Consider the following 125,623-nt stretch of genomic DNA (forward strand, 5'->3'; position numbering starts at 1 on the left):
CATGCTTGCTCTAGGTCAGTGTTTCCCATACGCGTACCCCCAGGGGTACGGGAAGAGTTTGGTGGGGGTACACGTTGCACCGGAGTTTGGTGGGGGTATGCACTGCACCGTACTTAGCTGCGCCTAATTCTACGTTCTCATAGTACGAGGGGTACTCAGCGTTACGGAAATTATAAAAGGGGTACACATGTCAAAAGTTTGGGAAACGCTGCTAGGTCATCCCTCTCCCACCCCACTCAGGGCATCACTCTCTGCCCTCACCCCTGCTTTCCTCACAGCTGGACCTGATCACACAGGGTTCACCTGGTGTTTCTCCCCCCCTGTCCCCTCTTCTCCCCCCGACGGGATCATCAGCTCACCAGCAGGCACCAGGTCTGTCTCCTTTGCTGTGCAGGAGGTGCTCAATCCATGGGATGGGAGGAAGGCAGCAGGAAAGGAAGGGACTAGACTTAAAAGGGAGATGACCTGCCTAATCAGGGCGAGGGGGTGTCTGATAAAGCCAATGAGTAGGTTTTCTGGATCTATATGTTAAAAAATTGACAGATTCGTTTACCTGGATTTATGTATGTGGACACGTTTGTGTAAGTAAAATTAGGCATGTATGAAAAGCTGAGTTTCACAGAAAAGGTTTCTCTATGTAGTACAGTGATTTTACGTTTATGCTGAACAGGTCTGGGAGGTGTGCCAGCCTACGGGCGTTAAAACAGCTGCAGGAAGCTCGCCGCATGTCACGTGCTGGTCATTAGCTGAACGTCCTTTACGAGCAGTAACCTTGGATGTAGATGTGGAGACTATAGTTATAATATGTAATATTGATTTGTGTCAGTGAAACTACTAGTTTTTTTGTTTTTGTTTTTCCCAACAGATGGCCCATTTGTTAAAAATAACAGTGAATTAGCCGAAACCGGTTTGGCTCAATGGATAGAGCGTCGGCTTGGGGACTGAAGGGTCCCGGGTTCGATTCCGATCAAGGGCACGTACCTTGGTTGCGGGCACATCCCCAGTAGGGGGTGTGCAAGAGGCGGCTGATCGATGACTCTCTCATCGATGTTTCTAACTCTCTATCTCTCCCTTCCTCTCTGTAAAAATAAATAAAATATATTTAAATAAATAAATAAAATATATATTTAAAAAAATAATAACAGTGAATTAATAACAAAAAAGCCCTGCTTATCTAATTATGAGTAAATCTTGTTTAAAAGCGCTTTAAAATTAACATTTATTTAAAACACTTTAAAGTTAACATTTTAAAGGTGACATACAGACCAGAAATTTTGTCCCATTAAATCCAAACTCCGTTAAATCGAGGTCAGCACAGTCAAGAGTTTACTACATTGTAAAGATGTCAGTTCTTCCCAAATTAATCTATAAATTCAATCAATTAATCTCTAAATCCAATAGGATTATTTATGAAACTACCGGTAGATGACAAAGTCCATCCAGAAGAGAAAACTGGAAAGAAGGGCCAAAACAAAGAAAAAGAAGGAGCAAAGGCGGGGAGCCTGCCCTCCAGGGTACGGAAGCAAATTGCAGTTCACAATAACTAACCGAGCCGCACCTGCCCTCCGCTGCCTCAGCCGTGCTCACAGCGCCCGCACTGTCAGGAGCAGCTCCTCCCGCCTGGACCATCTGATCCGCAGGCGAATCCCACTTCACAGCTCAGGAAACTGACGCTGAGTCAAGTCATGGCTCGAGGCTGGCCTGACCTGGCCCAGGCCCTGTTCTAAGCACTTGGCATCTGATCTCCTCACAGCAACCCTATGCAGAAGCTACTATTACTAATTCAGTCCAGCTGCAATGCATTAATATTGCCCAATATGCTATGACTCCACTGTAAACAGAAGGTGGACTGAGCTTATAAATGGGTCCAAAATTCATCAAGTGAAAACAAGTTATAGAATTATACCATACCACGTAAGAGAAAGAAACAAACACACATACACGTGTATCCGGTGTACATGTGTATACAGGGATGTAAGTGCAGAGAAGAGTGTCTGAAAGGAAACCACATGAGGCCCACGGTGCTGCCTCGGCAGAAAGGAAAGGAGGGGGGACTTGGCTCTTTACTTCAGATACTTCATGCACCTTTTTCTTCTATTTTTTAAATATATATATATTATTGATTTTTTAGAGCGAGAGGAAGGGAGAGGGATAGAGAGATGGGAGCACTGATGAAAGAGAAACATCGATTGGCTGCCCTCTGGGCACCCCCGCTGGACACTGCAAGCCAGGCGTGTGCCCCGATCCGGGAACTGAACCGAGGACCTCTTGGTTCATGGGTTGACGCTCAACCACTGAGCCACACTGACCAGGCACTTTTTCCTTCTTAAATAGTAAAATGGAACACACAGGAAAGTGCCCAAAACTTATGTGTTCACATTAAAACATCAAATGAACACTTTTGTGGCCCCACCCAGTCAAAAAGTAGGACACTGTCAGCCCTCAGAAGCCACCTGTCTGCCCTTCCCAAACCTAACCAGTTCCCCGTCCCCACCCAGACTGCCACATCCTGCCAACAATTTTGATGTTCACCTCTTTCACTTCTTGAACGTTTATCATAAACGTCAATCTAGTTTAATTTAACTTCTTTCTAAACTTTATATAAATGAACAGTCTGTATTCTGTTAGGCCTGGATTCTCTCACTCAACCCTATGATTTAAAGACTCACCACGTTGATGTACAAAGTTGTCATTCGTGCGTTTTCACTGCTCCACAGATTCTTACTAGGTGTACCTAGACATTTTTTATAACGAAACAAGAGCAGGATGATGTGAGAAAGGCAAGGTGCCCTAGCAAGTTTGGCTCAGTGGATAGAGCATCGGCCTGAGGACTGAAGGGTCCCGGGTTCAATTCTGGTCAAGAGCACATGCCCAGGTTGCAGGCTCGATTCCCAGTGGGGGGCGGGTGCAGGAGGCAGCCAATCAATGATTCTCTCTCAACATTGATGTTTCTATCTCTCTTCCCTCTCCCTTCCTCTCTGGAATCAATAAAAAATATATTTTTAAAAATTAAAAAACGTTTAGAAAGGTCCAGGTGCCAGCAGATTTGCTGTCTGCTGAGAGCCCATCTCTGGTTCATAGATGACCATCTGCTCCCTATGTCTTTCATGGTGAAAGGCTAAGAGCTTCCACAGCCTTAAAAAATTTTTTTTAAAAATAAAGGCACTAATTCCATTCTCAAGGGCTCCACCATCCTGACCAAATCACCCCCCAAAGGCCCACTTCCTAATGCCACCACCGTGAGGCTTTAGCTTCAACACAGGAATTTTATTTGGGGGCAGGGTACACGCCCCACACTGGAAACAACCCAAACAAATATCCATCATCGGGAGAATGAAAAAAGAAACCGTCTGTGCCCATACAATGGAGCACTACTCGGCCATGAGAATGACCAAGTACAGCTCCCTGCCACCAGCAGAGAGGAGCTACACAGACAATATGCTGAGCAGACGAAGCCGGCACAAAAGAGCAAGCAGTCCTGAGTGACTGCACTTAGGCAGCGTTGAGGAACAGGTGCAGCTGAGCCGAGATGGGGCAGTGAGGGCAGCGGAACGCGTTGCTGGAAGGGATACAAACAAGCCTCCTCGGTGAGGGCAGCTCTGCGTCTATGGGGGGGCGGCCATTTACACTGGGTGTTCACTTTGTTAATAACGTATCAAGCCGAATGCTCAAGAGTTGTGCATTTTAATGTATATTATATGTATAATTTATAATGTATAATTTAAATAAAAATTTAAATTATTTCTCAATTTTAAAAAACTATATATACATATATTACTTGAATTACAGAATTAACTGTAAATAACTAAAAGCCTCCCAATTTCATTCACTTGTAAGTAGGCATACGACTGTGTGTCTGTAAAGGTCTAGAAAGATGCACTATCCACGCCAACAGAGGCCCCTTGCAGAGTGGGGCAAGGTGGGTGCTCAGAGTGTGGATTTTCACTTTTATTTCTTTTTTTCTTTTTCTTTTTTAATATATTTTACTGATTTTACACAGAGAGGAATTGAGAGGGAGAGTTAGAAACATCGATGAGAGAGAATCATCGATCAGCTGCCTCCTGCACACCCCCCACTGGGGATGTGCCCGCAACCAAGGTACAAGCCCCTGACCGGAATCGAACCCGGGACCCTTCAGTCCGCAGGCCAATGCTCTATCCACTGAGCCAAACCAGTCCCGGCTCACTTTTATTTCTTAAACCCATGTATGGTCTAGGATTGGCACGGCACATATTAGTTACTATTTAAAATATATGTGCTTATAAATTTAATATATATATAGACATTCCCCCATCTTTCAGGTAATTTGTGAATACTGTTTCAATAGAACTTTTCTTGTTTTGAGGCAAACCATTCAGAGACCAAATTTTCCACTTCTTCGTATGTTTTGAAGTGCTGCTCAGAAAGTGCATGTGCCATGGATGGGAACAAGAGGTAATCTGAAGGAGTTAGGTCTGGTAAATACGGAGAGTGGGTTAATACTTCCCAGGCAAGATCTTTTAACGTGTCTTTAACTGGTTTTGAAGTGTGTGATGGTGAGTCATCATGAAGCAAAATTACTTTGTCGTGTCTTCTGGCCCATTCTGGTCATTTCAAGATCAAAGCGTGGTTCAAATTGATTGCTTGTTGTCGGTAGCGATCAGTATTAACGATTTCACCTGATTTTAGAAGCTCATAACATACCACACCTTCCTGATCCCACCAAACGCAGAGCATTGTCTTCTTTCCGAAGCGGTTTGGCCTTACAGCCATATCAAATCGCATATATATCAACACACGTGTAGCTCCATCTATTGAACAAAACCCGCATTAGTAATGGGCACACCTGGTAAGTGGGGGGTGGTCTCCAGTCAGGAGGGCTGGCGGTGAGCTGAGAGTGAGGCCTGGATTGCCAGATGGACCTTTTGGGCCTGGCCTTACAGAAGGTGGGGGCCCAGGAAGGCCTTGGGGCAGAGCAGATGAGGTGCGTCAGGAAGATGTGGCCTCTATTAGAGGGAAACCACTTGGGGTCAGAAAACAGAGGAGGAGGCAGCAGTGACCTAGGCTGGAGGTGCCCACTGGCTGGCCCAACCATGTGGACAGGAAGGAGCCTGGAATGGCGGATTTTTCTCCTCCACAGAGGCTGTGAGAAGGCCCTCTGAGCTCCCCTGGGCCACCTCCCCACATTCCCGGGGGGAACAGGCACAGAGGAGAAGGAAGGAGCTCCAGGCGAGGGGAGGAGCCCACAGCCCCTGTCAGTGAGCACTGTTCCTGCACGCTGTCCCCCAGGAGGAGGTGGAACGGGCGGGTCAGCAGGAGCGGGTCAGCAGCCAGGGCCGGCTCCCCCGGGGCTCAGGGCACCGTGCCAGGGCCCACACATTTCCAGGGGCCCACCAAAATGCCTTCCTTAAAAAACAGGTGAAAAAAATGATTAGGTCAAAAAGTGTTTTTACATATAATATTAATATATTTATAAAGTGTAATGTAATCATAAAATATAGCTCATATAGTCATAAAATTTGATTTTTTAGTATTTTGTTTTAGTGGAAAAAGGGGCCAGGGAAGCAAAAGTGTCTAAGGACCAGGAAAGTAAAAATGCAGCCCTGTGACAATGGGGCTTCAAAGGACAGGTTTACCCGAGTCCGGGAAAGGCTGAAGGGCGTGTGTGCATGTGTGTGTGAAGAGAGAGAGAGAGAGAGAGAGAGAGAGAGAGAGAGAGGGAGGGAGGGAGGGAGAGAGGGAGAGGAAGAAGGGGGAGTCTGGGGGGGGGGGGTCAGGTATGAAGGTTCAGTGCTGAGCTGTCACTGCGGGTCCTCAGCTCCCCTGGGACGCTGGCCCCACCAGGTCCTTTACCTGCTGAGAGGCGGCAGCCCGGAGACACTGCGGGTCTGAGACGCCAGCTGCAGGCACAGTTTCAGTCCAGGCACTGAACCCAAACCGAGCTCTGCTCATCCCGTGACACTGCCGCCCAGGGCCCGAACGCCTCCCAGAAAGCCGGGAGGTGGTCCTGTGTGAGCGGGGACCTGCGGAAAGGTAGTTGGGGAAGGGGGGCCTTCTGCCCTTCGCATGGGATACCGCCTCCTTCCCCACCGTCCCTAGGAAAGGCCGGGGCTGGGCTAAGCCAAGATGGAGGGACATGCTCCCTGCCCGTGGGAGCTCCTGGGGCAGATCTTCGTGGGCAAGAGACAAGGTTTCAGTCCTGCTGCCCCAGCCATGGAAGCAGTGGGCCTGGTGGGGGCGATGACTGAGGCAGAGAATTAAGCAGGGAGGGCACAGGCCTGGAGTCAGGAGGCCTGGGGTTCCGCTCTGTCCCTCAGCCTCAGCCTCATGTCAAACGGGGGCAATCGGAGTCCTGGGTGGGAAAGGGCCTCACAGACACACGAACCCCAGGACGGACGGACTGTAACCTGAAAGGGCTGATGGGAGAAGGGGAGGTGGTCTGTGCTGGGGAGAGCTGGGAGCCCCTCCCTGGTGTGGTGGGGCCTGGGGGCGATGTTCACACCATCTCCTGCCTCCCTGCTGGCCCTCTCCCGCTGGTGAGTGAGGAATCCTCTGGGGTGGCTGAAGGTCATGCCTCCTCCGATCTGACAGCTTTTTTGGGCTTTGGCCCTCACACCCTGAGAGGCCGGGGTGGCCGAGCTCAGGCTCCTGGCTTGGCTGCAGGGGTGGGCGGGCAGGGGTGGGCGGGCAGGAGAATGGCTCAGAACAAACACTCTAGGGCACATGTGTCAAACACAAGGCCCGCGGGCCAAATCCGTCCTGCCAGGCCTTGCAATGTGGCCCGCACCGCGCTGTCATCACTGCACTCCGCTGCGTTTCCATCACAATGACAGTTTATGACTGTTCAGTAAACCATTCGGCCCGCGATTTAGGCTGGATTTTAGATTTTGGCCCCTTCTCTGATTGAGTTTGACACCCCTACTCTAGGGACCATCCACCCGGAGCCTCCTCAGGTGTGTGTTGGGTGTGTGTTGGGTGGGGGGTGGGGGGGTGGGCGTGGGACAGGGGGAGGGCTTGGGGGGGTTGAGAACCAGCTTGCCTGGAAGGCAGGAGACGTGCCCTGAGAGAAGCCACAGAGGGGCCTCACGGAGAGCCAGCGGCGTCAGGGAGGTGGGCCCCAGGCCGGAGGGGAGGCAGCGCGCCGGCTGCCGCTCAGGGGGCAGCGTGAGGCCCTCTCCGCGCTGGGCCGGTGGTGCGAGGGCAGCGGGGCCCGCGCTGGGGCCTCTTTCCTCCTCGCTCGGCAGCTGAGGTTGTTTTTTCCCCTCGGCCACTGCCGAATTTCCCTTCGCGCTGGATCAATAAGCGGCAGGTCCAACGTCAACGAAACAGGAGCTGGAGCTGCCGCACAAAAGCGGCTTTCAGCGGGGCAGGCGCCTCTGGGCGTCCTGGCCACAGGGCGGCCGCAGCGGCCCTGGCGGGACGGGGCTGGACACAGACGGGGCTCTCTGGAGGTGGGGGACCCTCTGCCCCCACATAACGCAGTCACCACGTCCTTCCCAGCAGCCTCCCCTCACCCCCACCCCCAGCCCCACCCCCGCCAGCCAGCAGCTGCTCTGAAAGGGCCTGCTTCCTGCCGTTAGCTCTGCCCTCCTTCCCTCTCCGCTCTTAAAGCGCCTCCCTCTCCAGGACTCACAAACCTGTCACTTCTACTGGTCCCAGCCGACCCCCAAAAGAGACCACGTAAAACACTCCCTCTCTTAAACCTTCCCATGCTCCCCATTGGCCAAGGGTGAGTCCTGGCTCTCCAGCTGCACTAGGGCCCTGGCGGCTGCTTCCGTTTCCCCTCTAATGCTCCCTCTGCGAGAACACTTCCCTCTGTTATCTGGCTCCCCGTTGGGTTTAGGAATCTGCTTGTGCCCTGGCCAGTTTGGCTCAGTGGATAGAGCGTCGGCCTGAGGACTAAAGGGTCCCAGGTTCGAGTCCGGTCAAGGGCATGTACCTTGGTTGCTGGCACATCCCCAGTGGGAGGTGTGCAGGAGGCAGCTGATCAATATTTCTCTCTCATCGATATTTCTAACTATCCCTCTCCCTTTCTCTCTGTAAAAAATCAATAAAATATATTTTTTTTTAAAAATAATAATAGCCGGGACTGGTTTGGCTCAATGGATAGAGCGTCGGCTTGGGGACTGAAAGGTCCCGGGTTCGATTCCAGTCAAGGGCATGTACCTTGGTTGCGGGCATATCCCCAGTAGGGGGTGTGCAAGAGGCAGCTGATCGATGACTCTCTCTCATCGATGTTTCTAACTCTCTATCTCTCTCCCTTCCTCTCTGTACAAAATCAATAAAATATATTTAAAAAATAAAAATAAATAAAAAAATAAAAAATAAAAAATAAAAAATAATAATAGTCTGCTCGTGTGTCACCTTCTGTGAGCCCACCCCCAGGTTCCCTCTCTAAACGCCAATGTCAGCTGACACCAGAGTGGTCACTGTCTGTCTGTGACTCCAGCGGACCAGGAGCAGCCAGAGGATGGGTGCCTGTCTTGTTCATCTGTGTCCCCGGCACCCAGTCCAGTCTGGCCGTGTGATGTGTAGGGTGCAAGGTAGGTGCTCAATTAATGTGTGCTACCCACAATTCCCATAAAATCACACAGACGTCCCATTTATATAAACTAAATGCAAACTAATCTATAGTGTCAGCAGTTCAGTGGTCACCTGACAGGGGGAGGAAGAGCACAAGAAAACTTTTGGTGGGTAAAGAATATATTATTAGTATTTTTTTAATCCTCGTGCTATGGCTTGCCTTTAGGCAAGTTGTTTCAACTCTCTCTTTTTCATCTTTTTTGTTGAAAGTATTACAGATGTAATTGATCAACCTCATGTTTCAACTCTCTTTAAGCCTGTTCCCTCCTCTAAAAGTTAGAATAAATAATAATCACCTCATATGGTGTTTGAGGATTGAATGCGATTTAAATTAATACTTAATAAATGGTAGTTATTTTTAAGCTCATTTCACCTTATATTGACCAGTTATTATATATACCAGTTATTAACTTTTTAATGTACTACTTCCCAGTAAGATATTTGCATTTTAACTGGAAGATATTCTCAGGATCAATTGTGGTAAAATTTCACAGGTATATCCATATGTTAAATTGTATACTTTAGCCGAAACCGGTTTGGCTCAGTGGATAGAGCGTCTGCCTGCGGACTGAAAGGTCCCAGGTTCGATTCTGGTCAAAGGCATGTACCTTGGTTGCGGGCATATCCCCAATAGGGGGTGCAAGAGGCAGCTGATCAATGATTCTCTCTCATCAATGTTTCTAACTCTCTATCCTTCTCCCTTCCTCTCTGTAAAAAATCAATAAAATATGTTTTTTTTAATTATATACTTTAAATATGTGCACATTTATTTTACATCAATAATGTACCCCAATAATGCTATAAAAATTCACAAACTCATCGACACAGACTCTACACTATAGAAATAAAAGTACAAGCCCCTCAGGGTCGGCAAATGCTTTCTGTAAAGGACCAAATAGTAAATAGGTTCAGCTTTGGGGGCCATATTGTCTCTGTGAAAATTACTCAACTCTGTCATCGTAGCTCAAAAGAACTGTAGATTCTGAACCAGTGAGCGTGGCTGTGTTTCAATAAAACTTTATTTAATCCAGTGGGCTGGATTTGGCTTGTGGACCACAGTTTGCAGAACTCAGTTACACGTACTCCTATATCTGCTTGGCTGGTCTAGATCAGAACAAGCCACTTAGATGTCTATCCAAAGGGGATTAGCTAAATAATTCATAATAAATCCTCTCTGTGAAGATCAGAGAGACTATTTTTAAAAAATGGTTGGGCCCCGTGTGTGTGTGTTTGTGTTGATAAGGAAAGACATTTACGATAGTAATTAAAAATACTTTTATTATGAAAATTTTTAAATATACAGAAAAGTTTAACAAAATTTGTAGTGAGAACCTGAATGACCACTACCTAGATTTTACCATTAACATTTTACTTATCCTTTTTTCCATATATTTATTCATCCATTGATTCATGATAGATTATTAGGTGAAAAAATGAGGCATAAAATGTACTATATTAATTTCATTTTAGCACAAGAGTTTGTAAAGTCTAGAAAAAAGTATCTAGAGAGATTCCCGAACCTTTTTTTTTTTTTTTTTAATTCTCACCCAAAGATATATGATTATTGACTTCAGAGGAGGGACATGGATCGGTTGCCTCCCGGAGGCACCCTGGCCTGGGAAAACCCTGCAGCCTGTCGGTGTATAGGGCAGTGCTCCAACCAACTGAGCCACAGGCAGGATGAGACGTTTGAGCTCCATATTGATTAGCTGAGTGCTGGCACTGTATGTAAGAAGAGGAAGAAACGACTGTTATTTCTCTGCTCATTTCTAATGTTGAATTAGTTGTGAAAAGTGTAAAGCCCTAAGAAGAAAATTTTAAAGCACTTCTTTAGTAAAAATGAAAGTCTAGTCCAGCCCTTGACATCTCCTTAAAGGGAACTGACTGAGAACCAGGGCTAAGCTTCAGGGAGGTGGGCTCACCCCGCCCCGCCCACTGCACGGGGCATGCACACACAGGAATAACCGAGCCCCTGTATGTCCTTGAGTCTACACACACACTTAATTCACCCTTCACGTCCCACACACAGCACACACAGGTGCCAAAGTCCACCTCTGTCTCCCAGGCTGCAGTAACGCTCCACGCTCCGCCCCTGCCCAGGAGCAGGTGTGTCCATGTACCTGCCGGCTCCTCCATCACCAATCCTGCCCCCTGAGGGGCATTCCTGGCACCTGGAAGAGATACAGGACCCGCCCTCCTTCAAGTTCAGTTTATTCACAGACACCTCTGTCCCCAAGAGTCCAATCAACATCCCTTTCCTAATCTCAGGCCCCACTTGTAGTCGGCCTCTTCCAGAAGGATCTATGGCCTCCTCCTCATTTACATTCTTTTCATACAACCAACATTGATGAGAGCCTCTTCCAACCATGCGACAAGCTGCCAGGAGTTCCCAGGCTTGTGGGGAGGCAGCTCAGGCGGGTGGCTGCAGGCACAGAGGCGGGCACCAGGTGGGGTTGTGCTGTAAATGGCAATAGCAGAACTGAGTTTGGGGGGGAAGGACCAGCAGGTGTCCGGTGGAGGTGAGTGGTGGCTGCAATCACCGGAAGGGCCTATGAGTGGGGACCTCAGGGGGACTGGAGTGGTGGGAGGGGGACAGAGGTCAGGAAGGTATCCCTTCCCACGTATGCAGGGGGCCCCAGGAAGGGATGTGTCTCCCCCAGGAAAGGGATCCATTCCCACCTCGCCTGCCGCTCTGGCCCGCTCTGCCCAGTCGAGCAGAAATGGGGGTGGGCATTGATGGCAATCTCCCTCTTCCCAGTCCCCTCCGGTCCTCCTCATAGTCTCCCTTTCAGTGAGCGCCTGGGGCATTGTTCTGCCTTTGTAAAGACGGGGATCGAGTGACAAAGCCGGGTGGGTGGGCGGGCGGCCCAAGAGGCCTCTTCTCTCCCAGGCAGTATCTGCATGGGGGAGGGGCTGTTCCCTCACCCCTCCCCACCTCTGGCTTCCCAGAGCAGCTGTTACTATGGTGACAGGCCTGGCATCCCCTGGCTCCTGGGGCGCCCTTCCCATACGCTGCCAGAGGAAGGGCCCCTGATTCCTCTACACAAGGGGAGTGGGCGGTGGGGAGGAGGGGAGGGGGTTAGGAGGGTTGGGGCACAAAAAACCTGGTTCCCAAGCCAGTCCTAACAATGGGAAGCCTCCACCAGGCTGAGCGTCCCAGTCTGGCTGCCAGCAAAGGGGACAGACAGCTCTGGAGCCCCCTCCTCCCACCAACACCATAACGCAGGGGTCAGGAGGCAGGGTCATGCTCCATTGTCGTCCATGCAACTGTCCCTCCTCAGGGCAAGACACAGAGAAAAATAAAACAGCCCCTTGGTCCTAGAGCAGCTGCTGGTGTTGAAGCAGAGGGGGAATGGGAGGCGTGTGTGGGTGCACAGTAGGTGGACAGTGGGGGGCCAAGGATCCTGGGCCCACAGGGCAGAGCCTCCAGCTCCATCCGGAGAGGGGGCTGCCGGTGGGAGGCGATGCTGGAAGCCAGAGCAGCAGAGAAGGGCCTCTGAGCCGGGGAGACTGGATGCAAGACAGAGGTGGCACGTTGTTTTCGGAATGAGTTGGAATACGGGGAGGGCGTTGGCAGGAACTGAAGAGGCAAGTGGGGAAGTTATGCTTTGAAGCGTTCTGCTGCCATCTCCATGAGCAAGAGCTGTCACCCTGTGTAATGGGAAACTGCCCCTGGCATTTCGGCGATGAGCCTGTTACCCTTGACCAGGTGATCAAAGTCACACCCCTTTCCCAAAGGTGCCTCCCTCCTGCGCTGCCTCCGTGGGAAGGAAGTCCAGGATCTTGCAGCAGCACCTCTCTTGGCTCAGGGGAGCCAAGCACACCCTGCGCACTGGGCACAGTGCTGGCTGCATCTCCTGGGATGCCCAGTCTCTCATGTGCCCGCGAAGAACAAGAGGCTGGATGCACGCCTGCAACAGAGCGTCTTTCTTTCCTTCTCTCTTCCTCATTCTAGCTCAGCTCTTAGCCGGGGTGAGCACTAATTACAGCCACTGCCCTGGCTCCTTCTGGAGCCCCCACCACATGCCAAGCTCTACAGAAGGGTGAGCTGGGTCAGCTGGCCTGGGCAGGAGCCCTTCCTCTGCTGGCGACAGGCAGCCTGATGGAGTGGAAGAGCCTGAATGACAGGCTTTCTGAGTTCTATAATCTGGGGCCAAGAGCTCAAGTTTTCTGGGCCTTAATTTCTCATCTGTAAAATGGGCTCAGAGTTCCTTGCAGGACTATGAGAGTTTAAAATGTCCGGCGTGGGGCTGCTTGGCTTTCCGTAGGCCCTCAGCCAGTCTCCTAGCCCTCCTGCAGGCCGGTCCCTTCATCATTCATCCTCTAAGCACCCTGACCAGCTGCTAGGGTGACTGAACTGGTGCTGAGCACACATGTTGAGTCTGAGTCTTCCAGATACTCTTAGGGGGAGAGGGCAGATGGGAGGTGGGCAAAGGAGGGGGACAGCAGTCTCAGCGTGAGTCCCAAACCAGAGTAGGGCCCCTTGGGTGGTTGGCTGGATGCTCTTGGCTTTCACCTTCAGAGCTACCCAGGAGCAGTGGAGGGTGCCTGGCTGAGCAGTGGGAGGGCTGAGGTGCTCTGGGACCTTAGGGAGCCCCACCACCCGGCCCCTCAGAAACACCTTCCCAACCCGGGGGTGCACACGTGGGTGGGGTGGGCAGGAAGGGTCTCAGTCTCAGATCTCCTTCACTCATTGTCATCTGTCACCGACAGACTGAGCCGTACCCCTAGGGCTTCACCGTTCCTGCATTGGGTCCTGCCTTGGTGGTTCCCTCTGTGCCACAGGAAGGACAGTTCTCCCCTTCTCCACAGTGGAAGTGAGGCCCACAGAAGCAGGGGGAGTAATCACCCATAATATCACCCTGATAGTGTAGTGAAAGGAAATAACGGAGTGTGAGCCGTAACCGGTTTGGCTCAGTGGATAGAGTGTCAGCCTGCTGACTGAAAGGTCCCAGGTTTGATTCCGGTCAAGGGCATGTACCTTGGTTGCGGGCACATCCCCAGTAGGAGGCATGCAGGAGGCAGCTGATTGATGTTTCTAACTCTCTATCCCTCTCCCTTCCTCTCTGTAAAAAATCAATAACATATATTAAAACAAAACAAAAAAAAACAACGGAGTGTGAGCTGTGAGCGGGCAGACCATGTCCTACTTCAACCCGTCCCACAGGTCCGCACCCTCCACCCCCGGGGTGGCTGCGGGACAGGGCCTCGGCGCCTTTAAAGCCCGGGCGGGGCGGGCCCGGCCCGCGAAGGGCCCGCCTCTGGGCCTGTCCGCCCGGCGCCCCGCCCCAGGCTTGTAGCCGCGGCCGCGGGAGGCGGCGCCGGCTCAGGCTCCGCGGCCGCCGGGGTGGCAGCGGCGGTGGCTCCTCGGCGCCTCTCTCCCGCGGGCGGCTCTCCTGCGCGCTGCCCCGCGCGCCCCGCAGCCGCGCCGGGACACACGGGGGCGGCCCGGCGATGGCCCGCGCTCCGGGGCCGGGCGGGCGCGCACCGGGGCGCCGGACGGCGCGGCCCGAGTGAGCCGGGGCCGACCTCCCGCCTCCGGCCGGGGCAGCCCGGGATGGCCGTGCCGCCGATCCGCCGGGCGCTGCTGCTGTGGCAGCTGCTGGCGGCGGCGGGCGGCGCGGCGCTGGAGATCGGCCGCTTCGACCCGGAGCGCGGGCGCGGGCCGCCGCCGTGCCAGGCGGTGGAGATCCCCATGTGCCACGGCATCGGCTACAACCTCACCCGCATGCCCAACCTGCTGGGCCACACGTCGCAGGGCGAGGCGGCCGCCGAGCTCGCCGAGTTCGCGCCGCTCGTGCAGTACGGCTGCCACGGCCACCTGCGCTTCTTCCTGTGCTCGCTCTACGCGCCCATGTGCACCGACCAGGTCTCCACGCCCATCCCCGCCTGCCGGCCCATGTGCGAGCAGGCGCGGCTGCGCTGCGCGCCCATCATGGAGCAGTTCAACTTCGGCTGGCCGGACTCGCTCGACTGCGCCCGGCTGCCCACGCGCAACGACCCGCACGCGCTCTGCATGGAGGCGCCCGAGAACGCCACGGCCGGCCCCGCGGAGCCGCACAAGGGCCTGGGCATGCTGCCCGTGGCGCCGCGGCCCGCGCGGCCCCCCGGGGAGGAGGCGGCCCCGGGCCCGGGCCCCGGCGGCGGCGGCACCTGCGAGAACCCGGACAAGTTCCAGTACGTGGAGAAGAGCCGCTCCTGCGCGCCGCGCTGCGGCCCGGGGGTCGAGGTGTTCTGGTCGCGGCGGGACAAGGACTTCGCGCTCGTCTGGATGGCCGTGTGGTCCGCGCTGTGCTTCTTCTCCACCGCCTTCACCGTGCTCACCTTCCTGCTGGAGCCGCACCGCTTCCAGTACCCCGAGCGCCCCATCATCTTCCTCTCCATGTGCTACAACGTCTACTCGCTGGCCTTCCTCATCCGCGCCGTGGCCGGCGCCCAGAGCGTGGCCTGCGACCAGGAGGCGGGCGGCGCGCTCTACGTGATCCAGGAGGGCCTGGAGAACACGGGCTGCACGCTTGTCTTCTTGCTGCTCTACTACTTCGGCATGGCCAGCTCGCTGTGGTGGGTCGTGCTGACGCTCACCTGGTTCCTGGCGGCCGGCAAGAAGTGGGGCCACGAGGCCATCGAGGCCCACGGCAGCTACTTCCACCTGGCGGCGTGGGGGCTGCCGGCCCTGAAGACCATCGTCATCCTGACGCTGCGCAAGGTGGCCGGGGACGAGCTCACCGGGCTCTGCTACGTGGCCAGCATGGACGCGGCCGCGCTCACGGGCTTCGTGCTGGTGCCCCTGTCCTGCTACTTGGTGCTGGGCACCAGCTTCCTCCTGACGGGCTTCGTGGCCCTCTTCCACATCCGCAAGATCATGAAGACGGGCGGCACCAACACGGAGAAGCTGGAGAAGCTCATGGTCAAGATCGGGGTCTTCTCCATCCTGTACACGGTGCCTGCCACCTGCGTCATCGTGTGCTACGTCTACGAGCGCCTCAACATGGACTTCTGGCGCCTGCGGGCAACGGAGCAGCTGTGCTCCCCAGCCAGCGTGCCAGGCGGCCGGAGGGACTGCTCGCTGCAGGGGGGCTCGGTGCCCACCGTGGCCGTCTTCATGCTCAAAATCTTCATGTCGCTGGTGGTGGGCATAACCAGCGGCGTCTGGGTGTGGAGCTCCAAGACTTTCCAGACCTGGCAGAGCCTGTGTCACCGCAAGATGGCAGCTGGCCGGGCCCGGGCGAAGGCCTGCCGGGCCCCAGGAGGCTATGGCCGTGGCACCCATTGCCACTACAAAGCTCCCACCGTGGTCTTGCACATGACTAAGACGGACCCCTCTCTGGAGAACCCCACACACCTCTAGGTACACAGGCCTACTCAGGGCGGCTGTTGCCCCCTCCTCTACCCGCCCTCCCCTGTGGAGGAGACAGCTGACTAGCAGCTGCCCAGCTGTCAAGGTCAGACAAGTGAGTGCAAGGGGGCCGAGGACCAGGGCAGGGAGACTCTCCTTCGCCCTCACGTGTGAGGACCCAGTGAGGCTCACGCCCCTGTGGCCTAGAGCAGGGGGTGGGCCTGCCTAAGTCCCCACAGGGCCCCCAGGGAGTATGGGGAGAAGGGGCAGAAAGGGGCATGGTCCAGCAGGGAGTTTATTTAATGATGTAATTTATTGTTGAGTTTCTCTGGAAGCTGTGACTGGAATAAACCCCCATGTGGCACCCCTGAGTCCTCTCTGGGCCGGGAAGGTGGGGGGGGGGGGGGGCTCTGCAGGAATCTGTGAGCAGAGCCAGGGTGGGTCCCAGCCCCTGTTCTCTGGCTCCCCACCAATCAGGAGAATGTCCCCCACGGAACAGCTGTGTTTTGCAAGAGTCTCAGATTCTGTGTGTGTGTGTGTGTGTGTGTGTGTGTTTCCCTTCTGCCTGTCTTTGCTCCTTTTTGGCAACCCACTTGCCTATTTCTGAGGCCTGGGTTCCTGCTTCCCAAAGTGAGACTGGGATGCCTGCCTGCTGGGATACTCAGGGAACCCCCCAGGATTGCATCCTCACCTCTGGGCCTGGAGAATCTAGCCTATTTGGGGGTTGTGTTTAGTAAGTCTTCCTTTTTGCAGACTGCTTTCCTCATTTGTGTAGAAAATGAGGGCATCGGCTTATCTCAAAGGTTCTCAGAGCTCCAGGCCCTGCTCCTACCGCCTCCTGTAGGCCAGCCTGCCGTCTCTTCCCTGGGGCCTGAGGCTGGTGTATGTGGAGTATGGGAAGAAGGGGCAGAAAGGGGCATGGTCCAGCAGGGAGTTTATTTAATGATGTAATTTATTGTTGAGTTTCTGGCCACCCTTATTGCCTTTGAAGATTGCCAGTGCACCCACTTCACTGGTTGGGGCTCTGGGGCTCTTTCTGGGTGGAGCAGAGCTGGGACTAGATTGGTATATGGGCCTCTTGGTATCAGACATGGACATAGAGATGGGAGCCGGAGTATAGTGGGAACTGGGCCTTCAGCTCCTAAGAAGCTGTGGAAAGATTTGAGATATGGGAGCAGCAGTAAGAAATGGGGCAGGTACAAGGCGGTATGCATGGATGCCAGGGGCTAGGAAAAGGTCCATGTGTGTCTGTATGCCAGGTCCCAGGGACCCCCATCGGCTTAGGTGGTTAAATGGCCCCATCATGGCCACTGGGACCCTCACCTTGAACAATGTGATGGTCTTGGTTACTGTCCCTGGGAGCATGGCACAGTGGCATTCATTGTCGCTGCCGGGAGGCCCCACGGATCCAGTTCCGCTGCCGGCCTCCCTTTGGAGCCAAGGGGAGGCCCAAGGTCAACAGCTTCATTTCAGTGGTAGGGCTCAGCCCCCAAACCCAGGGCCTCTCAGGGCATAGTTCTTGCCCTGCACCAACCACCCATCTCCCAGGACAAGAGAGAAACCAGATGAAAACCAACGACAGCTCCATCAGGAGTTGAGATGGGTTTGGGCTGCCCCTCACCACAGAGCAGCACTGACCTCTGGGGGACTTTTCCAACCCTTCTGCCTTTTTGCTTCTGTGTTTCTTACATGTGGGAATGCCTTCCTCACCTTAATCCTTCCCTTCTCACAGAGCACACAGTAGGCCCCAGGGCCTTCTTTGATCAATGAAGCCAAATGACCATAACACTTTGTAACTCTCCCTGTGAGGGTCCTTGAGTGAGTGAGACGGGATGAGCTTATTGAAAGTGACAGGAGCCCAAGTTCAGAGGGGGAGGGGCAGTGGCTGCACCAAGCTGGGCTTATAGGCCAGGTCTGCAGGGAGTGGGTGGAGCTAAGGATGCTTAAAGGCCTGCACGGGGACAGGGGCAGCTGGAGAGGATTCCCGAGATGGGAAGAAAAAGGCTAGTATGAGGGGCGAAGGGAAGGATTAGCTTTAAAATGGCACCAGTTCACCCTATTCCTTGGACAAGGGAGAGGGGGTCTTTGGCTATGTTTCACTCAGCGGAAACCAGACTGGCTTCCAGAACTGGGAGGCGGATGGGGACTGAGGGGGAAGTGTAGTCAAGACCAGCCCCAAGGGGACTCTGGCTGCTTTGAGACTGAGATGTTCACATGGGCCAGTACTTGGGAGGGAGGGAGGGAGGATGGACATTGCCATCCAAGGCTTCTCGGCACTGGAAGACACTTTAGAAATGTCCCAGACCCTAGAGGAAAAGAAGGAAACATTTATTAAAGACCTTTTACAGAAGTCCTCATTTGGTCCTTCTCTCCCAAAGAGGGAAGGGGAAAGTGGAGGACTTGGCTGGTTCATCACACAGCCAGGTAGGTGGTCTGCAGCCTCCAGAACTTTTGTGACTTCCTCCACCACCACCACCACCACCACCACGCCCCAGGGGAACAGCAGATGTTGTAACCTGGGGTGGTTTTGTCCAGAGAAGCCCCTCCCAAAGCAGGGTCTTCCCATACCCCAACACAATTCCAGAGCCCCCCAAATGCCTCAGAAATCACCCCCTGCTCGCCCAGCAGGTGAGTCTTCAGAGCACCACAGCACGTCAGTGTGCGCACATCTATCCAGTCTGAACTTGTGGCTGGGAGAGCCCGAGTTAAGGGAATTTCTTAGGTCAGTTCTCAGGAGTCAACAAGGGTGATCTTGATGCAGGTCAGACAGACCTGCCTTGGGGGTCAGTAGCTGCTATCAGTTCCACTCTAAAAGGGAAAGTTCCAGCATGCCCGAGCAGTCCTGGGTGTAAAAAGGCCTGAAGGCCCTGGGCAAGAATGGAAGCTGCAATAGCAGAGCAAACCTCTTTCTGCCTCACCTGAGTTTTCTCACCCCTGCCAAGGAGACCCTGGCCAAGTGGTGGCTCTGGAATCCAGACCCCACCTCACTGCCACTCTTGACTGTACCTCCTCCCCCTGACACAGGGTTGGAGGAAAAAGAAGTCAGGATGAGGGGAGGCTTAGTTGGTTTTCAGAAGTAAAGATTCATGCCCATCTTCCAGAATGAAAGTTCTCGCCCTGGCTGGTGTGGCTCAGTGTTGGAGCTTTGGCTGGTGCACAGAAGGGCCCAGGATTCAATTCTGGGTCAAGAGCATGTACTTGGATTCCCGGTTCCCTCCCTGACCTGGGGCGGAGCACATGTAGGAGGCAACTAGTGATGAATAAAACTTTCTCCCTGCCTGTAGCCACCACTCACTTTCACATTGATGTTTCTCTCTTGACCCTCCCTCCCACTCCCTGAAAAGCAATGGGAAAAATAGGTGAGGATTAACAACAACGGATAAAAGTTTTTGTCCCTATTTATAGCACCCAAGCAAAATGGGTGACCTCCCCCGAGGTCACACCCCTGAAGCAGGGAGAAATGGTGCTTCTGGAGGTTGGGCAGGACCAGGTTACAGACCCTAGATGAAGTCATATGGTCGCAATAGCACCATCCTACTGTGGCCTAAGGAACCTACCTGAGGGACAGACCTGCACACACGGGGTGGGAGTCCAACTGTGTGTGAAAATGCTCATAGGTAACAGCTCCCTTCTCCAGAGCCTGAGGGCTGATCAATTTGACCTTGGGGCAAACTGCTTCCTCCCCTGCAGGACTGAAAATCCCCAAGTACGTACTCAGGGCAGGCCTGGCTCCAAGTCCACATATTCAACAAGGCCACACAAGTCAGCAGCAGAACCCACACAAAGGGTTTGGGTCCCTCCTCACACTTCCTGCTATTTTACCATATCCCACCCCTGGTTCAGTTGGTCAGGAATTGGTGGCTTCTTTTCTCAATAAATGGGAGCATGCAGTGGCTCTGCAAAATCTTTTGAGCCCATAGGTAAGCTGCCACCTAGCAGTGACTATTTGAATCAACCACTTGGACTTAATAAAACTTCCAGCATAAAGAAAAAAATACAAAAAACAAAAACAAAATCTCAAAATTGGCTACATGGTAGAATTGTTAAAGCTGAGTATATGCGAATCTATTACATAGTCACTCTTTTTGTTTGAATTTTTAATTTTTTTTTTAAACCCTCACCCGAGGATATTTTTTCCCAATGCTTTCCAGAGAATGGAGGGAAGGAGAGAAAGAAACATCAATGTGAAAGAGACACATGGACTGGTTGCCTCCTACATGCTTTGACTGAGGGTGGGGAGCGAGCCCACAACCCAGATACGTGCCCTTGACCGGGAATCGAACCCACATCCCTTCCATGAGCAGGCCGATGCTCTAACCACTTAGTAACATTGACCAGGACTCCCAGAAAGTTTTTAAAATGTCAGGAGTTTCCCCAAAATTAACTAAAGAACTACATAAATTTCTACAGTGAAGACTTAAAAAACTTTCCTCTAATTCTTAGAAATTTCAAATAAAATGTTGGGGGTTTCCCAACACAGACAAGGCCAGGGAAAACGAAGGTCTTACTTTGTACCTAGAGCACGAGAAATGTCTCCTGGAAGCAAGGAAACGAGAAGCTGGCTATAACCTGTGGTTAAAAAGGCTAACTCAGCCTGGCCAGTGTGGTTCAGTGGTTAAGGGTTGACCCATGAACCAGGAGTTGATTCCCAGTCAGGGCACATGCCCAGGGTGGTTGTAGGCTCGATCCCCAGTAGGGGGCATGCAGGAGGCAGCAGATCAATGATTCTTTCACCATTGATGTTTCCATCCCTCTCTCACTCTCCCAAATATTCAATAAATAAAAACATTAAAAAAAAAGAAAAAAAAAAAGACTAAGTCAGAGGTGCTCTCAATGCTGAGGAATAACTGGTTCCAAGACTCACTGGGAAAACAGAGGACTCAGGACTATACACTTTCCACTAGCACCCCCAAAGAGCACAAAGAAGTCACCAGCATTGTTTTTTCTTTATAAACACAAGTACATAATGTTTATTTGAAATTTCCAATTTATTACAAGTTTTCCCCTCAATGGGGCCCTTCCTCCTTAAAGACAATTAAAAAACAACAAATTCAGGTATCACTGAAGTGGGAACACAGGATTCTTACTGTTAACAAGAACAGACTGGCTCTAGGGTAAGAGGCAGGAGGTGTTGGTGTCGGGATTATGAAATCGTAATGTCAGTGCTAACTCCAAGCCTGTGGAAAGGGGACAGTAAACCTATCCACCAGCCACCGGAGCAAATCCCCGAAGTCCCCCGGGGAGAGGCAGGGACCACACTGAAGTTTAATACTAAGAGGCTTTATTCCCAAATTCTATAAATTGCAATCCCCTTGGTGGAATTCTTTTCACTTCATTTAAGTACAGAAGAACCTAGGTGATCCAAGTTTTCCAATTCAAAAGTGATAGGAAAAAAAAAAAAAAATTAAACCCTGTTTTGCATTTTTATCAAAATCTTCCATAAAAGGGAAAGAAGACTACAAACTTTTGCCTAAATATAACCACTAGTGCTAGTCATTGTGGGAAGGGGCTGCCTAGCTTCTCCTCCCATCTCTCCTCCCACTGAAAGATCCAGGTTCTCCGGGAGCAGAGAAAAGGCATGGGAGGAGGGGGTGAAATGGAGATGGAGAAGGGAGAAACAGCCACAGGGGTAGGCAGGGGATGCCCCCCCCCCCCAGGGCACACTGATTGCTGTGATAAGCCTCCAACCCACTTCTCTGAAGGAGAGAGGATGGGCTGAGGGGGGAGATGGGGCAAAGGAAAGCAAACACATTATCATATAAATTGTACTGTACATGTGCCAAAGCAAGATGACAGAAATATTTTACAAGATGTTTTTTATACAATATCACTGCTAAAACAAGCGATCTTCAATAACTAGAAAAGTCAATTTAAAAAAATTAAACATTTCAATCCTTCCTGCTTTTCTTCTGCTCCCCTAAGAGCTTATCTGGTATGTGGGTGGGCTGGGCTCCAACACCCCCCTGGCCAGATCCATCAAACTAAAGATTATATGCATGATTATAAGCAGGACTCGTCTCTATGTGAAGTGCCTTAGTTTGTTTTTGTTTGTTTGTTTTCCGAAGGGTGAGGTGAGGTGGAAGTGGGGAGAGAACTGTCACAAAGGGGAAGGGTACTGAGGAATGGCTCTAGGACATGTCCCTTTCCTCTGCCAAGATCAACTCAAAAAGAGCACAACTGTTTCATGATGCTGGTGAATACAGAATTCTGTATGGCACTCACTAATACCGTCACCTGAGAGGGAGAAGGGGGGAAGAGACATGGGCTTAAAGAAACAAGGCTGTATATAAATATAGATTTTTAAAAAGCCACACCACCACTCTAACTGGCCTGGTTATACTTGATCCTTCTGTATTAAACAGTAATCCCGCCCCTGGAGACCAGAAGGCTTGGCACTATTGTGGTGGCCAAAGTGGAGGGGACCTTGGGTAGGAAAGAAAAGGAATTGGGTTCATACCCTTGGGCTCTTCATGGAGATTCTCAGAAAGGTTAGGTTAAGGTCTACCACCATATTTCTGGGCAGAGACCAACCCAATATAACAGCTCTGCTTGATTAAGGTTCTATGGAGTTTTAGAAAAACAGCACAAGCTTGGGACAACAGGCATTTCAGGACTCCGTGTGGTGTCCTCCCTTCCATGTTCTCCATCCCACCCTTCCTTCCCTTGCTCTCACCTCCATTTCCCGAACCTCAGCTCCCTCTCCCTTACCAGGGCCCCACCTCTCTATTTCTTCTGTCTTCGTCCCCTAGACTGTCCAATGGTCTCTGGCTCACTGTCCCCTTCATCTTCAGTGAACTGGTCAGGAAACTTCTTGCGTTTCCTACGGACATATGGGTGGCCAGGAAGGTGTTTATGCAGCAAAGCCACCAGACACTGTTCTGTCTTCACCATGCAGTTCAGCACATGGCTGCCTCGGCAGTTGTAAAGCTCAGCGTTGGTAAACACCTGCTTCATGTCGGTAAGAAACTCTTGCACAGAGCGGTAGCTCCCACAGGAACATTTGTTCTGCATTGTCTGGAAATCCATGGGGTGGGTGATCACATCATAGTAGTCCTCAGCCTCATCTCTGGTCACAGGCTCCCTGTGGAGAAACACCAAATGGCGATATCAGCACAGCCTTGATACAACCGACAGAAACTTTGCTGTTAAACCATTAGCCTCAGAAGGCCCACCCCTGCTGAGATCAGCCAACTGGTAGGCACAGCGAAGGTGTGTTCACCTTGCACTAAGAAGTTTGGAGCACCAATCCCCTGCCACTGAGACATGTCTTGAAAGGAAGGGATCAGATTAGTTGCTAGGGGTTCAAATGGGCACTCCCTCAGCTGCCAGATTGGTCTACTCCTCTGTGCTTGAGAACAAAGCGTGTTACCTGAAGGGCCAGCTGGAGCGGTACTTCACAATCTTGTTGAGGATCTCTTCACACTTCTGCAACTCCAGGCTTTGCCTCCGGGAGCTCCGTTTGGTCTGAAGCACCTGGTGCCAATGGAAGAAGACACTATTATAGGTCCAAGAGAAGAAAAGTGGACAAAACAGAAAATGTATACATCTGCTTTAAAAAAGAGAAAAAGCTCAACCATTTTTTTAGAGCAGATGGACCTGGGATTATGGTAACAGTGTTGTATATAAGGCAAGCAATTGCAGAAAACCAGACCAGTTATGGGAGCCCCTGACAGACAATTCTGTGGGAGTAGGGAGTCTCGGTGAAGAAAGGGAAGAGGCACAGTTCCTTTCCCATGTTCTCACGCTGAAGTGACTAAGAAGAAAAAAAGTGGGGCCTTTTTTCCAGTAGCCATTAAAACGCTGTGACTCGGAGAAGGAGCACCACAGAGTTGAAGAGGTTAGGATTGGGCAAGTAGGAGGATCTCTCATTGCTCTTTGAGCTCCCTAATGGTTTGCTTTATGCCCTCAGTCCATCCCAACCCCAATTTGATCTGTCAAAACAATCAAGTTTTCAAGGGCCTCTTTTTGTTCTTTAAAGCTCTAGTGAAGTCTAAAGCAAAACCACTATATTCACAATGGAGGAGCAGAGGGGAGGGTAATGTCCCTCCCATAACAACTGTCAGTAAAAGACCAGAGAGTAAATGAAGCTCCAACATTGCTGACATTCCCACAATGGAGACCCAGCCCTGCTGAGCCACTGGAGACACATGGATACTATTTTAAAATCCTTAACAAGTTGCAGGCTGCCTGTTAACTAAAGGAGACAATGTTTGCAGGCTACAGCAGAATGCCGGACATAGCTGTTCCTGGAGGGCCTGCTGCCTTGTCTGTCTATAGGCCCTCCCATCAGCCTCCAAATTTAGGGAGGAGGGAGGGGAGAGGGAGGCTCCCACCTGTTGCTGATGAATTCCTAATGCTGGAGTGGGGGATAAGAAGCAGAAACATTAGAGGCAGGATGATAAATAATTCTTACCAGCTCATCAACCTCAGTATCATCTACAGGTGGTGCCTTGGGCTGAGACCTCCTGGTGATAGGATGTGGCTTCTTAGCTGGTCGTCGGCCTTGCCTTGCCACAGGGGGGATGACACCTGGCTTGCCCCGGACAGTCTTTCGAGGTCTCACTAAAATAAAAAATACAGACTGAGAGGAGAACAACTGAGGATAAAGGAAGCATGTTATGGAGCGAGGAGATAATTTGGACAAGCAAAGCAATGGCTTCCTTGGGTTACAGAGTGCTCTTTGCTATCTCCTGTGCTATCTAACATTATGAAGGTAGCAGTAGTAGATAAAGAATAGCTTTCATCAACTGCCAAAGACCTTTTTAAGAGCCTCCTCAGGTGAGTTCCTTCAGTGCTTCTATCTTCTGGCCCCATCCTGTTCATTTACTCCTGGGAATGAGGCTCTTGAAGGAGTGAATTCTAAGTGACTCACTCAGAAGGATAGGCCATTTGCTACAGGTCTGCCTGAAACTCCTACAGCCCACACTCAGCTGGAAAGAGTGTAATGCATTTACATGTGAGATGAAACTTGACTATAGGAGAGATCTTGTTTTATAATTCCCAGTTATCTTAAACTCACATCACAATGATCTTAGAGAAAAGCTGATACATATGTAAAGTATTTATGTAAAGTCTTCCTCACTGAATACAATTTGGGGGTAGCATCAGTCCTGCTCTCTTGCATTTCTGATAACCATAGACAGTCATCCAGGTCACTTCCATAAAAAGCTGCCCAGGATTCCCAAAGAGAGAGCAAAGAATACAAGGGCACCCAAGACCACTTGTGTCTCAGGTTTACAACATGTGCTTAATGTCACACAAACCAACATTTCTCAATATCTCATGCTCATGCTCCAGAAGGATTAGCTCAAGGTTTCTCTACTAAACAAAATTCCCCTGGAAAGTGGGAAGGTGACATTTGGGCAGAGATAGGGGCATCCAGAGGCAGCGATACAGGAATAAATAATGTTAACCCTCCATTGGTTCTTCCAGGGTCTCAAGCTCAAGACCTGGCTAGGAACAGAGAGTAAGCAGCCGATGCTACTTTGGGATGTTAGGAACAGTCCCCAAACACAGACTTGAGTTGAACTAGAGAACCACATCTTTGGTGGTCTAAAAGGCAGATAGACAAAATGTTCTATAATATATCCTACATCCTTTTGATAGAAATAGCCCTTGAAACCTGGAAAGGAAACAATTCCTTAGAAAGAGAGTAACAACTCAGAAGTAGAAAACAATCACTAGTTTGAAAATAATTAGTACACTGCTATATTCATAATCTGTTTCCAGATAAACATGCATCTGAATCACAACTCTCAGCAGTAGATGCTGGTCTCTGTGTGATGCAAGGTTAATGGACTGCTTGTTTCCTACCCTGGGTACCTGAAAAATCATGCCAGTAGAAATGAGTGAAACTGAGGTGTCCTGAATTAAAAGCCTGCTGAAACCGGTTTGGCTCAGCGATAGGGCATCGGTCTGCGGACTGAAAGGTCCCAGGTTCAATTCCGGTCAAGGGCATGTACGTTGGCTGCGGGCACATCCCCGGTAGGGGGTGTGCAAGAGGCAGCTGGTCGATGTTTCTCTCTCATCGACGTTTCTAGCTCTCTATCTCTCTCCCTTCTCTCTCCCTTCCTCTCTGTAAAAAATCAATAAAATATATTTAAAAAAATAAAAAATAATAAAAAAATAAAAGCCTGCAGGACTGGAGAGATGGGAGCAGGTGTAAGCACCAGCCATCAGGTTTGGCGGCACTACTAAAGAGACTGATCATGCCAAGCATCGTCTCTCTCCTTATACTAACGCTGATCATTCAGAGTACTATGATCTTGGGAATTATATCATCGTTTCAAGAGCTCATCAAAATCTTGATCTGTGTCTCTTTTCTACTAACCTACAAAGAAGGATATGTTTTGAAAAGAGGGAGTCTAAGGGTAAATTATAGAACTTCAGGCTTAACCATGAAAACAACATTCTTAAATAGTAACAAAAAATAGTCAGCAAGGTAAGGGTAAATGATGAGGCCTTTTTCTCTCCCTACTGGCATCTAGTGTGAAACATATATGAACCTTTATGCTTAAGCTATGAAAAAAAACGGTATTCTTTTTCAAACTAGCAAAACTATGCCCTGCACACTACAGGGAAGTACAAAACAAAGGGAAAATTACTTCTTTGAAAACAGAACTATAACAAAGGCAAAAGAACTGTTAGGAGAGGGCAATGGAACTGGACCTTCTTTATTCATTGTCCCCAGACATTGAGGGATTCAGAACCAGAAGGCTTGTCATAAACATACTTGGTACCTTGAACTCCACTAAATCGTGAATCAAGTGCATCTACCATAAATTAATGTTCTTGAGACCAAGCTACCCAACCTCCTAATATTATAGGAAGGTGGTTAAATGGCACCTTGAAAACCCATTTAAAACCATGGCAACGAAGTCACCCAACAGCCATAATATGTGAGAAAAGGAAGATGGCATGATTGCAAACTATCTTTTGCCTGCCAACCCAGTCTTTCCAAGTCAGCTTAAAAGACTATGAGATTAACTATGAGAGCAAACTGAATACTTACATCGCAAACCAGCCACCTCATAATCTTCCTCTTCCTCTTCCTCCTCCTCCTCCTCTTCCTCTTCACTGCTCTCATTATCTTGGCTGTCCTCAGAGGCAGACTCTTCAGTATAATTCCTGTGAAGTGAAAAAGCATATAGGGAACCTGGTTCTAAGCCAAAATGTTCCTAGGGGGATAAAGTCCCATACGGATCCCAGCAACTTCTCCCTCTTCACACACTAGACAGATTTGATGAGGGAAGGTAAACTGAATCCAGGCCAAGACACATGAAGCAGAATGAAAACCTAAGCTTCAACAGCATATCTCCCTGACCAGTCCCCAAATGCTTTGGATAGGATACCAATGGCAACAGAAATCAAGACCAAAATGTAACCCTTTCCCCCTCAAAACAATTCAAAATTTTATTCCTTTTATCTCACAAAACAACCAGATAATGTAACATTTAAGGTATTAAAATGTGTCCCCAACTCTGGGGTGGACTGAAAGAATAAAAGCTCAGACAGGTGTTACTCCACCTTGATGGCCCCTTTCCAGGAGCTGAAACAGCTTGCAGATGACCATAACATCAAAGCAATGGTAATCCCAGCTCAGAACAGCTGGTCCAAAGCCCCACCATTTCAGAACAGCATGCCTCATCTCTCTTAAGTGTAGCTGGAATGGAGTGAGAAATAACTGAGTGATACTGTTAGGTGAGGTCAGGATCAAACAGCTCTGCCCTTTCAAAGAGAGACCAAGCCAAAGTGCCTATAAGCTGTCCTTTTACAACCTCAAATTTCAATGTGGAAAACAATTGTATTAACTTGGCAAATATAAGGTGCCTCCTTTTTACAAAGCTCTATGTTTGGCCTTATTGAAATTAGGGTGAAGAACAAAGCACCACCTCTACTCTCAGGGCACTCACAATCTCATGGGAAGACAGTCAAATGCACCAAAATGCTGTTTTAGATATCGAACACGCAGTTGAAACACAAAGAGGAACAATTAATTCTAAGGATGTAAGGACACTTCAAGAGAAATTTTCGACAGTTTACACTCAGTAAAATGAGGGAGTTCTTGGAAGAGAAAACATTCCCAGTTGGGAGGAAAGCACAAGAGGCAAGAATGCACAATGAACAGTTTGTAACAAGCGTACAAATATGGGAAGGAGGGATCATAAAAACATATGCCAGTATTGTACAATAGGAGTCTCAAAAGTTAGGCTAGGGAGTTTGGACTTCATTAAAGAGGAAATGTAAAGATTGATGTTTTTGAACAGTAAAGTGACATAAGCAGGTCTTTGCCTTTTATAATCTATTTTGGTTCACCACTAAAGCTGGAAAGATAAGAGGGTGAAAGACATGAGGTAAGGAGTTGAGAAACCACTGAAAGAGCCCAGGCTAGAGATGTAGGAGGGCCAGTGGCAATAGGGACGTTGGAGAATGGACAGCAGCTTGATTCCTAAGACATCTGAACACTGACTTAATAACATCTAGCAAATGAATGACTGTGGAAGACGAAAGAGAGGAAGATGTCCAATTTGACACCCAAATTCTAATCAATGATGAAAAAGGTAGGGAAAGTAATGAGTTTCAGGATTTGGTGGTTACAGACATAATCACCAACTAAGAAATGGGCAAGGTGAAATCAAGGGGCAGAAGGAGATTTACTGTCACTTTAGCAGGCATGGTCAAGAAGATAGAGAACATAGCTAATAATGAAACTAGAAATGTCAACATTAAGCTAAAATTAAATCAGAGCCCTTTGAGTTCCTATTGTACCTTAAATGATCAGGCTCCATATCCAATAGATGAACTTAAATTAAAGGTCCTCAAAGTCATTCAGTTTGAATACCTGAAGCCTAATTATAACAGCTATTTATTCATTTGTTTTTAGAAGAAGAATTCTCACCTGCCACGGGAGTTGCGCCTGGCAGTAGCAGGCTGGCAAGCTGGGCATTGCCACTCACCATCTGGTACTTCATAGAGGGCCGGCCTCAGACAAAACAGGTGGAAGGCTTTATTACACTCATCACACAAGATCAGTTTGTCATCCTCACCTGCAAGAAGATAAACTTGTATGGCATTGTCGGGAACATGGCAACAGTCAAGGAGTTGGAAGAAAGAGCCATTCACCCTCAATTAACACTATAGAAGGAACAAAGATTCTAATACAATGCTACTATGTTGTTTTTTTTTAAATGCAGACATTTTCTGAAAAGAAATGTAGCACATATTAGTCTGTAAGTAATTTAGGGCTTAGGTCTCCTGATTTATATCCCAAAATCTACCCAGGGCTAGGACAGGACAGTTAACCTTTACTAAGAGGTAACAAAAAAAGTGATAGCAGGAAATTTTGCTGCTCCTTTCCCACTAAGAAATAAATCCCCTATTAAGTATTACATTTTCTGCCCTTCTTCCTTCTGGACCCCCTAAACACTTCCCAATTCATATCTGGCATGATTCTCTTAAAACACTTAAATTTCCCTACGTTTGAAAATGCACGGTACCAACTAACATGGTCATTTCCCCTTTCCAACCTTCATTCTAAATCAGTTCTTAGAGCAATTAAATTCTAGCCAAATTCACAAAAGAACTTTAGCCACTGAAAAGTGAATCACTGAGGGAGGCTTTTAGTCATGAAATTCCTTTTACACACATGGACTTTGAAAGCTTCAGCATTAAACGGTTCCCAAATGACTTGCTGTGTAGAATTCTTGCTGGAAAACCCAAAACTGAGTATTCTTCACAATGTACAAGTACTGCCCTCTGGTGGTAGCACCTGACCTACTTTACAGATGACTAAAATTCAGAGACAATGTTTAGGTTAACTAATTTTCTTCTCTGTATAAAATTTCTAGATTGGAGAGTAACTGCTCTTATTTTATACTCAATATTGGGGAACCAAGGGCCTACTCTGATTTGTGGACATGTGATTTCAGATTAGCATTTTATTATAGAACTTTATTATAGCGGGTAATATCTTACACACATTTAAAAGCCATGTATGCAAAACTCTTTAGGGGAGAAAAGATCTGGGTCAACAAGTCACAATTTCTGATATATTCAAATAAGCAGCACTGACCTAAATATATACCTACCTTTCTTTCGACAAACTTTGCACCTAGCATTTTCTGCTGACATATCCCACTTAATACAGGCATCAAGCATCCCAAGTAGAACATGCATTCTGGAAAAGGTCTGAGCTTCACGGATGGCTGTCTTCCATTTTTCCAGAGCAGATGCAACCTAAACAGAGACCAAATCAGGCCAGTATTACTACAGGGACCTCAAAGACATGGACTTTTCACATAATACTGACAGAGTATACAGTGGAAGAGGACTAGGAATAGATAGATACCAGAGAATTCTGAACACATTTACCTCCTACAACTCCTCCTGTCTAACTCATTTATAAATCTTATAGAAGAAATCAAGGCTCTAAAGATGGGGTGAAATACTTGCCAAAGTCACATAAAGAATTAAGGGAGGGAAAATGCCAAAACTGGTTTGGCTCAGTGGTAGAGCAGTCTGCGGACTGAAGGGTCCCGGGTTCGATTCCGGTCCAGGGCATGTACCTTGGTTGCGGGCACATCCCCAGTGGGGGGTGTGCAAGAGGCAGCTGGTCGATGTTACTCTCTCTCATCTACGTTTCTAGCTCTCTCTCCCTTCCTCTCTGTAAAAAAATCAATAAAATATATTAAAAAAAAAAAAAAGAAGAATTAAGTGAGGGAAATAAATGGAGACACATCTCTTCTAGTGAAAACCACTTAAAGATTCAGTGTCATTTAAAAGCAGAAACACTTGTACTGTATAAACACTAGTATGCAATAATGTCACATAGCTGATAAAACTTTGGCTAACAAGATGACAGTTTCTGCACTCATACGTGCCACAACCCTAAATAATATTTATGAAACATTCTACAACCCTTAAAAAGTATTAAAGTACCCAGTAAGTAGCTCAGTTGGTTAGGACCTCTGTCCCAATACACCAAGGTTGAAGGTTTGATCTTCGGTCAGGGCACATAAAAGAATCAATTAATGAATACTTAAATAAGTGGAACAACAAATTGATGTTTCTCTTTCTCTGTACCTTCCTCTCTCTCTAAAATTAATCAATAAAAAACAAAATATGAAGTGTTGATACAACATATTTCTTTCAACACTATCACCAACTTCTAAGTAAAGCGAAAATTTAAAAGTCCCAGAAGTTAGCCTGACTTCATTCTGGGCAGTTAATCTCTGAATATTGCCATCTCCATGATCATAAAATGCAAAGTAAATTAGAATCAGCCAAGCAAAACATAGGATGATGGGAAATATAATCAGCGATTTTGGTGATAAACACAACCGTCTTTGCTATGGTCGAGCACCTACCTAAACAAATGCTGAGGGGGGCTATCATTCTCAGATGGTCAGAAAATACAACAAAGATGGTCAAGGTAAAACCTAGGCGATCCAGCAGAAGCTGAGAGACTAGGTTATCTCAATATTCTCAACCTTGCGGAGGTCATATTGCTCAACTGTCATGACTGAACTAAGTGGATTAGCAATCTCTGCTACTTTTACAACTTGGGCTAGCTCTAGCTAACTGACAACACTATTGCTGGATTTCACTGCAAAAAGGTCTATTTTAAGGAATATAGTCTTCTTCCTATAGGAGAGCCCAGTTACCCTGGAAAGCCATAGGGGCTTTACAATAGCTGCCAAGGGACCAAGATAGTTGAGCCACTTCTAAAGCTGTGGTATGAGGGAGAAAAAATAACGTCCTTTCTCTTTCCTACAGAAATAAAGAACCAAAGAGCACTTCACAGGTATACATTTATGAATAGCAAGGATCATTTAAACACACACAAAAAAAATCTATTTAAGAGGCTGCTAATGTTCTAGGGGAAAGAGACTCATTCTTTATTCCAATCACCAACTGCAGATATTTCAACATCTGCCTTCGAAATACTGTACAGCACAATTTCCTTCCTTCCCTCGTTAGAGCTCCGCAGTAAAATGGGGTCCATTATGACAGCTGCTGGTTTTCTTCCCTGTTGTAATGGAGAGCTAACATATAGTACCACACACTTTTCTTTAAACGAGTGCTATTAAAAACAGAGAGAAAATGGCTAAAATGGGCTTTGCTGTCCTCTAGTGGATAGTCAGATGCACACTGCATTCAAGAAAATGTCTTAGCATATAGTTATGCTTTTTTACTTCCTTAAATTGTAGCTTATAGATTATAAATTTGAGTACTCAATAGCTCATTTGGCCTCTAAATTAAAAAACTCAGCCCTAGCCGGTTTGGCTCAGCGGATAGGAGTGTCAGCCTGCAAGCTGAAAGGTCACAGATTAGATTCTGGTCAAGGGCATTATAGCTTGGTTGCAGGCTGGTAAGTGTGTGTGTGTGGAAGACAACCAATAGATGTGTCTCTCACATTGATGTTTCTATCTCTCCCTTTCATTTCTACTCTCTAAAAATCGATAAAAATAAAAAAATAAAAATAAAAAAATCCCCCAGTGAGGATTAACAAAAACACTGCTAGGGATCTTGAAAATAATCTTAATTTTAAAACATTCATCATCCCCAAAAGAAACCTTGTACCCAATAGCATTTATTCCCTACGTTATCCCACCACATTTACCCAGCCAGAAAGTAACCATTAACCTACTTGTGGTCTATAGATTTATCTATTCTGGACATTTCATATAATATCTGGCCTTCTATGACTGGCTTCTTTACTGAGCATGCATATGATACATCATAGCATGTATCAGCAGCACTTCATTCCATTTAAACTGCCGAATAATATCCATTGTATGGATATATCACACTTTGTTTATCCAATAATCAATCGATAAACATTTGGATCATTTCAATTTTTTGGCTATTCTGAATAATGTTGCTATGAACTGTTTGTGCATATTTAGTTAATATTCATTTATTATTTTTTATGGAAAGAAATCTTACCCAAGGTCTCCTAACAACTTAGGGCCAATTTATCCAGATCCAATGTTCTTGGCATTATTATTATACATACTAATCGTAAGTGTCCTATTATATCCACCAAGTTATCCATCTAGACAGCCTAGACTCCAATCAGTCTCGATAATTTTGAGGGCAAAAACATTATGCACTCAAGATTTGAAAGAGCATCCTAGTCTTATCGCACTGCACAAAATTCTAAACAGTCCAGTACATTAAAAAACAAAACAAGCCCTGACTGGTTTGGCTCAGTGGATAGAGCGTCAGCCTGGGGATTGAAAGGTCCCAGGTTCGATTCCAGTCAAGGCATGTACCTTGGTTGCAGGCACATTCCCAATGGGGGTGTGCAGGAGGAAGCTAATCAATGCTTCTCTTTCATTGATGTTTCTAACACTTTATCCCTCTTCCTTCCTCTCTGTAAAAACAAAAAAAAAATCAATAAAATATATATTTAAAAATAAAAAACCCTATCATAGTGTGAGATTTTTTTGTTTTGTTTTAAAATGTTTTTACTGACCTCACAGAAAGTAAGTGATAGAAACCAATGAGAGAGAAACATTGACTGGCTGCCTCCTGCATACCCCTCCTATAGGGGATCAAGCATGAAACCTGGGCATGTGCCCTGACTGGGAATCAAACCTGTGACCTCCTGGTGCATGGGATGATGCTCAAATAACTGAACCACACTTGCCGGGCAAAAGTGTTTTTAAAAACAGATCAAGAACAGCAAAATATAAATTTTGACATTCAACGCATCCAGTAAATACTCTCTGATGAAAATTTCAAATTCTCTAGCATGTTTAAATAAAGTTGGTCCCTAGACAGAAGTGAGTATAATAGAACCAAGAAAAAGCCAATTTATATGCAAGTCCCTCCCCTAAAAGTAAAAAGGCAGTATATCTTGGCAAAAATATAATGAGGCTTCACACCATATTTTTCACAAAGAATGTATAAAGTGTAAAAACAGATAATCAGGTTGTCAGGACAAAAGGAGCCAAACTAAGCAGAGAGCCTAACAGAATCCAGGATTTTGCCAAATTATACCATGTCTTTCCCATTTAGTACAAGAAAATGAAATAAACATTAAATATTCAAAGTCAATAACTATTACAAAAAACATATTTGAGAGATAATATTTTATAATAAGGAAACTGAAGCCCAGATTAGAGACTGATATTAGCTCATGCAACAACCTAGTGCCAACTAAAAAAACCCTGACCCATGCTAAGTGGAAAACGTCAAAGCAAAGGACAATGGAAAATTTCGGAGCTGTGTCAAAGTCGACCTTTGGTGGGGAACTGAAGGACATAGTGCCATTTTAATGGAGAACATTGTTGAACTACTCAGTAGGCAACCTAATTGATTTTCCATCAAACTCTTCCATGATTTCCATTTGTGTAGTACACGTCTGGGCCCCAAGGTTAAAGTTGCAAAGTGCTCACATTTTCTTCCCCAGTCAAGCTAAGAATCAAGTCTCATATGACAAGCTAAGAAAAGGTTACTTCACCATAGGGATAAGCATTAAAAATAAAAATATAAGAAATCTACATCTAGTTCTCAATAAGAAAACATTACAGGTAAATAAATAGCAAAGAAAGATATCAAGAAAGAGACTCTTCTGTATAAAACTGAGTTAAAAACAAAATCCATGTAGTATTCAACAAAAGAGACTATTAACTATCTAATGTCTTAAACTTCATCTAGGTGACCTGGAGGCCATTTAATCATTAAAAAGAACACAGGAAGGCGAGAACTAATCATAGTACAATAATGACATTATGTGAAGTCTCTAAGCCTAAGTCACAAATAAATTGTTCAACCTTTATTTAACTGAGTCTTAGTTCTCTGTTCTGCTTACCCTCTTCCCCAAAATGATCACATACTGGTATCACCTATGGCCCCAGGAAGAAACTAAGGGGGTACATGACAACTATGTTCAAATATCTGAGGAGCTTTAGACAATAGACGTATTCTACGTAAACTGAGAGAACAGCTGTAAAAGGCCAAGTTCAGCCTATGCTTCTCAGCACATGACAGTTTGGCTCAAATGAACTCACAAAATTCTTTTAAAAGAAAAAGAAAATGGTGGTTGCCAGGGGTTGGGGTAGGGTGTGAAATGAGTAGTTTAGTGTTTGAAATGAATAGTTTCAGTTCAGGAAGATGAAAACTTCGGGAGGTAGATGATGATAACAGTTAAAGAACAATGTGAATATGCTTAATGACAGAACTGCACATGTAAAAAATAGTTAAATTGTAAATTGCCTGTAATATATATATTTTACCACAATTTTTTTCATTTTTATTTTTTTAACTGAATTTATTGGGGGTGACACTGGTTAACAAAACTATGTACCTAGGTTTCAAGTGCACAATTCTACAACACATCTTCTGTACACGGTATTGTCTATTTTACCACAATTCTTAAGAATTTAAAAACCTTTACTATCTTTTAAAAAATCAGTTCTGAGGAAGGGGAAGGGCATTCTGACCCATTACCCAGTCCTAGAGATAGGGCTGTGTTCCACAGACAAGCTTGAAAACCACAAACTTCAGTGAAAGTGACAAAAATGGCTGAGAGAGTAAGTAGTGTTTACAGTAGCTAAAAATCATAGGTTTAGACTATTTAAAACCAAATCACTTTACACAATCATAAAATTACATCTTCATTAACTAGATACCTTTGCTTCCTCTGCCATTTTTTTCTCTTCATCCACCTCTTCAGTTTTTGATGAATCTTCACTCTGGAGTTTTCTTCTCTTTTGCTTGGGAGCCATGAAGCCTTGAAGAAATTTCTTTATGACACTGGCTTGAAGGGCAATTACACACTCACCAAAATCCTTCAGTTTCTCCAAAGAGATCACCTACAGGAATTGATTTAAAAACCAGGTTAAGAGAAAGGCTGAAAGATGAAAGGAGACTATCCTTGACTATATTCAAATCAACCTAGACACCAATGGGTCACATAACATTAGTTTAACTGGGTTCCTCAGTTCAATGGATGGCTTATGCATTTAAAAGTAGCTGTCTACTTCCATTTCCCCAGTGAAGGGATCCACAAAATGCTGAAACTAGCTCTACTTAAGTTATCTGCTCAATTCTTTCACTCAGTAAACTGAGTGCCTATTATGTGTAAACCATAGTCCAAAGGCAAAGAAAAAGTAGGAAGGAAAACTAAAGTTGTCTGACCTACTAGCTTACAAGCTATAAACTAAGTACCCAATAATATGCTTTACATATATGACTTCATCTAAGCCTCACATTTTTTTTTAAATGAATGAGGAATAGAAGCTAAATCATCTGGACCCAAATCATGTTCTTAAATACCAAACATTACTTTCTTTAGTCACACAAGACACACAATTAAAAGATGCCATTTTATAACCGCAAAAAGAAACAAAGAATGATGATAACCCAATGCTAGTACAATATGGTCTGACACAAAGTAGGCACTTGGTAAATATTTTCTAAATAAATAAGAGTAAATGTAATATTTGAAAATGGCAAAGTTACTTTGGGTTGAATAATTCTTTTAAAAAATTAAAAAACATAAAGATATTTAAATCATTTTCCCTAGGAAATGTAACAAGAATTCATAAACAGATTAAAAAGAAAAAGTAGCATATGAGATGCATTTATAATTTGCTAATTCTAATAGCAAAGAAAATGAAATACAAACTCTGACAGTAGAAAATTTAAAGTAGTATTAACTCCATGTGTTATTATGACTTTGAAGTGATATAAAAACTAAAAGAAAAAAACAAAAACTAAAATAGAAAGTTTATAAATTAAGACAAAGGACATTTCTGAGAAAGATGTAACTGCTCATAAAAATTATATAACACTCTGGGGAGGGAGGGTATGTATGGGAGGGGGCGGCAATGTTAAAATATGTACACAGACAATAATTTAATAAATAAATAAAATAAAAATTATACAATTACACCTGAAGCTACTATAATATCGTATGTTAAGTGTAATTGAAAAAAATTAAAAATGTTACAACAAAAATACACATGCTATAATGCACATAAATAGTTTGAAAGGACCCACAAATATTGTTTAGAGTTAATATGGACTTTATTATTTTAAATCAGTAAAAAATATTTTATAATAATTGATGGATAGTATTACCAATCTAACAGTATGAGTACTATCCAATATAAGCATAACTCTCCTAAGTTAATCTAGTGTAAAGAATGCATAAAATTAGCCCTAGCCAGTTTGGCTCAGTGGATAGAACATCAGCCTATGGACTGAAGGGTCCTGGTTTCAATTCTGGTCAAGGGCACCTGCCTGGGTTGTGGGCTCAATTCCCGAGAGAGAGGGGGGGGGGGGGGGGAATGACCAATCAATGATTTTCATCATTGATGTTTCTATCTCTCTCTCCCTCTCCTTTCCTCTCTGAAATCAATAAAAATGCATTTAAAAAAATGCATAAAATCAGAGCACAACAAATGTATTTCAGACCTTAAAGCACAGGCATCACATGCTAATAAACATGTTAAATAATGTTACAGGGCTAGGGCTCCAGTACCAGTTTTCAATCAACTTAATAGAAAACCTCTTTTGAACCAACTATTAGATTTTTGGGGATACCAGAAAAAGACAAAGGAAAAATATTTTATGTATATAGAGAATTTTCAGTTCCATGTGTCTTTCAAGATAAACCCAAACATTTGATTTCCAGGATCACCAGGGCAGGGAAGTCAACAGTATCAGGGGACAATTCCAACTTGAGTTTCCACAATAACATATTTCAAAGAGTGTTTTCATATGTTCTTACTCGTGCTTCAAATTCCGATGTTTCTTCCACATAACCAAGACCTCCCTTTTGTAACCTTGTTGCAACTTCAATGAGATCACTACGAAGAAAGTTTAAGAGCTCCTGGTTGCCATCACAGGATTTTAGGCCCAAATTTGGCTTCCGGGCCAGGTGAATAGAGTGAACAATGTCCTGGTACCTAGAAAAGTTGGGGTAAGCAGGAGGGAAAGTAAAGGAACTTTTGAAGAAGGTTCATAAATTTCAATTACTTGAAAAACATGTTTTATTTCTATAAGACATCTTTAGATTTTTCATCTCTTCTTGGTAATTTTTAGTAGTCTAATGTTTCTTGCATAAAATTTCAAATTTCCCTTATTCTTGATTCATTTTAAAAACAAACTTATTTTGCCGAAACAGGTTTGGCTCAGTGGATAGAGCGTCGGTCTGCAGACTGAAAGGTCCCAGGTTTAATTCCAGTCAAGGGAAATTGACCATCATTCCAAGTCCAAACATGGCCACCACAAGATGGCCAGCAGGGGAGGGCAGTTAGGGGTGACAGGGTCAGCAGAGGAGGGCAGTTGGGAGGGACCAGGCCTACAGGGGAGGGCACCTGGGGGGGGGGGCGCGCCCTAGGCCTGGAGGAGAGGGAAGTTGGGGGGGGACCAGATCTGCAGGGGTGTGCAGTTGGGAGTGATCAGGCCTACAGAGGAAGGGCAGTTAGGGATGACCAGGCCGACAGAAGAGGGCAGTTGGGAGGGACCAGGCCTGTAGGGGAGGGCAGTTGGGAGGGACCAAGCCTACAGGGGAGGACAGTTGTGGGGGACCCAAGCCTGCAGGGGAGAGCAGTTGGGGGTGACCAGGCCTACAGGCGAGGGCAGTTATGGGTGACTGGGCCAGCAGAGGAGGGCAGTTGGGGGGGACCAGGCTGGCAAAAGAGGGCAGTTAGGTGCAATTGGGCCAGCAATGGAGCAGTTAGGCCATTTATCAGGCTGGCAGGCAAGTGAGTGGTTGGGAGCCAGCAGTACTGGATTGTGAGAGGGATGTCCCAGATTGGAGAGGGTACAGGCTAGGCTGAAGGACACCCCCTCTGCACGAATTTCGTGCACCAGACCTCTAGTGTGTGTGTGTGTGTGTGTATGTGTGTGTGTGTGTGTGTATGCATACGTGTGCGCGCACATGCAGACTTACATTTTGAAAATGAAATGTATTTTAATAAACATTGCCTTTATAATTATTCAAAGTGTTTATACATTTTGTGGGGATACCCTGTATATTTTTAATAAATCTGAACCTCAAATGGTTTGTGATGTATTAACTCATCACCTTCACTACCCACTAGGGAATTAACTCAAATAAACATCACCAAGAGAACAGATAAATAAATTGGGGCAGAGTCACAAATATTAGAGTCATGGAATAATATAAAGGAAAATGGAGTTTGGTTATTTAAAAAATAATTAAATAAAAGAAAGAAAAGATGACTCTTTAGTGCCAAGTAAAAAGCAGTAAGCCCCAAAGACTATATATACTGCTTGACAACTTTTTTAAAAGTTCAAAACCAAGCAAAACAATACAAGGTGAACATTTTTTAATGTTCAACAAAACAAAAAAGTGTAAATTTTGTTTTTAATCCTGAAAATCTCTAACCTTTGAATGGAAGAATTGATCTGTTCATTTTTTTAAAATATATTTTATTGTTTTTTTACAGAGAGGAAAGGAGAGGGATAGAGAGCTAGAAACATCGATGAGAAACATCAACCAGCTGCCTCCTGCACACCCCCCACTAGGGATGTGCCCGCAACCAATGTACATGCCTTTGACTGGAATCGAACCTGGGACCCTTCGGTCTGCAGGCCAGCGCTCTATCCACTGAGCTAAACCGGTTTTGGCAATATGTTCATTTTTAGTGAACCGAGTAAGTTCTTTAAATCCTATGCATGTGCCCTAGTTGGTTTTGTTCAGTGGATAGAGCATTGCCCTGTGGACTGAAAGGTCCCAGGTTCAATTCCAGTCAAGGGCACATGCCCTGTTGCAGACTTGATCCCCAGTTGGGGTTGTGCAGGAGGCAGCCAAATAATGATTCTCTTATCAGTGATGTTTCTCTCTTCTCCCTCTCTCTGAAATCAATAAAAAAAATATATATTTTAAAAATCCTATGCATGTGCCTAGCAAACACAATAGCACCTTCCCTCTAAACTTCATTCATTCCAGAAGGCTGTTGAAGAAGCAATTTATTTAAAAATCAAATAATTTTTTCCCATTAGACATAATATAAATTCGTTCCAGATACCCAAATGATTCCGTTTTAACCTTTCTTACATACAGCACATGTTTAATGTACTGTTTAATCTATAGACAAATACTTCTTGTCTTAAACAAATCACTTTCAATACTCATTCAAGGACTATCTTTCAGGTCAGCATACAGCATCTTTGCTTGCAGTCATCAGCTATCTGCTTTTCATTTATACAAATGAACAAACTCTCTACCTCTTCAATTGTCGGTGATCACAGTTTCTTTCATACCCTTAGCAACATTAGCACTCTTGATGGCCTTTTTATGTTTTAAAATTGTGCTAATTGTCCATTTCACCAGCAACAAAAGCAAAAATTGCATGTATATTTACGGCATTATTTCCTGAGACACTTTTGTCATGCTGATTTATATCAGCATGAAAGGGTTTCAGGCCTGGAATTGAAATTTGTTCACCAACCAAGATTTTTTCTTTGAACAACTTAGTTGAAAACAAAATTGTTCATTTGAGAACTGAGGGTTGACTATATTTTAATATAATAAGATTCATCATAAAACTATATTCCTTTGTGGTTCTATGTACTGACATTTTCCCTTGACTTTCTTAATTTTCCTAATCACATATGCATTAATACAGCATGATTCTGAATATAATTCTAATTTTTCACATTAAGCAGTGGGCTAAAACAAATATGATGTATCCACAACCACTTACAAAAGTCTTTTATTTTCCTTCTCTCAATCAAACTTAAATTCAACCATGAAAGCATGCAGTCAGAAATTAAAGGTAGTCTTAAAACAAAACTTTGTCCTAGCTTTGATAGAAGCAATGCCCTAGAAAAGGAAGTACACTAACAAATCTTGATGGAGTTGACGCTAATTTTGTAGATAGCACAGCTCTTGTTTGGGATTTGGGGTGTTTGGGGTTTTTTATTTGTTTGTTTTTTTGAGATGTAAGTAACGTAACATTAAACTCACCATTTTAAAAAGTATAAATATTTAGTGGTTTTTATGTTATGGAACTATCCAAACTACCTAAATTCCAACATATTTTTATCACTCCATAAAAAATCCCATAGTTGTTAGCAGTCACTCCCAGTTCTCCCCATCTTCCATTCCCTGGCAAATCTACTTTCTGTGGATTTACTTATTTTGGAAGTCTCATATAAATGGAATCATAAAATATGCGGTCTATTGCATCTGGCTTTTGACTCAGCATATTTTCTTGGTTCAACCACATTGTTGCATATATCAGCACTTTGTTCCTTTTTATGGCTGAATTTATGGATCTAAGAACAACATCTATCCATCAGTTGATGGACAACTAGACTGTTTTCATTTTTTGGCTATTTTGAATACTGACAGAATACTTTTGACCAATGCCTAACAAAGAGGATTTCACTGTGGTGCATGGCATGCATTATTCAATGACTAATCCTGTTACCCTGAATATACATGGTTTAAATCATATTTTTCTAAATAAGTATGATGTACCAAGAAAATACCAAGCAAAAGAAATATAAAAGTTAGATGTTTTAAAAAATAATAGTTTTTAATGGATAAAAAAACAACACAAAAATTACACACACTTCTAAGACATTTATAATATCTAATGCTGAAGAAAATTAAGATGTGAAGAGAAAGATGAAAATCCTTACCTCTTCTCTAGTCTTTCTTTAAGCTGACTTTCTCTTATTCCCTGAGGGTGAAGGCAATTTAACAACTCATCCAGTTCCTTCTGACTATCACATAAAAACCTGTAGGGCAAAACAGGCCTGAATAAGTGGGGGTGTCAAAAGTCAAACACTAAGAAAGGTGTCTAGGGTTGGTGGTGGGAATTAGGAAAGCAGAATTCCAAACTTGCTCACAAGAAGAACTAGTTTACTATTTCCATGCCTAATGTTAACTTTATCCATGGATATTAGAGACAATAATTCCTACTAAAATATAATGAGACAAATTTTATCAAGCTATAAGCATATTTGTTCACACACCTTCAAAGAGTAAAGTTGGATATTAAAAAAGATAAATGGTCATTAAACCAAAGGTTGTTAAAGCTAAAGCAGTGAATTGTAATCAAAGAGATCTTTCAGAACCTAGCTCCCTGCCTAAAAGCAGAATCAACAAAAAGGAAAAATTAATGGCTATGTATACAGTTATTTTTTAATTAATGAAGATGAAAATGCTAAATATTTCTACTTGCAAATGGACTGAAAAGCGCTTCCAATGCTATATAACATCTATCATATACAAGGTTACATTTGGGGGGGGGATATGTAATTCCAAAATTAGAGCAAATAAATATTCATAAAAAAATCAAGTCTGCTTTGCCCCAGCCAGGTCAGTTGGTTGAAGAGTTGTCTTGTACACCAAAGGGTTATGGGTTCAATTCCTGGTCAGGGCACATACCTAGGTTTGCGGTTTCCATCCACTGTCTGGAGGCAACCAAATCAATGTGTCTCTCACATCGATGTCTCCTTCTCTCCCTTCTTCTCTAACATCAATAAAAATAAAAACATATCCTCAAGTGAGGAAAAAAAAAAAATCAACTCTGCTTTTAAAGCAATGAGTTTACATATCCAAGAAATCAAAGTAACACAAAATGATCTGAATGGGTAATCACTAAGTCACTGGTGTTAATATAGTAAATACTTTCTTAACATTGAAAGGAAAAAGAGCAGCCAGATGAATGCTCACATTACCATAGATTCTGTCCTTGTTTGGGTATGGTGGTCTCTACAGCAATTTCTGTTGCTGTTCCATGTTGTGTGTTCACGCTTGTATTTTTGCCTAGATTTGCTTTCTTATCTAAGAAAAATTAATACATTAGGTTTAATATAGTAAATATCCAATTCTTGTTTCAAATCTAAGCAGTACAACACAGTACCAAATCTAATAACTAAAAACAGATGTTGCCTATTAAATATATCCACATGCACAATAGATGCTAACTTCTTAAGTATTTTACATAAAGCACATTATATATTTGTTCTCTATATAGTTGAATAGCTGTACAGTTCAAAGTTTAAGAGTTTTACAACTTAGCCGAAACCGGTTTGGCTCAATGGATAAGAGCATTGGCTTGGGGACTGATTGATGACTCTTTCTCATCGATGTTTCTAACTCTCTATCTCTCTCCCTTCCTCTCTGTACAAAATCAATAAAATATATTAAAAAAAAAAAAGTTTTACAACTTAGAATGAAGAGAGATAACTTTTATATCAAAGCAAATAACCAATTCTTATATACTAATATGTGACATTAATATATAGATCTTAAGCCAGTATTTGAAGCCTTACCTCATACTACAATTGGTTTATTCTCCCTCCTACAATACAAACAATCTCTCCTTGTTTTTTTTTTTAAATCTTTTCAGTCAGGTAATTTTGAAAAGAGCCTGCAATGCTGGAACTAGAGTTCAAGAAGCAACAATAGCCCTGGCTAGTTTGACTTAATGGATAGAGTGTCGGCCTACAGACTGAAGGGTACCAGGTTCAATTCCGGGCAAGGGCTCATGCCCAGGTTGCAGGCTCAATCCCCAGTAGAGGGTATACAGGAAGCAGCCAATCAATGATTCTCTCTCATCATTGATGTTTCTATCTCCCTCCTTCACTGAAATCAATAAAAATATATATTTTTAAAAAGAAAAACACCAGGATGCTCTAGAAGTGAAAGGATTTGGATGCCAACCTTCAAACAGAAAATTCTGCCAAAACCGGTTTGGCTCAGTGGATAGAGAGTTGGCCTGTGGACTGAAAGGTCCCAGGTTCGATTCCGGTCAGGGGCATGTTCCTTGGTTGTGGGCATATCTCCAGTAGGGGGTGTGCAAGAGGCAGCTGATCGATGTTTCTCTCTCATCAATGTTTCTAGCTTTCTATCTCTCTCTCTTCCTCTCTGTAAAAACTCAATGAAATGTATTAAAAAAAAATTCTAATTGTGTAGGCCCAACTTCTAAGGACAGCCACTAAACACATTCACAGCCTCTCAGTCCACTAGAAACTGTCCTATGTCTGAAGATCCTGACCTCACATTTACTGCTCTCAAACATTAATTGCCCTCACCTTGGTATTTACAGTCTACCAGAACTAGATTTTTCTACTAGTACTACAATTTGGCACTTAATATAATTTAACAGGAAAATTTGAAGTTTGAGCTATATATTAATTTCCTTATTTATCTATTCTGTGAGTATATAGTTTAGATTATGGTATTATTAAAAGAAAAAAAACTACTTTAAAAAATTAAGAAATTTCTCAAAAACACACACATATAAATCTAACATTTCAGAAGCAAATTTTATTAAGTTATAGAAAGTAGAGCTGGCCCTGGCCCGTGTGGCTCAGTGATTGAGCACCGACCTATGAACCAGGAGGTCATGGTTCGATTCCCAGTCAGGGCACATCTTGGGTTGTGGTTTGGATCCCCAATGTGGGGTATGAAGGAGGCAGCCAATCAATGATTCTCTATAATCACTGATGTTTCTCTCTCTTTCCCTCTATCTCTCTGAAATAATAAATAAATAATAAAATGAAAAATTCAGATGGTTAGGTTAGATTAGGTCGGGCTTTCTCAATTTCAGCATTACTGACATTTTAAGCTACATAATTCTTTGTAGTGGGGGGTGGCGGTGTTATTTACGCATTGAAGAGTATTTGGTGGCATCCCTGGACTCAATCATCAGTGTCAAAAGTGACAACCAAATATGTGTCTGGACATTGTAAATGTCCCTTGGGAGGCAACATGACTTCCTGTTGAACCACCGGGTTAAATGATTCACAAGCTCCCAGCTCTAATTTATCTCTCTCCCCACATACACACACACACATCCTATATAACAATCCCATATTATAAAGGCTAATATGCAAATTGACCAAATGGCAACTGGTCACTATGATCCGCACCAATCACCCAGGGGCAGACACTCAGTGCAGGAACTGCCCCCTGGTGGTCAGTGCATGCCCACAGGGGGAGCGCACTCAATCAGAAGCCCTAGCAAGGCTCAGAACTGGCAAGTGCAGCAGCAGTGCTAAGAATGTCCATCAGTTTGACATCCCCTGAGGGCTCCCAGACTGTAAGAGGGTGCAGGGTGGGCTGAGCCCCCATCCCCCCAACACACACACACACACACACACACACACACACACACACACACACACACGAAGCCAGGTGCACAAAATTTGTGCACAGGTAGGGCCCCTAGGCTTGGCAGGCAATCACGGCCAATCAGTTTCCCTGCCTCCTCCTTCCCTTGCTCCCTCAGCACTCTGATGCTGCTGATGGTTGACCGCCATGTTCAATACTGCCCCCTGGTGATCAGTGCATATCACAGCAAGCAATCGAACTCTCAGTCCAATTCCCAAGGGGACAATTTGCATATAAGGCTTTTATTATATAGGATGTGTGTGTGTGTGTGTATACACACACACATACAGACACTTTTCAAAAAAAAATTAGAAAATATTTAGAAAAGTACATTTATCTATTTATTTTGCCAAGTGAATATAACGAGAACCCAGACAAGAAAAAAAAACACATTATCTTATTTGTTACCTTGCACATGAAAAATTGGTAGGCACATAAAAGATAATCCATAAATATTGAATGAATGAATTTTAAAAGTAAAGGAAGAAGACATATAACTGCAATCTTGGCCCCCTTACTTTAATTCTAACCTTTCCAGTATCTAGAAAAAGCTTTCTAAAGAACCAAGTTTGAGCTGAAATCGGTTTGGCTCAGTGGTAGAGCATCAGTCTGTGGACTGGAAGGTCCCAGGTTCGATTCTGGTCAGAGGCATGTACATTGGTTGCGGGCACATCCCCGATAGGGGGTGTGTAGGAGGCAGCTGGTTGACGTTTCTCTCTCATCAACGTTTCTAGCTCTCTATCTCTCCCCCTTCCTCTCTGTGAAAAATGAATAAAATATATTTTTTTAAAAATTTTAAAGAACCAAGTTTGAAAGCTACTCATATAAAATTTAATACCTAAACAAGATGTTATACTTGTGTAGATTTTATACGAGTAGTTTTCAAACTATCTTTCCACACAAGGCCTGGAATAAAATTGGTAATCAAATGTGTTTCCTCCCTTTTTGTGCATTTCACATTCTCCCACCCCACTCAAATAGATCTACCTAAGAAAGCAGTAAAAAAAATCTTACAGCCCTCGTCAATTTGGCTCACTGGACATAGCATCAGTCCATGAACTGAAGAGTCCCGTTTGATTCTGGCCCAGGGCACGCACCTTGGTTGCAGGCTCCATCCCAGCCCTGGTTGGTGCATGTGAGGGAAGTAAGCAATCAGTGTGTCTTTCTCACATAGATATTTCTTTCTTTCTCTACTCCCTTTACTCTCTCTAAAAGTCAATGGAAAAATATCCTCCAGTGAGGATTAACAACAACAAAAAAGATGACAGAGAACAGACAGTTCTTAATATTTACCATACTTGGGAAGGGTAAAATAACTAACAGATATACATACTACGGGGACAGTAATCCTCATCAGGTGAGTCAGCATGGTCTTTGCGATGATGTCTGAATCGGTAGTCAATGCTGTCATGTACCCAGCCTTTTTCAATGAACAATCCTGGAACTTCATCTGAGAAGAGCCAGTATCTATAAATCACAACCACATATTAATAAGATAATGACAAGCATGAGCACAAGATGACTTTGTTGGGAAAGACGATTAAAGAATATTACTAAACATTCAGAAATACTATACAAATTATAAAATAAGACAAAGAATACCAAAATGTTTAGAATTCGAGACTTCTCTAAAATCTGTAATTTTTATAACTTCTAATATGTCTTGACTTTATACTCCATACAATGTATACAGCATTTAAAATACAATACCATTTTTTTTTAAAGTCCTCTATTTGGATCACATGTCACCTATCATACTTTAAGCTCCATATTTGTGATATATTAAGAACAAGGTCATGTCTTTATTTAACTTTGTAACCCTAGCATTTGGCATATATTCAATAAATACTCAATGAATGTGTTATGAATTGTTTCCAAAATCCATGAATAGCAAAGCTTACTATTTTTAGTACTTTTGACAGTTTTATAACTAATAAAGGCTCTAACAAGATGACAAAAAAATTAAGTTTAGTAATTTACCTATTATGGTTCCGATCTGTACCAATAGGAGTCCTACGCATGACTAATTTTGCCTTGGCAATTCCCTCCTGGAATGCCTTCTCAGCAGCTGCTTTGTGTTTTCGTATTCGTTCTTCTTCAGCTTCTCGTTCTAGTCTCACTGTTAAAGAAAAAAAAGAGCCAACTAGACTTTTTTCCCCCTAGTAAATTCAACTCTTACAAATTAAATCACATATGAAGCTCTAGCCAGTATGACTTAGTGGTTGGAGAGTCAGCCTCCAACAGAAGGGTTACAGGTTCAACTTCTAGTCAAGGACATGTATCTCAGTTGCAGGTTTAATCCCTAGCCACAAGGTGGGACGAGTGCCGGGGGCAACCAATCTATGTGTCTTTCTCACGTTGATGTTTCTCTCTCTAGCCCTCTCCCCCTCAACTCCCACTCTCTCTAAAAATCAATGGAAAACATATATTCAAGTGAGGATTAAAATAAATAAATCACATATGCAGTGAAGTGTGCCTGGTATAAAGTATATTTTCATCAAACCTTAAGTTTCCTTCTCCTAATTCTAGTATAAGAAATGACATGACCGAAACCGGTTTGGCTCAGTGGATAGAGCGTCGGCCTGCAGACTGAAAGGTTCCAGATTCCGGTCAAGGACACGTACCTTGGCTGTGAGCACATTCCCAGTAAGGGGTATGCAGGAGGCAGCTGATAGATGTTTCTCTCATCAATGTTTCTAACTATCCCTCTCCCTTCCTCTCTGTAAAAAAAAATCAATTATATATACATATATATATATTTTAAAAATAGCATGTAGCCCAGCCACTACTGTTCAGTGGTTTAGCATTGTCCTATGAACCAGGATGTCATGGTTCCATCCCGTTAGATTACATGCCCAGGTCGTGGGCTCGATCCTCAGTGGGGCGAGTCTAGGAGGTCAACAATCTAATTATCTCTCCTCATTGATATTTCTACCCTTCTCTCCCTCTCCCTTCTTCTCTCTTGAAAAAAAAAAAAAAAAAAAGACATTTAAAGGAAGCAATTTCTATCAGGCCCTCCTATGTTCTTTGAATTTTGGCCTCAGCCATCATAAAAATCTTTTCTCTCCCAAGTTTAACTTATTAATTTTAATAATTAAGTTGATTTTATTTTATTAATAATTTAAAATGTAACCTTAAAACAGTTCTTAAATGGAATTGAAAATTTTATGACAGGACCATTATAGGATCCTCATAATGATTGTGATAAAACCAGAATAGTATTTCAAAATAAAACAAATTTTTGCTTTGAGGAATTTGATAGTATACCTTATTAGCCTTAGCGACCAAAAAAAATCAACTATTTTTTTAGTTAGCACTGTAAAGGTTTTAATCAATTTATTTCTGATCATTATATGGGTTTATTCTACCCAGATAGAAATTCCCCTTAACAAAAGAAGCCCAGTAATCTTGCCTTTTAAGTTTTTCCATAATCATCACAAATTTTGATACTGTAAGTATCAAATGCATTACTTTTTACAATGCCAGAACTTTTAACACTCATCTAGGTTATAATATCTACAATATGGTGAGAATTTGGAAAATGCATCAATCTCATTTATTTGAAACCAACACAGCATGTTATCTTTAATCAAGTTTTTTAGCCTGAATGGAACTATGTTGGCAACAATGACTCAGTAGAGGTCATTACAAAGGTAAATGATAAAGAGTAATGGCCAAATCACAACAACAAAAAAAGCTCCTCCTCCTGCAGCTACAAAGAAAAATCTAGGGCAAGTCACCAAAAGACAACCAAATTTATTTTCAGAAGTTACAACACTGAATACATATTGAAAGACCTAATTCTACAATTCAAATATTGACCATGGCAATATATTCATATTTTTTGTACGCTGTTTCCCTCTATCAATTATAGAATATCATCTTCCTAGCCTTTCTCCTAGGTTAAGATAAATATAACAGAGTAACACTTCAGAAACTCAAGAAATCATTGTTTCAGATAAAACACACTGAAATGTGATATAAAATTTATCTACATGCTGTTTTATATGGAATGCAATTATACTCTTTCAAACTGGAAAAATGTGTATATGCACAAACTCACAATATGCATATAAAATATAAAAACATTTCGATGGCCTTAAGTGGTATAAATTAAAAACTATTTTAAATTAAATATTTCATATTTCCTAATGAAAAAACTAATAAACAAAGTTGTTTGACTTACTGTAAAATTCTCACATAATTTTAAAAAATATTTTTTAATTTATTTCAGAGAGGAATGAGAGAGATAGAAACAACGATGATGAGAATCATTGACTGGCTGCCTCCTGCCCATCCTACACTGGGGATTGAGCCCGAGACCCACGCATGTGCCCTGACCATGAATAAGACTGAGCGCTCCTGGTTCACAGGTCAACACATGACCACTGAGCCATGCCAGCCGGGCTCTCACACATAATTTAAGACTATTTGTAGGTATCTATCTACCCAATTCTTGGCATACAACTTTTACAAATAAGGTGTTTTTTACTATCTTCATTTCATAAGCTGGCAACTTTCAAAAGGTTTAAAACTGTAACAGTGATCAAAATAGTTTAGTCTTAAAAGAAAAAAACTAATAAACTTAGTTTATTGATAATTTGTGAACATTGTGAGACTGATCAAATAAGTAAATATTGATATTACTATAGATAGAGGGGCTGATAGCTGAGCAAAAAAGAAAAAACTTGGATGTGAATGACCGTGTGATGATCATGGGGGGCGGGGGAGAAGGACTTGACTTCGGGTGTTGAACACACAGTGCAGTGTATGGATGGTGTTGTGGAGTTGTGTATCTGAAACCCATATATAGTTCTGAGCAGTGTCACCCCAATAAATTCAATTTAAAAAAACATGTTGATATTAATAGATGCAGGGGTCTCATAAAAAAAAAAAAGATGCAAATATAGAATGAGGAAGGCAAAACAGAACCCCTGAGGGATGTCGAGATTAATTTGAAATAAATTTAACAAAAAAAGTACAGCCGGAACCGGTTTGGCTCAGTGGATAGAGCGTCGGCCTGCAGACTGAAGGGTCCCAGGTTCGGTTCCGGTGAAGGGCATGTACCTTGGTTGCGGGCACATCCCCAGTAGGGGGTGTGCAGGAGGCAGCTGATCGATGATTCTCTCTCATCGATGTTTCTAACTCTCTATTCTTCCTCTCTGTAAAATATCAATAAAATATATATATTTTTTAAAAAAGTACAAAATGTGTACTCTGAAAAACTACAATACATTGAAAGAAATTAAAGATCTAAATAAATTAAAAACATCTCATATTCATGGGTCAGAAGACAAAATATTAAGATGGCAATAAATCTATTAGATCTATGGTTCTAATCTATAGATCCCAAAATTGATCTATAGATTCAAAGCAATCTCCATCAGAGTCCCAGATGGCTCCTTTATAGAAATTAATAAGCTGATTCTAAATTTACTATGGAATTGCAAGGGACTAGAACAGCTCCCACTTCAACAACTACTACAAAGCAACAGTAATCAAGCCACCGATAACATCGGTGTAAAGATAAACATATATTGAAATAGATAAATGGAACAGAATTCAGAGTCCATAAATAAATCAAAACATATATAGTCAAATGATTTTTTTCAAAGGTGTCAAGATCATTCAATGGGGGAAATGATAATAGGAAATCACTGGATAGCCACAGAATGAACTTAGATGTGTACCTCATACCATATATTAAAATTAACTCAAAATGAATTAAAGACCTAAATGTAAGAGCTAACACTATAAGGCTTTTAGAAGAAAACATAGGGGTAAATCTTCATGGCTTTGGATTTGACAATGGATTCTTAAGATATGACACCAAAACCGCAAGCAACCAAGAAGGGGATAAATTGGGCTTTATAAAATAATTTAAAATTTGTGCTTCAATGGACACTATCAAGAAAGTAAAAAGACAACACATAATATAGGTAAAAATATTTGCAGATCATATATCTCAGAGGAAAGGAATTTGTAGCTCGGTGATACAAAGAACTCTTACCACTCAATAATAAAAGACAATCTGATTTGAAAATGGGCAAAAATCTGATTAACATTTCTCCAAAGAAGATATACAAATGGTGAACAGGCACATGAAAAGATGCTCAACATCACTAATCATCAGGAAATGCGTATCACAGTTGTTGCCTGAAGTACAAACCTTTTTGTATCTTTTGAATTTTTGAACCATGCAAATGTATTGTTTATTCCAAAAATAAATAAAATTTGCATTTTAAAAACTTAAAAAAAAAAAAAAGGAAATGTGTATCAAAACCTTAACGAGATACCAATTCTCAACCACTAGTATGGTTATAATCTACAAATCATAAAATAACAAGTGGTGAGGATGCAACAAGTGGAGAAGTCAGAACTCTCATACACTGTTCATAGGAAAGTAAAATTGTACAGTCATTTGAAAAATAGTCTATCAGTTTCTCTAATGGTTAAACAGCTACCATAAGACCAAACAATTATGTTCCTAAGTATACACCCAAGAGAAATAAAAAGATACATGCATACAAAAACTTGTACACCAATGCTTTCAGCAGACTCATAGTAACCAAAAAGGAAGAAACAAACAAATGTCCACCAAATAAAATGTGGTATATCCAATCAATGGAATAGTATTCTGCTATTAACCTGTTAACTGAGCAGGACCTATAAATACATCAAACGTAAACAATATCGGGAACAGGTAGGACGTATTAATACATCCTGGAAATATATGTTGCGCCCTGAGAGAGATGGTATATATTTTTTGTAATCTTTATAATTAAAAAATTATAATTGTTTGTAAAATTTATAATTTTTTAATTTGATGTTTTCATTTTTTGTTGGTATTCTTTTCTATTTTTTTGTAACTTTGTATTTTCCTTTGTGCTTTATATATAAATAAATGAAAAAATATATATATCATTTATTTTAATTAAGTATAAATAAAAAAAATAATATGAAATTACGTCCTCCGGGTGTGACGTACTGACACGTACTAGTGAAAGAGTACGCGCCCATTAACAGGTTGAGTAATTAAAAAGGGAACGGGGGTCCCGGTTAACAGGTTAAAAGGAACAAAGTACTGCCTTAGCGGGTTTGACTCGGCAGACAGTATCTGACTGTGAACCAAAGGGTCCCAGGTTCAATGCCAGTCAAGGGCATATAGGGAGCAATCAATGAGTGTTTCACGTATATCAGTATTTCTCTGTCTTTACCTCTCTTTTCCATTCTCTAAAAATCAATGTAAAAATATCCTCAGGTGAGGATTAAAAATAATAATAAAGATAAATAAAAATGAAGTACTACTGAAACATGCTACACCATGGATGAACTTTGAAAACATTATATATACTAAGTGAAAGAAGCCAATCATAAAGATCACATCTTATGTGAACCCATTTATATGTTATGTCAGAATAGGCAAATCTAAAGAAACTGTGGTAGACTGGTGGTTGCTTGGGTCTACGGAGGATAGGGAGGTAAGGTGATGGTAACTAAAGGGTATAAAGTTTCTTTTTGCAGTAATGAAAATGTTCTAAAACTGTGAAAGTTGCATGTCTGAAAATATTTAAAAATACTGGCCAACACCGGTTTGGCTCTGTGAATAGAGCATCAGCCTGCGGACTCAAAGGTCCCAGGTTCGATTCCGGTCAAGGGCAAGTACCTTGGTTGCGGGCACATCCCTAGTAGGGGTGTGCAAGAGGCAGCTGATCGATGATTCTCTCTCATCAATGTTTCTAACTCTTTATCCCTCTCTCTTCCTCTCTGTAAAAATCAATAAAATATTTTTAAAAAAATACTGAATCGTATAATATCAATGGAAGAACTGAATGATATATGAATTAACTATAATAATAAAAGCATAATATGCTAATTAGACTGGACATCCTTCAGGACCACCTTCCAGACGAAGCCAGGGCTATAAGGGAAGCCCAGGTCCCGGGTGCCAGATGCCTGCTGGCAGCCAGAGGGAAGTCTGGGTCTCAGGTGCCATTGGGAGCCAGTGTTGGCAGCAAGGGGGGAGAAGGGGTACTCTTGCACGAATTTCCTGCATCTGGCCTCTAGTTTGCTAATAAAGCTATTTATTTAAAAGTTCAGATTTAGCCCTAATTGATTTAACTCAGTGGATAGAGCATAGGCCTGTGGACTCAAGAGTCCTAGGTTCAATTCCGGTCAAGGGCATGTACCTTGGTTATAGGTACATCCCCAGTAGGGGGTGTGCAGGAAGCAGCTGATCGATGTTTCTCTCTCATTGTAGTTCCTAACTCTCTATCCATCTCCCTTCCTCTCTGTAAACAATCAAAATATATTTTTAAAATATAAAATAAAATGCTTTAAAATAAAAAAAAGTTCGGATTTAGCCCTGGCTGGTTTGGCTCAGTGGACAGAGATTCGGCCTGAGGACTGAAAAGTCCCGGGTTCGATTCTGGTCAAGGGCACATGCCCAGGTTGCAGGCTTGATCCCCAGTGGGGGGCATGCAGGAGAGGCAGCCAACTGATGTTTTTCTCTCTCTCCCCACCCCCCCACTTCCTCTCTGAAATCAATTAAAAAAAAAAAAAAAAAGTTCAGCCCTAACTGGTCTGGCTCAGTGGATAGAGCGTCAGGTTTGATTCCAGTCAAGGGCACATGCCCAGGTTGTGGGTTTGATCCTGTGTAGGACCTGTAGGAAGTAGCCGATCCATGATTCTCTCTCATCATGGATGTTTCTATTTCTCTCTACCTTCCACTCTGAAATCAATAAAAATATATATATTTTTAAAAGTTCAGATTTAATGGTGCTATCAAAACCCCAAATTTTTATGTTCTTATATCTTAAGGGCAACTGTGCAGAGGGCTTCAAGTACCTTATTATTCAACTGTTACAACAATCTTTACAATCATACAAGGAAACTGAGGAATAGATAAATTGACCAAAGAATATAGCTAAGTCAGTGGTAGAGTTTGAACCCATATCAGCAATTCTCTAGTCATATGTTATTTCCACTGTACCTATTTGTGAATTTGGTCTAAACTAGAAAACTCAGAAAAGATGTCAATATCATATTATCTATGTCAAATTATCATTAACTACAGAAGGCCATTCTGAACACTTCTGTTGGAATATTATAAACATAGTAGGGCCTGAGTTATTATATACAAAAATAACTAAATAGTTACGACAAATAGAGATTTTATATACCATTACCTCAGTAATTTCCTTACTTTTACTATCTTCTAAAGCAGGGGTAGGGAACCACTTTTCTGCCAAGGGCCATTTGGATATTTATAACATCATCTGTAGGCCACACAAAATTATCAACTTAATAATTAGCCTGTTATATTTGGTCAAGCATTTCATGAACTCACCCTTAATGCCTTGGCAGGGCCAGGACAGATTTTTGGGCCTTACAGGGCCTGCTGGCTAGATGTTCCCCACCCCTGTACTAAAAGGGCTTCCTCTTTTCTCTCATCATAAGATTTTACCTTTCATTTCTCTCTCCTGGATTTCCCGCTCCTTTTTGGCCTGAATGGCCAGCAGCCGTCTGCTCTTCACAGTACTAATAATGTCAACAGCTTCTGTATCTACCTGGGGCTCAAACTTCACAACTTTTTTCCTATCGATTTTGCCTAACCCATTCTCCTCTTTTCCATTTTCTTTATTTCTGGCTTCCATTTCTTTCCGTTTCTGTTTCTCAGCTCTTTTCTTATCATTTTCTTCCTTTAATACAGCAAGCCGTTCCTTCCACAACTCTGCAGACATCTGCTGTCTTGTTTCCATGTGGTCTTGCACTGAATATGTCATGAGAATCCGGTGGCAGAGTGCTGCCAAGATCTGTAGCTTCTCTTCTGATGTTAGCTCAAAAAATTCAGAGGTTTCCAGCTTCTCTAAGAACTCATCTTGTACTTCATTGTCCTCAAATGGTGCTGAATCTTTATTGTCATCTGTGTCTGAGCCCTCACTTTCTTCCTGAACATCAGACTTGCGCAAGCAGAGCCGCACCAGCTCTGAAACAGAATGCAGAGTCAGGGGGATTTCTGAAAGCTTCATTCCCAGCTCACCATAGTCTTCTGCTATTTCATCTTGTAATAAAGTCTGTAAAAGGATGACCAAGACTCTATTCAGGTATAAAAAGCCACCTTTTTCTGCACTCAAGGCTTCCATAAGGGACACAGCAGTAATAGGATACTGAGCATCTGGTAAGAGGAGTCCAGAATAACAGCTCAAAAATTCCACCACCATGGCCACATCTCCAAAGAGTGTGTTGGGCAGCCCTTCAGGGGTATCCACCAATCTAAATGCTGGAAGATGTTTGCCAGGTAATTCTTGGTCCTCGTATCGTTTCTGTTTTTCTAGTTTCTCAAGCATTTCTTTCTCTCTACGCTCTTTGGCTTTCTCCTTCAACTTTTCTCTCAACTCCTCTCGTTTCTTTTTCAAATAGTCTTTGCGTTGCTCTTCAGACATAGAGGCCCACCTTTTTTTGTGCTCTAGAAGCTCAAAGCGTTTTTGAACAATATTCCGCAATTCTTCTGGGAGACGTGCTCTATCTTCATTAGAAAGAAGACGAGCTGTTTTAGAGATAACACAAGACAGGGCCGTCTTCTTGTCCTCCCTGTCTTTGTTTTCTTTGTAGTAGGCAATAAGGTGCAGGGCAGCGGGAGGCAGATGCTTATGAGGTTTACTAGAGGACCTGGGTGTACCCCCAGAATTCCGGGGGGCTCGTGTCATCTTCTGAGTGCCTTTGGCCATATCCAACAAAGTCATCTGCTTCATTTTGGTTTTAGGAGTCTTCAGGCCCTTTTTCGGAGATCTGGAATTTCCTGTGGATTTCTGTCCATTCAGGATGCCTTTGCTTCTGCCCTTTGTTTTCAAAGGTTTGTCATTATGCTTCCCTGGTTTCTTGGCAGATGGGCCTTTCTTAGGAATGTGAAAGTTAGCATGTAATTTGTTGGTTGACATCATCTTCATCACTTCTTCCAGATGTTCTTCTGGAGATTTGGAATTCTTTGAGTTCTTCACCTTGAGTGGTGAGCCATTCAAGGATTTCTTCAAGTGTACATGACACCATAACTTAGGATTTAGTGGTGAACTCAAGGAAGAGTTATCTGTCTTGGATTTCTTTGAGGGCTTCCTGTCTGGGGATCCAGTATTCTTCCTCTTAGTAGAAGGGTTCAGAGTCATATACTAGAATTTAAGAAGAGAAGCAAAATTAATTTTAAAAACTAATTTAAAGAAGCAATATTTAAGTATCTGAAAGGCCCTCTTTTCCGCTATTCAGAAAAACTACAAATTTATTTCTCTTTATGTTCCTGAAAAAACAAATGTTTTAGCCATATCAATACAAAATTCTCTTGATACATAGGCTTAAAAAGCTATACTCTAATATTAGACATTTTTGCTATGCAACTAGCTTTCTGTTTATATACAGATTAGCAGTTCTTAAATACTTGAATGAACTGTGGACCACTTCCCCAGAAAAGACATATAAAAATTATGCAAACAATTTCCAAGTCCATCCATTAATCCCAGGTTAAGAATAACCTGATTTGGCCCTAACCATTCTGGCTCAGTGGATAGTGTCAGCCTGTAGACTGAAGGGTCCCAGGTTCGATTCTAGCATATCAAGGGCATATGCTCAAGTTGCGGGCTCATCCCCAGTAGGGGGCATGCAGGAGGCAGCAGATCAATGATTATCTCTCATCATTGATATATACATAAAAAAATAAAATAAAAAAAAAGAATACCTGATCTAGCCCTAGCCAGTTTGGCTCAGTATATAAAGCATCAGCCTGCAGACTGAAAGGTCCCAGATTCAATTCCAGCCCAAGGCACACCTCAGTTGCAAGCTCAATACCCAATCCTAGTTGGGCACGAGTGGGAGGCATCAATCAAAGTGTTTCTCTCACATTGGTGTTTTTCTCTCTCTGGGTCTCTCCCCCTCCCTTCCACTCTCTCTAAAAATCAACGGAAAAATATCCTTGGGTCCTAGCTGGTTTGGCTCAGTGGATAGAGCGTCAGCCTGCAGACCAAAGGGTCCTGTGTTTGATTCCGGTCAAAGGCACATGTCCAGGGTTGCAGGCTTAATCCCCAGCAGGGGACGTGCAGGAGGCACCAATCAATGATTCTCTCTCATCATTGATGTTACTATCTCTCTCCCCCTCTCCCTTCCTTTCTGAAATCAATTTTTAAAAATGTATTAAAAAAAAAGATATCCTTGGGTTATTAACAAAGGATTAACAAAGAGTATCTGATATAGATAAGGAGAACATGTGAGAAAATGTAAAAGTATTGCTCTTTTTATTATTATTATTGATTTCAGAGAGGAGGGAGAAGGAGAGAGATAGAAATATCAACAACAAGACAGAATCATCCATTGGCTGCCTCCTGCATGCTGACTACTGGAGATCAGCCTGAAACCTGGGCATGTGCTCTTAATTGCAATCGAATGTGGGACTCTTCAGTCCACAGGCCAATGCTTTATCCACTGAACCAAATCAGCTAGGGCTAAAGTATTGCTTTTGAGACAGGACTGGTTATCATTTAAGCATTTGTTCCAACTGGGAATATTCTACGCTCTTAAAAGTTTACATTTAAAGTTTACCAGTAAGTATTTTTGTCTAAAATACAAAAGCCCATTTTCTTATTAAAGGTATCAGTGAGGCTCTGGCCAGTGTTGCTCAGTGGTAGAGCGTTGGCCTACACACCAAAAAGTCATGGATTCTATTCCGGGTCAAGAGCATGTATAGGTTGCACGTTTATTCCCTGGCCCTAATTGGGGTGCATGCGGGAACAACCAATCAATGTGGCTTTCTTACATCAATATTTCTCTCTCTCCATTTCCCCAGTTTTCCCTCTCTAAAACCAATGGAAAACATAACTTGAGATCAGGAATTTTTTATTTTTTAAGTATCAATGAGAATACTAACAATAACAAAGACAGTGTTCTCATGACCCTGACAGCATAAGTCTTAAAACTCCCTTCTGACCTTTCTCCATACCTTAAGAACTCATTTCCTTGAATATATTAGTAACTATAAGCCCTCTAAATTCTCAATTTCATTTCATTCTTTTTGTTCTTCCTCTCACATCTTTCTAGTTCACTTCCTCTAGTGCCCCAACTCTGTAATCCTTCAATCCCACCAAGCCCTCAAATCTGTTAATCTTATCATTTTCACCGGGTTCACACTTCCCTACCCTCCTAACCCAGATTAAATTCTTTTGTCTTGCTTGCTCTATTATATCTAATCACTCTTGACCTGCACATGTTCAGTTAAAACATGACTAAAACAGCCCTGGCTGGGTAGCTCAGTTAATTAGAGTATCATCCCAATAAGCCAAGGTTTCAGTTCAATCTCCAGTCAGGCACATACAAGAACCAACCAATGAATGTATGAATAGGTGAAACAACAAATCTCTCTCTCTCTCAAATCAATAAATAAAATTTAAAAAAAGAAACATGACTACTAGAATAAAAGATACAATGACATGTGATACTTCATATGGGTCCTGAATGCCTCCCCCTTAGTCCATTCACTTTCCCATATTTCTAGATATACATCTTTTCCTGTGTTTTCAAACCTCTATCTTATCCCTTTCCATACAGAATTTGTTAATAGGTTAGAACTAATCAACTTGTCATAACCATTGTTTCTGTATACTTAAAAACAGAACACTTGAGTTCTATGTTTTAAAGAATATAATTATAAAGGAAAAAACCTAGCAGCTAAAACATAAGTTAAATGAAATAACCAGCAATGAAAAGGTACAGCCAATTTCACAAGTACTGTTTCAAGTGATCAGAAGAAAGACTAGAAAACAGCCGAAACCGGTTTGGCTCAGTGGTAGAGCGTCGGTCTTTGGACTGGAAGGTCCCAGGTTCGATTCCGGTCAGGGGCATGTACGATGGTTGCGGGCACATCCCCAGTGGGGGGTATGCAGGAGGCAGTTGGTCGATGTTTCTCTCATTGACGTTTCTAGCTATCTCTCTCCCTTCCTCTCTGTGAAAAATCAATAAAATATATTAAAAAAAAAAAAAAAAGACTAGATAACACCTAGAATACTTAAATTCTAAAACACTTCAAGTTTTTTAGTGGAAGGGCCTAATTTGATAAGAGCTACATGTAAAGAAACAGTCTGGCCCTAGCCTGTTTGGCTCAGTGCATAGTGTGTCAGCCTGTGGATTGAAAGGTCCTAGGTCCGATTCTGGTGAAGGGCACATGCCTGGGTTGCGGGCTAGATCCCAGTAGAGGGTGTGCAGGAGGCAGCTGAACAATGATTTTCTCTCATCATTGATGTTTCTGTCTCTCCCTCTCCCTTCATCTCTGAAATCAATCCTTTCCTATATAATAAAACCCTAATATGCAAATCAACTGAATGGAGGAACAACCGGTCGCTACGATGAGCACTGACCACCGGGGGCAGATAACGCAGAAGTTTCCCCCTGGTGGTGAATGTGCTCAAGGCTGGCAAGTGAAGCAGTGATGGCAGGAGTCTCTCCCACCTCCGATGCAGGCTGGCAATGAGGAGCAAGGGGTCCCGGACTGTGAGAGGGATGTCTAACTGCCTAAGCCAGCAGGTGGACATCCCCTGAAAGGTCCCAGACTACAAGAGGGCACAGGCTGGGCTGAGGGACACCTCCCACCCCTAGTGCACAAATCCATGCACCAGGCCTCTAGTAAAAATATATTTAATAAAAGAAACAGTCTGGCCTTGGCTGGATAGCTCAGTTGATTAGAACATTGTCCAAATATGCCAAGGTTGTGGATATGATCCTCAGTCAGAAACAACCAGTGAATGCAAAGATGAATGGAACAACAGATCTAAATAAGTAAATACATACATACATAGCAGGAAAGCAGTCTAGAGGCAGTCAGTAAGATAGGTTAGTGTGAAATCAGATTACAGGCAAGGAAACACCTAAAGACTATTGAATATTAAATTATGACCCCTTTAAAAAAGCTATAGGAAAATGGCTATGGTGAAATAAATCCCAGAGAATCACCTATGCTCGTTAGGAGTAAATAAGCAGGCAGAGTAAAATTTAATAAGGTATACTATAATGCCAAAAAGAAGTAAACAAGAATATAATCAGAGAAACAAGCTCATAACCAAAGAGACATAAATACAGTCTGCAATAAATAAATGGCCTTATACTTCTTCTGGCCAAGTTCTTTAACTTTAAAGGCCAAACTGCCTTTTAAGAATTACAGGCAATTGTAGGTTACTGTTCCTCTAGCTGGCTGTTTTAGTTGCCTGACTAAAAAGTTGGTTTCAGCCGAAACCGGTTGGCTCAGTGGATAGAGTACCAGCCTGCGAACTAAAAGATCCCAGGTTCGATTCCGGTCAAGGGCATGTACCTTGGTTGAGCGCACATCCCCAGTAGGGGTGTGCAAGAGGCAGCTGATTGATGATTCTCTCTCATTGATGTTTCTAACTCTCTATCCCTCTCTCTTCCTCTCTGTAAAAAAATCAATATATATATTTTTAAAAATTGGTTTCAATTATTAGCCTCAGTATAAAATGATAAAATGGTTTCATAGTTAACATAAAAAGAAACACTATCAGTGCTTCAGGGGATACTTTTCACAGAAATAGAATTTCCCAGTTCTTCTTTCCCAGAAATAAATTTCAAAACATTAAAAAAGAATAATCAATCAGGGGCATAGAAAGGAAGTGGACTGACAATTCTCAGGGGGGTGGGGTTCAGGAAGAATACAAAAGTCAGGAAGAAACTGGACAAAAATCGTACACCTATGGATGAGGACAGTGGGGGAAGGGGGGGAAGGGCAGAAGGTGGGGTGGGAATCGGGTAGAGGGAAGCTTTGGGGGGGAAAAAAGGAACAATTGTAATAATCTGAAACGATTTATAAATAATAATAATAAAAAGAATAAATAATGTAAGATTGCATTTTCCTCATGGACAGTGTTAACAACAATACTCCAAAGAGAACCATATTTCAAGACTATTCTACAAATCATAGAGCAGTGATTTTCAACCTTTTACATCTCATGGCATGGTTAGGAGTAAACAAAAAATATATTCTGCAGCACACCAAATAGTATATTTTTTTGCTAATCTGACCAAAGAAAAATTGGCATAATTTTTATTTACCCATAAATATCAGTACTTTCATGTTACTCACAGCAGTTGTGTTGACTGCTGTCATTTTTTTGGCAATCTAAGGGAAAAGAGGTCAGTGCCCCTGATTAAACAGTCAGGTATTGCATGTTGCATGTTTTAAAAACCCTTACAGCACCTCTTGCAGTGTGCCATGGCACAACAGTGGAAATTGATGTCAGAGTCAGACTAAACACAACCCTGTCAGAAATTAAAGACAAACATATAGTCCCAAGAGTTAACCATCCTCTTCAGCAAGCCTTGGAAAATCTTCAGAGTACAAACAAAATAGATTGCCACTTTTTCTTATGATCAGAATGACAGCTTTTATTTAAAGTCATTCTAAAATGAAATTTATCACTAAAAAGAAGACTAATGAGTCTATGTATCATTTTTACTATTTTAAGTAAGATATTTTTAAGAGGACCTTTTATAATTAGATCTCTCTTCCAAATTTATTGGTTGTATTTCTTTCTATTTAAAAGTCAAAAAAATTTTTTTTAATTTAAAAGTCAAATTTAGCCTAAGTTTCTTTAAATTTCTTCTACTAAGAAGCATTGTGTTAATGCAGAAATAATGCAAGAAAAGGCTGGGGTAGCTTAACCATGTAAGGGTCCAGCTACCCATTTTTATGTATAAGATGTGGTTTTGCCAATATACACGACTTAATTTTTTTCTCTTAAAAGTGAAAGAAGCCCTGGCCCGGTGGCTCATTGGTTTGGAGCGTTGTCCCTTAAATCAAAAGGTGACCAGTTTGGTCAGGGCTGGTGCTGGAGGCAACCAACTGATGTTTTTCTCTCACATCAATGTTTCTCCCCCCAACCCCCTTTCTAAAAACCATAAAAACTTATTCTTGGGTGAGGATTTAAAAAAAAAGGAAAGAAATTAACTCACCCAACCCCCTCCCAACAGGCCAGCTCCCCGAGTGAGTAGTCCTTCAGTAACTGGATCATCTCAGCACAGGGCATGCTGGGTGGGCAGTCACAGCCAAATGGGAGCCGGCATGGCTGGACACAGGGGAATCTGAAAAAGTATAAAACCACTTATGTGCTAAGGGTCTCCCCTAACCCCCATTCAGCAAAAGTAATCTACTAGAGCAGTGTATAGGAAGGGAGAAAAGTAACTAGATGTCTGGATTGTATTACTACAGTTTGGGGCAAAGACTCTTCCTAATTGCTAAATAAGAAAAAATATTTGTCTCAAAACATGAGAGGCTGTTAAGAAAAATAGTGTATACAATTCCATACTTGTTCCCTGTCATCACAAACAAACCACTACCACAAATAAGAAAATCTAATAAGATAAAAATAAAGACCTTTATTTAGAGAAGTTCATTCAGATGCTAAATTTAACATACTAGTAAAGAGCAAAAATCATAAATTAGAAAATGTTGGCACTGTATATTCTGATCCTTATTTCATTCTTCTCATTCACCTTAGGAACCATTATTAGGAATTTCAAGATAACATTCATATAATGGGCTTATCTCAATCTCTAAATGCCTTTATCAGCAAATCTGTGAAATGTGTTACTATAAAATATTTTAAGTGCTTTGAAAAATAATATAATTTATTTTAAATACTTCTGCTCTAGCCTCCACTTCATAAACAAACTTTAAGAGCTAAAATTTAAAGAAAAATCTTAGGGCTATGAACACTTACTTGAAACATTAGTTATTAGGAGAGATAAGAAACATCTTTTAAAATACATAATTAATATCACTAGTAATGTGACAAGATTACAACATGTGCCTTCTCATACAACTCACTGAGAAGAATACAACATTATTTTTGTGGCATTCCTACCAAAAATTCATGGACTAAATCTACTCATGAGAAAATAAATCCATATTGAAGAGCATAATAATTAGGTTGTTAAAAGACAAAGAAAAGTTAAGGGATTGTTCTGGATTAGAGATTAAAAAGACATAATAAGTAACATGTAAATGGATCCTACTGAAACCAAAATTAAACTGAAGGGTGGAGGGGAGGCTTAAAAGGACAATAATAGGATAAATGGCAAATTTTGAGTAAAAACTGTAGATCAAGTTAATTTATTGATTTGATAATTATACTAGAGTTATATTAGAAGTCACCCTTGTTTTTAGGAAACACATATTCAAGTCTTTTTTAAAAGGGCATCCTGTCACCCTGGCCAGTGTGGGTCAGTGGTTAGAGCATCAGCTCATGCACTGAAGGATCTTGGGTTCAATTCCTGTCCCTCCAGGGCACGTACAAGAGCCAACCAGTTAAGGTATATCTCTCACATTGATGTCCCTGTGTGTATCTCTCCCTCCTTCCCCTACCCTACCTCCCTCTCTTTTACTCTCTCTAAAAAGCAATGGAAAAAATATCCTCAGGTAAGAATTAACAAAAAATAATAATCCTCAGGAGAGGATAAACAAAAAATAATAATCCTATTTTATAACCTACTCACAAATATCTCAGAAAAGAAAAATTTTTGTGTGTATGTATGTATGTATGTATGTATTAAGAGAAAATAACAAATATGGTCAGCCGAAACCGGTTTGGCTCAGTGGATAGAGTAGGGGTGTCGAACTCAATCAGAGAAGGGGCCAAAATCTAAAATCCAGCCTAAATCGTGGGCCGAATGGTTTACTGAACAGTCATAAACTGTCATTGTGATGGAAACACAGCGGAGTGCATTGATGACAGTGCGGTGCGGGCCACATTGCAAGGCCTGGCGGGACGGATTTGGCCCTCGGGCCTTGTGTTTGACACATGTGGGATAGAGCATCAGTCTGCGGACTGAAAGGTCCCAGGTTCGATTCCATGTCAAGGGCATGTATCTTGGTTACAGGCACATCCCCAGTAGGGGGTGTGCAGGAGGCATCTGATCAATATTTCTCTCTCGTTGATGTTTCTGGCTCTCTATCCTTCTCCCTTCCTCTCTGTAAAAAATCAATAAAATAGCCGGGACCGGTTTGGATCAGTGGATAGAGTGTCTGCCCGCAGACTGAAGGGTCCCAGGATCGATTAAAAAAAAAAAAAAAATTTAAAGAGCATAATGGAAGATAATACTTAATTATGCTGGTCTAGAATAAGAAAACATGCTAAATGCTCAACTACGGTTAGAGGTTTCTATCAATGTTTAAATAAATAAATGTAAATAAATAAATAAATTTATTTATTTATTTCTCAATATACTTTTGTCAACAAAATCAACCTAAGATAATTGCAATAATTTAGTTACATGACTAGAGATATCCTTAGTTTTTCACAATTAAAAACAAGGGAGGCATCAATAATAAAAAATATATTTAAAAAAATACATTTTTAGAGAGTGGATCTAACTTTTTTTAAAAATTAAGTTATTATCTGTGTACATATCTTACTATTCCTCCCCGCATCTAACTTTTTCATTTAGTAAACTCCAAAGACCATTTTACCCATAAATACTCAGTCCTTTCATTTTATTCACATACTCTTAACCGGTTTTGCTCAGTGGATAGAGTGCCAGCCTGCGGACTCAAGGGTCCCAGGTTTGATTCCGGTCAAGGGCATGTACCTTGGTTACAGGCACATCCCCAGTAGGAGGCAATGATCAATATTTCTAGCTCTCTCTCTCTCTCTTCCTCTCTGTACAAAAAAATTAATAAAATATATTTTTTTAAAAACAAGGAGGATGTATGGGAGGGGGGGCACTGGTAAAATATGTACACAGATAATAATTTAATAAAAAAATAAAATTTAAAAGAAAAAAAAAACAAGGAGGACATGAAACAGACCGACATATCTTGATGTGGGGTTGGAGGAACAAGATGAAATAAACCAAAAAACATATACACTTATATGCATAGCCATGGACATGAGCAATAGGGTAGTGAAGACTTTGGTGTATGTGTGGGTGTGGGGGATAGGGTTAAGAGGGGAATGAGAGAGGGGAGGAAAGGGGGAAATGGGAGATAGCTGTAATACTATCAACAATAAAAAGTACATTAAAAACAAACCATCAAACAAACGAAGAAGCCTCAGTGGTTGACCATTGACCAGGGCACATGGTCAGGTTTGCAGACTTGATCCCCAGTGGGGATTGTGCAGAGGCAGCCAATCAATGATTCTCTCTCATTATTGATGTTTCTTTCTATCTCCCTCTCCCTTCCTCTCTGAAATCAATAAAAAGATACATTTTTTAAAAAGGAAGGGGGTGCTCTCCCTCCTGAAAGTGTGCCCATGCCTTTTCCTTCTTTTCCCTTCCCTCTCCCAACCTCTTTCTGCCCTAGATTCCTGGCTTGTTATCATTAGCTTCCTCACTCCCAAATTCCAACGGCCCTTCCTTTACCTCCGTAACTTGTTTTCTAAGCCCATTTCTTCCAGGAACTACTATTTCTACATCTGTAATTTACCCAGTAAATGTTCTCTTACCAAAAAATTAATAAATAAATAAGGTGGGGGAGAAAAATCCTGGAACTCAGACTTTATTTTAAAGGACAAGGGGCTCTCCTTCCCCTTCTGGCCCAGAGTCGAAGATGAAAACATCAGTATGCAAATAAATAAGTAAATTTACCAACACAAGAAGCATAAATACTATCATAACCTACATAAAAAAACCTCACAAACTACATTATAATAGCATTGGAGAAACTTTAGGATGGAAAAGATAACCAGAAATTGAAGGACAATGTGTTGGCTTTTGTTATTCACTTTATATTCCTTCTAATTAGACTAGCCTCTGTTTCCCCATTTGGAAAATAAGATTAAGATATTTTTACATACTATACAACTTCATAATAATGTTCTGAAGATCAATTGAAATGAAAAAACCATATTCTCAAGAGGAAAATCCTAAATTTTCTACTCACCTGACATACAAAGTAATACTCATTACAAGTCCTTTTTCAAGGCTACCAGTATATTTGATTATCTTTTCTGATGTATAAAATTAGTTTTCATTTTTAGGATTAAATTTGCAAACTTTGTGTTTACACCATACCTCATTACAAGAAGGGTCTGAGGTTAAAAAGTACATGTATGTAATTTGCTTCTTAGTTAAGTAAAAAATAAATTGAAGTAGGGGAAATACTCAATGTTACCTCTCCCCACCAACCCCTTAGATCACAACCTATATGAAATAGATATCTGAAAATTTCTGAATTCCTAATCTGATGTTCAAGCTCAAAATCTGCTATTGGACTCATCTGGGAAAACAAACTCATTTAATAGTGTTTTATCCTGCTGTCCAAAAATTAAGTGACCTTACCTTGTATGGATCAAGTAAAAAGTCACTGAACTTGCTAGGGAGGGAATATTTCTTCACCAATTCATCTTCTACCACCCAAGGTGCATTTTCACCAGTGCCAGCCCGTAAGGCATTATGCCGTATAAAGTATCGAAGTATCTCCTTATTTGGTGGGCGTTCTGTACGAATCAAGCTGTCTGCTGGCACATTACTGATGATCTAGGTTAACAAATATAAACAACACATCACTATAATGAAAGAACAATTAAGCAATGAGAACAAAGATTTATGTTCTCTCCAAAAAAATCATAATTCCATCCATAAAATAAAGCTATAAAACCAGGAAGAAAAAGAATAATTGTCAGAGACAGAATGTTAATTAATCCCCAGACAATCTGTCCATATGTATCAAAGTCCTATATATATATATATATATATATATATATATATATATATATATATATGTATATACACACACACACACACACACACACACACACACACACCCGTATTTTTCGGACCATAAGACGCACCAGTTTTTAGAGAAGGGAAATGAAGAAAAAAAGATTCTGAAACAAATAGTGTCCTAAAATATTTTATGTGCATTAAAACCCAACATCACAGTCATAAACACATGTAATCAACCCTGTAAAGTAAACAGCAGCATTTAGAACCATTTTAGAGCAGGGCAAGCACACAAAGACCACACAGAGCTGGGCAAGTAAAAAAACTTTTTTTTTAAAGTATATGTGTAGGCTATATTTGGACCATAAGACGCAGGGACTTTTCCCCCCCACTTCTGGGGGGAAAAAAGTGCGTCTTATGGTCCGAAAAATACGGTACTCAGTGAATCAACAAATTCTCATATTAAAAAATTTGAAAATAAATGAACCAGTCATCAACTGCTTATAAAAGCAGAAAAAAGGGTGGGAGAACTGCCTAAATATCTTCCATAGCCGAAGCCGGTTTGGCTCAGTGGTAGAGCATCGGTCTGCGGACTGAAAGGTCCCAGGTTCGATTCCGGTCAAGGGCATGTACATTGGTTGCTGAACATTCCCGGTAGGGGGTGTGCAAGAGGCAGCTGGCCGATGTTTCTCTCATCGAGGTTTCTAGCTCTCTATCTCTCTTCCTTTCTCTCTGTTAAAAATCAGTAAAATATATTAAAAAATAATAAAATAAATATCTTCCATAAAGGATTCATTTTTAAGATTAAAATACATCCATAAAGAACACCCTGCAGCCATGTGGGAGAATACTTTTCTCAATCAAGGCAAACTTATCAGAATCATCTACGGAAGTGGTCACCAAACGGTGGTCTACAGACCACTGATGGTCCGAGAGGACCAAAAGGTTGACAACCGCTAATCTAGGGAGCTATTAAAATGCATATGCTAGCACTGGCCAGTGTGGCTCAGTTGGCTGAGCATCATTCCATGCACTAAAACACATGTGTCAAACACAAGGCCCGCGGGCCAAATCCGTCCCGCCAGGCCTTGCAATGTGGCCCGCACCGCGCTGTCATCACTGCACTCCGCTGCGTTTCCATCACAATAACAGTTTATGACTGTTCAGTAAACCATTCGGCCCGCGATTTAGGCTGGATTTTTGATTTTGGCCCCTTCTCTGATTGAGTTCGACACCCCTACACTAAAAGGATGCTAATTTGATTCCTGGTCAGGGCACATGCTGAGGTTGCAGGTTTGATCTCTGGTTGGGGTGTGTACGGGTGTGTTTGGTCAATGTTTCTCTCTCACAACACTATCAATGGTTCTGTGTCCCTTCCTCTCTCTAAAAATCAATACAAACATACTTTTAAAATGTCTGGCAGTAGCCCTAACTGGTTTGGTATTAGCCTGTGGACTGAAGGGTCCCAGATTTGATTCTGGTCAAGAGCATGTACCTTTGTTTTGGGCACATCCCCAGTAGAGTGTGTGCAGGAGGCAGCTGATTGATGTTTCTTTCTCATCAATGTTTCTAACTCTCTATCCCTCTCCCTTCCTTCTCTGTAAAAAATCAATAACATATATTTCAAAATAAAATGTCTGGCAGTAGAGCAAAAGTATCCACTTTTTTTTTCCTCCTGTTTTACTTTTATTACTTACTAGAGGACTAGAGCACAAATTCATGCATGGGTGGGGGGCTGATCTGGTGCAGGACTGGCCCAGGAAAGGGGCCATGGGCATTTGGCTGACTGGCCCTGCCCACAATGGGGAGGATGGGAACAGGGGGCGCCTAAGGGAGGTTGGCTGCTACAATGCATACGTCATAGCAACTGGTTGTCATAGCAACCAGTCAGTCCATGGTTCTGGTAGCTTGGCTTTTATGTATATAGAAGATTTTATACTGAATACTCTTGGGCCATTAAGTTTTTTCCAGGGTTTCCTTTTCTTCTTGCCAATTCCTCTTCTGGTTTAGGAACCATCTGCTCTTTCACAGTGAGGATCATCTCAATGTGGCAGGGAGAGCTCATATATAGTTAAACAAGTTAAACGCCAAGCCTGTTTTGTCTTCCTTCCCATTTCAGTCACCGGTGACTGACATGGCGCTTAACATGTTAATCCACAAAAGAGTTCTGTAAATTCTGCACCACCTCTTGGGAGTTTTGTTCACCTGGATGTGTCCATGCCCAGAGAATCTACACCTAAACCCTAAAGTTCAGCATTATTCTCTGCATTTTTAAACATGTGCAGCGAAAATTCGGCACTTTTTGGGCCACAGACCCTGTGTCCAGCCTCACTGTTTGGACTGGACACATTCACCCATTCACCATTTTAACAATGGAATGGCACATATTACTTCTGTAAATTGATATCCTTCAGATACTTGGTGATTTTTCAAATATGCATACCCTCAATGGCCTGGGCAGTTTCACATGTTCTTAAAGTGAACTTAAAAATTTGAACTTCCTGATTTGCATGATTCTGTGGGGTTTCTGGGTCAAGTGATCTGGCTGCTTTTGGAAAGAGCTACTACTTTTTTCATAAACTCTCTTAGTGACTATCATATACACCACAACTTGAAAATACTGTTTTCAAAGAATGTTATAATATTACAGATTAGTTACCAGAGAGAAAAATGAAAAAAGCTACAAAATAGTATGTATAAATTATTCCTACTTTTAATTCTTTTTATATATATATATTTTTTTTTTTTCATAGAGGGAGATAGGAACATCAATGTCAAGAGAGAATCATCAATTGGCTGCTTCTGGGTATCAGGCCTGCCACCTGGGCATATGCCCTGACCAGAAATCAAACTCTGACCCCCTGGTTCAAGGGTTGACACTCAAACTCTGAATCATACAGTCAGGGCAAATATTCCTACTTTCAAAAGTCACTTAAAAGCTAACAACTATATTCAATTATCATCATCTGTGATTCAAGATGTCTTTTTTCTTATTTTTATTTTCCAGCTTCCTATGAACAGTATTTACTACATGTGAACAAAACAATTTACACTCAACAATAATATGAGTAATAACTAAGACTAAAGAACTAGAAAACCACTCAGAATTTGTTGCAGAAACACATTCATTTACATTTTTCTTTAGCACATTTTCTCTAAGAAAGCCAGCCCTATGATATTTTCTTAAACAGCATCTATTATATGTTATAGGGTTAATATAAAGTACCAACTAACCTTATCTTCATTTTGTAGTTTCACATCATATTTGTGAGGCAGAAATTTTGGAGGAACCCATTTCCTTTCTCCTTTCTTTAATGAAGTAGGGAGTTTTCGTGGAGATCTACGTGCTCTGTCATCTATTCAAATCATTAGAAAATAGGAATTCTTTTAATTCTATTCATTCATTCATTCATTCATTCATTCATTCATTCATAAATCTCTTATTGAACACCTACTCTGTATCAGGCACTGAATGATAGGGCACCAAGATGATTCATAAAATCCCTACCTGAACTAGCTAAAGTCTATGGGCAGAGTCAACAATAATTATAATACAATGTGGTAAATACTATTAAAGAGGTGGGTACACAAAAATAATATGAGAGAGCAGCAATGTTAAACTTAGGAAGATAGGCAGAAAGGGCCTAGAAAGAACATGACTTGTTCAGAGACTCCAAATAATGAAGTTTGGGTAAATATATTGTAATTGGGACTACAGTAAAAAATCAGACTAAAGAAGTAAGGAGGGCAAACTATAAAGAACCTGTATACTATTTAAAGAAATTGGAATTTATCTTGTGAGCTCTTGGGAAACAAAGAATTTTTGGTCTAAGAAAGCAGATGCATATTTTCTAAAGATGGCAAAAAGGACAGATAAGGATTAGGGTTAGGGGCATTGTTAAGGGAAACTGTGGTATCAACTAAGTTAAAGGCATGACTGTGACCAACAGTGTTAAATGTTACAGAAAAGCAAAACATAGATGAAATCAGTGGAATTAACAAGTACGTAGGGAGTTACCTAAAATCTTATTAGCAACAATGTGAGGAGTAGTAAAGAAGCAGAAGTTAAATTATAATACCACAATAAGTGGAGACACCATCTCATAATCTTAGTTTGAATGAATAAAACAGAAATGAAACAACAGAATCAAGGGAGGATATGTTGTTTTTAGAAAATGGGGCTTCATTTTTGAAAAAAAAACCCAACACATTAGAGAGAGGGTTAAAAAACACTGTAGAGTAGAATAATAAAAGTTAACTCTATGGAAGAATATAGAAATTTAAAACAGGGAGGTTAAGAATAAGCTGAAAGTTTTTGTCTAATACATTTTCCCCCATAAAGTAGAACAAAAGGTCACCTAGTGAGAAAAAATTTAGTATACTGGAATTTGCCTATCATTTCTCTGGAAAGTTAATCAATTTTCCCCCTGAAAACTCAGTAGACATCATAACATTAATTCTTCAGCCTGTCCACCACCCTTTCCACATACTAGCAATAGTATTATATATATTACAATAATTAAAAACTAAATTAAGGCATATAATACTCATAAAAAAAACAAAGCCTAAAACTAGAAGTTCCCTTGTACATGATGCCAAAGTCATAAAATTAACAATTGTTAACATATTGTTAGTAGTTCAAGGATCTGTTTCCAGAAGAAGTGTTAGAAGACATATTATCAGGCAACGCCGAACCAAAAAAATTATTAACATTAAGTCACAGGAATATTAAGTAATGAACATATTAGAAAAGTTCAGTACCAAAAAAGAAGAGAGAACCTGAAAAACATTAGCATTCATAATCCAGAGTGGAAAACAAAACTGAAGTATCAACAACTGGGGTGAACCAGCTACAAAAGTATCCTTGGGGAAATTTTAATTATCCCTGGGCTAGATAAGGAAGTCCCTCTAAAACACATCTGCACATATCCAAAATATCTGGAAAGATAAAATAGAATGGAAAACAGAGAGCATAGCAATCTAATATGACATTCTAATTCAAACTGTGTAGGTAACACTTAAATAAAAGGTTAAGATTATTTGATCCTCTAACAGTCATGGGGAGGGGGATCAATATACACAAATCTCATATTTTAAGACCGAAGTAATCTCTTCCAGTCAAATTCTTTTATTTACACTTTTTTTTTTTTCAAATGAAGGTTTCAGAGGCTAAATAATTTTCCCAATGGGCAAAATCTCAATTCTTCACTTTTTCAAACAGTACTGTTAAAATTGCCAAGTCCCAAAAAATTACTTTTAGACATCATAATGTTTAAAATTTTTGGCAGCTCCCATGTGGGAGGGACTTACGTTACAGGATTTAGATAAAAGGAAGTAACTTAAAATTACCAAAACTGGCTTGCCCGAGGAGAAATGGAGATTAGAATTTGCCCCTTTTATTCTAAACCCACTACTCCACACACAGACATACCGTATTTTCGGTGTATAAGATGACCCCCTAATTTTACAGTTAAAACATAGGTTTAGGCCTATATTCGCTGTATAAGATTACCCCCACTTCAAAGAAAAGACTTACTTTGCTGTCAAAATCTGCAGGTAATTTTTGTGCAATTTTGGTCTTTTGCCCACGATTTTCGGTTGACTTTTTTTCGTTTCAAAAGTCATCTTATACGCCGGAAAATACGGTACGTATCCTTTGCCATCTTGAATAGCTAGGTGTGTGCACATATATTTTTAAGAGGAAATGCCTTTCCAAGGAAGACTTAATTCTTTATGTGGATTTTTTTTTTCTTTTTGGTTAATCCTCACCCATGGATATTTTTTCCATTGATTTTTTTTTTTTTTTAAGAGAGTGAAAGGGAGCTAGGGAGAGAGGGACAGAGGCAGGGTAAGAAGGGGAAAGAGAAAGAGAGACAGACAATAGACCAGTTACTGCACACACCCTGACTATAGCCAGGGATTGAACCTGCAACCCAGGTCATGTCCTTGACTAGAATGGAACCCAAGAACTATTGGTGCACGGGGCAATGCTCTAAACACTGAGCACACCAGCCAAGGCTCTTTATATTTTAGTTGTTAGCACAAAAGAAAGGCATATCTACCTACAGAACTCATTTACAAATCACAAATTACTTGTTAGAGAACTCAAAAAAGATTTGTGTATAATGCCGAAACCGGTTTGGCTCAGTGGTAGAGTGTTGGTCTGCGGACTAGTTGAGTTCGATTCCGGTCAAGGGCATGTACATTGGTTGCGGGCACATCCCCAGTAGGGGGTGTGCAAGAGGCAGCTGGTCGATGTTTCTCTCTCATCGACATTTCTAGCTCTCTATTCCTCTACCTTCCTCTCTGTAAAAAATCAATAAAATATATTTAAAAAAAAAAGATTTGTGTATAATAAGAATCACAAAGGAAAGCTAGCATCATACATACTAATATTCTCTCTCCTTCCTTCATCCTCTTTTACAACTGTCTCCTTCTTCTGGTGCTCCTGAGCAATTTGGCTAGAATTCTCTTTGTCACTTGAGGGAGAATCACAAGCACCATCAGGTTTCTTTTCAGTGGCTTCTTCCTCCACTTTCTCCAAAGGATGAATCTTCACAATCCTTACCTTGAGCATTTTTTCTTTCCCAACCTATAAAAGAGACAGGAATGAGAATGAGATAATAAATAAAAACTAGAAAACTTAAAGATAATGTTTAGAATATAATAGCTAATAAACATTCCATCCCACGCCTAATAAAAATTCACTAAACCTCTAAAGTACCAACCAAGCACAGTGATTTTTTTCCAATTTTACTTCTCAAACTTCTGTTAAAAAATGACATATTACATTCTAGCTGTTTTGGCTCAGTGGATAGTGAATCAGCCTGTAGACTGAAGAGTCCAGGGGTCAATCCCGGTCAAGAACATGCCTGAGCCGAAACCAGTTTGGCTCAGTGGATAGAGCGTTGGCCTGCGGACTGAAAGGTCCCGGGTTTGATTCTGGTCAAAGGCATGTACCTTGGTTGCAGGCACATCCCCAGTAGGGGGTGTGCAGAGGCAGCTGACTGATGATTTTCTCTCTCAATGTTTCTAACTCTCTATCCCTCTCTCTTCCTCTCTGTAAAAAATCAATAAAATATATTAAAAACAAAAACAAAAACATGCCCGGTTGCAGGTTTGATCCCCAGTGGGGGGCATGCTGGAGACAGCTGATCAATGGTTCTCTCTCATCATTGATGTTTCTCTCTCTCTTTCCCTCTCCTTTCCTCTCTGAAATCAATAAAAACATATATTTTTTAATGGCATATTTCGCCCCGACTTCATTTCTTCATTCTTTTTCTACAATACTTACGTGTTTCTTTATTTTTCAATTAAAGTTAACATTCAATATCATATTAATTGCAGGTATATACAGCACTGTGATTAGACATTTACATAATTAACAAAGTGATTCCAAGATAATAAGTCCTATACCCACCTGACACCATAGTTTTTATTATTGACTATATTCCCTTTGCTGTCCTTTACATCCATCATTCTGTAACTGTCATTTTGTACTTAAGCCCTTCACCTTTTTCACCCAGTAAAATATGACATCTTAAAAAATAAAATTATCGCCAAAACTGGTTTGGCTCCGTGGATAGAGTGTCGGCCTGCGGACTGAAAGGTCCCAGGTTTGATTCCGGTCAAGGGCATGCACCTTGGTTGCGGGCACATCCCCTGTGGGGAGTGTGCAAGAGGCAGCTGATTGATGTTCTCACATTGATGTTTCTAACTCTCTATTCCTCATCCTTCCTCTCTTTAGAAAAATCAATAAAATACACATTTTTAAAAATCAAATGTCTGTGTGTGTGTCTATTTCTGGATGCTATACTGTTCCACATCTATTTGCTATCCTTATATCAACTTCACACTATATCAATAATTTAAAATTTGAAGGCTCAAAATCAGTCAATATTAGCTTAACTTTGTTGTGCTTCTGCAAAGTTGTTTTAGTTAGCTGGGGTTTTTTTTTGTTTGTTTGTTTTGTTTCACATTTTGAAGTTAATTTTACAATCAGCTTTGCAATTCCCACAAAAAACTGCTGGGATTTTATTGCAATTGTGTTGCATCTACATTATCAACTTGGGAAGAACTGATCAAGATACATCTCTCCATCATTTAAGGTTTTCTTTAATTTCTCTCAGCAATGTTTTATAATTTTTAGATATAGGTCATACGTATCTTTTGTCAGGTTTACTCCTATAGTACTTCATAGTTTTTGATGATATTGAAATATTGCTTTATTAAATTTCAAATTGTTTTTGCTAACACATACATAAATATAAATACAAATTGGTGTTTGTATATTTATCTTGTATCCTGCCACTTATTACTTCTAGAATATTTCTTTTTATTGATTTCAGAGAGAAAGTGAGAGGGAGAGAAATAGAAACATCAATGAAAATCATTGTTTCCAGAGTCTTAGCATCATCACATATAAGTGGAGTTGGTAAAACTGCAAAATTTTAAAACTTATCCAAAACTTTTTGAACCACATTTAAGGGGATAGGACTCAAGTATGTATATTCTTAAGCCCTTTAGTTTTGTTTGTTTTTTTAAATGGGGAAGCATAGAGGATTGATAGACCAGGTTAATAAGATTTTGTCCCTTTTTAAAAAAAAATATATTTTATTGATTTTTTTACAAAGAGGGAGAGATATAGAGAGCTAGAAACGTCAATGAGAAACATCGACCAGCTGCCTCTCGCACACCCCCTACTGGGGATGTGCCCACAACTCAGGTACATGCCCTTGACTGGAATCTAACCTGGGACCTTTCAGTCCGCAGGCCGACGCTCTACCACTGAGCCAAACCGGTTTCGGCAGATTTTGTCCTTTTTCTAAAGCCAATGATTAACTGGACCCCCAAGTTGGCATCTGACATGAGGCTTTATTATCTCCTTGCCTATAGTAATGGTCATATATTAAAGCCTTCTGTTCAAAAAATCTTTCAAGATCAATTATTCAGCTGCTTCCTGTTCAGCTGAGCCAGCTATTATTTCCCAAGAAAGGCAGATTGAACAGGATGATAGCTGTGTAAGGAAAGCATCCTTGTATCTGTGTACATGTCTCTCATTTATCTCTTATCTATCCTCAAGTCTGTGTGTGTCTATTTTTTCTCTCTGCCTCTTGTTTTCATTTGGTGGGCTCATAGCTATTAGTTAAGTATGTCCATATCTATGTGTATATGTGTATGTCTGAGATTCCTTGTCAACCTATAATGATCATATCAAACTTGGGAACAAAACTCTTATTCAAATTAGAAAAACAGTATACATCTTATTACTTTTCTAAAGAACTCATTTGTTTTGCACTCTCCTTTTTCTTAATTCCAACCTCATTAGCAACTATCAGCTTGTTCTCTGAATTCATGGGTCTATTTCGGTTGTTCATTCCTTTGTTTCTTTAGATTCCACATATAAGTGACGTTTTTCTCTGATTTATTTGATTTAGGATAATACCCTCTAGGTCTATCTATATTGTCTCAAATGGCAAGATTTCATTCTTTTTTGTTGCTAAATAACATTATTCCATGGTATATAATATTATTCCATTAGATCATCTTTATCCATTCATCTACTCTAGGTTGCTTTTGGCTATTACTAGTAATCCCACATCAAACATAGGGGTATATATATATTTAGTGTTTTGTTTTAAGATAAACACCCAAAAGTAGAATTGCTGGATCATATGGCAACTCTATTTTTAATTTTTGAGGAATCTCCATACTGTTTTCCATAGTAGCTGCACTGATTTCCAATCCCACCAATAGTATATGAGGATTCCCTTTTCTCCACATCCTTGCCAGCACTTGTGATTTATTGATGACAGCCATTCTAACATGTGTGAGGCAGTATCTTGTTTTAACTTGTATTTCACTGATGATTAGTGATGTTAAGCATACTTTAAAGTCTGTTGGCCATCTGTATGTTCTTTTGTGTGTTTTAAAACATATTTTATTTTTATTATTTATTTATTTACTTTTAAGCTTCATCAAATAATATTTTTCCATTGATTTTGAGAGAGAGTGGAAGAAAGAGGGAAAGGCAGATAGAAATATAAATGTGAGAGAGCTGAAGCCGGTTTGGCTCAGTGGTGGAGCGTCGGTCTGCGGACTGAAGGGTCCCAGGTTCGATTCCGGTCAGGGGCATGTGCATTGGTTGTGGGCACATCCCCGGTGGGGGGTGTGGAGGCAGCTGGTCGATGTTTCTCTCTCATCGACGTTTCTAGCTCTCTCCCTTCCTCTCTGTAAAAAAATCAATAAAATATTTAAAAAATAAATAAATAAATAAATGTGAGAGAAACACATTGATTGGTTGCCTCCTGCATGAGCCCTGAGCAGGGCCTGGGCCAGGGAGGAGCCTGCAACCTAGTACATGTCCTTAACAGGAATCTAACCTGAGACCCATCAGTCTGCAGATGCGACACTCTATCCACTGAACCAAACTGGCTAGGGCTGTATGTCCTGTAACAGAAATGTCTGTTAAAGTCTTCTGCCTATTTCTTAAATTGGATTGCTTGTTTTTTTGGTGTTAAGTTGTATAAGTTCCTTTTATAGTTTGAATATTAATCCCTTACAGATGTATCATTTGCGAGTATCTTCTCCCATTCAACAGGCTGTCTTTCCATTTTTAAAAATATATATATATTATTGATTTTTTTTACAGAGAAGAGAGAGGGATAGAGTTAGAAACATCAATGAGAGAGAAACATCAATCAGCTGCCTCTTGCACACCCCCTACTGGGGATATGCCCGCAACCAATGTACATGCCCTTGACCGGAATCGAACCCGGGACCTTTCAGTCCCCAAGCTGACGCTCTACCACTGAGCCAAACCGGCTTTGGCTATTTGTAATGTCTTTATCTGGTTTTAGTATCAAGGTAATGCTGGCTTCATAAAATGAGTTTGGAAACATTCCTTCCATATATATGTATGTATGTATGTATATATATTTTAATATATTTTTATTTATTTCAGAGAGGAAAGGAGAGGGAGAGATAATGATGAATTATTGATCAGCTGCCTCCTGCAAGCCCCTTTACTGGGAATTGAGCCCGAAACCTGGGCATGTGCCCTTGGGAATGGAACCAGGGACCTTTCAGTCTGCAGGCCAACACTCTATCCACTGAGCCAAACCAGCTAGGGCCTCTTCAATATTTTTAAATAGTTTAAGAATAAGTGATTTTATTTAAGCTAAAGTTTGAGAAGTACTAGCCATTGTTAGATATTTCATTATATACAGTTGAAATCACTCATAATTGATACAACAATGTAAAAAAAAACTGTTTAATTATCTGAGCCTGTTTACTACCTCAACATTTCTGTGCAGAATCTGTAAGACATGTAAAATGACTAGCCCAGTATTCTAAAATTTGGTCTTAATATTTAATACTAAGTAGAGACTTCATATAACACAATTTTATACACACAGATATGCATTCTGTACTCTATGCTCAAATCCTGATATATGGTTAGAGTCAAACCTCATTTTTTAAAGAATATAGGCACTTACCTCAAAGTCACACTCTTCTCCCACAGCATATTTGGTCATGATCTCCAACCAAGCAGTATCTACTAACTTCTCTAAGGAGGCTGTGTTATGGTGAACCATTTCCAGAACAAGTTTCTCATACCAGGCAGGAAACTCTTCCTTCAAACTAAACAAATATGTTATTAATTACCAAGAAAATACAGTAAAGCCTTTCCACAGCTTTAATTCATGTCAATTCAAACATTTCTTTAGAAAATATATGCAAGGCACTGGGGAATACAAAGATTAAAAACCATGAAGTACACAGGAAAAATAACTTATAAATATCTTTGTCAGACTGACCTTTCCAGATTAATTTTTTCATAAAGTAAAAATAATATGCACATCATTAGTAAGGTGGTCATTTTCCCATTAATTTGTTTTTGCAGTAGACTTCCTGTTTTAGGTGTGCATTATTTATTCATAGCCTTTTCCTATCTTTTAGTTAGGACATCATAATGCTTGTATTTGTATTATGTCTGAACCAATAATATGCTTTCATTCATTTAGTTCTCTAGAATTTTCATTTCATGGATAAGGAAAATAAATCAGGAAGTTAACATGATGGAACCATGATTTAAACTCCAAAGCCCTGGCAAAGTAAAACCATGATGTACCACTTTTCACTTATTAACCTAATAAAAAAATTGTAATTATCATACTCAATATGGGCATATAAATAGTGCAAAGTAACACTCATATACTGCTGATAGCTTACGTTTCAACTCTTTTAAAAAGCAGTTTGAATCCTAGCTGGTTTGGCTCAATGGATAGAACTGTGGACTGAAGGGTCCCAGGTTCGATTCCAACCAAAGTCACATGCCTGGTTTGCAGACTCGATCCCCAGTAGGGGGCGTGCAGGAGGCAGCCAATCAATGATTCCCTCATCGATGTTTCTCTCTCTCTCCCTCTCTCTCCCTTTCTCCTTAAAATCAGTAAAATATATTTTAAAAAATAAAATTAAAATGGAGACTATGTCCTGGATCTGTGATCCTGGAGCTTGGAACAGAAAAGCGCCAAGAAAAAACAGTTTGAGTCCGGCTGATGTAGCTCAGTGGATTGAGTGTCATCTCATGGACCAAGAGGTCCCAGGTTCGATTTCCAGTCAGGCATACGCCTGGGTTGTGTGCTTCAGGACATGTGGGAGGCAGCCAATCAATGTGTCTCTCATTGAACACAGTCACTCCCATTCAATTATGTATTATTAACTATGGCTATTTTTACTATACAACCTCAGAATTAAATAGCTAAGGCAAAGACCTCAATGAGAACCCAGACCTCAACTAAACCCAGTGTTGTTACACCAGCAAAAGAACAGAATTATATGCTCTCTGCTTATGGGTTATCAGGAAAAGTCAATGAGAAGTCCACAGTAAAAACTTATATTCCAAATTCCCAAAAGAGTAATTTACATCCCTAGTTTCTATTAATCTTTTACGTTCCTAATGCCCAATTCTGAGTGTTTTCTTTGAGAGAATACCAAAACAAGTAGGCACTTTGAATATAGAAAGGGATTTTAAAGACTCCTCATTCAGCCCTGTCCGGTGTGGCTCAGTTGGCTGAGCAATGTCACAAAAGGTCACGTGTTCAATTCCTGATCAGGGCACTGCCAGGGTTGCAGGCTCAATCCCCAATAGGGGTCGTGTAGGAAGCAGCTGATTGATATTTCTCTCTCTCCCTCTCTAAAAATTAGTAAGAACATATTTTTTTTTAAAAACAGACTCCTCATTCAACTACTTCACTTAGATAAATGGTCTTTAAATTGTATTTATTTTTGGTAGCTGCTGTAAATACTATCTTAAATTTCAAATGACCACAAAATTTAAAAAATCTTTCCACTTATTTGCTACCTCTATATTACTTCTAGATCATATTTGCATCCATTGTTTAGAACCACCATTTTCAAAATATTTACAGGATAAAAGTATTGAGCAAGAATATTCAAAAGCCTGATGACTACCTAAAAAACTATGTATTCCACACACTTTGTTACTAGCAAAATTCCACTAGGCCAGGGCACTTAGACACTAATAGAATATACTAATGTATTAAATTCCAGTTTTTGCCCCATAAACTTTAATATAAATATTGCAAACCGGTTTGGCTCAGTGGATAGAGCATCAGCCTGCGGACTGAAAGATCCCGGGTTCGATTCGGGTCAAGGGCATGTACTTTGGTTGCGGGCACATCCCCAGTGGGGGGTGTGCAAGAGGCAGCTGATAGATGACTCTCTCTCATGTTTCTAGCTCTCTATCCCTCTCTCTTCCGCTCTGTAAAAAATCAATAAAGTATATTAAAAAAAGAAGCAGATATACTTAAAAAAAATATATTGCATTACTCTCTATCCACCCTTTCCTAATAATGTGAAAATGGTACTAGAAAAACCAATGTTTATATTACTCACAGTTCAGCAACTTCCTGTTCCTCCTCCCAGGCCTCCTTATGTGTTAGCTGACTACTTCCGGTACTCTTACATGTCCAAATGCGCTCACTGTATCTTTCCAAGCGGGCTTCATATTCTCTGTTAGCAGTGGCTCAGGAAAACAATATTCAAGCAACAGAGACAACTAATCCATATCCATAAAATACTTATTACATATAGAAAAAAACCTACAGCATCCTTTCTATGATATACATATTGAGAAGATAAAATTGAAGTTAATTTTCAATTGGTGAATCCAAACGAGTAAGGCTAAAGTATGATCAGAATAGTTTGTCGTGCTTTGCAAATAAAACATGAATACTTTATTACAAATGTGATTTCTTAAATTCCCAATTCTCAAACAGTACTAAAAATGCATAAGAAAAAATAAAGGCAAAAAAACAAAATTTCCAATTTATTGAGAGAAAAATAAAGATTTGGGCATTGTAAAAAAAAAAAGGGGGGGGGGTAAAAAAGACAAAAAATCATAAGAAATAAGAATTTAAGGTCTGTGGAATTATTAAACAACTAGAGGCCCAGTGCACGAATTCGTGCACAGGTGGGGTCCCTCGGCCTGGCAGGTGATCAATCGGGACAGCGGGAGGTTGATTGGATGGATGGGCTGCAGGTTGGCTGTGGCAGCGCACTGACCACCAGGGAGCAGCTCCTTCTTTGAGCGTCTTCCCCCTGGTGGTCAGTGCACATTATACTGACTGGTCATTCGAGCACTTACGCTTTTATGCATATAGATTTAGATGGTCATCAAGTTTAAGAATCAGTTTCATAGGAGGATAAGATTACTATACCAGTCTTACAGATAGTTTGTAATAACCTTGTGCATCTAATGATCCTACTAAAAGACTGGAAGATTTTAGTACCATAGGAATACCTGTTGATTCTTAGAATTTTAAAAATTCCATAAAAATCCTAAAAATAATTTTAATATCTATAACGTCTTTGTTATTTACAATAACAATACATTCACAAGTCACTTAGCAGTCACTGTTCAGTCTTTATAAGATGAAAAGGACTTCAAAAGTTAGTACCATGTATATAACTTTCTACAATATTCCAACGGGAATTCATTATCAGCCAGCTATGTTCAAATTCAAAATACAGCAAATTCACTTTTAAAAATATATATTTTTATTGATTTTTTACAGAGAGGAAACGAGAGGGAGACAGAGTTAGAAACACTGATGTGAGAGAAACATCAATCAGCTGCCTCCTGCTTACTGGGGATGTGCTTACAAACAAGGTACATGCCCTTGACCAGAATCAAACCTGGGACCCTTGAGTCCACAGGCCAATGCTCTATCCATTGAGCCAAACCAGTTATGGCTGATTTACTTTTATGCACAGCAACAGATGCTAAGCTAGCAAATAAATTGACAGAAATAAAGAATTTGCTGCCAATCTCTGTACTTTCCAAGTTACTTTATTTTATAGCAGTTGGAATAAAAGTTTTCAAAAAGCTCCCTATGTGATATTAATTCACAAGTAATTTCCTTTTTAATATTTGAAATTCTTGGTTTCCTAGGGTTATGATCAATAACAAGACAAACAGGGACAAAACCACAGAAAATCCAAAACAATAGTTTTAACCCATAGTAAAAGCACCACCTCCAGATCTGACAAAAATGAAGCAACAAATCTATTTCTCTCTCTGGGGATGGTGCTAATCCTATCTAATAAAGAGGGAATGTGCAAACTGACCATCACTCTGACACAAAGATGATGGTGCCCATAGCCACAAAATGGCGGCGCCCAGTCCCCTCAGCCCCACTGGTATCCCCCTTACCCTCCGTAACCCTTTTAGCCCTCTCCGCGGTGAGGGATAAGCAGGCCCCTGCAGAGAGCAGACACCAGGGCCTGCAGCAGTGTTGAGCAAGCAGGTCTGCAGAGAGCAGAGAACCACAGGGAACAGGCCTAAGCAGTCAGTAGGACATCCCCTGAGGGCTCCTAGATTGGAGAGGGTACAGGTCAGGCTGAGGGACCCATTCTACCTATGCACAAATTTTGTGCACCAGGCCTCCAGTATTTAAAGGATTACACAAAATACAGTAACACTAAAAACCACAAGTCAGACTTCTATTTAATAAAACCCTAATATGCAAATCAACCAAACAGCAGAACTGATCTCTATGATGCACACTGACCACAAAGGGCAGATGCTCGATGTAGGGTGGCATTAGACTGCCAGTCAAGGCAGGTTCCAAACGGGGGCCGCCCGATCACCCCACCCACCAGTCACCCCACAGATGGCCCTGCATTGAGCATCTGTTCCCCGAGGGAGGCAACTGGCAGTGGTGATCAGGGGGGTGAGGCCAGCCAGCGGGCAGCACCAGGCTGCCAGCCAACACAGGTGCCAGCAGGGGCTGCCCGATCTTCCTGCCCACCAGTCGCCCCACAAATCGGCCCTGATTGCCGGCCAGGCCTAGGGATCCTACCCTTTTATGTTCTCCTTGGACTTCTCACTTATAGGTTAAGGCTTCCTTTCCAGACAGTCCAATAGCTAAATCACTAGTTTCCAAGGGCATTTGCACCACTTATGGAAAACGTTAGATCCATGCACACCAGATTTCCTTGACAACTCATCCCATCGTCCCCTGCAGAAAATTTACTGCACCAGCAGACAAAAAAGCCAACCAATGAGCTTCTTTTCATTACCAATTAGATATAATATCCCTGACAACAAAACAAAGGACACAAGTGACTCTTCACAGTATCATGGCCAGTTGAGACCAAGCTAAAAAAATCAGCTTGCCTACATGAGGACCCCTTCTTTTCTTAAGCAGCCAGAACTTAAAGATTCACTGGAAGCCTTTCCCCAACTTTGCGGCTGAATAAAATAACAGCTTTGTACATGGGAAAAAAAAAAAAAAAAAAAAAAGTTTGACTAAATATAACAAGCTAATTTTTAAGTTGGTAATTTTGTACAGTCTGTGAATGTTATCAATATACAAATGGCCCTCCTGATCAAGACCCATATTGTCAACAACATATTAGTATTGCCTAGACCAGTGGTCAGAAACTCATTAGTAACAGAGCCAAATACCAACATTACAATGATTGAAATTTTTTTTGAGAGCCAAATTTTTAACTTAAACTTTTTCTAACGCCACTTCTTCAAAAGAGACTCACCCAGGCCGTGGGTTTTGTGGAAGAGCCACACTCAAGGGGCCAAAGAGCCACATGTGGCTCACAAACCGCAGTTTGCCGACCACAGGCCTGGACACCTCAGTAATATATCAAACCCAACTGTTTCTAATCTAAATTCTTATTACCCCTCCTCATCCTCCTGCACTTGCTACTTTAACAGATATTTCCAGTCTCACTGAATGGCCCTAGTGCACTAATCAGAAATCCTCATTTCTACAGTCCCCAACTACAGCCACTTACACATTTCTCAAGTCAGTTCTCGCCAATAGCAAACAGAGCCATTAATAAATCCAGCCTATGATCTGTTTCTGACCCAGGCAAAATATTTTAATTGGCCACACTGATAATCTTTTGGTGCTTTGTGCTTCTCACCCTAACTTCCTTTTTTCTCAGCCTTGTTTGTTTTTAACCCCCTTTCTTCTGATTACTTTAAAAACTAAGTTGGTTCTAGTATCATCCCGATACCCCAAAGTTGTGGGTTCGATGGTGAGGGCACATATAAGAATCAACCAGTGAATACAGAAATAAGTGGAACAAATTTGATGTTTCTTTCTCATCCTCCCCCTTTCTCTAGCTCAATTTTTTAAACATATGTTCTTAACTGGTTTCAGAGAGAAGAATCTAAAATCAATTTTTTTAAAAAGACTAAAACTGAAATTCCTACAATATCCCTTAACACTGGGTATTTTTTAAGTTATGTAATTTTATTCTGGTTATTACTCTGTTTAAAGAAAGCAAGAGAAAAAAATGAAAATGAAAGAAAAGCTTGACTAGAAAGATATTGAGACAGCTGCCTCTAAATCCTATTTCAGATTTCATTCTCTCTCAAATAACCATTCAGAGCAAATGCCAATTGATGTTTTTTATGTTCCAGCTACTGTTGCACATATAATTGCAGAGAAAATGTCAAAGCAATTCTCCAAAGGTTGTATAAACTATAAATAATAAGATCTTTTCAAGTCCTAGACTATCTCATTATGCATCTACTTTTCATGAATTCAAGGAATACCCCTCCCTACAATATACTGCTTCTTTGTTCTCTTTTTGCCTTGTAAGAATTGTTTATCTCAATTTTAGTTTAGCTTAGTGGTTAAAGCCTCAGCCCACAAAGGGTCTTGGGTTCAATTCCTGGTTAAGAGAACATACATTGGTTGCAGGTTCCCCAGTCCCGGCAGGGGTGCTTTTGGGAGGCAGCCAGTTGATATGTCCCCAACTTTCCATTCTCTCTAGAAATCAATGGGAAAAATATCCTCAGGTGAGAGATAAAATAAAAAAATTGAGGGAAGGAAGGAAGAGAGGGCCTTGATAGCCTAAAAGGAAGTGATCCAGATAGGAGGTTAAGTAAGCCCAACTATAACCCTGAGCTCTAAGTACCAACCCTGATGACAAAGTAACAAGATTTGCTTTCATCCTATTTTTTTCTCTTTGGACCAGTTTGTCATTAAGTTAAAAATAACTCTAGCCAGTGGTGCTCAGTGGTTAGACTGTAGAGTTTCTGCCCAAGCACCAAAGGGTCACAGGCTCAATGCCCAGACCCAACAGTGTGGGAGACAACCAACAGATGTCTCCCTCTTTCTCTTTCTCTCCCTCCCCCTCTTCTACTCTCTCTAAAAAGTCAATAGAATGCCTGGCTGGCGTGGCTCAGTGGTTGAGAGTAGACTGGTAACCAGGACGTAACTGGTTTGATTCCCAGTCAGGGCACATGCCCAGGTTGCAGGCTCAATCCCCACTAGGGGGCGTGCAGGAAGATTCTCTCTCATCATAGGTGTTTCTAGCCTTCTCTTCCTCTCTCCCTCCCTCTCTGAAAATAAAAAACGCAACCTGCTCTAGTCATGGTTTTCTAAGCAAGCAAGTTATTCTGGCCATATTCTAATAGCCCTTCCTCATTACACCAGCTAAAAGTCCTCGTATATTGATGTAGCCAAAAATGAATAACCAGTTGTTTCTAGGCTTTAGAAACTAAGATAGTTAAAGCAATACAACAAAAATATTAACCTACAATAGGCTGCTTATAGGTTCAGTTTCTCCTTAAAACCCACCTTGACTTAAATACAGTCAATGTAACATACTACTGTCAAATAATCACATCAAGAATTGATTCTGGAAGGCAGCTATGCTCACCACTATACCCCCAACGCCTTGTAGTATTGATTCTGATAGACCCTGGCTGGGTAGCTCAGTGTGTAAAGCATCATCCCTATAAGCCAAGGTTGCTGGTTCCATCCTGTCAGAGCACATACAAGAATCAAATGAGCCGAAACTGGTTTGGCTCAGTAGATAGAGTGTCGGTCTGCAGACTGAAAGGTCCCAGGTTCGATTCTAGTCAAGGGTATGTACATTGGTTGCGGGCACATCCCCGGCAGGAGGTGTACAGGAGGCAGCTGGTCGATGTTTCTCTCTCATCAACGTTTCTAGATCTCTATTCCTCTTCCTTCCTCTCTGTGAAAAATCAATGAAACATATACTTAGAAGAAAAAAAAAGATCACAGAGCCTAATCAGTTTGGCTCAGTGGATAGAGTGTCGGCCTGCGGACTGAAAGGTCCCAGGTTCAATTCCAGTCAAGGGCAAGTACTTTGGTTATGGGCACATCCCCAGTGGGAGGTGTGCAGGAGGCAGATGATCGATGTTCCTCTCTAGCTATCTATCCCTCTCCCTTCCTCTCTGTAAAAATTCAAAAAAAAAATAAAAATCATAGATATTTAAAAAAAAGAATCAAATGAAATGGTGATGGGAAAAGACATGAGTTGGGTGGTGAACACAATACAATATAGAGATGATGTATTATAGCACATGTGTCAAACACAAGGCCCGCGGGCCAAATCCGTCCCGCCAGGCCTTGCAATGTGGCCCGCACCGCGCTGTCATCACTGCACTCCGCTGCGTTTCCATCACAATGACAGTTTATGACTGTTCAGTAAACCATTCGGCCCGCGATTTAGGCTGGATTTTAGATTTTGGCCCCTTCTCTGATTGAGTTCGACACCCCTATATTATAGAATTGCACACCTTAAATAATAATAAAAATAGAAAAAAAATATTTTTTAAATCAATAAGTAAATTACAGTAACTAAAAGTATTCTGATAAAGTGAATTTTCCCAACTAAGATCTACTGTCCTGCCTGAAAAGTACTATAGTAGGGAGTTAATGTAGCACAGATTCAGACACTGTACAAAATACGTAATCATCAATATATAACACCCAGTCATTAAGTGTGTGCATCATTCACTACTACCACTGTAAATTTAATGATGATGAATAATGTTTTTAAGAACATAATAACACACCACTTTAAGTCAATAAAACATCATATAAATTTGTTACAAAATATATATGCAATTAAAGGGTAGTACTTAGAAGGGAACTACTCAAATCCTATTAAAAACATAATTATAAATATAAATTAACCCCTAACCAGTTTGGCTGTGGATAGAGCATCGGTCTGGGGACTGAAGGGTCCCAGGTTCGATTCCAGTCAAGGGCATGTACCTAGGTTGCAGGCACATCCCCAGTAGGGGGTGTGCAGGAGGCAGGTGATGGATGTTTCTCTCTCTCATGGATATTCCTAACTCTAGCCTCTGTAAAAAATAAAATAAAATAAATAAATATATATATATATATATATATATATATATATATATATATATATATCTGGAAATAACAGTATTTCAAATACAGTTGAAACCCAAACATCTACTTGTTCTCCTCTATGAAATCCCTAATAGTCTAATAAAAAATATGCCAACCTGATAAACACAAAATACAATAGTTTAAAAACCCTCCTAAAGTGCTTCCACTTGTAGACACTCCCACGTGGGCAATATACCCAATATGTAACACAATTTATGAATTCCTTTGTTAAAAAGGTTCTACAAATACTGGCATGGGAATTTTTTATTAAACACATGCCACTTTGTAAGTTTCAGGCTTCAGTTTTCAACTGTCATCATTAAGAGGAACACTTTATATATATCATATTTCAAAGACTTTAGTAAATTATATGAAAAAGCCTGAGCTGCCAGTTCTAAATTAGCTAGCTACAGCCACTTTTATATGGCTCAGTACTTAAAGGACTTATCGTTTATCTCTTCTCTATCATGTTTCTTATACTCCTTTAGAATCATACCTGAAAAATTAACATCTGATAATTTGTGTGAGGAATCAACTGCTCAAAAGATGACATTTGAATGACATTTGATATGACAGATTCCGACAAGTAATTTTTCACTCTATCAATGTTTGGAATGTTGTTTTTTTAAAAGGAGGGCAACTTTAGAATAATATACTGAAAATCCCAACAGGACAAGAAAAAGTGCCAGATTAGGATCACCACCCCTCCCTTAAATGGATCTTATACCACAAACTGACACAAACGTAAACTAACAACATTAAAAAGGAGAAGCATTCCATGGTTTTAATTTAGGTACAGGGTGGAGGTAGGAAAAGCAGTGGATTCTACTCCTGACTCTCATCATTTACAGTGTGTGTCCATCTAAACGCTCTGGGACCACCTGGCAAAGCAGGCAGGAGAACTGAACATCTCCCAGACCCATTCAGCTCTAAGATGCTATGGTTATATTTTAAGAGCCTTCCTACAGCATGGACTCACTTTCCAAGTTTCTTTATACGTAAAACACCCAATAGTCACAAACTGCAATCAAACAAGAATGAAATTACCCTACAAATTACTACATTAGTGCTGGCCAGGTGGCTCAGGTAGTTGGAGTGTTCCTCTGGAACACCAAAGGTTTTGGGGTTCCTATCCAGGTCAAGGCACTTACCCTAGGTTGCAGTTGATCTCTACTACCTACCGGCACATACAGGAGGCAGTGTTTCTCTCTCTCTCTCTCTCTCTCTCTCTCAAATCAATAAAAACATATCCTCAGGTGAAGACTTTTTTAAGTACATTAAAGGGGTGAACAAAAAAAATGAAATCAAATTATACCCCTCACCTAGGCACTTCCTCCTCTGTACAAAAGCAAGCAGAAACTACAATAAATCAAGTCCTACCAAAAGTAAAGGGCTGACGAAACTAAATACATTAGCCTTCTTGAAGCTTTCCGTACATCAAAGATTGACTCAAAAATCTTTTTTTTTTTACACAGAAGCGTCAAAAGAACTCAACTGGCATCCATTAAAAATAATAATAATAAAAGTTGTACAACTTTTAACCAAAAAACTAAGCCTGTTCAAGAAGACAATGATTAGAGAGGATGCTTAGTATATAAAGCATCAGCCTCGTGATCTTAAGCTACAACATAAAAACTCTAAGGATGTCTTGGTATCTATTTTCTTAATTTTACTTAAAAACAATCACCAATCTTCTCCATCGTCAAAATTCCAAACCTGTGCATGCGTACGGAAAGACATCAGCTCCTCCAAAGTAACTTTCCCTCTACGTCTGGAACTTTATTCTTGGTTTTTTTTGTGCTTCACTATTCTGTCACCTAAAAGTCCACCAGGAGAAAAGCACAAGTGCCCCCGCAGGGACCGGGGTAAAACGCAGTCGAGACTCGTACGAGCCGGATCACGCGGCCACATGGGTACCATTTTAAAAACTTCACTTGAAGGTTTAATTTTAAAAAAACAAACAAACAAAAAAGCAAAGGAAATCCCGCTCCCTGTGGCTCCTGGGTCGAAAGCCAACCCGAGGGAAGGGGTGTGTGGTGGGGGTCGCTCCTCCACGGCGAGGCCCGGGGACAAAGTGCGGTGCCGGGGAATGGAGGGCGCGGGGCTCCGCAGCGCCCGGTCCGGCGCCCGTCCTCACCCCGCCGCCCGCCTCCCAGCCCAGAGCCGCGGGCTCGGACTCACGGCGAAGGCCCGCGGGCATCGGCACGCTGACAGCCGCCGCCCGCGTGGGGCTGCAGGGCCCCGGGCCCGAGGAGCCCCCTGCCCACCCCGCGGGCGGGGCGGGCGGCCAGGCCGGCGCGGCTGGAAAAGGATACTCCCGGGTGCGGAAGGCCTCCTGAGTGTGCGCGATGGTGAAGAGCGGCTCTTCGCCGGGAAGCGGCTTCACCAGCGGGAAGGGCTTGCGGCCCAGGAGCGGCGCCATCGCGGCGGTGACGGCGTGATGTCGGCGGCGGCAGCAGCAGCAGCAGCGGCGGCGGCGGCGGCGGAGACAGCGGCTGCTCCGCCAGCCCGCGGAGCAACACTAGGCCCCGCGGCCCGGAGCGAGCGCCAGGATCCCGGGAGTAGAGTGGGGGAGGGGAGGGGTGAGAGGGCGGCGAGAAATCAGCTCCCTCGCTGGTGGCGCGGCCGCGGGAGGGCCCAGGAACGGGACGCGAGGACGCAGAATTCCCGCGCGCACCGCTGCGCAGGCTGGCAGCCTCCAGCCAACCTTCGCTACTGGTCCCCGCGTTCGGCAGTCACGACTCCTTAGCTGCACAGGAGGAAATTATTGAAAAATGGCGGGAGATTCCCCTCCTCCCCACCCCCCCCCCGCCGGCCGAGACACACACTAACTTGCTCGCCTGTGGCGCCGGTGGCGAATGCTCCAATAGGCGGAGGGCTAGCCAGCGCTCACAGCCTATTGGCTCAGAGGAACTGCCGCTCTGCGCTCGGGTCCAGCCCCCTTCCCCGACTGCGTAGTTGGGTTGCAACGCACTAGAGGGCAGTATGCAGAGGTGAAAGGTCACGTTATGTAAGCACCGGTGACTGGCGCGCAGGCCTCCAGCAGTGGAGTTGAAAGTGGGAGGTAGCATTTGAACCGAAAAGTCGGAAATTCAAGGAGGTGAGACAAGAGAAGCCCCCTAACACGTATACACACTACGCCATCTGTGACACTGACGGCGACACCGACATCCGGGCATCACTGTCCGTGTGTTGCGCTGGAGGGGGGAAGGGGAGCGCGCGACCAGGGGCTTTGTCTTTCCACTTGTGCTCCGCCCCCTTCTTAAAGGCGCCGCGCTCGGCCACGCCCGGAGATGCGCGCGTGGAGCAGATGGGAGGAGGGTTTGGCGGGAAGTAACCCCAAGACCTTGTCCAAGTAAAGGTTCTCCAGAAGGACAGCTTGAGCCCCAGCTTTGCTCACCCCAGAGTTTACTGCTGGATGAGAATGTGGTTGAGATCTGGACATTGGTATGGTGCTACTTTCTAGGGGCTTGCTGGAAAGGATAATATGGAATCTCTCGGAAAAATGTACTAAAGGACATACTTATTAAAGAGACACCCATTCCTTCAAATCATAATTACTAGCACCTACAATGTTCAGGGCCCTGTGTTAAGACTCTCCTGAAAAAAAATAAGGGATAAATACGGTAATAGTTCTATGTGATGAGTACTGACCAAAGTAAGAAGCAGCAATAACTGCCTGGAAATGACATTTAAGCTGCTTCTCCATGCAGACTATACCCACATAGTCCAAAGTCTGTTTGGGTATTCAATGCAATCAGAAACACATTGACTATAATTTTCTCCCTAGTAAATTATCTCCCTTGGTTCAAAGATTTCAGTGGCCCCAGACATCCTTTGCAACCTTTTCAACAGGAATAGACTGCTGGGTGTCCGTGAATGCAACATGCTAATACCAGATTTATTCTCCTTTTGTTTTCACCTTGAGGTGAGAAGAGTACCCCCAGTAAAAGGTACGTTCTTGATCAAACCAGACACCACTTCTGTGAAGCCTTCTCTGATCACCTAGCAGAAAAGGAAGGTCATCTTCCTTTAGTAGCCATTTCTTCTGAGAGGATTAGGTTTCTTCTCAGGGGATGTGGTATTTGAGTTGATTGTAAAAAGCTAAGTTGCACTTGACTAGACCGAGAAATGAGAGAAACATTGCAGGTAGAGGGAACAGCAGGGCAGAGTTGGTAAATTCAGGACATGTGCCTAAAACATAGGGGTTTTGAGGCAAAAAATACCGAGAGATGGAATTGGCAAAGAAGTGATCCCCTTGGCCACAGCATGTGATGGTTGGAGTGGCCATTTAGAAGAGAACTGCAGTTGTTTGGGGCAGTGATTCCAAGGGCCTCAAATGTAAGATCAGTGGAGACAGGCAGAAAGATTTGAGAGGCACAGACTAGATGACTAATGGGATAGACATTTGAAGGACTAGATAGCTAAGAGCCGACTACACACATAGTAAATACTCCAGAAACATTAAGAAAAACAAAACAAAAATTAAAAAGCAAATATTTGGGAAAAATTTTGTATTTCAAAAACAGCATCTAATTGTCCACCAGAATGGGCACCATAATCATTTCAGCACCTGGGCCCAATATGGGCTGGAATCCAACCCCAGTGTTGGCAGAGCTCTTGAAAAGGAGACTCAATATTGAGCTCACTGGAGAGCCATCCAGAACACAGTTGGGATTTTTTTTAAAATTTTTTTATTAAATTAATATCTGTGTACATATTCACAGTTGGGATTTTTGAAGCTAGAGATGCATATTTGTGAGGATGGGTTATCAGCCCCAAAATGAGTTAATAAGAGCCTCCCCAAATAAAGAACAGTGCTTACCTTGGAGAGGTGTAATTATGGTTGGTTTTCTTTTTTGTTTTCTATAGTGATTATGTATTTGTTTACAATATATTTTTAAAAATATATTTTATTGATTTTTTACAGAGAGGAAGGGAGAGGGATAGAGAGTGAGAAACATTGATGAGAGAGAAACTTTCATCAGCTGCCTCCTGCACATCCCCCACTGGGGATGTGCCTGTAACCAAGGAACATGCCCTTAGCCGGAAATCGAACCCGGGACCCTTTAGTCCACAGGCCAACGCTCTATCCACTGAGCCACACTGCTTTCGGCCATTTACAATATTTTTAAGAAAACCTTTAATGTGACTCTTGCTTGGTGTATGTCCTCTATTTCTATGTCTCAAATTTATAAACAATGGAACTAAAAAAAAAAATATATATATATATATATATATATATATATATATACACACACACACACACACACACACACACACATACACACACACACACAATAGAACTGATTAACACAAAATTTTAACATTTGTACTGAAGATGTCAAAAAAAGGGAGCTCGCCGAGACAGGTTTGGCTCAATGGATAGAGCCTCAGCTTGGGGACTGAAGGGTCCCAGGTTCGATTCCGGTCAAGGGCATGTACCTTGGTTGCGGGCATATCCCCAGTAGGGGGTGTGCAAGAGGCAGCTGATCGATGACTCTCTCTCATCGATGTTTCTAACTCTCTCTTTCCCTTCCTCTCTGTACAAAATCAATAAAAATATATTAAAAAAAAAGGGAGCCCATGCCCTTTTGGATTAGTGGATAGTACCTCAGCCTGCAGACTAAAAGGTCCCAGGTTTGATTCCAGTCAAGGGCACATAGCAGGGTTGTGTATATACATAAATGTACACATATACACACTAGTGGTCCGGTGCATGAAATTCGTGTGTGCGGTAGGCGTGACCTCCAGCCCAGCCTGCATTCTCTCCAATCTGGGACTCCTCAGAGGATATCCAACTACCAGTGTAGGCCTGATCCCACAGGATGTCCCTCTCACAATCCGGGACCACTGGCTTCTAACTGCCCACCTGCCTATCTGCCTGATTGCCCCTAACCACTCTGGCTGCCAGCCTGGTCACCCCCAACTGCCCTCCCCTCCTGGCCTGATCACCCCTAACCACCTCTGCCTAGGCCTCACCACCATAGTTTTGTCCGGAAGGATATCCGGGAAGGTCTCCCAATCTAATTAGCATGTTACCCTTTTATGTGTGTGTGTGTGTGTGTGTGTGTGTGTGTGTGTGTGACGTACGTGTACACACACACACACACACACACACACACACACAAAGTAGGTCCTCAGGTTACATCGGAGATCTGTTCCTACAGCTCAACTTAACTCGATTTTCGCTGGAACCCACCTACATAAGCACCTACGTCACTCACATGGAGCACATACACAGCAGTAATGAAGTGAAACAGTAAAAAAAATGTAAAAGATAACAATTCCTGACCTTTACTTGTGGTAAATATATAATAAAAAACATAAAGCACATATATGTCAAAATGACAGGACTTTTTTTTTATAAATAAGTGGGAAATGGCGACATAACACATAACTCTGTCTGCAGATGGATAGCACATTTCCCCATGCAGATCTCCACTGGGTAGTTTTCTGACAGGAGCTCAATGAGCAGGGTCTGTTTTTGTGGTCTATGTCCTATGGAGCTGTGCTCTGCCACACATTGGTGCTTCACTGATGCTTAAACACCTTCAGCTTCTGGCTGGTCTTCTGGCCATTCTGTTGGTTCCTCAAACTAAACACAGCCCAAAAACACAGTTCAATTTTTTTAAATATATATACTTTTATTTAAGAGAGGAAAGGAGAGGAAGAGAGAGATAAAAACATCAATGTCAAACAATGTCAAGAGGGAATCATTGATTGGCTGCCTCTTGCATGTTGGACCAAGCCTGCAATCCAAGCATGTGTCCTTTACTGGAATCAAACCTGGGATTCTTCGGTCCACAGGCCAACGCTCTATCTACTGAGCCAAACCGGCTAGGGCTTTTTTTTTTTTTTTTTTTTTTTTTTTTTAATTTATTGATTTGGAAGAGAGGAAGGGGGAAGAGAGAGACAAACACTGATTTGTTGTTCCACTTATTTATGCATTCATTGGTTGATTCTTGTTCTTCCCAATATTTTTATTGATTTCAGAGAGGAAGGGAAAGGGAGAGATAGAAACATCAATGATGAGAATCATTGCCTCCTGCACACACCCTACTGGGGACGAAACCCACAACCCGGGCATGTGCCCTGACTGGGAATCAAACTGTGACGTCCTGGTTCATAGGCTGAAGCTCATCCACCACGCCACACCAGCTGAGCCATTGTTTGATTCTTTATATGTGCCCTGACCCAGGAAGGAATCTGCAACCTTGATTTATTGGGGTGACACTCTAACCAACTGAGCTATTGGCCAGGGCCAAAACCACAGTTTATTATTTCCCTGTCCTCCATCATTGGCTCTCTCTGGGCATTTTTATTTTACTTTATTAATGTGTATGTTTTTATTGATTTGAGAGAGAGAAACATCAATGTGAGAAGGATCGAACGGTTGCCCCACACACATACTGCGAACCTGCAAACTGGGTATGTGCCTTAACTGGGAATTGAACCAGGGACCTTTCGGTGCATGCGATGAAGCTCAACTAACTGAGCCACACCAGGCAAGTCTGGGTGTTTTTTTATTTCTATTAATGGCTCCACCTTCCTCACAACCTCAAAGGGTCAGCCTTGACCTCTCTTGAGTTCTACAGCTACGGGATAAACAAGATACAGTAGTCTCCATCACCCTTATATTCTGGGAAAAATTCCAAGACCCTCAGTGGATGCCTGAAACGGCAGATAGTACCAAACCTTTATATGTGACAAAAAATTCTGAGAAGTGCTAAATTAATTTGCAGACCTGAGGGTGGTAGGAGGAGACAGAGGTTAAACAGTTAACAGTGAAGGACAAGATCAACAAAAGACTACTTGCATTCCTGAATGTATGCTAAAACTTTGAATTAACTTTCAAGTGGCTATTTCCCTGGATTATCTGAAGAGAATAGCTGAGTATGATACCAGGTAAATCCATTTGTTTACACTTGAATGTCCCCCACAGTTGCCCACAACCAATCCAAAGAAGCAAATGCTTCCCAAGACTCTGAACTAGCCCCACTTCACCTTCTGTTACCCCCTTTACAGCCAATGTAAATTCTTTCAAAACAGTTTACATCTTTCTTTGCCAAACTGTTTACTTAGAAGACCCTTTAAACCCAAGATTTCGAATATGCTGTCTTCATCCAGCTCTGCTGCTGGTGGTTTAGAATTCATGCTCCAGGGCCTGGTCCTTCTGGCTAACATTTGGCTCAGTAAACCCTTTCTTTTAGAGAGGATTTCAGCCATGAAAGTTTTTGTTTACACAGCCTACACTTTTCCCTCCTATACATACCTTTTCACTTAAAGGAAACACTTAAACGGCTTCTCTTTGGTATATATGAATTGCCTGCATAAGTAAAATAAAGGTTACTTGAACACAGCCACTTCGCCAGTAACTGAGAGGGCTACTAAGTGACTGTCAAGTAAGAAGCTTGTACCATGTGGATACCATGAACAAAGGGATGATTCATGTCCTGAGCAAAACAGAGCAATTTCCGAAAAGGCATGAAATTTAAAACGCTTGTATTTGCTTCTGGGATTTTTCATTTAATATTTTCAGGCCCAGTCCCGCCTCGCTGGCCACCTTCTAATTAATTTCCTTTCAGTGTACACAAATCCATGCACCAGATCCACTAGTTGAATATAAAGGAAATCCACGAGCCTGTAATAATACTCAGCAAAAAGAAAAACAGGCAATGGCCAGTATTTCCCGGTGATTAGATTGTCAGCCTGCACCAAAGTTTTGTAGGTTCAATTCCCAGTTAAGGGCACATATCGATGTTTCTTTCTTTTTTTCTTTTTTTAAAATATATTTTATTGATTTTTTTACAGAGAAGGATAGAGTTAGAAACATCGATGAGAGAGAATCATCGATCAGCTGCCTCCTAAACACCCCCTACTGGTCTAGGCCGTTCTGTTCTGTGGTGCAGGATCCTCTGTCCTGGAAACTGGAGTCAGGAGTTGGAGTCGGACCACCTGGGCAAGCCCTTTGCATTGGACCCGGAGCCCTTGGTGTCATGCATGACCCAGGTTCTGGACTCGGCTGATCTGTGTGTCTACAAGGGAGCTTCATTTTCCTGGTTTTCAACATTTGCTTTCCATACTACTGTACATTCTGTTTTGTTGTTTTTTTAAAATATATATTTTATTAATTTTTTACAGAGAGGAAGAGAGAGGGATAGAGAGTTAGAAACATCCATGAGAGAGAATCATCGATCAGCTGCCTCTTGCATATGCCCCAGTGGGGATGTGCCCGCAACCAAGGTACGTGCCCTTGACCGGAATTGAACCTGGGACCTTTCAGTCCGAAGACCCACGCTCTGCCGCTGAACCAAACAGGTTTTGGCGAGCCTGGGACCTTTCAGTCTGCAGGCCGACACTCTGTCCATTGAGCCAAACCGGTTTCGGCTGTTGTTTTGTTTTTTGTACCAAAAATAAAACCATTTGCTTGTTTAATAAGTACTTGTCATCACTGATGAGAGCTGGAGGAGAGGGAACATGGAGGGATTAGGGCAGTGAGGCAGGAATGACCTGCCGCCTGGACTTCATGGTGGGAGGCTGGTCGTGAACATTCCACATCCCTTGTGTGGAGCGCAAACTAAGGTCTGGGTTTTACAGTCAGACCCTCAAAATGGACAGGATCTGACCTCAGACACCCCCGCCAGAGACCCTGCCTTCCCAGGGGCAGAGGAGAGCATGGGACCTCCCCCCCCCCACAATCGTGTTTCCACTGTCTCCTTATCCCTCCTCTGTGAGGGTGCTGTCGCCTCCTACTGTCTCCCTGCTTCCTCTTCCCCCTCAGTCTGCACCTGTCACAGAAGCCAGAGGGTCTGCCCCCACTGCATCAGCCCAGCTGGCCCTCACCTACAGCCTTGGCGCCAACCCCTGCACTCAGGGGATGCCAGGTTCTCACCCGCCCTCGATCCCTGCAGGATGCGTCCTCCCCCCCCACCCCCATAAGCCTCCACCCCTTTCTACTCGGCCTCTTGCTCATCCTGCTGCCCCTCCATGGGCTGTCCCCACTGCCCGATGCTCTCCTCCATCCGTCCTTTCCCTCAGCGAGCTCCCTTTGCCCCTCCCTCGAGTAGCCCCTGTGTGGCTTCATTCCAATGTTTTCATGGTGCCCATGTCCTCTAACAGCTGCACCTCATGTCTGTCCAGGGCTGTTTCCTCCCCGCACCCCGTCCTCTCCTGGCTGGACGCCCACTCCGTAGGACAGGGTGCTGGCTCCCTGCTGCTCTGCGAGCACCCGGGTACCGCCTGGGACACAGCGGGTGCTCAGTGGGTGATACAGGCTGAGTAAGGCAGGCACTAGGAGTAAAGGCCATTAGAAGTGTGGACAAAAGGGGCCACATGCTGACCTGACAAGCTCAGGGAAGGCTTGCTTGGCAGTCTTGCAAACTCAAGAGACCTAAAGTAACCACAAAGGATGGTCTGAAATTACACTTTAACTAAAACCAGTTGTGATGGGTATCTTCACTGACAAGGTCAACCTTTATCCTAACCGAGCCTATCTGTCTTTTTGCATCTATGACAACATACCCTTGAAATGTCTGGGTATCTTGTAACTTGCTTTTTCTGGAGCCCTTGGGGCACAGCCTAAAGTGCCTGGGCTCCAGGACAAATACCACAAATTCCTTCATTGTTATGTTAATTGTTCCTGCACCCACCTAAGTATGTGTCTACCATTTTACTTTTTATCCAATCCCAGGGGTTCCATCCCTTTGCTTTCTCCCGCCCCTTTGCTTTCTCCTGCCTCTCTAACCTATCCAATGGATTTCATGTAACCCTCTTACATCCCTTCCTTTGATTGCAATGTATAAATGTAGATGTGAGGCACCATTCTCCAAAGCCTTATCTCAATTAATTGAGATTCTTCTTTCCAGCAATTGTTGACAGTTTGGCTCAAATAAACTCACAAAATTCTTTACAGGTTTCAATGTGTGTGTTTTTTTAAAGTTAACATTACAGACTCATTCAGAGCCCAGGGCCAGTGCTCAGGGCAGGGCCATTGGAGCTAGTAGGTGTTCGTTTTCTCACAAGAAGGTGGGACAAAGAGAATGAAAAAGGAGTAGTGTGTGTTTTCCCTCAACTATTTAAAAGCTGATGATCTCATTCCATTCTTAAAACTATGACTAGATGCCAAAACCAGTTTGGCTCAGTGGTAGAGCGTGGGTCTGCGGACTGAAAGGTCCCGGGTTCGATTCTGGTCAAGGGCATGTACATTGGTTGCGGGCACATCCCCGGTGGGGGGTGTGCAAGAGGCAGCTGGTCGATGTTTCTCTCTCATCGACATTTCTAGCTCTCTATCTCTCTCCCTTCCTCTCTGTAAAAAATTAATAAAAATATATTTAAAACAAAACAAAACAAAACAAAAAAAAACCTATGACTAGAAACCCTTAGATCAACCCTGTGAGGCGGGTTCTGGGATTATCTGAGATTCTGGTGGAGAGTACCGACCTTCACTCACCAGCGTTCAGTGCTGTAATTCATGCACTGGTGGGGGGCGTGGCCTGTGGGAATTGGCCTCCTGCAGAGCAGCTGCTCATCCTGTTAAGCCCTGTGGTGCTCCCACTGTGGGAGTGCAATGACCATCAGGGGACAGCTCCTGCGTTGAGTGTCTGCCCCCCTGGTGGTCAGTGCACGTCATAGCGACTGGTGGACCAGTCATTCTGGTAGTTCCGCTGTTAGGTCACTGGGCTTTTATTTTATAGGATACTTATTTTATGTACCACATACAATTCCGGCATCTGTGACATGCATTTGACAACTTGATAGTACATGTTAAGTTAAAATTTTAAGAAAAAGTAAACTAGGGATGATAAAACAGGGCAGCAGAACTTGGTTCTAGTCTCATCCCAGAAACCTGGAGCTCCTGAGAGAAGTGAATCACTTTAGGGAATACTGAAACGAAATTCTTTAACAGGTAGAATGTAGAACTCTTTTCAACCATGACTTTAGTTTTCCTTCAGAATCTAGAAGGAACTCATGGACAGAAAATAGATTTGTGATTGTCAGGGCCTCCAGGAAGGGGCAAGTGTGGAGCAACTGCTTAATAAGTATGGGGGTCTGTTTGAAGTAATGAAAAGTTTGGAGGTAGAGAGCAGTGATAATTGCAAAATATTGTGTATGTACTTAGTATCGCTGAACTGTATACTTTAAACTGGCCAAAATGATAAATTTTATGTTATGTATATTTTGCCATAATAAATAAAATTAAAAAAAGAACTCATGAATGCCTCCTAAGCAGCTGTGGAAAACTATAGGTTGCATTCAGTATATTCAGAAACAGTCATAGAATTCCAACTACACGAGAACCTCAAAGGGAGTCGACAAATCATTCCATCCCAGTCATTCTCAGCGAGTAAGACAATGGGCAGAGCCTCGTCCACAGGGGCTTCACAAGCACTCCCAGCCCAACCCCACAACCTTCAAGAATGAAGCACTCAGATACCAACGAGACATATTTCAAATAGTTTAATTTTAAAAATATTCTATTCAGTGCTAAAATATGTCTTCACTCACTGTTAGCCATTTCCATTTCTTAAACTTTTATGGAACAAAAAATAAAATCACGAAGTTCAATTAAACATGCAGATTTTAAAGAAAGGGGATCTTTCTAGAAAGTCTGAGCTGAAGGAGTACTTTGGGGGATGGGTACTGTGGTCAGACTTCAAATTCTTGCTGGGGCAGTTTGTGGCATGAATGCTGGGGGCTGTGGCAGGAGGCAGAGAATGCTGGAATGAAATGTACGGGTGAGAACAGAAAGCTGCATGTGTGGGGTGAGGGGAGCTAGTTTTCTCGTGGTGGTGGTGGGGGGAACTGTCAGCAGCTAGAGAGCCCATTAGAGGCAGCATAACCTCAGGAATGGGCAGAAGTGCCAGGGCAGCAAGAAATCTATATGGACTTTTTGCCCTCATGTGGAGAAAAGCATCTTCCCTCCAAAGTCTCTACCTAGGCATTCAATAATGGCCTCCAGGGCACCTAGCCCTGTGAGAAAGGCCAGACATCTACAGTCGCCACTCAAATTCAAGTAACTCTTGGCACTCTCTTCTCCAAAGGGTGCCTTCCACATCTCTCTCCTCTTATAGAAGCGCCAGCAGCTCAGTCCAGAGGTTCTGGAGCAGAGATTGCTACCTGGAGGTGACACATAAACCTTGGGATGGCAGATGCTCCAGCCTACTTGGGAAACAAAGAGGACATGAGCATTCCTCTTCGCAGGAACAAGCAGACACAGGTGCCAGGGAGGGAAGATGATGCTATAACCCCAAGTCTATGTCAGCCTTCCAGAACAGAAGGCTCCTATGGGCAGGCTTTGGACCCCAGTGCTTGCCCTTAGCCCAGCAACACAGCACAGCCAGAACCAGAATGCAATAAATAGAGGCAGGGGCCAGGAGGTGAAGGGTGTCAGGATGCTGCTAGCTTTCTGAGGCTGTCTGCGGCACTGCGGGTTGGTCCACACAGACGCGTTTCAGGGGTGGGGCACCTGAGTCTTCCTCTTCCGTGGCAATCTAGGAGCAGCCAGAACATGGAATTATAGGGCCATCCCTCTGAACCAGAACCTCCCCATCCCTAATTACAACTCAGAAGCCCAATGCCCATCTTCTCGTACATAACCAAACATTTCCCTACCTTATAACCTGGAGACACTAGTTTTCCTTGCTGCTTCTCCACTCTACTACACTATAGCACATCCGACACAATATATGCAATTCACGGCAATGAAATCCTTCCTTTTTTCTTAGAAACTGGGAAACCCAAAGTGTTTCCTTACCTGTGTCTCCAGTGGAACTGGTTCTTCCTTTGTGAGGGTGGGAGGTTCATCAGCCACTTCTGAGGCAGGCAGGGAGGGCTCTGCAAAAGCAATATGGTCAGCATAACTGCAAGGCCTCCTGACGGGGAGACTCCTGTAGAATCTGCCTTCAAGATGGGGAAGCTTTCCTAAGGCTATCTAGAGATGGCTTGGTGAAGAGGCAGCACAGGCTGAAGAGTCAACATACAGTTGTAGCTGGTTTGGCTCAGTTGGTAGAGCATTGGAAGAGTCCCGGGTTTGATTCCAGTCAAGGACACATGCCCAGGTTGTGGGCTTGATCCTCAGTGGGGAGTGTGCAGGAGGCAACCGATCAATGATTCTCACTCATCATTGATGTTTCTCTCTCTCTCCCTCATCCTTCCTCTCTGAAATCAATAAAAATATATATTTTTAAAAAGAATCAACATACATATATTTTAGAAACAATATATAAGAAGAAATTCATAGGAGATAATGCAGAGAATAAACTCTGAAGTTAGAAGGAATATAATTGGAGATACCCACTTCTACCAGTTACTATGTGATCTTTAATAGCAATTAAAATGTTCTAAGACTCTAACTTCCTCATCTGTAAAATGGAGAGAACAGCCCTGACCAGTTTGGCTCAGTGGATAGAGTGTGGGCCTGTGGACTGAATGGTCCCAGGTTCGATTCCAGTCAAGGGCATGTACCTTGGTTGTGGGCACATCTTCAGTAGGGAGTATGCAGGAGGCAGCTGATTGATGTTTCTCTCTCTCATTGATGTTTTTAACTTCTATCCCTCTCCCTTCCTCTCTGTAAAAAAATCAATTTTATATATATATATATATATATATATATATATATATATATATATATATTAAACAGAGATAATAGCTTCTATTTCAAGGATTTGGGAGAGAATTATACCAGGCGTTAAATATTGAAAGAGCCTCACACAGATCCTGGCACTCACTTGTGGTGTTTGTTTTCTTCTTTCATTCTGTAAGGGGAAAATACAACCATTCTCCAAAGTAGCCCAAACTGTTAACAAATAGCTTGAGACTGCCAGACTCTGGCATTTTCTCTATCCCATTATTCTAAAGAAGAGAGGCAAGAGGCAAGGCCCCTCCAAGATGCATGTCCTGGCTCAACCGAGACTTACCCTCAAGGATCTCCTGGCCCAGAGTAGGGGGTTGGGAGTCATCTGTGCGGAAGTCAGAGGTGTGTGCTGGGCTCAGGGACTCGCTCTGCTGGGGGCTGGGGCTTGAGTTGGTGCTGCTGTCCACCTTCAGTTGATAGACATCAGACACAGAACTCTGGTTGCTGTTTTCATCTGAAAACCAAACATGACAAAGGCAACGGCTGAGGGTGGTAATTATTCCTCAAGGGTAACTTTGTATAGAGCCAAAGACCTGGTGTCTTCTTAGGCAGCCACAGACACACCAGGTACAATGATCTCTGCTGCAGATGCACTCTGAACCCAAGGCACAGGTCCATGGGCTTCTATGCACTGAACCTGTCTTTGTTGATTAATTTAAGCATTTCCTATTTCACGACATATTCTAAGCACCAGGTGCAGCTAGAATTTTCAAATTTATGCAACATGTACATTTCAGGAAGATCAGGATACAGTTAATTATTATCCACCAGTTATAGCTTAGACCCTGCATTTTCTTATTGTCCAGTGGAAGAGATAGACAGTATGCCTCTCAACCTTTCTCACAACACAAGGTGTGTAGAAAATGATAAAAATCTGTTCGGAGGAATTCAGCTCAGACCCTTCAGGGATCTAGGTTCTACCTGAGGCCTCAAGGATCAATGGAGTCCCACCTAGGAAGCTGTCTGAAGGCTTAAAAATCACCACCTAAGTTAGAAATAGTTAAAAACACAGGCGTTGTGTTCACTGCTTCCTCTCCTGGTGGCTTAGTTCAGGCCTAGCCTCCAAAAGCCACCACTGCCCTTCCTTCAGTACCATGTACTCCCACTTACTTCACACCTCTGCCAGCAGGATATTTCTAAGCCCTTCGATGGTTGCCTGCTGCCAAAACAATAAAATTCAAACCCCACTGCTTCTCTGGACAGGCAGAAGATGGCCCTATCATAACATTCAGAGTCCTTTCTGATCTGCAGACTCACTCCCTGTTGTTAGTCCACACCAAGCTGGACCCTAAGTGAAGAGCTGCTTCATGCACAGTTGTCTGCTACCACTTGTTCCTTCTAGCCTTTCAGGCCAACACTGAGCTCAAGCATAATGTCCTCCACATATCCCTGTATCCCGGGCTCTGTTGGGTAAAAATGACCACCTTCTCTTCTATGCCCCTGTAGTGTCCTGTGCACACCTGAGTTTACTATTTTACACACCAGTTTCCTTCCTGCTCTGTGCAGATAGGCGCTGTGGCTTACCGGTCCTTGCGTTTCTTGTGCATAGTGCCTGGCATACAGTAGGAGTTCATTAAATGTTCACTGAATGAAAAGAATTAAATGGACTGAGAAACCGGGGCCTCACATGTGTCTCTAAGAGTTCTATCGTTATTGAAAACCCCACACATAACTAGAAAACCTTCCTCTTGTATTCCTTCCTATATCACACTGACCCTGGGGCAGGGACAGAGGGTTGGGGGAAAGTTGGCAGGCATGCTCCCAGACTAATTTTAAAGAGAAAATTGTAAGCCCTTTCTAGTCTTTACTTCTGCGAAGATCACTACCTTCTATGCTAAAATGGAAGTTGCATTTTATTATAAAAAGAGAATAGAGCTCTAAAAAAAAAAAAAAAGAAAGATAGAAAAAGTAAGAATAAAGCTTTGTCACTTTTGAACTTAGGCAAACACTTTTTTTCTTGAAGCATCAATTTTCTTAACTAGGGATGATGGTTATTTATTGCCTGGTTTATATCACAGGCTGATGTTAGGATAAAAATGAGAAACTGAAGTGAAAGTGCTTCACAAACAGTAACTGCCACGTAGGTGTAAGAGGGAACATCATGAATGTGGTCCTGACACAGGCAGGACATTGACTTAAAAGCAGAACTTGTGCCAACAGGGGACAGGCAGATGCCCTAGCTTTGGGTAACCCACTCTCAGGCACTATCATAAAGTACGCAGTCTAAAGAAAAGAGCTTCTGATCCAGAAAACCAGGAATCAATGTGAGGTTTATCACTTACTAGTTATATTACTTTATATATGTAACTTTACCTCTCTGAGCCTGTTTCCTTAAATGGAAAATAAGGATACTATCATCTATCTTGCAGGGTGCCTGTGAAGTATAAAAGTGAAGATTTATGTATAGTGCCTAGCAAGATACCAGCAAAACAGTAGGCACTGAAATTATACATAGAACTATTCTTATTATGAATGGGTTCATCTAAATTTTCATTTTCCTGCAAGAAGACATATGGATGCAACTCACCCTGGAATTCAAGAAGGAGAGAGGAATTGGCTGAGGCATCAGAGGGAAAGCCATTAGGTTCCCGGGCTGCTGAACCATTCGACTTTGACTTTTCTTTCTAGAAAAGGAAAAAGAGAGGGATGTGACAGAGCCAACGAGGAGACTCGCAGAGATAGAGAAGAGTGCTTTTTGAGACACCACAGAGGCCTGGATTAGGACTGAACAGGAATAATGACAGTGGTTTTGAGAATCCAGGGCCCAAGGCATAATGGAATTCTGGACAAGGTGTCCGCAAGTCTCAGTGTCTGTATCTGTAAAATGGACCTTCCAGCGCTAATATCATGAATCAAATGTAAAAGACAGACACATATACTTCCACTAGATTTCCCTGTGGTACTCCTCTGCTTTCTGCCCTGATCAGAATGTTCGATCCAACCCTTCCTCATGAGGATGGGTGAGAAGCACAAAATATTAATTTTGAAAAAGATTCCTATTTTAGTAGCACAGCAGGAAAAAAAATAAGTGAAAGAAGAATGGAACCTTGACTGGAAAAAGGAAGGAGTCATTTTTATGTAATGTAAGAATTTATGGGACAAAGGGGCCCCTGCTAGCTCTATTCCTTACCAAAAACCCCTATCCATTCAAAATGTTTACCTTACTTCAATCTTTGTTTATACATCATCCCCCTACACATGTTGGGGAACCACAGTGGGAAGATAAACTAGCCTGCAACGAACAGGCCCACGGGAAAGGAAATTTGCAAATGCCAGCATCCCAACAGCCCAAAGTTTAAATCTGGTAATTTCAAATTCACTAATTCATACTGCTCATACATGTCTCTTTATTGTATATGCATTGTACTACTAATATAATTTTTGTTCATAACTCTCAATCCTATCTCTGCAATAAATCAACTAGAATTTATGTATGTCCTTCCCTTCATTTTTCCTATACAGACATAATTTTAGTGTAATTACACTTGACCATTTTACTACATAAGCTACATAAACATGATTTTTAATAGCTGCATAATATTCCATATACCATAATTCACTTAACTTCTCAACAATTAGACATTTAGCTTTAACTTATTTAGGATTGTGTTTATTTGTTGTTACTAGAAATAAAACCACAATGCTAAACTTTTATTTTTTTCCTCGATTATTTTATTCAGATAAAACTCACACAAAAATATTCCTTCTGGATTAGAAAATATAAACATACTATTTTCCTTGAAATACACTGTACCCCACTACTCTCTGAAAGGATGGTGGCAATATACTTGGGGTATTAGTTTCACAGCATCCAGGCCAACATTTGGCTTTATTATTATTTTTTTCTGATCTCTATTTTATCTTCATTTTAATGATTCTGTGGTCATGTAAAATATATATTCACTATAGGGAATTCTGGAAGTACAGTAAAAGAAACAAACCAGAGACAACCTACACATATTTGTGTGAAAATGGGTCATATAACTTACTTCCCCTTCCTCATTCACTGCATTAAACATTTCTCTATGCAACTGGGTAATCTTCTACATCTTTTTAAATTCTTATTTATTCTTTTTTTTTAAATTGATTTCAGAGAGAAAGAGAGAAGGAGAAAGATATAGAAACATCAATGATGAGAGAGAATTATTGATCAGCTGCCTCCTGCACACCCTATACTGGGGCATGTGCCCTGACCGGGAATTGAACTGTAACCGCCTGGTTCATAGGTCAAGGCTCAACCACTGAGCCACGCCAGCCCGGCTACATCTTTCTTATAATGGTTACAAAGATCTTCAAAATACAGGTGCACAATAACTTATTTAATGAATTCTATACAGTAAGTTCTCTTTTTTTATATGTATATGTTTTCATTGATTTTTAGAGAGGAAGGGAAAGGGAGAGAGAGATAGAAACATTGGTAAGAGAGCAACATCATGGATCGGCTGCCTCCTGCACGCCCCACACTGGGGATCACGCCTGCAGCCCGGGCATGTGCCCTGACCAGGAACCAAACCAGTGACTTTTTGGTTCATGGTCCACACTCAACCACTCAACCACATCGGCTGGGCTATATTAAGATCTTTATTTTGCTTGCAATTTGAAACACTATAAACAATAAAATAATGCTGAACATTTGGCTTTATCATTAGGTATATTTAAGCATATGTTGTATACATATGATTATCTCCTGAGGATAAATTCCTAGAGATAAAGCTTGTAGATTTAAGGAATAATTATTTAAAACTTTTTACCCCGCCGAAACCAGTTTGGCTCAGTGGATAGAGTGTCGGTCTGTGGACTGAGAGGTTCTGGGTTTGGTTCCGGTTCCGATCAAGGGCATGTACCTTGGTTGCAGGCATGTCCCCATTGGGGGGGGTGCAGGAGGCAGCTGGTCGATGTTTCTCTCTCATTGATGTTTCTAGCTCTCTATCTCTCTCCCTTCCTCTCTGTAAAAAAATCAAAAAAATATAAAAAAAACAAAAAAAACAAAAAAACTTTTTATCCCTTCAGTTTTACTGAGTTAGTTATAAATGACAAATAAAACTGTAAGATATTTAAAGTGTACATAATGGTGATTTGATATACATGTTCTCCCCTCACCAAAAAAAAAAAAAATATATATATATATATATATATATATATATATATATATATATATATATACACATACACACACACACACACACACATATATACATACATTTTGAATAATTATAAAGGCAGTGTTTAGTAAATTTTATGTTCAAAACTGAGTGATCAGCTGTTAAAATGTGTACATATTTTTTTGGGACACACTATATACATTTGTGAAAGGATTCCAACAGTCTAGTTAACTAATACATCCATCACTGAAAGCTCTTATGATCAACATGACCTGTAAAGTTTGTGCCAATTAACTCTCCCATCAGCAGTGAGTGTCCCACTCCCTTGTATCCTTTGTAATTTTTTCTTTACCAATTTGATCATCATTTTCCATTTTTCCTAATCTAACAAGGTCTATGCTAGTACCTTAGACGATGGCACACTACCATGAATCATTAGCAGGCAGATAAACTGATGGACCTCTGGGCCCAGCTCAGAAAGCAACACAAACACTGCAAGAAGCCCTCAAGAGAGACAAAGGGAGCTGAGTCCCACAGAGAATTTTAATAGGAAAAGGACCAGGGACTTAAATGGGAAAAATGAGTTGGGGGTCGGGATGGAGGGGTTGATTCTAGCAATAATGGCCTCATAGGTGCCAGGGATGTATGAAGAATAAAGAGTGGCTCCGTAGCCCTCCTAACATTTACCAACTCCTTGGGGTTGGCAATGACAAGGGAGAATGGCTGCTCCTATATTAAGGTAGCACATGGAAGAATGGTACTAGGGAGTTCCTGGGGAGGCAGGGAAAGATATCAGAGGGAAAAAACTGAACCCTGAGGCTAACTCCATCCCTTAAAGTCATTTAGAGGAGGGAAACCCGAGTGTAGGCTTATATACTCCCTCAGTTACGTATTATTTTAGCCAAGGCAAGGTAGAGTCCCAAGGGAATAAAAGGTAAGTGTACAGAAAAAACTAACCAGATATTGGAGGATAACAAGCACCATGAAAGACAATAAACAGAACAAACTATACAGAATGGTAATGGCACAGAAGAATTTAAATAAAATACATAGCGAGTCTGCTCACAAAGATAAGGATGATACTGGAAAGTTGTTTTGAAGAAGAATCAAAACAGAAAATTGGTATAATTGTTCAAAATAAAAGTAAATAAGATTAGCAGCAGAAATAGATATAGTTGAAGAAAGGACTAATAAGCAAAAACTGGGTTGAGAAATTAGAATAGGGAAATGAGGAAAGAATAGTGAGATGAAATAAATGAGAGAAAAGCTCAGAAATAAAGAAGCTAGATGTGAACATTACAGGATATTCTTTAAAAAGTTCTAGAAGATCAGAGAGAGAAGAAATTCTAAAAGTTCCCAGAAATACAAGAGGATAACCTACAAAGAATCAAGAATCAGACTGGCATTAGATTTCTCAACAGAAGCACAACTGAGTAATAATTTTAAAATGCTGAAAGAAAATAACTTGGAACCTAGAATTTCATATAGAGGTCAACTAAACATGGAAGTAAAACAAAGATATTTTCAGGAATAAAAAGAGGTTTTCTTTTTATTCCTAAAAATATCAATTAAACATGAAATGATCAACAAAACATAAAAGTAAAACAAAGATATTTCTAGGAATAAAAAGATATTTTCAGAAAGTTAGTTCTACAAAGCCCTCTTGGAAAAAATTTTGAAGGATGGATTACAGCAAGAGAAATGAGTCTAGGAGAAAACAATAATAAACAGGTGGCAAAGAGTTAGTAAATAATTAGTAATGTTAACTTTGGCTAATTAAGCAATGACTAAAACAAGAAATATCTGCAAAAACTGAAATATATTAGCTGAATATCCTATATAATAAAACCCTAATATGCAAATGGACCAAACAGAACAACTGGTCACTATAACATGCACTGACCACCAGGAGGCAGACGCTCAATGCAGGAATTGCTCCTGCTTGGAGCATCTGCCCCTCTTCTCTCCCTCTCCTGCCCCCCCCAGAGGGAGGTGACCGGCAGCAGCAGTGATTGGGGGAGGGGGGGAGAGGAGGAGGCCTGGCCAGTGGGCAGCACCAGGCTGCCAGCCAAGGTGGGTGCCAGCATGGGCTGCCTGATCGTCCTGCCCACCAGTCACCCCACAGATGAGCCCTGATTGCTGGCCTGGCCTAGGGACCCTACCCTATATATTGGGAACAGTCTCTTAGATTAAAAATTAAAACCTGGCAAGGCTACTCTAACACTGAAAAAACAGGATGATGCAGCGATGACATGCATGGACTCTGGTTTGCACATTTTGTGGTCAGCCCTGATTCTGACACTTATAACTGTGTGACAAAGCCAATTACTTAACTTTTCTCTGCTTCAAATGGTACTACTGCCTCAGAAGGATCATGTTTTGTATTCCTTTTTATAATAGGGGCAAAAAAAATACAGCTGCCCATACAACAGCAGGATGCCTTTCACCTGTATGAAAAGCATGGTCACTGGTGCATGTAAAATCCCGGATTGCGACAAGGATGTCTGACAGGGGGATCAGGCCTAAACTGGCAGTTGGACATCCCCCAAGGGCACAGGCCAGGCTGAGGGACACCCTGCCACACCCCGTGCAAGAATTTCATGCACTGTGCCTCTAGTACAATCTAAAATTCCAGTCAAAACTAAGAACAAGGGCCCAGCCAGTATGCCTCAGTAGTTGAGCATCAGCCCATGAATCACGAGGTCACAGTTGATTCCTGGTCAGGGCACATACCCAGCTCTCAGGCTCCATTCGATCCCCTGATAGGGGGCAGGCAGGAAGCAGCTGATTGATGTTTGTATCTCTTTCTCTCCCTCTCCCTTTCTCTCTCTAAAATCAATAAAAATATATTTAGGAAAAAAGAATTAAAAAATATTTCCTTAGAAAAGATATTTATATATTAAAAACAATAACAACTAAGGACAAGGTAAGGATGGAAGGGGGAAGGGTGGAGATCACAGATGGGGGAAATGTTGTGGGTATTACCAGGTTCAGAGAGAAAATAGAGATTTTGATACATTTTACAGGGAAATATAATAAGTCTTAAGTTAAGAGGTAGCCAATAGAAAAAAGAACTTCAAGTCACCAGAAGAAAATTTATCTAGTCACCAGTAGGTAAAGAGAGGGGTGGGGGGAAGGGTAAGTATATTATGGTAGAAATCTTTGTCCATATTAATAATAGAATTTTTTGTTGTTGCTGTTAATCCCCATCTGAGGATATTTTTTCCATTGCTTTTTTTTTTTTTTTTTTTTTTTAAGAGAAAAGTGGAATGGAGAAAGGAATGGGGAGGGGAGAGAGGGAGAGAAAGAGAGAGATGGACATAGACTAGTTGCCTTCTGCACACATCCTGACCAGGGTTGGGAACTAAACATGCAACCCAGGTACGTGCCCTTGACTATACCTGGGGTGGGGGGTGAGGGAGGAGGACGACCATGTTCCAACCATTGAGCACACCAGCCAGGGTATATTAATAGAATTTTTAGGTGGTCATATTTTCTCAGTCTTCCCAGCCACTAGATATACCACAAGCTATTATGAACACTTATAGTATATCTTGAGGCAACTTCTAGGAAACTACTTAAACTCCTGAATATATCATTTGCCCTCTTCCCACTCCTCCTGCGAGTGAATGGCTAAAGCTTAACCTTGAAATAGGTTAAAAATGGAGAAGAGAAATGGAACTGTTTAATGGGTATGAAGTTTTTTACAAGATAAAAAGTTCTGGAGATTGGTTATAAAACAAGATAAATATATGTAACACTACTGTATTGAACTAAACACGAAAAATGGTAGGATGATAAATTTTATGGTATGTGTATTTTACCACAATTAATTAAAAAGAGTAAAATGAATAGAGTCACTACTCTCTAAAATTATTATTAATCCTCACCAGAGAATGTTTCCCTTGCTTTTCTTAAAGAGTGAGAAAGACAGAGATAGAGATAGAGATAGAGATAGAGATAGAGATAGAGATAGAGATAGAGATAGAGAGAGAGAGAGAGAGAGAGAGAAATCTGAAACCTAGGTATGTGTCCTGAGTGGGAATCAAACCCCCAACCTTTTGGTGCACTGAACCAACACCCCACCCAACTAAGCCACCCAGCCAGGGCTCTAAAATACTTTTTAAAAAATATTTTTTATTGATTTCAGAGAGGAAGGGAGAGGGAGAGAGAGATAGAAACATCGATGAGAGAGAAAACAATGAGAGAGAAACATCGATCAGCTGCCTCTTGCACACCCCCTACTGGGGATGTGCCCGCAACCAAGGTACATGCCCTTGATCGGAATCGAACCTGGGACCTTTCAGTCTGCAGGCCGACGCTCTATCCACTGACCCAAACCAGTTTCGGCTGGTCACAAATTCTAATCACTGGTTAGATGTGAGAGACACATAGTTTGGTTGCCTCCCACAGGCAGTATCAAATCTGCAACCCTTAGGTGCGTTGACCAACGTTCTAACTGGCTAACCGGTTGTTCCACCTTTTGATCACTGGATATATATAAATTATATATATATATATATATATATATATATATATATATATATATATATATGTATGTATATATATACATATATATATAAAATTTATTTTATTACCCAGGAAATGTGTACATGAATGTGAACACTTTATAAAAGAATACAGTGCAAGGGTCAAAGGTAATAACTGTATTTACAATTATAGAAACATGGAGAGTTCTCAAAAATAAGACTGAACAAAGGAGAATGGAGGTTTATAGCACAATGCTACATTTAGATGTAAACATTTAAAAACACCACCATGAAACAATGCTATGTATTTTTCAAGAATACACAGGTATCCAGCCGAAACCGGTTTGGCTCAGCGGTAGAGCGTCGGTCTGCGGACTGAGAGGTCCCGGGTTCGATTCCGGTCAAGGGCATGTACATTGGTTGCGGGCACATCCCCGGTAGGGGGTGTGCAGGAGGCAGCTGGTCGATGTTTCTCTCTCGTCGACATTTCTGGCTCTCTATCTCTCTCCCTTCCTCTCTGTAAAAAAATCAATAAAATATATTAAAAAAGAGGAATTAAAAAGGCATATACATATAAAACACATAAAAATACACTGCAGTGAATAGCTAATTGGATAAAACAAGCAAGCTTTTTCTTAAAGGACCAGAAAATAAATATTTTAGACTTTGCAGACCATTCATTAGGTCTAATGGCAACTATTCACTCTACCATTATAACCCAAAAGCAGAAGGAAACCAATTGGCATAGCTGAATTCCAATAAAGCTACACTGACACTCACAGTAGGCCTGGGCTATAGTTCACCAAGCCCTGGAAAAGAGAAATAGGTTAAAGAAAGGGAATAAAAAGGGAAAAAGTAAAGGAAAGCTTTGTGTGGGCCAATGACAGAGGATGTCTTTACATATTTTCAACTCAATTCTGGGGAAATAAACTCCTTTATCATTAAGAGGCAATCAAAGAAAGAAAACAGTACCTTTTTTTGTTGGGATTGTCTTCCACACTTACCTCCTTGCTGTCTGTCACAGGAACCCACTTAAATATCCTAAGGGATGTGTCACCCACAGTAACCCATTTTTTCTCCCTAAAAGAAAGACACTTCTTAGGACTGATAAAACAATAAAACAGATTTTCTGTTCATAACTTGGGCTTTCCTACTTCTCAACAAATAATTCCTCCAATCTTAAATGCTTTCTAAACTTCCTTCTGGCCAAATTACCTTACTTTTGGTGCAAAATCATCCCTTTCAAAAAACTTATGTCAAATTCCTTTGGCTCTGAACTCTCTACTTGTCATTTTTTCCTCATTTACAGAATATTGAAGCCTTTCCCCCCCTCATATACTACACCAATATAGAGTACCAGCACATTTCCAAACTCAGTTGTCTCTCTAGCATACTTTTCTTTTCAAAACATAATTCAATTTCACAGATACTTATAAGGCTCCCCAGGCTATAACGGATGTATACTAGTAAAATATGGTTCCTACCTGGAGCTCATCGGAAGGAAAAAGACAGGAAAAAGAATGAAGACGGCAAGGGTGAGAAGGCTGAAAGCCAGAGTAAGACTAGGATCGCCCATGGATGGGAGAACTCCTGACTCCTGTGGGACTCAGGGTGAAAACACACACTCCACTTAAAAATGATCACAGGCCAGGATGATTCCAGCCCACAGAACAAAGCCTTACACTGGTTTCTGGAAGAGGTGAAGGCCAAGCCATGGAAGAACTGTTCTAAGGTTTTATTTTCGAGGAAGTAACTTTTGAGGTAAGCCTTAAACAAAAGAGAAGCTTAATCTTTTCCCAGGCACATACCTACGGAAAGGCAAGTGACATTCCTGAATAAGGCAGAAACTTGTGGACGAGTGGGGTGGGGGGAGGAGTGTGGGTGCCTGAAATGACTTCTGAAAGTTTCAAGTCCACATCTGATAACATAAAAAAAGCAACAACTGCCGGGACCGGTTTGGCTCAGTGGATAGAGTCGGCCTGCAGACTGAAAGGTCCCGGGTTCGATTCCGGTCAAGGGCATGTACCTTGGTTGCGGGCGCATCCCCAGTAGGGGGTGTGCAAGAGGCAGCTGATCGATGACTCTCTCATCGATGTTTCTAACTCTCTATCCCTCTCTCTTCCTCTCTGTGAAAAATCAATAAAATATATTTTTTTTAAAAAAGCAACAACTGTTGTTCTTTTGCTATGGAGGATGTTATTCAGCAAATGACATAACAGGAAAATAAAAAAGAGACTGTGATATAACAGAAAGAATGAATTGAAGATTTAGAGTTTATTTAAAGTTAATTCCTGGACAAGATACTCCATTTCCTCATTTATTTAACAAATATTTAATATACAAGACCTTGTACTGGGCCCTAGGCACACAAGGAACAATATGCATAGTCCCTACCCTCACAGAGCATGCACTCCAGTTAGAAACAGACATCAAACAACTCATTTCATTGTCAATCACTTAATCATTAGGTTAACCATATCAAATTGCCACTTTTGTCAGAAATGTCTTATGGTTTAACCTAATACAATTGTGGAAAGTTTTATGAAGAGGATCTGATCTAGATTGGGGTCTTGAAAGGTGTCCTTGAGGAACCAATTTTTGAGCTGATCCAGGAGTTAACTAGGCAAGAGGTATGTAAGTTTGAGGAAGGATGGGCAGCTGGAATAGTAGTGTGGCTCTAATTGAAAGATGGCCAGCATCCTGGGAAAGAGGGCAGTTTGAGCCTGGCAGGTCAGGCAGGCAGGACCAGGTTTGGTCTTACAAGCAAGAAGAGGTCACCAAAGCATTATTTTCTTAGCAGGGAAGTACTCTGATATTTGCACTTGAGAAAAATATTATCATGCCGACTGAAATGTGAGCAATGGACCAAGGAATCAGCAGAGCTGAAATAGGGAGATTATGGGAGGCTGGGGGAGAGAGGATGTCAGCTGGCTTAGGCTACTAGGTGGGGCAGAGAATGCCGGAAGAGAAAGGTGTGCCAACTCTTAGATTTCACACCAAAAAAAAAAAAACCAGAATTACATATTGAGAAGAAAAATCATGATTGATTAACCAATGTTTATAATGGGTCCCAACTATACTCGAAGCCTTTGGATATAGAGGAATAAAGAACTTGATCTTGTGGGGAAATGAGCAAACATGCAAAGTCGAAGTTAAGAAACCTCTAAAAGGGATGGAGAGTGAAAGACAGGAGGGCTTTGGGAAGGCTTCCTGGAGGGAGTTAACACCTACTGGTGCTTTAAAGTTATTAATAATCTTCAACTAGCGAAAAGCACTCCAGAAGTTGGCATAACTCAGAGAAAGATAAGTATCACATGATACTCATATGTGGAATCTAATGAACCAAGTAAACTGATGGGTGGAATAACTATGTCCCTGAGATATAGAAGCATGAACAGACTGTTGAACCTCAAAGTGAAGGCAGCGGAGGGTGAGTGGGAAGAGATCAACCAATGAACTTATATGCATATATGTATATATGCATAACCCGTGGACACAATGAGGTGGTAAGGGCCTGGGGCGGAGGGGGGCTGGAGAAGGGACGGGAGCGGGATGGAAGAGGTTAATGGGGGGGGTGTGTGTAAGGAGAACCTATGTAATACTTTAAAAAAAAAAATATATATATATATATATTATATATTTTTATATAATATATACTTTATAATATATACTTTAAAAATATATTTTTAAAGTTGGCATAATGAGTTGCTTGTGAAATTTTAATGTGATAGCACATCGGCATTCCTGATACAAAATAGGCAGTCAACCAGCGTCTGCAAAGAACATTACAGGAGTCGTTTCTCAACGAGGAGCAGGTCTCGACTCCTTTACCCAGAGCTCCCAGGGCACCAAGAGGAAATGCCTACACAATTCACAAGAGTGCGTCGGGCATTTAGGGGGGAGAGTTTTGATTTTCACACCAAGTTTGTTCCTGTGGCAGGTAGGTACCACGAACCTCTCACCAATCTTAGAGTGCTCAGTCTGGCGGAGGGGACGCTCAGATTGCTGGTAAATATATGGGACAGGTCACAGAGCAAAAGACTACAGAGGCGGACGTACGCGGAGTCAAAAGCCCACCAGGATTGGTGCGAGGAGCAAGATCTTCCAGACCAGAGCGACCGGAAGCCGGCATCTCCTCTGGCGACGCACCGCCTACTGACAGGTGGGCGTGGCCACGAGCCGGTCAAGCCGCTAATTGGCCAGGGCTGGCGCGCCCTCTGAACTCACGCCGACGCGAGCCGCACTCTCCTCCCGCCTTCTCCGACTTCCCCCTTCCCCCCACTTAAGCGCCAGTGGACTCGCACCCCGCCTGCCGGTCTGGTGTTCCTCTGGGCCTGGACCGGCGAACCCCGCCAGCACCCTCGGCCCCGGCTTCGGCCCCTCACCATTTCCGCACTTTCTCGATGGCAGCCATCACCTTCTTGATGTCGTCCTTGGCCCGGCTGCGGGTCTCGGCCCTGACTGACCTGCCCGACATGGCGGCGGCGGGAGCGGCGAGAACCGGGGCACTGCTCCCAAGACGCGGGGAATCGCGCGCTTCACACGCCGCCACCCGCCCGCCGCAGCAGCAGCAGCAGCGTCACCGCGGCCGTCGCCCCCTCCGTGCGCGCGTGCGCGAGGAAGAGCGCGCACTCGCCCGCCCCTTGGGACTCCAGGTCTCAGCGCGCCTGCGCGCCCTGCTCCCGGCTTCCAGGACCCCTGGGTGCCCTGGGAGACCCCTTGGCCCGGAGGGAAGTGCGGGGTGAGCGGGCAGCATGTGCGGTGGGCAGGGCGAGGTGCGAGGCACTGCTGGTGGAATCTGGGACTTTCCCAGAAGATTTGGAGGTCGGCGTCTCGTTTTGAGCCAGAGTTGCTGCCATTACCTGTTTTATGGACTTGACCTTTAGGGGACTGCTGTTCTGCATCATCCTTTCCTGCTGCCCCTCCTGTCTTAGCTCCCCAGATAAGCCGCTGTACTCCAGTCTCCGAATTTCACATCTTTCTTCACTATGCCTTACAACCTTGTACACACGTTCTGCACCTGGTGATCTGACCTCTTTGGCACTCTTCCAACATCTCTTTGAACTCAAAGAAGCTTTTACCTGCCATCCTGGGGTTCCACTTGTTCATACTTAGCACTGTACTCATTGTCTTTAATTCAAAATCTGGGTTTTTCTTTCAGTTTAATGGTACTCACAGATCAGAAAACAGGCATTAAAAATGCGTTTTATAAATACTAGGCTAAGGGAAGTACAAGGTACCATGACAATCCTAATCTAATTGAGAGGTTTACAGAAGCTTCTGGGGGGGAAATGACCTTGAAGCTGACTTCTGCAAATAGGGTAGATGCAATTGCTCAAGCAAACTGTCCACATTGTAGATGCTCAATAAATGTTTGGATGAATGCTGAATATACAGTGCAGGTCCGACGAGATAGGCATTTATTGATGCTTACAGTATGCAAGGAGAGTCCTGTAGCAGTTTCAGGAGACAAAGGAAGCAGGTGACAGTTTGCATAGGTTGGTAGCATTTACTTCTCTCACCTCTAAAAAAACTTCCTCCTATATGCCCCAGAGAAATGCCTAGCTAACGCTGAACTTGACACAGCCTCTGACTATGACTGTTGAGCCTTTCATGACTGACCAACACATCATGGTTTGATAAGCAAATGTCTTGCTGGTGAGAAGCCTAGGAATAGTGTCTGCCTGACTACGGAGTGGAATTGGTGAACCATGTGCAGGGAAGGAATGATTCTAGAATACTGAGATAGCCCAGCAGGTGTGATTCAGTGGCTGAGCATCGACCTATGAACCAGGAAGTCATGGTTCGATTCCTTAGGTCAAGGTACATGCCCAGTGGTGGGCTTGATCCCCAGTAGGGGTGATGCAGGAGAAAGCCGATCAATGATTCTAATCATAAATGTTTCTCCCTTCCTCTCTGAAATCAATATTTTTTATTTAATTTTTAAATTTTTAAAAATATATTTTATTGACTTTTTACAGAGAGGAGGAGAGAGGAATAGAGAGCTAGAAACGTCGATGAGAGAGAAACATCGACCAGCTGCCTCTTGCACACCCCTTCCAGGGATGTGCCTGCAACCAATGTACATGCCCTTGACCAGAATCGAACCTGGGACCTTTCAGTCCGCAGACTGACGCTGTACCACTGTGCCAAACCGGTTTTAGCTGAAATCAATATTTTTTAAAATTAGCTACACCCAGAGCCATTGTCTCCCATGTAGTGATTCTAGAGACTGGATCAATGACAAACATCTAGGATCAGTGACAAACATCAAAAGTCCATTGTGAGCCCAGCATGGCTCAGTGGTTGAACTAACTATGAACCAGGTCATGGTTCCATTCCTGGTCAGGGCCCAAGTGTTGAGTCCTAGAATGTATCAGTTTAATCTGGAACTGCCTCTCAAAACCCTCCTGCAGTTCTCCATGTTCTTGTATGGAGTGAGCAAGTCTTTAGGAAGTCAGCTGTGACAGAAAGGTGTCATTAAGGAAGAAAAAAATTAAGTAAAGGAGAGGGTGAGGGCTTAAAACAAGATATTCAATAGGAAATTTGATTTTTTACAAAAACAAACAAAAAACCCTACTTAATTAGCATAATTTACAAACCAGTAGGTTTAAGCACAAGAAAGCTGAGTTCACTTGCTGTAGTGACAGCATCTACAATGAAAGCAGGAGGGAAAGCTCTTTGGGTTTATCAGAGAGAAAGCTGGTATGCTCAGCTCTCCATGGCTTCCTTCTTAACCCTATATTGGTCCTGGGATGAGATGGAGGAATGATGAAGGTCTGAACTGTTTCCATACTGCTACCCAGGCTGCAGCTGGTTTGTGGGATATTTGGAAGAACTTAAAGGTGAGAATGGAGACCAGTAATCAGGGCCATAAATGCCAATTATAAAAACAAAAGACTACTTCCACATGTCCAGAATTTTTAGAACTCTGAGATATACCTGTCTGAACTCCCAATAAAATACTGTATTTCTGATGTTTTAATGAGAGCTTAGTGAACTTGAAACTGCAGTGGGGGGTAGGGGGACAAAGTGTGGTTAACACAGAGGTTAACAGTGTTAGATGTGGTCAAGAAGCCTCATTCTAGGACTTGTTTTGGCTCTCCTACTGCCATGAGGCACAGACCTTGGAGGACCAAGGAAATGTACTACCCAGAGCTTGTGTTGCCACTTTACCCACCAGACCACAGTCCAGGTACCTAAGACCTTGGAATCCCTGCCCACACAGACCCAAATCTGCTTTCAGGGCCGGTATGAGCCTCTCCCCTGGCTCCATTCCTATAAAGGCAGTGCTGCTCAAGTAGTGGGTGAAGGGGTGATGGTTCTCAGGGATCTGATAGCACTTGGAGGTGTGCACTGGGGTATCCCCTGCAATGTGGAAAAGAACCAGGTAGGAAGAAAAGAGAAACCAGCCTTGACCATGGGATGGCTGCCTTGGTACCACAATGTGATAGACTGAGTCTGAGAATTCTAAACTCAAACTTGGCCTTCCAGGATGTCGCGAGCCACATGCAGCTCTTTGGACACTTAAGTGTGGCTCTTCCACAAAATACCACGGCCTGGGTGAGTCTATTTTGAAGAAGTGGCATTGGAAGAAGTTTAAATTTAAAAAATTTAGCTTTCAAAAGAAATTTCAATCGTTGTACTGTTGATATTTGGCTCTGTTGATTAGAGTTTGCAGACAACTGGGATAGAGCATACTTGAGCTCAGTTTATTATAACCTTTAAATATTAAGATGTGGCTTATGGGCATCCATTTCTATTCTTGCCTCTGGTTATGGGCCTGGTTGTTAAAGTACCTATCTTAGTACCAGACAGGCCTAAATGTAAATATCTGGGCATGCCATTCATAAGTTGTGTCTTGGACAATTTACATTAGTAAGGTTTTTTATTTAAATGTATTTTTTATTGATTTCAGAGAGGTAGAGGAGAGATAGAAATATCAATGATGAGAATCATTGATTGGCTGCTTCCTGCACGCCCCCAACTGGGGATCATGTGCCCTTGATCCTAATTGAACTTGGGACCCTTCAGTCCGCAGGCCGATGCTCTATCTACCCAGCCAAATCAGCTAGGGCCGTTAAGGCTTTTTTAGCTGCAAGTCAGGGTGTCTGACTCAAGTTGACTTAATCATAAACCGGAATTTAATCATAAACAGGAATTATAACTGACAAGAGAAGCTCAGGTGTGTCTCGACCTGCCAGTCTAAATAGCATCCTCAGTGTATGGTCTATCTTTGGCCCTACTTTCCTGTTGGCTTCATTCTCAGGCAGGACTACACATAATAAGCTTATAACTTACTAAGTGATCTCAGCAGAACTTTTCTCAAATTCTGGAGAAGTCCAGGGAACTGCTGATTGCTTATATGCCCACTATAAAGTATCTGGGTCTACCTCCCTAAAAATCGTATGGGTCAAGTCAGGGAAGTGGTAGTTCACCAAATAAAAATGTGGTTACTGGGAGAAGAGCTGAGGCAAAAACAGTAGCAAGTTGGTAGGGAATAAATGCTTAGCACTGTTATCCAATACTAATGAAAAGGAAAATGGGGGTTGGGGGGGCGCTTGCAGTCTAGTTCAGTATCTGGTTAAAACTGTAATCGTACTTCCCCACTCTGACTGACTTGGGAGGCACTGCAGAGCCCAACCCCAGGGCCCCTCCACAGCTGACTTGGGCAGAGCTGTGGGGACCCTCAGGGGCCCACCACAGGAGGTATATAAGTCAGAGCCTCCCCACAAGTTGAGTTCAGGCTTTGGATCTGGAATTCTCCTGGACTAGCAGATCTGCGAAATAAAGGTTAAACTTTCCTCCCTCAGAGTGCTGGCTGATAGTTCTCCCGTGCATTCTGCCAAAAACACAAACATGATCAAGAAAATGCAAATGGGCTCAAATTGGGTTTGTATAATGAATAGAAGGCAAGTAGAAACCACACTCATTTTCCAACTGCCCTGAGCTCTGAAAGTTGATAGCCTAAAATGAAGACTTGGAAAGGTAGTCACAATCTCAGAGGACATTCACAATTTTGTGTATATGAACTAAGCTTTCAGTTGCTGTGGCTGTTTTTGCAATGCCAACCTGTGCCCATCCATGAACCTCACCCTGAAGAGCTGTGGTCTGAAACTAAGCTGTGCTCACTTGAAAGTCCCATATTTTCGGAATTTGTAGGGAGTATATGAATCCCCAAGTTAAGTTCCTAGATATGGGGCCAACTTGTTAGTGTTGGGTCTATCTAGCACTATATGAAGTAACCTACCTCACTGAGAACTCATCATATTTGTATGTGTTTCCTGCTTAGCCTCTATAATCTCCAATTATAGAACAATCTTTAAATATAAATATAATTAATTATCTCAATGGAAACTGACCAAGACTATCAATAGGCCTTTATATATACACTGATGGCTTATATTTTCTATTTTTTATAAAAATATGCTCTATACTGAATTTTTGGACTGGAACCCAGATTCTTTGTCAGCCAGAATCGAAGAATGAATCCACAGACGGAAAATGGTATAGCATAGGTGGAGATTTATTGAAGAACAAGTGCAAACTCCATGTAGGGAGGGGGGAAAGGGTCCCACTGGGTTCCCTTTTCCTATGGCTTCTATAGGCTGCAGATCCTGGTGCCTTGATATCCCCTTAGACTGGTCACTATTCCCTTAAAATGGTTAGGATAGTAATTCCTGGGCTCAAAGGTTGAGGTTCTCCCCCTCCCCCATTGTTCCTCTATTCCCTCTGGGCTTTCTTCTTCTTCTTCTCTCTCTCTCTCTTTTTTAATATATTTTATTGATTTTTTACAGAGAGGAAGAGAGAGGGATAGAGAGTTAGAATCATCCGATCAGCTGCCTCCTGCATACCCCCTACTGGGAATGTGCTTGCAACCAAGGTACATGCCCTTGACAGGAAAGGAACCTGGGACCTTTCAGTCCCCAGGCCAACACTCTATTCACTGAGTCAAACAGGTTTTGGCTTCTTCTCCTCCTTCTGAAAGAAGGGCTTCCTTCTCTTTATTTTGTAAATATAGACCTTTCTTGGCTACTTCCAGTTCCCTTATCTTATGGAAATATCCTTTTGCTACTTCCTTATCTTAAGGAGATGTAACTGCACCAGGATTCCTTGCGTTTTGGAAATGTACCTTCTCCCAGTCTGTAGCCCCAAGCTTTTCCATGGACCCCAATTCTAAAAAATCCCTAAGCCTGCTTATGTTCCCCCAAAATTCCCACTTCAATACCACCATTTTTAATATTCCCCAACTTTTTATTTAAAAAAACTTCAAACCCACAAAGTTGAAATAGTAATAATAAAATATTAATGCTGTCTTCATACACAAGGCTATTTGATCAAAATAACACAGTGGCCTCTGCTCTACATTAATATCTAGATACCTTCTTCATGCTTACAAGAAAAGAAGGCTCATTTTTAGTGAGAGGAGCTTTCCGTCCTCAGGAAGTCTATGTAATGACTTTTTGTAGTGCTTTCACTCAGCTCATTAGAAACACGGGACAGGACTTATTCCCATTCTATAGATGAGGAAACAAACGCAGAATGGCCAAATAAGCTACCTCCTCAAGGTTTGAAATCAATGATCCAACTGAAACCAGAAAGATTTTTGACTTCAGTAACTCAACATTCTATGGTCACTTCGCTTCCTGGATAGACAAAGAGTAAGATCAGAGCTAAGTAGATGTGAAAGGAGTATTTTAGTGTTCTTCTGACAATCAGAAAGCTAATATCCACTAGGACCCATATGCATAGCATTATCAATCAGAAATCTGTTATTAGGAACATAAAACCAGTGTGGAAATCTGGAATGGGAGAATAGTTACAGAAGATACTGACATTTCTGTCAAGTGCCCTGGTTAGAGTTCATTTATTGAGGAGCTTATTCTGTCCTAGGTACTGTGTTTGGGATTTAGAGCAAATCTATAGACAAGGAGTCTTATCTTTGTGGAGTTCACATTTGAGTGGGTTAATGATCCACCCAGAAGCTGCCAGTAAGAGACTGGTGGGCTGCATCTGGCTCACATTAGTGTTTTGTTTGGTCCATACAGTGCTTAATTTAAAAAAAAATCATCTGTCAACTTCTAGCTTCTCTGAAACTGGCAATTTCTGCTGGATTCCTGAATAATAAGTAGCAGCCACCACTGTTCCTTACCCAGAATACATGCCCTCCAGGGATTACTTCGGTTCCTATTTCCTACTGTCTTACACCCAGAAAACACCAATTCACACTACATCTACATTAACCACTTGACATCTATAAGCATTTCAATTGAAACCCCTGAAGCGAACAAATATCCAAACAAGATAATTTCAAATAGCACTAAGAAATAAAAAATAATAAAATACCCTAATGTTATGTGGTTGGTAGAAAGGGCTACTTCAGACGGGGTGATTAGGGAGGGTCTTTCTGAAGTGTAATTGAAATTGAGACCTGAATTATGACAAACATAACAAGTCAACCAACAGAAAAGAAAAATGCTTCTAAGCAGAGGGAACATCATAGGCTCAAGTCCCCCTTAAGGCTGGAAATAATTTGGCTTAGTTGAGGTACAACAAGGTTGTGGTTGTTGAAAAAGTGGTATAAAGAACACACAGGAAGGAAAAAGCCAGAATACATAGGGCCTAGTGGACCGTGGTGAGAATTTTGGATTTTATCACAAGTGCGATGGGAAGCCTTTGGAGGGTTTTAACTGGAGAACAATGTGATCTGGTTTACATTTCAGAAGATCACTCTGTTATGTGGAAAAGTGATTTAGTGAAACAAGAGAAGAAGCAGGGAGACTAATGCGTAAGCTATATTATCAGTAGGTGACAGTGGCTAGGACCAGAAATGGTAACAGAAAAGATGGAGAGAAATAAATTCAGGATATAATATAATATGGAATATAGCCAAGAGTTTTGGTAACAAAAAAGATGGAGAGAGAGAAATTCAGGATATAATATGGAATATAGCCAAGAGTTTTTTTTGTAAGTGGATGGTTGTAGTGGTAGTGGGGCAGAATGAATAATGAAAGGGAATAATGATAACTCCAAGGCTGGGGCTTGCTCAAACATTTATGTGAATTGGGGGTGAGTAAGAGAGGTCCCAGTTTTAAAGAGAAGAAATAAGAATTTGATTTTAGATGAGTAAGTTTTACCTAGACCCAAGTCTTCCTAGATTCCTCATTTTCTTTATTTTGCATCCCACATCTGAGCAGTCCTTAAACTCCAAAATTCAAACTTCTAAATATTTAATATCTTATCAAATCTATCCCTTCAACTTCAAATCCACTGCCTCTCCTCACGTACCTCCTTTGTTGGTTCAATCCTCTCTTATCATTTCTTTTACAACAGATTTCTGCAGCTACAAATAAACTAACAAAAAGCACTTAATATTAAGCACTTACTATTAGATAAGTGTACTGCTCTCCCACCAACCACCTTTGATGATAAAGATCATGTCTTATTTATACTTATCTCCAGTGCCTTGAGCTGTGGTGGGCAGAGTAGGCACTCAAATGTTTAATGAACTGAAAAGGGGCACCCTCCAATAGGATATAACCTTGTGAAAAAGAAGACTCCATTTTGGGATTCTGTGATTCCTCCATACCACCTGATACAAAAAGTATGAATCCAGAAACTTCACCTTCCCAAAAGACATGTTTCTTCCTAATTTACAATAGTTTCAAACTACAGTGTTTGAGACTCACTTGCATCCATTAGTTAGTAAATGATACTGGACAATATATAACATATACTAACTACTCTTTTCTACTTTTCTTCCAAATCTAAGGACTTTATATTCTCAATAGAAGCCTGGTGAATGAAAATTCATGCACTGGAGGGGGGTCCCTCAGCCTGGCCTGCCCACTCGCACAGTCCAGGAGCCTTCAGGGGCGGGAGGCGACCTGGCAATCAGGGGAAAGCGATGCCCCCATCACACCTCTGCTGCTGCCACTGCCAGCGGCACAAGCCTCAGCTGGTCCTGGTTACCTGAGCCTTGGGTGGCCCTGGACGGCTTGGCAGCCACCATCTGAGGCTTGTCTGCATCTCGGGCCAGCCCCGGGCAGCCTGGGGGGCAGAAGGGATTGGGGGGACTCTGGAGGCAGGTGGCAGGCCATGCCATGTGCCTGCCACCCCAGCAGGACTGAACGCCATCATCTTTGAGGGAGTGACAGTCAATTAGCATATTCCCTCCTTTGTTGGCTGTTATCACTATCTTTGTGAGGGTGTGATGGCCAATTACCATATTCCCTCTTTATTAGGATATCCCCACAACATCTTTGTAAGGAGGTCAAAAGGTTTTTCTCTATTTTACAAATAAGAAAACAGGCACAGAATGAAGTCCCTTAATTACTTTTTTTGTTGTTGTTAATCCTCACCAGAGGATATTTTTTCCATTGATTTAAAAATATATATATTTATTGATTTCAGAGAGGAAGGGAGATAGATAGAAATATCAATGATGCCCTAACCGGTTTGGCTCAGTGGATAGAGCATCAGCCCTCAGACTGAAGGGTTCCAGGTTCGATTCTGGTCAAGGGCATGTGCCTTGATTGTGGGCACATCCCCAGTAGGGAGTGTGCTGGAGGCAGCTGATCAATGTTTCTAGCTCTCTATCCCTCTCCCTTCCTCTCTGTAAAAAATCAATAAAATATATATATTTTTTAAAAGAAACATCAATGATGAGAAACCTGGGCATGTACCCTGACCAGGAATCGAACCATGACCTCCTCGTTCATAGCTTGATGCTCAACCACTTAGCCATGTTGGCTAGGCCCATCGATTATTTTAAAAAAGAGAAAGTGGACAACAGGAGAGAGAGAGGGGAAGAAAAGGGGACAGAGAGAAGGATAGAAGGAGATTGAAACGTTGATGTGAGAGAGACACATCGATTAGGGGCCTCTGACTGGGGTTGGGGATCAAACCTGCAACCCAGGTACGTGCCCTTTATTAGGAATTAAACCCA

General features: G+C 42.2%; 3 protein-coding genes across 8 annotated transcripts; 1 reads left to right on the plus strand and 2 right to left on the minus strand.

Moving 5' to 3' along the window:
- The first annotated feature begins 13,861 nt into the window (after positions 1–13,861).
- On the plus strand, positions 13,862–16,262 carry FZD9 (frizzled class receptor 9). The gene has a single exon (XM_036408919.2). The coding sequence runs from the start codon at positions 14,120–14,122 to the stop codon at positions 15,908–15,910; it is 1,791 nt and encodes a 596-aa protein (XP_036264812.1). The 5' UTR covers positions 13,862–14,119; the 3' UTR covers positions 15,911–16,262.
- A 4,575-nt stretch (positions 16,263–20,837) lies between these two features.
- Positions 20,838–90,263, minus strand: BAZ1B (bromodomain adjacent to zinc finger domain 1B). 3 transcript variants are annotated; one of them, XM_036408916.2, is made up of 19 exons: positions 89,764–90,263; positions 80,640–80,756; positions 78,218–78,362; positions 73,110–73,311; positions 69,954–70,075; positions 66,336–66,533; positions 54,484–56,182; positions 46,998–47,136; positions 46,351–46,484; positions 42,578–42,683; positions 41,534–41,632; positions 37,644–37,821; positions 35,539–35,721; positions 29,986–30,133; positions 28,797–28,944; positions 26,910–27,025; positions 24,312–24,460; positions 23,268–23,371; positions 20,838–22,979 (listed from the first exon to the last, which is right to left on the minus strand). In XM_036408916.2, exons 1-19 carry the CDS (start codon positions 89,868–89,870, stop codon positions 22,622–22,624), a joined length of 4,452 nt encoding a protein of 1,483 aa, XP_036264809.1. In that variant the 5' UTR covers positions 89,871–90,263; the 3' UTR covers positions 20,838–22,621. The 3 variants fall into 3 exon arrangements, with proteins under 3 accessions (XP_036264809.1, XP_036264810.1, XP_045427135.1); XM_036408917.2 differs by lacking the exon at positions 66,336–66,533; XM_045571179.1 differs by lacking the exons at positions 78,218–78,362; positions 89,764–90,263.
- A 6,594-nt stretch (positions 90,264–96,857) lies between these two features.
- BCL7B (BAF chromatin remodeling complex subunit BCL7B) lies at positions 96,858–116,801 on the minus strand. 4 transcript variants are annotated; one of them, XM_036409395.2, is made up of 6 exons: positions 116,061–116,799; positions 112,680–112,755; positions 104,611–104,707; positions 102,367–102,537; positions 101,205–101,284; positions 96,858–96,902 (listed from the first exon to the last, which is right to left on the minus strand). In XM_036409395.2, the coding sequence occupies exons 1-6, from the start codon at positions 116,150–116,152 to the stop codon at positions 96,900–96,902; spliced, it is 519 nt and encodes a 172-aa protein (XP_036265288.1). In that variant the 5' UTR covers positions 116,153–116,799; the 3' UTR covers positions 96,858–96,899. The 4 variants fall into 4 exon arrangements, with proteins under 4 accessions (XP_036265288.1, XP_036265287.1, XP_036265285.1 ...); XM_036409394.2 differs by having other exon boundaries at positions 96,862–96,912; positions 116,061–116,801; XM_036409392.2 differs by lacking the exon at positions 96,858–96,902 and adding an exon at positions 99,893–100,941 and having other exon boundaries at positions 116,061–116,348.
- Positions 116,802–125,623: the final 8,822 nt, after the last annotated feature.

Source organism: Pipistrellus kuhlii, unplaced genomic scaffold (assembly GCF_014108245.1).
Source record: "Pipistrellus kuhlii isolate mPipKuh1 unplaced genomic scaffold, mPipKuh1.p scaffold_m20_p_4, whole genome shotgun sequence".
Lineage (NCBI taxonomy): Eukaryota > Metazoa > Chordata > Mammalia > Chiroptera > Vespertilionidae > Pipistrellus > Pipistrellus kuhlii.

Coding starts and splice junctions, on each gene's coding strand:
- BCL7B (XM_036409392.2), bottom strand. CDS start 116,152: ATGTCGGGCAGGTCAGTCAGGGCCGAGACCCGCAGCCGGGCCAAGGAC. Junction 112,756..116,060: donor ATCGAGAAAGTGCGGAAATG/GTGAGGGGCCGA, acceptor TCTTTCTTTTAG/GGAGAAAAAATGGGTTACTG. Junction 102,538..104,610: donor TCTCCTTCTTGAATTCCAGG/GTGAGTTGCATC, acceptor TTTGGTTTTCAG/ATGAAAACAGCAACCAGAGT.
- FZD9 (XM_036408919.2), top strand. CDS start 14,120: ATGGCCGTGCCGCCGATCCGCCGGGCGCTGCTGCTGTGGCAGCTGCTG.
- BAZ1B (XM_036408916.2), bottom strand. CDS start 89,870: ATGGCGCCGCTCCTGGGCCGCAAGCCCTTCCCGCTGGTGAAGCCGCTT. Junction 66,534..69,953: donor AACTACAAAATGAAGATAAG/GTTAGTTGGTAC, acceptor TTGTTAACCTAG/ATCATCAGTAATGTGCCAGC. Junction 35,722..37,643: donor CATCGGAATTTGAAGCACGA/GTAAGAACATAT, acceptor CAATTCCTGTAG/GTGATCTCTTTGGAGAAACT.